Raw genomic sequence first — 128,895 nt, 5'->3', positions numbered from 1 at the left:
TTTATTTTGCCTTTTCCTCCATTCCTCTCTGTCCTAATGATCTTGTCCTTCAGGAAAGCACCACCCAGTGCTCTGAAGCTCAATCGGAATCAAATGCTGGCACAGTGCTGTCTTTCTTTCCCCACTCTGCCACAGAGAAATCCTCTGCCCTTCACATCTTCCCGCGAACGCATGCAGCACTCTCTCCCTTAAATGTGATTCATTACTTCGTCTCCTCAAGTTTCGTTAGAGAGGGCTTCTCCGTCACCTTACTTTTACAGACAATGCTGAACAAATGACTCTGGCAATGGGGTTTAATGAGATTCCAGCTGCACCAGTTTCCTTGTTATCGAGGTAATAAGGAGCATAATGCAGGTTTGGGCACTTAACTGTTTTATGTTGCATTTAGTTGATTGTGTTTGTCTCATATGTGATATTTGGGTTGGAAAGTGGTTCAGTAGTTCTAATCAGAGGTCACAATTACATGGCAACAACAGAAGTATTCCCAGCCTGTAGAAATACTTCACTGATGACGGGATCTTTTGAATTTTTACCATACTGTACCATACTGCGATTTTGGCGCTATGACATGGAAAGTTGGACATTTTCTACCTCTACACACACAGCAGAAGCTTTATCAGCTTTATTACGACTTGCTAACTTTTGTTGTGTTGCATTAGTCGTCGGAAATGTCACCTGGATCGACTCTTAAAGAAGGCTTTGGCAATTTATCATTATTACCGCTCTGGAAAAATTGAAGAGACCACTGCAGCATTATCAGTTTCTCTGGTTTTACTGTTGATAAATATGTGTTTGAGTAAAATGAGCGTTATTGTATTTAATTCTATAACTACTGACAACATTTTTCTGTGTTCAATTCAACAGACATGTAGAGATTGAAATTTAAGAAACATTGGGAGTGGTCTCTTACATTTTTCCGGCGCTGTATATATCGATTTTGTGATGTGACAATGGATATCTTAGAGTTGGAGTAATGCATTGTCATAATCTGTCATTCTAACCACTGCTATTTAAGTTCACTTTTGTTTTCAAGTCAACTCCGCTTTGCTTCCCAGCTTTCAAAATTCCAATCGTAATTGCAGCATCATCCTGTAACTAGTATCATCTAAAAGCCTTGAAGATATTGTAAAGTTAAACATACGCACCGTAATATCTTTTTAACTCTACAGCATGCCTTGTCGAGGCTGAAGTAGCATCTTCGGTGACCAAGATTAAATGCTTAAGTATTGATATCATGTAGCGGGAAAACGTGCCCGGCTTCTGTTTGCACTCTGCAGAATTCCACATGATTGATCTCTTTAAGTGTCCGTCCTGTGACTCAGTCCACAGTGAGTGGGCCATGACGTACAGCCACAAGCAGATGTCAGTGTGAGGGCCGTGTTGAAGAGGAAACAAATCTCATCTAAGCCTCTCCAGTCCTTATGTAACACCCTCAGCAGGGCGCTATGGCGCACAGATCGCCAGTATTTATGAGTGACAATGACATACACACATACACACACACACACACACACACACACACACACACACACACACACACACACACACACACACACACACAAGCTCAAGTCCATGCTCTCAGCAATATACTGGGGTTCTTTCATGAATAAGAGGATATATTTAGAAACCTAAAACAACAGGCTGTTTATGGAAGGAACATTTCATTCTCTTGGCCTTTGTGAATCAAGCATCCATCTTTGTGGCCGTGCCGTTTTTGTCGAACTGTGTGTTGAACGCATCGCCATTCCTCCATGCTAATTGATGGATAAAAAGAGTCTCCTCACTCCACCACCCTTCCCCCTCGCCATCTTTGTGAAGCAAAGCTTCTCAGATCAGAAGCTAATTTTAATATCAACGAAGAACAGGCCTGATCTGAGGTCCTCCTCCAGTCCCCGCCCCTCTCCCGTGGAGGTGTGTCGTGAGATGATGGCTTGTTGCTACATTTGACTCTCCGCTCTGCAGTCAGGAGGTCAACAGGTACTTGTGCTCATTCCCCTGCTGGGTTTCTCCCTCGATCGGAGCCAGCACCGGCAGCCTCTCCGGGCTGGAGGGGACCCCGCAGGCTCGGTAGAGGATCAGACAGAGAAGAAGGAGGAGGATGGCAACTAATGCGTTGCAGGCGATGGCCACCAACGCAGCTGTGGACAGTCCTGTCACGCTGTCTTCAGATTCCATTGTAAAGGCCTGGACTGCACGGTTGGTCAAGATGTTAGATTTCAAGTTGGTTCCATCATGTCCATAGTTTATTGTTATGAAATGAGACTGAGCATCACCAAAGAGTTATTTGAAGAAGCTTCGATCCATTTGATTATGATTACTCATGTCCAAAGATCAACTCACTGTATTCCCGTCAGGTATTTCAACGCCTTAATGTGAGGCGGAAAAATCAATATGTATTGTAACTGTAGGAAGGGATTGCTCCTTGGCAGGATGCACATTGCTGAATATTTAGACTCAACAACAGCAGGAGAGTCTGTCTGTACCTTTCACTTAAGATATTGATGTGCACTTCCTCAGGGCTCCATTTTGCTTTTGAGCTTCTTCAAGGTGACACACCACCATACAGATGAGCCCCGCGGCAGCTTCAGGAAATGCTGAATGCTGTCCTTTGCACTATAAAAAGATTCCAATTCCAAAAAAGACGCCTAGGACTGTAAAAGAAGAACAAACAGAAGATTTGGTGGTTATTGAACACACTCAGATATGGGACATAAGAACAAAATATTTAACAAATTCTTTTGAACCTCAAAGATTCCTCACATCCAGAGGGAGACAGCTGTGTCAATGATCTTTTATTCAACTAGATTCAACTGGTGAAGAGAAACTGTTCAGAGACAAACTAGTCACAGAAACCTTTTATTGCTTAATTGTTTGTCTTATTGTTAATGGGAGTAGTGAACAAAAGATATTAGGTCCCAGACAGGGTCTAGTAGATGGGAGAAATTCTGCTCAACAAAGGATGTTTTATATCAGAGTTCATTTAAAAATATTGATGACATCTCTATTTCACCTCTGTTTAGTTTAGTTTCTCAGAGAGTCTGGTGTTGGGGGTGTTTATCCTGTACCAGTAAATTATCATCAAATTAAATGTCAATGAATACAATGAATCATTTCAGACTTGTGATTCTACATTAATCAGACATACAGAAAAAATACATTGTTATTCAAGCAAAAATGGAATTTGCACAACTAAAGTACTGACATTATTAGCTCATTTTGTGTCCATTTAGCGTCAAAGTCCAGGTTTAGAAGCCTTGTAATTAAATAAATATCATACACCATATCATATTCCAAATAAAGTTGAAATGATCACAAACTATACACAGTTCCAGCAGAGAGCAAACAGGTTGGGGTCAGTATAGGCCAACATCCCATTTCCTTGAGCACCATTGGTTTCTGTGCAAGCCTCCAACAACTCCCTGTGCAGTGTGTACTTGTGTTTCACCAAAAATAAGCCCAAACCCAAAAGTGTTGAATCAGCTTTTGCATAGACCCACAGGTCTAATTACTTGATGTGCTCATCCTTCTTCGTAACCCTTCAAATTATCATCTGCACTTCAGGCGACCCGTATGCAAATATGGACGCACAATATCGCGAACCATTGAAATTTCCCTCCCATTATTTGCCCATTTGGTAAATTAGCATATCCATACATTTACATAATATCTTAGTATGAATAGTTTAAAATGAACTCATGCTACAGACGGCAAATAGTGGACAGTGCTTATTTTGCATTGAGAAAAGCATCTGAAAAATATGTGTTAGGTTACTTCATTTGTGGCAAATTGAATATAGAAGTTATAAATGATTAAAAATGAAAATATATCACTTATTTTGAGAACTTATCTCAATAAATTCTCATGTTGACATTTGAGGTATAGAGTGAAATCTTGGTCACATGCTGAGACGGATTGGTTTAAAATGAAAGAGCATCTCTGTGCGATTGTCTCTATTCAATAAAGACCAACTTTGAACATTTAATTGTGTTTACTATTTCTGTGAATGATGTAAAAAGGTTCTCTTATCGACTGGATGTAATTCTGTTACATATAAGTAAGTTAGTGCCATCTATCATACACACAACTCAAACCTGCCGCAGGACAGACCAGAAGCCTTTCATAGTTACAGATATTTTGTATATTGACTTACAATTGGCCTTAATTTGCAATTGGAAAAACAGTGCTAAGTGGCCTTGTTCTCAGTGCAGAGGTTTTGTTCTGAATTAATAAATAAGTGGTGAAGAGCGTGAGTGCAGGCACATCCTGTCAGGAAAAGCTTGTGATTTACAGAGATGAATCCAACTGAATAATCTCATCCTCCCCGTCAATCAATTCTTAATCTGTTTGTCTCTTTCTGTCTTGGTTCAACAAAAACACAGAACACGTCTCTGTTGAGCTGTTTGGAAACCTTGACAGCACTATCACACCCAGACCCCTCATCACGTCTTATCAATCAGTCGGGTCTGTTCATCAGATCCCACTGCCTGAGTTATAAACCCACATCCCTAATGGGAAACCCTGCTGTGTGACAGGTGGATTTGATAAAGTCTCAGAGCGTTTCATCCAGCGGAGAGGAGCGTCTATTCTTTAATTCAAAAGAGATTTAGGGGGATTGTTTTTCGACACTAACAATTGAAAACTTCCCCTGAGAGTCTGAGGATGCAGCAATCACAACTAGAGGTTTCCTTGTGTATCGTCGCTTAATTTATTGCCGTATTACGTCACAGGAAAAACATCTCTCCGACCGTCTGGATGTTTACTTTTTCGAATTTGTTGTGCTGTCACCTGCAAAGCCTCAGATTCATACTTGTTGCTGACTTACCTCACAGCCGACAGTTTCTCTCCTGAGTAAAAATCCTTCTTTAGAATTTCAGTCAGTCAGTCCATCCTCTGCTTTCCGTTGGCAAGGATAACAGCTCCTTCTTCAGCTGTCTACCATACTTTATCCCCTTTCTCTCATCCCAGCCTCTGTCTCACCCTGATCCTCTCCATCTGCTCGGCTGCACTACACACACATCTGAAGATAAGGCAGGACTGCACACTCGCTGGCGAGAGAGAGAGAGAGAGGAGGGGCTGTGCTAGTCGATGTCAGCAATGATATCAAGCGTAAGAGAGAGCCGATCTGGTTGGATGTAATTACATAGGACTCCTGCTGCAGACAGGAGTGGGGGGGGAGGTTGTTACGGATAACAAGCAAAGCTGGCTGTCAGAAGAAACAATGACTTCAGCCTCGCAGAGCACAGCACGTCCAAACAAATAGTTTCTACTGCTCTTCCACACAGGACCGGGAAGAGAGGGAGACGTGCTCGGCTATTATGAGAGGGAGCCAAATTTAGGACCCAATCAAGGACATTGTTTTTCCTACAAGTGGTTCTCTCAGCACAAAGCAAGGGTAAACAGTTTACTTAATAGGAACTTTTCCCTGTCTGTCTACGGAGGTTTCTGTTGGTTTTCTCCCGTCTTATAATATTTTTAGTCTGTTTTTTTTTCTAATTTACCGAAGTGGATACCAAACGAAGTTACAACAGACATCAGAGATAGGATCATAGTAGAATACAAAAAGAAAAGAGGAAGAGGGAGGGGGAAGACACAAAAAGAGGAGAGAGGAAAAGATATTGTGCAATTTAATCTTGCTCAGTTTGGAGTAGGGAGAGTCCAATATAAACACTCTGGATGTTCTGCAGGAAAGGAGACACGTTTTTTATTAAAAGGGATCCAATTGTCTCTTCGGGTTGATGTAATGTGTTTTCTTTATCTTTGAGGCTTCCATTCTTGACCAGGTCTGCTCCTCCCCTCCCTCCTCCACCCTGCTTGTACTTATCTGACTTTGATTGTGCCCGATGAATACATAATCATGAAACCCATTGGGGATGTCTTTCGGAGACTAATGCTTTAACACAAATTGAAAATATTTTTTAAAGTCCACACATTGCTGAAACTGGTCTTTTATAGCTCCCCTGATCAATATCAATACATAGCGATTCTAAATAAGCTGTTTGGGTTTCCTAAAAGTAACACTATCTAACTTCTTACAATACGATGTCAGCACAGCAATGGCTTCAAGGATGCAAAGCAGCTGACAAAGCAGAGGGAAACAATTAGTGTTGCAGCTAGAGGCGGCCCTGCACCAAGAGTGATAAGAAGTTGCTTGAGGGCCGGAAAGATTTGAGTTTTCATGGACATGAGACCATATTGAAATAAAAATTCAACTTCTTTAAAAAATTGTTACCATTTTTTTCCATCTTGACAAAAATGTGCAATTTCTGTAGTCAAAGAAGGTACATTACTGTACGCTATTAAACAATCTCTCCCAGGACTCTGTGGTAGAGATAAAAATAGAAAAATCAAGATTGGACGTCAACACAAACTGGGATAAGTATCACAAGCTATCTTTTGACAGTTTGCAGACAATGATATAGGTTATTAAATTACCTTTGGTCATTTTATGATGGTGGTATGATTATTTTTGATTGCAACAGCCATTTGTTTGGCCTGCATGGTGGAGGTTTCAACCAGTTTGGGAGTGAATGTATCTCCGCTAATGATTATATTTACAAGATCCTCTTAAGACATCATAAAGAAATGCACAAAACGAAACTGGAGTGAATCCTTGTCTTGGCCACATTTTTGTTCAAACAGGGCTCCTTTTGGGCCGGACTTTGCACAATATTATTTATTATCTGCAATACATGTAGTCCCTTACCACATGTTTTCTATATGCATCATGACTTTGTTGTGGTGGCATATCCTTTTTAAACTCTGACATCATAGAAAGAACCTACATTTACTTCTAACTAGAGACTTTAACAATGTCATACATTCCATTACCTGAAAGCTTAATATAAAGGGTTCTTTTATTTTTAGTCAAAGTGAAGTTATGTTTTAATGTATACACTCACTGTCATGGTGGACGTTTATGTACAATCGGCCTATTCATACCGGTGTTTGTCATCCGTTTATAACTCATTCAGAGGTGCAGTATGATCAGAAGGGAACACATGGAACATTTAGCTATAGGCCCCTCTAGAGGCCAAAAATATAATTACCAACAAGGGTAGACCAGACTTCGGAAAAGTACTGTACTGAGACTGACAGGCTTCATGCTGCTGCTTCCCTTCAAATGTAGAAGTACAGTTTCAATCACATTGCAACCTATTGATATACAGTTATTGGTAAATAATTATAAAATAATACATGGTATAATGTCAAACCCACAAAGAGTTATCCTGTTTTAGCAATACATTGAGCAGGATTTAGACCAAAAGTGACAGAAGAGGCTTTGAAATCAGCCCTGGCTCTCTCTATTTCTGTCTAACATACACACATATTTCAAAATGCCAGGATTTGGGATCAAAGTCAGTTATCACCTTGAGAGAAAAAAGCAGATTTAAAACAGATTGGCACCTTGACTGTGCGTAGGCAGGACAAACTGTAACTCTCTTTTAGCTGCCAAAACGTAACAGCAGACACACAAATTCCCAGAAGCAAAGGCGGAACAAAACCAGGAAAAGCAAGAAGAAAAAAACCGTACACACCTGTAACAGCAGAAAATAGGACTTCTAACACTTTCATCTCTCATCTGGTTGCCCTAAATCTGAAGGCCATGCACCTGTGGAAAAAAGAATACAATCATTGGAAAAAATAAGTGAAAATATGTGAGAGGGAAACTTCTCTTGGAAGTTATTCTGCTGCCGGATTTAGAAAGGAGCAGGAAGCAATATAGACAGAGGTCTGTTTGGAAATATCAACTCCTTTCTGTTCATCAAGACTTTGAAAAGGAGTTCAAACCTGCTGAGGAATGTTCTGCTCTCAGGCTTTCCTTTAAAACACATAACTCAAGACTTCAGTGAGGGTGTCGTACTAATAGTTCAACACGTAGAAAATAAAAGAATATTTTACATAAGGAACTCAGTGTTGACTTTCAGGTACATATTAAATTCCAGAGCCCTGATTTTTTGTTTTAAAAAAATGCAGCTCTTTCGATTAAGAGGTTTTAAATATAATGTTTTACTTCCCCAATATTAAGAGTAATAATTATACTTTAAATATATAGTTCCTATTTGACTATTTCCTTTGCAGTCCTAGATATGTTTTGTCAGTTTAATCATAAACCTTTTATTTTTAGTATTAACTAACATTAAAGGTTACATTTTTGACCCTCATTTTATGTTGACTGGGGAATTATGGAATTCAAGCATTACAAAATGTCTCTTGAAAATCCCAGATATTTGGCACAAATAACATGAGCTTGGCACCTTTCTGAAAAGTCTTCTTAATGATCCTCTGCCTTACTAAATGTAAACCCATATACCCCACCTTTAATGATCACATCTCATGACATGTCTGTTTGAAGAATCCTTTATTTCCCAGCTATAAGACTGGTTGTCTTTACACTGCAGTGTTGTAATCTTCCCTAGAACACCAAACACCACCTCTAGCTGGAACACTCCCACACACCCAGAGTTAATGAGCATTATGTTTCAGAATGAAAGTGAAGAACTGCAGGATGTGCATATCACAAGAAATCGGTTTTCCGAGTTTCAGTTTTGAATTTAGTAACGTTTTAGTGGTTTTAGTATGCGCAGTTCGCCTGTGTTAGCCGGACTGTGTATGTAATATTGTTCTCTATTCAGTGCATGTTGTGTTATGACATTACTCACTACAGGAGGAATTTTCAAAACAAATTCTACTGTGCATGGACCTCAGTCCTGACCCAGTTTCTGACCACATGTGTGTTTTCAAAGGTCATTGCTGTCATACAGAGAACTACAGCGGGTCAGAAAAGGACATTTCTTACAGCTCACCCTATGTGATACAATAATAGTTTAATATAGATCGTATGTGACAGAAGGGGCAAAAGTTATCCTGTATCAAGTTTTTTAAAAAGCTAAAGGAAAAGCTAAAGTTATCTAAAAATATACTATAATAATAACTAACCCTTTGGGAGTTCATTAAAGCTGTTCCATCATGAGTTATTTATTTAATAATAAGTCATCGAAAGGCTTGTTGATGTTCTTGCCATTTCCTCCAATAAATCTGCTATTTCAGTATAAAGCCCAGTTTGTATTGCACCATATCCAATATTTGTTTTACTCTAGTTTTATTTTTGAATGGCCCTGAATGCTGTCAAATGTGCCATTACACAGGAACGCCTCTGAAGAAGAACTCAAAAGCAAAACGGATTTCTATAGTGTAGAGTGCAAGATGAAATAAAGAGTCTCATCCTGAGGAAAGAAGCTGCTCTGTAGTGTGGTGGTAAGGCAAGGTGAACAGGCGGTGGCCGTGTTTGGTTTTGTCTTTTAATATCTTTCAGCCTCTTCTCCTGAAATTTGCTGATTCTCGGTAGATAGACCAATGATGTTCAGTGCGGTTTTAATCACTTGCTGCAGAACCCTGCTGTCCTGGGCTGTGCACACCCCATGCTAGTTTGGAATGTTCCCAGTCAGAATGATTTATATTACTCTGTAAAAAGGCAAACTTGGTATACTGGGGAATGTTGCATTCTTTATTTCCCCAAAACAGCCTTTTCAAAACAATAGTTCGCCATGGAAGATGGAGATGTGAGATGTCCTGGATTGTAATGCTGATTTTTAAGAAATCAAGTATTATGTATGGTGTTAGATACAATAAGCAGTTCTTTTTGATCACCACTGCAAGATTGTTTATTTCCTCCCTATGTTGAGTGGGATCATTCTTTGTAATCCAGTCGATAATGGCAAACTGGTTAGGGGCCTAGGTTGCCGTTTCTCTAGCCAATGTTGTCAACACAACACTTGGAAATCTTAATGGGTGTTTTTAAGCTGCTATTATACATATCTTTGTATTACCATGGATGGCATAACCAAGTGCAGGTGAAAATAATGGGTTAATCACGAGGTTATTGTTAAGCAATTCTCTTTTCCCCTCAGCTTTTCAGAGCATTTTATAGTCTTTAAGCTTTTCGTTTTCAGGCACACTACTATTTTGATTTGGTTTACTCTTGTTACTCTCATCAGTGTTGTACTTTAGGCTGTGGAAAAGCTCGGAAACACACTGTACACCGCCCAGCATCAAACAGCACACAGACTATGTTAGCAGCTAGCAGGTGGACATACTGTAGACATGGACTGTTTGGGCAATGTTTCCAACTTTTCCTTTGATGGGTGTGGTGTTTGATTGGTTGATTTATTGAGCATTAAGCAGCTAAGAAGTTAAAAGCTAACAATATTTCGTTCAGGAGACGGTGGAGACCAAAAACAGGGCTAAAAGAAGAGGGGAAAAACATTTGTCAGGTGGATACAAGCATGACTGCTGGATATGTAAATGGCTTGCTAACACATTTTCCATAGCATTTCTAGTAATATCAATACAGTTAATTTTATTGCATTTAAGTATCAGTTTTTTTATTGGACACAAAAAATCTTAATAAAATTGAGACAAACCTGTATGTATAGTTCTGTAGCTCTATACCTGAATGCATGTTTGTGTTCCCCAACCTGCTCAGCAATATTCCCAGAGTTATCCTCTTTCATGTATTCAAAGCAGATGAAACTGCTTCTCCCTGGGAGGAATGTGTCACGGGATATGTATGGAGGCTCTATCTTGTGCTAATGGTAGCAGCTGCTTTGAGAGGCCTATTTATGATCACTTCATGTGAGTCATTGAGTGCTCTTCAAATGTATCGGCTATAGCAACACAACAGTTGATGCTGTGAACGTGGGCTGGGTAAAATATTGTGTATTAATTTATTGTGTTGGATACAAAGGAGCTTTATTATATCTTAAGGTAATCAGCTTCCTGTCACAAAGTCTACCTTGATCCCTTGATAAATTCACTAAATGCTTTCAAGTCGCCTAATCCCTGCGCACTCATTTCATTTCCATCTCATTCTCCCGAGTTTTGCTTTGGTGTGACATCAAAGAGGTGGCACTACAAACACTCTGCATTCCTCTTTCAAGTAAGGGAAGATAATAGTACAAGATTACTGCCAGAACCCATTTGTCCAAGTGCATTAGACTAACTGTGGAAACTTGACAGCAGCCAGGCTTATTAGATCAGAGGCACTGCTTTGAATTACACCTGCGTACAGAAAGTTGCTTTGACAGAAAAGGTACATAAATATCAAAAAAGACAAAGCCAACCGTACATTTTACTTTGTTTTGTTGATGTAGGTGTTCATTTGCCTTTCCATGAAGGTCATAGTTACCCCATAGAGAGCTGAAAGTGTTGTTTTTCAATAACCGCAATGAAAAGAAAGGGAGATGAGATCGAAATCAACACCAAGGATCAGGGCTCTCCTGCTTGAACCATCTGAATCACCACTCTATTTACTCACTTTTTTTTATGACACTTTTCATATGTTTCAGTTACCTCGCAACAGGATCAGTTCTGCCTGACCATGTGATGTTCTGGGCAACCTGCAACACATCTTCTATATTTAGTCAGGATATACTATGACATATCAAACTACAAGTAGATTTCCCAGCAGGGACTGCTGGACTTCATGGTTTCAAAAGGAGGTGTCTAAGTTAACTGTTACTGTCTGTAATTATAAATAATTTGTAAAAAGAAAATGTAAAAATCCAAATTATGGCTCAACGTGAACAATAGTGACGGGTTGTTCATCCTGTTCTCCACAATGCAGTACCTTAGGAATATCTGGAGGGGATTTATTTCAAAAAATTTAAAAAGTAATAAGTTCACAGTAAATGTCCAATCGGATAAAAAGATACATTTATATAATTTATTCATTTTATCTCGAGGCACCTTTCAAGACACCTCATCACACCTCACAATGCATAAAAAAAACTCAACAAAATATAAAATAAAGAACAGGCAGACAAAAAAGAGACATCATTCAAAACTGGCAAAATAAAACTTGGATGAAACTCGACTCCTTGGTGGAGGCATGAAAACATGAGTCAGTTATCTACATTTAAACTTTAGATTTAAAAATGTAGATGTATTTAAATGTCATTTAGAGGTGTAAAATATGGGTGGTGGTGTGAGGTCTAATAAGCAACAGGTGTAGACGTTTTCAGAGATGAAATCTGATCGTTTGGTCTGTGTTTACTTTGATATAATAGATTTGATGCCCAATATGGCAGTCTGGAGCTTTGCCATGATATGTCAATTAACACAGGAAACAGGATGGCAGTATTCAAGTACCAGGAATATTGTAATCCTGTCATTACAGCCCGATCCGACCCACAGGGCGTCAAATACAGAAAATTGAAACCAACACGAGTTTCGCTTTGTCATCTACACGAGACGCACCGGGCTCTCAGCTAATTCCAATGATTGTGCCCATTAATATCTCGAGTTGTTTTTACTAACAGTATTATGTCACAGCATTCATCATTTAAAAATAGTTGTTAGTTCAAACCAAACCATGATCTTCTTTCATACCCTAATAGCTTAGTTCTGTTGCCTAGACCTTAATAATATAATCCAACTATCTGATTTAACATACTCAACAAAAAGCTAGGAGCCTTTATGCAAATTCTCTACTGTTACACATGAGAAACAAGTCATAATTTACATACCAAAGTTATTTTAATAATGTAACCAATGACAAACACATCATAATAATGATAAATACAGTCTATATTTTGCAGCACAAAATATCAATGACATCTATTAGCAGAAAAAGAAGTATTTCTTAGATATTCTAATCAAATTAAAGACAGTTAGTTTAATCATTTTAGTTGAGAACAGGCATAGTCTCACAGAAAGCTGCCCTTTTTAATCCAAAAGCATCATTGACATTAAACACTGTACATATTCACCAGATGTTAGTTCTGGATCGTCTAAAGGAAAAACAGGAAACACACGAGGGAGTGATGCACAGTGACGAGCCACTGTCCTTTCAGAGGCAGATGGTACAATGTGAACCACCTGAGCCCATCAGCGTCCACAGCTTTCTGTTTCACTGTCTTATTCCTCTTCTGCATCTCTCTCCTCTTCTGCAACACTAAAAATCCATCTGCAACACAAAGACAACAACGTTAAACAACAAATATGTTAAGCTCTTAAAATGCATGCAAATCTTCCAGTCATATTGTGAAATCTTCTCTTATTTACACACAATACATTTGCTATTTTGTCTTGCATTAGAGTTCACTTTATCATGTCTTTTTATACATGGAATATTAGTATTTTCAGTATTATCAAATAAAATGATTTGAAAATGTGTGTAGAATATATCAATCAACCAAGAATTATTATGAGACATGATTTATTTGGTGTATTTCTAAACCAGGTATACAATAGAACAAATGATATTTAAAGTTTCTGCATTGTAACAGGAATATGTAAAAACAAATATTCCAGTGGAAGTGCAAGGGTTCACAGTAATAGAACTAAAGAGTATGCACAAAGATAATAGTTAAAGATAGAATTAGGGGTTTGTTGGTGTGCCAGCTGCTGCAGATGGAAGATTTTGTGGCTTGAGGTTCCTGTCAAAACTAAATAGCGTTCTGCCAGAGGAGAGTGAGTGGGTGGGTCAACTAAAAGCAAACATGTCAGTAGGAAGTAAAAACAGAGAAAGGGCGTTTGGAAATAAAAAGGTCTCTAATAAAAAAATAAAATTACATTCAATAAATGATGTTGTGAAAAGGAACCATGAAGACATAGAATTAGTTCCGCTTTAATCATTTATTTATATGATTTTTATATCTATATAAATATGCACCACAAAGGTAGAGTACAGAAAACATTCTTGAAGTACTTTTAATCTCTGTATAATTAAGCACACAAGAAGACCTTCACTGAGTCAAAACAGGCGACGTAAACTTTTATTATGGTCGTTTTCTATTTGAAAGTAAATATAGGCCTACAGAAGTTTCAAAATGACTCTACAAAGACACTGCGAAATGGAATAACATCACGTTATCACATTGAAGAGGGGGGGATGTATGGAAATATGTAAATGTAGTTTTAAAGATACAATAACCACATGGTAATGGTCACAGAATATAGCGTCTGCTGCCCACCCTCAGGAGTGTCTTACAGCTGTTAAGTGAACGGTGCAGGAGATGGCGATGATGAGGAGGCCGATGATGATGGAGGCCACAGAGACATAGAGAGCGTTCCTGCCCAGCCGCCTCGACCCGTCGTAGTCTCCAAGGTAATAGTTGTTCCTAGACTGGGTATAAGAAATCAGTCACACATGAAACTTGTCAATACAGTGAAAGATTTGACTTCTAATACAGCAACGTCAACAAACCAGCTGAGTAGTTGATCAGTCCAAGCTAACAAAAAAGCCAATTAATGCCTTGACTCCAGGGTTTGCAAATATTTAGTTCAAATGATGCATACTTTGGAGACGTTCTCATGTCATCGAACTCGTTCTAAAATGGTGGAACCTTGGAATATGGTTCATTATTCTATATTGTGCAATGTAAAAAAAGTACCAGGCCTGCAGACACATCTGGAAATATAATTAAGTGTTAACATTCGTTTTAATTTGTCTAAATGTGGCGGTTTATAAGATTGATGGGCAGAAACAGGTGTTTGTAACTGCCACATATTATTGTGTCCAACACCTTCACATGCAGCACAACATTTCAGACCACTGACCCATAGAAACACATTGAAGATCCTTAAGAGAAACATATCTCTTTATGTATTTCTCTTCTCTCTGACACAATTGCTGCTTAGTTATACAGAGCAGTCGTCTGCATACTGTACTGGTGATGTATATTCAGGGAAAGGCCGTGCTTACCATAATAGAGAAGACCAGGGCCACGATGTTGACAGGGAACGCAGGACAAAAGCAGGTGAAAATACTCAAACAAAGGTAGCTTCGGAGTGGAGGTGGAGGTTCCTGTTCCTCTATAGAGCCTCTGTCCAAAAATACACTTCCACTAAGAGAGTTTTTTGCTTGTGAATTTAGCACTCCAAGAGCCATTGTAACTCACAGAAATGAAACACAGTCAGGGGGTGAAAACCACCCAAAAGTTACAGAAAAGACAGAATCCAATTCTTTATCAGAAAAATGTTGGAAACCAGAAGTTCAAAAGGCTGATTTATCAGTCTGAGACATTGCGTGGTGGTTGTAGTCCTCCTTTGAAGCTGGGAAGATTGTGTTTAGAGAGAGGGAGCGGGAGAGGTGGGAGCGGATCGCTCACCCTGCTGGCCTCCATCCAGGACACTTTGCTGAGAGAAGTGTGATGTATCGGACTCTGTTTACCGCTGCTGGCATCTCACAGAAACACACAACATGCTGATACATGGAAATTACCCATGTCAATAGTTCAGTGCCATCTATAAATCTTGTTTACACAGCACAGGATTTACAGTATTCAAAGCTCAGGAATGTAGCTGAAGCATGTTCCCCTCTGTTTGTTGCTCTGGAAGTTTCAGTTACATTTAATATGCATTTTGAATGTTTGGTTTGTGTAACTATTTACTAATTGTTAATTTGTCTCGCATTTATCTCCTTGAGCTTTCCACACAATACCTGAGTGACGTAGTTAGAAAAGGAACCTTTATGGTTTTAACTTCAAATGCTGTTGACTGAAATCTCGCTGATGACCAAACTAGTATTTCAGAATCGTTTCTGCTCTTCTCTTAGGAGACAGACAGAAACTACAAAAAGAAAGATGGACTTTGACACGAAAGAATGATGCCCAGTCTCTGCAGTTAGCATGTCTTGCTCTCGATGGCATGGCCAATAGTGTGTGAATGTGTGTGAGTATTAGTCACAGACCTCTTGTGAGTGAATGGAGCTAGGAAAAGTGCCATATAAATGCAGTCCATTTACATGTACTATACTTAGGCTTAGGGAACGCTCTGAACTATATCATGAACATTTACTCTGCCTCTAAAAAGCTGATAGCATGTCCCAGGCATAGTTGATTGGCTTTAGATCAGAATACCTGGTCAGATACCCAGTCTATTACAGAGATACATTCAAGGAAGGTCATGGGTGACGAGCTGTGTGGGGGGACAGTCATTATCTTACATTAGGATGAATTGATCACCAACAGGCCTGCAAATGGTCTGACAATAGGATCCAGGATTGTATGGCAGTCTCTCATGCCGTTACAGCTCTGTGGCTGATTATAGCTCTGTTTGAACACCCAAACTGATATATCTATCAGTATATGAAACACCTCTCACCTATGAAGAGTACCAGCCTCCAGTGGCAGTTTGGTTCATTATAATTCAGTGAATAATTGTCTTTCTCTAATACCGTAAGTTAACTATAGTTGCAAGGAGCCCTATTTCTGCGATTTCAGAAACACTAGGTGAAGAGAAAACTCATACTTGTTGAGGTCATACAAACAAAAACCTTGCCCTTTTCTCCTGCTGTAGTGCCCAATCTCCTGGTAGCTTCTTCATACTCCTCTATTTAGCTAATGAAAGTAGCAGAAGTGTTATCCCGTATTTGTTGGTTTGTTGACACAGCTGTTTGTGAAGAAATCATTTCCACCCTCCAGACTGTTCAAACATGAACTCTACTTTAGCATAACGGATTCCCTGATCACACCAACAGTGCACACAGTCAACTTTAAACAGCAGGTTGGTCCTAGTTCAATTTAGTTTAAATGTTGTTGCACAACCTTACAGAAAACCACCACAATGCGCCCCTTTTGGTCTGTATCCCTACGACAAATGTTCTTGGGGAGGGATGTCTGAAATTTGTCTTTAGGGTGACTTACAAAATCTGTCCAGGGAATACAGATAAAAAATAGCCTATTGGCTAACTCTGGCACATTTAGAGAAATGTTGATTAATGCGCACTGTCCCTGTTCATAAATGAATGAATAGATGTCTTTTTTCCTCTCAAATTTAGAAATGTTCAAACCCAGAGTGGGAGCTTTAAGTTCCATTTAGAGAAAGACGAATCAAGATTTCTCATCGTTGCAACTGGAAGGACATTAATGTACCTGCATGTATAGTCAACCATTTAATAACAAAACAAAAAAGGACCATCACAATCAAACGCTTTAGAATAATTTATTAGGATTTTAAAATTGAAATTATCAGAAAAATAAAACAAGGAAAAAAAAGCATTGTTGTAAAGCTTGGCGGGGGACAGCCCGAATCTTAGACTTCAACTGAGCTCACGCAGAGACCCAAGCTCCATTCCAAGCATTGGCCCTCTTCTTTACATCAACACAACAAAAGACATCATTAAAATCAATATACAAGGGGAACAAGATCTCAAAACAGAAAAATATAGCTTCTTTTTTTTTCTTTTCTGAAAATAAGTCTTAATGCCGCAGAATTATCCACACGTCTGCCATTACCAATAATAGTACTATTTTCATTTGTAAGGTAAAAAATAACTTATTGCTTTATTGTAAGTTAAAAAGTTACAGTGTTGGTGTCCAGCAGTAGTTTTATGTCGTGTCCAAGGCGGTCTGACAGAGGAACTTCTGGCTGGATCAGGAAGTTTTCTGCTGTGCTGAACATCAAACAGGCTGCAGCAAGAAGGCTGAACAAACAGCCCACTTGTTTTTGCAAAACGTTGAATTTGTTCCAGCTTTTTGAATCTTCCTGCCAGCCAGTGTTGTCTGTTCTGAGGTCAGAGCCGACTGGGAGCGAGACCCTGTTCCATTTCTGGTTCCCTGCCCAAACCCCCTCTGTTCACCACTACACAGAGCAGCAACTGTATATAAACAACAATATGTCGCTTCCAGAGGAGCACAAATTTAACAACCCTAAATATGAAATGGGAGAGAGTCGGGGGAGATGAGCCGCAATGGAGCAGGGTGATCTTTTTTTCTTCTTCTCAGTACCCAAAAAAAATGGCAATCAAATGCTCCTTCGTTGCCATAAGTAGTTCCATATTACACCTTAATGTATGCGCACAAACACTCACTCACACACTCAGACGCAATCACATGCACCTTCAACAGCGAAAGAGGACAGAACATGATTGTGATGTTTTCTACAATTGCTTCTCTGAGAATGTCCTTCATTTGTTTTCACGGTGGAGATCACCGCGTTAAAGAATAAAAAAACAATAAAAACAAAAACCATTAAGAAGTGAATCGCGCAAAAATATATATATAATATTTTCAGAGGAAGTCAAATCAACCCCCGACCCCGTGAACCCCCTGATTTCTCACGTTAACGGTTGTGATTCTTCCGCAGTCCGTCTTCTTAACCTGTTTTATGAATATGTGAGTAATCTGAGTTCATCCATGGTGTTAATATTATAAAGTCAAAGTTGCTTTTTTTTAGGAAGTAGAGCAAACAAAGTGATGAGTGTGTGACAAAACGGTTATTTAACTGAGCAAATGTGCCAGACAAACTCCTGGAAGTTATATTTCGCAGCAGCGATCGTCGTCAGCGGTGCACTGAAGCGTGGCTGGAGCTGACTGGCCGTACACATATGCATACTGATAAATGAAGTGAGATGACCACACAAAGTAGTAGATGACAGCCAATAAAATAGCTGTTAACCCTTTCAAAACCAACCAATGACATGCGGGCCGGTTCAGTAAACCCCCTCCACCCCCCACCCAAACCCAACGTCTATGTACAATATCTTACAGGAAGACATAAAAACATTGCTTTAAAACCAATTACAGAATAAAATACCTTACAGATCATCATTATTATGTCAATATTAATAACAATATTACAAAGGTTTTGTTTTTAAAGACTACCAAAATATACATTTTAGTTGTTTTTTCTTGTTTCCGTGAGTTAAAAAGAGGACGTTGTTGGATTTTGTTCTTCTTTTCTTAAAAATGGTTTTCAGACAAAGATCCATCTCGCACGGTTTCTTCTCTCTCTGCTCACATCGGTTCGGTGACAGCGGTGAAGGATTTCATGATGAAGCGACGTGTCACATTAAAATAAAACAATAATAAAAAATCAAAATAGTCCTCTGCCAGTCCATCAAATGACAAACGTCTCCTCAGAGATTTTTTTTCTTTTTTTTTTTTGCAGTTTTGTTGTCTCAGCTTCCAAAAAAGATAATGGATAACAGAGGAAGAGGGGGGGCTAGTTATTACACTACGTGAGGACAAAAGAGGAGAGACGGGGGACGTTATGTTGAAGTGAGATTAGTACAGCAAAACAGAGTTCAGGATTTTAAAAAGATATTCAGTCGGTGGGTGGAGCCACAGGAAGCCCGGAGAGCCAGGAAGAGCCTGCGGCCCCGGCCAATCAGATTGTGCCATCAGAGGGCAGCCAGCATTTTGATTGGCTCGTCAGCAGAACAGAGGCCCTCCCATCTTCAGTGTCCTGAGTCGTCTCAGTGATAGCCATTAGTAAACGCAGTAGCAATCAGGGGCCCCTGGGGATACATGAGGGGATATACTTTCTATTAGGCTTGAGAATAATACGTGCATCCATGCATGCAGTGAAGTGTGTGCGTACTCGTTGGTGGGGCGTGTGACTTACCCCTAGTCCATGACCAAACCCTGAGCTGGGGGCGGGGCTAGCTGCGCTGATGTAGCCGCCGACTCCTGAGTCCTGGTTGGCTGCAGCATACAAGTCAGCCATTGGTCCAGGGCTGCTGGTGCCCAGGAAACCAGCTGTGCGAGAAGGGGTGGAGCCTGAGAGACAGAGGACACAAGTCAGGATCCAACACTAGGGGGCTTCACACACACACACACACACACACACACACACACACACACACACACACACACACACACACACACACACACACACACACACTGAAGTCTAAAAATACTCTTTTATTTGTCCGAGCAAGACATTGTACACACACTCTGCCTCAGGCGAGTGTATGCACAAGTACAAACATATTTCTGCTCACACACACACGTACCTCTAACTACTGCTGCTGCTGCGGCTGCTGCCATTGGTCCATATGCAGTCAGGGGAATGGCTGAGGGTTACAAAGAGAACACATTGTTTTGCATTGTCATTCTGGATCGCTCTCATATTGGAGCATGAGTCACCATCTACAGCTCAGTGCCGGCTGATTCCACATCTGTGCAAACATCTGTCATTTCGATCCAGCTGGTGGAAGGGGGCAACTTCTAAAAAACTAACTGCACACAACATCCAATAAAATCTGGGTTTAGACTATTGAAAATATTAATGCTCATGAAAGAAACAAACAGGATTATAATTCAAGTACAACACAGAGCCACTGGGGGGCAGTGTTAAGACAGTCTAAGCTTCTTGTTTATGCAGTGGATGTATACACAAAACATCCTCAGGCTAACAGTAGGTTGTAATGAGGGGAATTAAAAGAAAAATAAGATAAGAGAAAAGATAGAGGCAGTAAATACCTTCCGACATTTGGTCAAATTCAATTCAAAAAGATATTAAAATAAGATTTATGATTAGATTTGTCATTTATTTCAATACCATAAATATATATAATACACATTTAAATACAAATGCAAGTCTAAATTAGATTTGTATTCATTTTATTTATGTATTTAATCTTTTTCCCTACAATTTCATTTTTAATTCAATGTAATTTTAAGTACATTTATTATTTTAAATGTTATTTTAGATACATTTTCATTTATGTTCACTTCCTTATCTTATCTTGCTCTCTGCAGCTTTTGTAAATATGGCTCTTTAATAAGGCCACAGGATTCACAGAACCAAAGGTTGTTGGGATATTTTGCCCATTTTATCACCTGAGTAATCTGGTTCGTTGTTCTTGTAAACAACCTTAGTATTCTCATAAAAAGCATCGCGAATGAACTCCTAAAGACATAGTTTGACATTTGAGGTGATACACTTCTTTGCTTTGTTGCCAGCACTTTCATTTGACTGTATTTGGCTAAAAAGCTTTGTCTCCCTCTCTCCCATGGAGGAATGAGGAGCAACTGACCTGCCAGCTCAGGGGGGTGGGATGATGTCAGGAGGGGGGTCCTCTCTAAATGGAATTCTAGAAACAGAGAAGGTCAAGAGAGAGCGCTTTGTAAATGCAGTCACCATCCACTGGCCAGACTACAAAGCCACACACGAGCACAGCAAGTTAAACATCTACTGTGAGGACAGGCAGGAAGGTGGGAGCAGAGGGGGGAGGGGGGCACAGCCAAAAGAAAGAGTAGATAAAAACACACAGAACAATATAAGGAGAAAACAGCTGAATAAAGTCCATTTGATGTATACATTACAGAAGGTTTGGAAAGACACGTGAGAATTTTGAAAGAAGACTACACCCATCACACTCTCCCCTCCCTGTCAGAGGAAGTAAAGACAGTAAATTATATGTTTGATGTATAAGGACCTACCTGGGAATTGATAAGTGTAACCCGGAGGAATTCCAGAGTAACTGCGGCTGGTGTAGGTAGTAGTCTGGAAACCTGGGTAGCCTGTTAAAGAATATTAAATGATGGGTTTATTTAAGTGAAGACTGTGCTGTTAGCTAACCATCACCGGTATATTTCAGACACATTTCTTTGGAGAAACTACCAAACTCAGTCATATTTAAGGGTGCACTACTTGACATTTAGGAGTATGGGTTCTTTTATTCTCTTTCTCGTTATTTTAATCAGCCATTGACTGCTATTAGTTTCACATTGAACCTCTGGAGGAACTCATCAACTAGGGGACATGTGATTATTAACGCTCATACATTATAATAACAGACTTTTTTCATCAATTTCTTAAAGGTCATGGTCACCAAAGGGGAATTACAAAGGAGCCAGACTAGTTAATGTCTATGGGCTTGAGACTTAGGGTATTACAGTAGGGTGTAGTAATGTGAAATGTGCAGTAGAGGGCGCCACACCCCCACCAACAGCACTGAGCCTCTCAGGCTGTTTTTCTCAATGAGGATGTTTTCATACCATATTTCACTCCAGTGTGTAGAGCTCTGACGCCCTTCAGACTGTGACCTCTAAATTTCTACATCATAAATCACAGCTTTGTTCATTGAAAACGAGCATGTAAGAATCAGCTCTGAGATTAATATGAACCTAACTTAAGAAAGCAATTTTAGTTGAAGTGATCTGGATTCTTTTCCTTATATTTATTTGTGAAATCATACCAATATTCCATATAAGGAGCCACAGAGGACGTCCTCCACGTGGCATGGTTTTACTTTAGTGTTGCAGCATACAGACAAAGAGGACTGAACTGGTTTACACTAAGATGTGCATTACATTTAAAGGTAAAACTGGGGAAAGGTGTTGAGGTTTTGAGACTGCTGCTGTCCATAAAAATTGGGAAATTATTTAGACAAATTGCCATCAAACCATCATGTTAAAAAGCGCTGTTACGTGTTTGGTAAGCATGCCTACATTTAGAAACATTGATTTTTATTTTCTGGCAAATACTCAGACACATTACTTTAGGTTAACATTAGACATTAGGGTAATATGTTTGATAAAACCACCCATAATGTCTCTATGTTGTGTTATATGTATGCAGCCTGTTCTGTTTCAAAATATTTTCCCAGATTACATTTGTTTGGACGTATCGCTGATATGCAAATAATGAAAGTCCAAGAACAGAGGTGAAGGGGTGGTGGGGTTCAATGAGTTCGTCAAACAAATACAACACTGTCACCTAGGAAATCAGTGCTTGTGTCCTTTAAAACCAAAAGTAAACAAGGATTTATTCTCTTTTTCATTTGTAAATAACGTAATTACTCAAATTGTAATAATTAAACGCCAATTCATTCAGTTTTACCGGACCTAACCGTTTTTTAAATTTCATTACATTTTAACTAAGTGTTTAAATCCAGGTCCAATAGTCTGAAAGAACAAAGCTTTGCTTGATGTGTTGTTGACAGTGCAGTTTAGCTGCATATGAACATTATTTCTCAGGAGACTGGGTTGGTTTCTGCTCTGAACTACAACACCTATTGCTTATGAGGAAAACGTTCAGGGAGAATAGGGTATTTACTTTGGGTTTATATTTTTGGATCTTACCCAGCATGCCGATTCCCAGCATGAAGGCGTCCATCCCATAGGGCATCACTCTGGAGCGGCCTCTGGCTGAGCCTGTCGGCGTCATCACTTCCTTGGGCTGGGCTTTCTTACACTCCACCTAAAGCACAGGAAACCAACATGTATTAATAATTGTAATCCAAAATGTGGCGATAAAGACACAACCCAATCCTTAAACGTACGACACACCCTGGCAGAAAAACTAAAAGCAGCTCAACCAAATGAAATATATTATTGATGACGTGCGTACCATTTTGTTGTTGATCTCATGGAAGTGGATCTCACACACTTTCTCCACCACGTCTTCATTCTCAAAGGTGACAAAGCCAAAGCCTGGAAGAGACACAAACAGAAACGTGACCTCTCTGATTGTTTATGTCAACGATACCCTGTAGTCTGTGACAAAAACAACCCCAAAATGATTTGTAAAAGCACAGAATTTAACCTTTAAAAAAAATTCCCTACCAAGACCTTATTTAAACTCAAACATTTGTTATTCCAAAAAATGGTTTCAAACCTACAGTAGATATAGTAAGACCGCCACAAGCTGTTTTTTACCCCCATAGAGCATCGCGCTGTCAGCTCAGGCGTGGCGTGGCTTCCCTGTCAATCAAGCTGTTGGCATCAGCCAGGACAAGGCGTGGTTCACCAAAAAAAACCAAGCCTAGATTTACTGTCCTCTCCATTATCACAGCCAATTTCTCTTACTCCACCCCACGCGTTCCCTTTTCCCTCTTCCCTTATGTCTCATTAAGTCACATCCTCGCCTGTAACGCTCCTGACCCCGCACCGCGACCCCCAGCGGGTCCCGCACTTCTAACTCGCTGAGAGAGGACAGAGATAAATCGTGCTCTATCCATTTCATTTGAGAAAGAAATCAGCATTTGCTTCACCAAATGACTCCTATCACGCTGTTGCTCCTCTCCTTTCTAAGGGACATGTTTGTAGGTGTCCTTACTAAGTCTAACGATACATTAACATTGTGTGTGTGTGTGTGTGTGTGTGTGTGTGTGTGTGTGTCATGACTTTGCAGACGTACCTCTGTGCCTGTTGGTTGTTTTGTCAAACATAAGCATGGCATCATCAACCTGCGAGAACAAAGCAAAGAATAGATGAGCTTCGACACACACACACACACACACACACACACACACACACACACACACACACACACACACACACACACACACACACACACACACACACACACACACACACACACACACACACACACACACACACACACCATTACACAGCATGGGGTGCCATTGTCCCTCTTTAGCATTTGACTAAGGGGAAAACAGATGGAGATGGTGGAAGGCAGAGAGGGAGGGGTGACAGGTGACAAAGGAGGAAAGAAAAGATAGAATGAGCAATGAGGGAGGGGGGAGACACTGTATAAAAATAAAATGAAGTACAATCTATCAAGGTGGAAAATAAGTGACTATTCCCCACTCACTGAAGGAAATTCTCTCTCATTCTTTGCTCTGTCTTTCTCACAAACTCTTGTCCTGCACCCCCCCTCCCCACTTTCATACTCGCTGTCTTTCTTTCCCCCTCTCCACAAAGTTTACTATTCCCATGGAGACCCTGTAAAGAATTTCAATTAGAAGAAAATCCCCCCCCCTGCCTCTCTTCCCAACTAATTTCAATGAAAAGAATGGAGGGAAAAGAGGAGAAGTGAGGGAGAGAGAGCACGTGACAGAGAAGTGAAGCTGATAAATTATGGGGTGATAATAAAAGAGATAGAAGGTGAAGTTTTGATGGAGGATAAATGAACATTTTGGATCAGAGACGGTAGAACAAAGTGAACCGGGGTCTTTGTCAACACGCTCGCCTTTCATTCTTCTTGTCCCTCCACTTTCCTTTTCGCATTCACTCCACTGCCCTATTCATATTCCTCCTCCTCCCCCATTTCACTCTCCCTCCCTCACTTGTCCTTCACTGGCAGGAAAGTTAGCAGCTTCTGCTAAAGCTCCGACGGTGTGAGGTGAGAGAGAAGCCTGGGATCTCTCTGTGGAAATGACCTTTGTGTTTTTTATGTCGTTTAAAGGTACAACATTCATGCAAATCTGCAGCACAGATCTCCCTTCTTTACATGGACACACGTGGAGTATGACTACATGGCTATTTCCATTAAGCAGCAAGCACTGAAACTCAAACCGGGGAAACCTGAGTGGCAGAGGCCGTCCGATGTCTGACCTTTACTTCAGATGATAAACACATCCTAGCTGCGAGTGAAACATTTTTAGATATTCCTCGCCAAATGATGAACACGGAGCAGATCAAGGACGCCTCGGCACCCTCCTTGAACCTTTTAACTCTCCTCTATGTCAACATATAGCTCGGCCACACACACCAAAAGCCCCCCCTCCTCTCTCTGTCCTTCATTCAGATTTTATCCCCCCCCCCCTCCCTCCCCTCCTCCTCTCATCTCATGCTTTCCACCCTTCCGGTCGTCCAAACTCAATGACACAGCAGAGGGCCGGGGAAACAGGACAGTAAGTAGACAGCTGCGGGCCAACATGTTATCATAAGAGTAGAGTTACACGCACAGCTAGCCCTCCTGTTAGCATTAGCAGCGCCTATTCTGGAAGGGATGACCGAGGTTTAGCGCAGCCAGTTCAAGGAGCTTTTGAGCGGCAGAGCCAGAGAGAAAAGAGACAATATGCCGTGCTAACGTGGTTCACCTCATTGTCTTTCATTAGAACACAATGGTGTGCAGGCTTGAGAAATATCCCGTCACGTGTGCTAGCTTATGCTTTGGTCACACACCAGCCTCTGGCCCTTGCCAAAACCAATAAGAAGACGATCTCCGATGTCCACTGCCCAGGGTGCTGTAAGACAATCTGATTGGATAGCTGTGGGGGTCTGAGATTGGCTTAGCAGCAGATCAGTCGCTAACTAGTCTGCATGCATGCAGAGGGAAGAAAAGTTAAGGTCATATTCTCATGAAGTTCTGATGTACCTTTAACAACAAGGCTCAGCTGTGATCATGCGCAGATTTTTTTTCCTAGAGCCCCATTAAAAATATCCAGTTTTTAGTGAAGCGTGCAGCTATTGTCCGAAGCGTTTGCTGACAAGTCCATTACACTTTCTGCGAGATTATGAAAGGTGGCATTCACATTTTTTCCCCTTCTGTCTCCTCACATCTCCCTCTTTCATTCTTTCCTCTCTCTCCAGCCATCTCTCTCTAAACAGGCCAGCAGACAAAGTGTTCAGTCAAGCCTAATAATCGCCAGCTCACATGGGTGAGTGGAGTCCCAACTTTTCCCGTCTGCCCTGTCCATGCCACATTTTTCATCTTATCCTCTCCTTCCTTTGCTCTCTGCTCTGGTCTATTCTCTCAGTTGAGTTTAGAGTGGAGGGATTTTAATGGTAGTTTTCCATGCAAGGTACTTCCAGGAATGCAGTGCGGTAGAAGGATAAAAAGCGTGAAAACAGGGATACCCTTTGGGTTTAACATAATTTACTGCAGGAACCGAAGGCCTGACATGATAATTATCAAATAATCTAACTGTGAGTTTTTAGTCGATTAAACACAGGCTCTAAATTAAAAAAGGAGGAAGGTGTTATTAATTCTCATCAGGTTGATGGGGATAACCTTCACCTCAGGATTCAGACTCTATCCTACAAACATGGCTGTTGTAGTCCTATTGGCTTTAGGACATTCTGAAACAGGAGCTCAGATGTATCCCGTTAGGAAACCGCACATTAATGCATGCCTTTAGGTTTCAGTCCAAAACACCTGATGTGTCAACCTAGCAGCCATTTCAGTACGGTCCAATGAAGCTTGTGTAGGTGCGTCTTCACAAGTATACTCCAAAATAAATAAACAACAGTACATATCAAAGAGTTTCAGAAAATGCATAGTGCATTCTGTGTTTTCCTTTACAAGGCGGTGCCACAGTATGAAAATAAACAGGACGCCGAATCCTACTCCATCCTAACCCGCACCTTGTAACCAGGCTCAGATAATAAACAACAAATACCTCCCGCTCAGCAGGAATGCACTGTGGGATTGGCGCTATCCATGATACAGCTTTGGTCTCACGTGTCCAAACAGTCCAAATATTCCCTCATCCTGCGGAGGGAGTGTTTTCTTAGATATGAGCGTCTGTGATCACCAGGGAGAGCTGGTTCGCCACAGAGCTGCCATTTTATAAAAACACAAACATGTCACAACATGCACCTTACAAGGAGTTCCTAAAGTGTGAAGGTCACACGTTTGATCGAAGACAACCAGCACCAACATCACAGATTTAAGTGAATTTGAACACCTAAAATATGGTAAACAAGAGTCAGAGGCCAACTGAGAGAAAACACAGCTACACACACGGCAGAAGGAGGTTGGTGCTATTAATTTCTTCCAATCCATTAGGCCTACATTCTGAAGCGATGTTTAATTTTGGACTATTTTCGTGCTTACACCAACAACAGCACAGGCACACGTTTAAGTGTTTGTGACAACTGGATCGCTGGCTGTGAGTCTTGCAGTCTGCACAAATGTATGCAAGCTTGCCTCCCATCGCACCCATGCCACTGTCACACTTTCATGCACGCACACACCCTTTTTTCCATTCATGCAAATGCACACTCCTTAGAATTTTCTTTTCTTTTTTTTAAGGAAACTCAACAAAAAAAACACTGGATTACAGTGGGACAATGGGCGAAAGCAGGTCACCACGGCAACAAGCTGAGAGCAGGGTGTGTGTATGTGGGATGGGAGGGTGTCTGAGGTAGTGATTTTGGGTAAGGTGGGGGCGGTTAGGGGGGTTTGTTACAGGAGCAGCTGTTGCATGTGATTAGTTAATACTGAAGAGCCTGAACTCAAACACACTCCCCAGCCTCCCAAAGCGGAGCTAGCTGAAAAGTAACCCAACATGTCATGCATGGTGGACACTTTGATACGTTTACGGCCCATCAGATGGGTGTTTTCCCCTTTCATAGCCACTCTTTCCTCCTCACTATCTCAACATTCCTACTTTTCTCTGCCCTTCAACCCTTTCTCTGCTCCCCTCCCTCTCACTCTACAGGGGGTTGCTTCTTCCCTTTCAGACCCCCGCCATCTCCCTCTTCTCCTCCCCTCCTCTTGCTGCTTTTTTTTTTCTTCCTGCCTCTCCCCGGCCACTCATCTGTCCCCACAGCATGTGTTTGCCTTTCACCAAATTTCATTCAAAGGAGCTGAACAGGACAAATGGAAAAGCCAAAAACACAGAAATGTGATTATAAAAGAGCAAAACAGCTCACAAAAGAGATAAACTAACAGACTAACTAATGCTGTAGCTGCACACAATCAACAGGATTTTCCTTTCTTTTAGTTCTTTCTCTCTTTCAGTGCTCTCTTCCTTTTAAATGATTGCTGTTTTTTAAACGAGGCCCCGTTTGAGTATTTGTATTTTCTCAACTAAAATGAAAAGCGGGAAAGAGAGGAAAGTAAAGCTTTGGGAAAGCTGAGAGATGTGAAAGGTATTAGGATCACAGATTAATATAATATATCAAAGTTGGACAGAACATTATAGCTGTGATTCCCAACAAGTGTACCCCAGGGGCTACTTCTGCTGTTGCCAGGGGTTTTGTGGAAAAAGTGTGGAGTAGATTGTGAAGTGATTTGATCAAATTGAAATGTTGATGTCCTATAAAAATCATGGCCACATATTGAGTCAGCTTGAGGTCACCTAAACATAACCAGTTGCGATTAAATGTGTTTGAAAACGTGTTAGCTCGCGAACAGAAAAGCTTAGAAAAACAGTTAACGCTTGCTAAACAAGATGGATTGAAATGGCTTAAACGAAAATGTGAAATTGTGAACATTAGCTAATAGCAATGGATGAACGGTTTAAATAGTTAGTTAGTGGATTGGATCAGCTAATGATAGAAATTCTAAACATTAAATAAGAGTGATCTTGTGATCAAATGATTGAAATAGCTTAAAGGAAAATGGTTTAAATTGTGAAAAGTAGCAAATAGTATCGACTAAACGGCTGAAATGGTTAGCTACTGGGTAAATTATTGAGATTTCTAAAAGGAAAATGGTTGAAAAAGTGAACATTTGCTAATAGTAATGAATAACTGTGGAAAGATTGGCTAGTATTCAATGATATTTGAATAAATCATGGTTTAAAGGATAATGTTTGAAATTGTGAGCTAAATGAAATTAGCTAAACAGCTGAAACATTTAGCTAGGGAGAAATTGTTAAATGGAATCAACTGTATGAAGAAAATATTGTCACATTCAATATCGTATAATTAGTTGAATATCCAGTTAAAACTCAATGTGAGCAGATTTGTAGCATGTTGTTGATGGGGGGGGGGGTGTTTATGAAGGGATGGTTTGGTTCAGTGTGACACAAAAGTTTGGAAACCACAGCACTAGAGATGTAAAAGACAGGCGGTCATCACTGAGTGGAATGGCTACAAATAGATGGCAGCTTTGTGTATAGTATACCTTTCCAAACTGGTCGAAGTAATGCTTCACATCTTCGATGGTGGTATTGACTGACAGTCCTCCGACAAAGATCTTCTTTGTCCTGGTCACCAGCTAGCAACACAGAAGAAGAAGAGGGCATCGTTTACCACTAATCACATTAGGCAGGGGGTGGATGTTGGTGATAAAGAGACTTTGTGTTTGTTGGCGTTTATTTCATCTCAGAGGTTTCTGAAAGCTCTTCTGAGCATTCAACCTAATTCACTCCAGTTTAAGATCTGTTACATTCACGGTTTGGAGGGGTGAGCGTGCATACAGGTAACCACTGTATGGAGGCATCCGTATGTGTGTGTGTGTGTGCCAGGACAAACATTAGTGTGTGTGTGTGTGTGTGTGTGTGTGTGTGTGTGTGTGTGTGTGTGTGTGTGTGTGTGTGTGTGTGTGTGTGTTTAAGATGTTGGCTGCTGACGGTCGGGGGTTGGGAAGGGTCAGGGTATTGGGTCACGGTGTCAGGCTGGACAAGAGGATTGCAGCTCCTCTTTGGTCATTTGCCTGACTCTAATCCCAGCCAATCAGGGCTGAGTGATGAGCAGTGACATATGACATCATCACTACGACTCCTCATCATTAACCCCTTCAGGGTGCACTCACCTTAGGCTGAGCCCGGCGAGGAAACGCCACCTTGGGGTCGATCTGTAGAGGAGAGAGAAGTTAGTTTTAAAGAGGGAAAAGTAAAACATGTCCGTCCTTGTCTGTAACGAGCTACACAATCCCAGGCTTCCTGCTGTGGATTTAAATGAAGTTTTGATGAACTGTGACGATTGTGATAGGCCGGCGTATTACAGATATTAAGAGGATTCTATTAGAAGTGAGATTTATTTGACATTTGCTTAACAATCCTAATGTTTGGAGACGCACACTGCTGGTATAATATTCATAATAACTGCAAGATAAACCCATTTTCATAAACAAACAAAAACAAATGTCTCTAAATTCTCACTGTCTGGTCTTAATGAAACCAAATGTAAGTATAAGAGTGGTAAGCCTTCCCTTCACCCAAGACAGGGATTTCACAACGGTACAATTGCAATGTTGAAATACCAAAGGAAGGAAATATCGAATATTTCAAATGATGGTAACATGTAGTACATATATTTTCTAGATTTTTGGAAATGACAGAAAGAAGGGGAAAATGCCCCTCAGAGTTCCTCAATGTCAAAGAGGATGTCTTTGAATGTCTATGTTAAGTTGAATGATATAAAACCGAGAAAGAAGCTACTTATACGACAGAGATATTACATTTTTGCTTGTTAAATTACCCTAATGATTAATCAATTACCAACATTTTTTTTTTCTGTCAACCAACAAACTGATTGGTAGGCCAATCGATGCAGGTCAGTTGCATCGCTAGGCAAAAATACATGTATATTATTTATTTCTTTAGTTGTGTAACTGAGACCATAAAGAGTTTCTTTTCTTGAAAACATGTTTTTGAGCTGCTAATGGCTCAGCGTTTCCAGAACCTCAAGCAAATATTGCTGTTAAAAAAAGGTTCAAATGCAGAATAAATATTGTCCCCGTCTTTTCTGAGACTGCAAGGTATATTTCTTCCTACCCAGACAACCGCCATTAAATGAATCCCCAAGCTTGAGTACATTTAAGCAAAGACACCAAAACTCTACCTTTTCCGGATGTGTTGTTCAGTAGCTGATGGTGTTCATGTGTAGACAGAATTCTGCTCCGGGCATCAATGAATTATCATACTGTTAACTAACTAGAATTACAACAGAAAGTCTCTAAGTCTGTGGCTATTCGAAGGCCTGCATGTCCAGAAATAGAACGTATGCTAATCTACCAGTATGTATAGTAGCCCCTTGTTTATGCAAGCCCCAAAAAATCCAAACAAACAGGCGTACGGAACAAAATAGACAGCGAGGCGTGAATACGTACATTCTCTAAATTGTGCGTAGCAACACAACTAAAAGACAGAGCAGGGCAGTCTAGCATCTAAAATGAGCATACAATATTCTGAATACATTAGGCGGATATATGTTTTTTTAAATCTCACAAATCCAGACAGCCTCCATTTTGGATTAGTAAGATTTGACTGTATCCATATTTCTCCCAAGTGGAATGTCTCAGCTGTGGTCAAGGTTAGAGATAAAATTAGAAGCAAATGAGTTTTGAATGTGCTGGCCTTTAATAATGCTAAATATGCAAAGCCTTGCCTGGCATTTTACATTTGTGAGGAATCTCGTGTTATTCTCACTCAAGCTGACAAGAGAGATGATTTTAGGTCACAAGACCTTGTAGTGTATTATGGTCTTAGAGTTCCATCTTTGTTCTAATAATTGGATGTGAAGCAAAAGCCCTTGTGTCTCACACAGCCGCTATCAGAGGTATTGAATTGATATTGGCAACTAAAAGGGAGCCTATCAAATGGCCAGAAATATGCACTTATAATGTGAACAATACACACAATACAAGCGAGCGTGTTCATTCAATATTCCACCAATCCTTTCATCTCTCGGCTGTGATGAATCCCTGCTTTTGATGACAAGTCTACAGACTAAAATATCCTTCGAGGACCTTTAAGTACCACATATTTAACACTACTTGGAGAGCACGGCCGCTGTGTAACTAAGATGCAGCTGCAGCGTCCTTGGAAGGGATTGCAGAAGTTCTTTGCACCTTGAAGTGGGGCACAAAGACGAGAGGAGTCATGTCACCTCCAGCTGGTCTGAGCACAAAGACAAAGGTGACAAGGACACGCAGAGCCACTAGCGGCTATTGGCAACAGCAGTGCAACAACAGAGCGCACTCACAAACAATGAGCAGACTACAGCGTTTCTTACAGGATCTGCTCTGAGTGGCCTGATATAATATAATAGATGTGTAGTGGCTCCATAGTCTATGTTTACCAGCACAGTGACCTTTGAAACACGTGCATTTCATCAGAAAAATGCCACAAATACTGTAGACGGCTAGTATAGATCTAGCCATTCCTATAAACAACAACACATTACAAGCAAGAAACAAAAACGAAATCTGCAGTGACCTCTAAAAAATAACAGCAGAAACACACAAGGCAGCAATGTACCTATTCAGGATTACATTTTGTGCTGCAATATTTTCTATCAGTGTTTTCTTTAAAAAACGCCTAATAACTTAGAAAACAGCCCAGGTGTGTTTGGGAAAGACAGGCACTGAAAGGTAAAAAAGAAAAATGTTGAACAAAACTAGAGGACAGGTGTTAGCCTGAGGCCATTGTGCTGCGCAGACACAGACCGTGAGCTGACAATGACAGCAGTCAGAAACCAACTCTCACATTAGACAAGACTGCAGTCACGTACCATTAACACAGTCAAATATCCACCTAAAATCTGTTTCCACAAGCAGATACATACAAAAACAACAAGAATCCTAATCACTTAGTATCAGTAAATACTCATTTGCTGTCATTTTAACACCAGTCCCCTTCCAATGCGTCTTTGTAAGAGTCAGTTGTCTTTACTTTTGCTTGAAAACAGTCGATTTTACTCTAAGGCAGAGCTATAAGTGAACAAGACTGGACAATACATCACTTTTTATAGCCAGTATTAGTAGGAAAATCACAGAATGTAACTCTTTTATTGGTGCACTCGTGCTAGTTCAATAAACAAATGAATGTTGGAAACAATTTCCTTTCATTTTTGTATTCAAAAAATCTTTTATTTATAGCAGTTGTGATAATGTACCACTTTACTGAATATTTTTATTTTATTGTTCAGGCCAAATATAGATTATATCCCAATATTAAAATATATTGTGAGTCACTTTATTACCACATTTTAAAATGTCAAAAACGTTTATTGCTAAAATCACTGAATATGTCATCACATTATTAAAGAGGAAATATTAAAGGGAAAGATCCTGCGGTATAATCTGTGTCGAAAAATAGGTTAAAAAAAGTATGTCTCATGGTATATTTTATGAAATATATGCACCCAAATATCACATGTTATCAAAACACCAATATATCATAGCTTATAAATCATCAAGAGCTCCTAGTCTAAAAATAAAGAAGGTTACCAGCTATACTAGGTTAGGCCTAATGGAGTATCTGTAATAGTGCTACTACCGCTACAGTCATGCCATGCTGTTAAAAATCATTCCACTTCAGCGACATAACAGAATATATCTAACATGTGATTTCTACGTCCGGCTGTACTCGGAGGAAGGCTATAATAAATGAAAACTAAAGCATCTATCAGACGGGCGGATTAGCCTCGAGGAAGACAGATAGGCCACAAAGCAAAACGGTAAAAGGACTTAGCCAGGTCACTGTTTGCAACACTCAGAAATAGCTCTTCGGAGGCTTGACATTTGAGAAGTCTTAATCAACACAGTGGGGAAAATGTATCTACTGGTGAATTAAAGTTGCTCTTCCCCGGACTGACGAAGAAGTTATGACTGAGTGTTCGTGAAATGGTCTGACTAACATCCTGCTTCATGACATCCAACCTCCGCTCAATCTAAGCAGCCCAGTGACGGCAGAGCCTACGATATGATTTTAGTGGTTTAGCTTTTGAGACTAATCTACGACCAATAGTCACCTCACATGGCCCAGCGCGTCCAACAGTGTAACAAACTGAAAAAACACAAATATAAAAATAGGAAGTCAAATCGATAGAAAGGGAAAGAGAGAGAGAGAGGGGGAGAAAGAGTGTGAAGATGACAAAGCACAGGGAGAAAGGAAAGGCATTCATTTGGAGTCGACCCATGAGAAAGTGGGCCTGTCCAGTGTAGCGGTGCAGCAGGGCTGTCCCAGCAGGCAGCCCCTCTGATTTCATTAATTAACAGGACAAAGAGTACAAAACAGATGGGCCCGTTGAGGAACTGGGGCTCCCGAGCTACCCTTTACAGGCACACATATACATACACACTCACTCACAGTCCCTCGCATAATGTAGCACAAACATAAACACCAACACATGTATATAAAGTGACACATACATGTAATTAAAAGGGCAAGAAATACACAACAATCCAACTGACAACAAGTGTATTGCCATCACAAAGTCACATATAGACATTTAAGACCAACTCATTCTTGCAACAAAATGGCAAACACTGATGAAAAGGCACCGCAGGCTGTCCCATTATGAAGATATAATCAATATAAGCTAAACAAAAAGCTATAAACACAAGAGGAGACAAAAGGAGTTTGGCATGTCAATGCATGCACGCAGAGAGAGCGAGAGACTCGGTTTGGGCTCAGGCCAGCGGGGTCAATCTGCACAGCTGAACAATGGCACAGTAATTAGTTAACGAAGCTCACTAATGAGGACCCCCCCCCTTAAACCCAAACCCAACCGTGTAACCTTACTAGGGCGCCTGGCCAGGACGGGTCTATATCGTGACAATAGGGGGGTGGGGTTGTGGAGAGAACCCTGGACCCACCTTCAGAGCAGGTCCAGGATTTATCCCCTGATCTGACGCCATGCATGGACCTTCGGAAGTTCAATCCAGTTTGTTTCCCTCAATCGGATTAGTTGCTTTACAGATCTATACTAATTACAGCACGGGAAGCTGGGCCTGCCTCGCTCTGCTCTCCTCCACCTTCTCCATCCCCCATCTCCAGTTCTGTCCACGTCAGCACAAACAGCTAATCTCCAGTCAGGAGCGAGGCGCTGGTGCAAGCATCTACACTCTCCTCTAACCAGGTGTTTTAGACGGTGGTGACAATGGTCGACCGAGGCTGGTGCTTACATTATGTTGTTACAGTGCAGAGCTAAAGCAGCTAAATTAGCGCCATGCTGATGACCACCACTGTACCTTCACAGACAAGTGTGCGAAAAGCAGCAATTACCACCTACTGTAACACATTTGGAAAAGGGCAGTCCTGTTTACTTGGTGTTAAAAAGGAAAGAGAACAAATCTCCTGCATGTTACCTATTTTTGCCATTTCTTCGTATACATGGTGTTTTGATTTTACACTGTTGTAAGGAGATATTTTCAGGTACATACTAAAAACCATTAGTATCTCATTCCACATCACTAGCAAAGCCTTCTCAGATAGTACTTCACTGTACACATGGCTAAAGAAATACAATTATGTATCCAAAGAATTAACCTACGTAATAATACAATCATGTATTTGCCTGACAAATTCACACAAACGACCCCTCTTTCTCATCTGCAAACTCTAACTACAAATTATAACACGCTCAAATCTGATATCACCATTTGCTGAGAGAATGAGGAGACGTGGCATTTCGGGGGCTATCTGCTCTCCTCTTTTCTTCCCGGTCAATTATTCCCTCGGAGAAAACAAATACCAGTTGTGCCCTTCTTCTCTGTCCAAAGAAAAACGACAGCACACTACTGCCCTTAGGCTACACTCTACCCCGACAGGAAATCTAACCTCCTACCAAAACAAAAACCTCCCTCTAAAAACAATAGACAACCTCTTGCATTTGTTGCTTTTGAATTCTTCTTAGGCCCACAGGTATTGACTTATATTCCATCAGTGTTCAGTGTGTTGCTAATGTGGATAGAACAATTCTTCAAGTAAAAGGCCTGTAAATGTTTAATACCACTTGTAAGCTGTGGTCTGAACCCTGTACCAGTTAATCTAGTTTACTTCTCACCCGGTGTGTCCTTACACGGCACCCGGTTGCTCTGTTACATCCCTTTAATTCACCTTCCTCTTCTTCCTGCTTCAGGCCTTGTAGCTTGCAAACCAAAGGCTCAGCATAAGAAAAAGAAATGGGGGAAAAAATCAGAGCATCGCTTATTCTTCCTCATTCCAGGGAGGAATGTCTTTCTCAAATCTCCTGCTGATCAAACAATAGTTAGCCTCCTCTGACTGTGAAGAGGGGGGGGGGGGGGGCAAGAGTCCAGGTGTGAGGGAGACACAAAGAAATAAATAAATATATGAAATAATTAAGTTGGGACAGGTGTTGGAGATGTTACAGAGAGTTTGACGCTGATCCCTTAAAGCTGTGTGTTATTAAAATTATTCAGTCCTGCAAGACAGAAAATGACTCACAGTTTACTCTAATAAAATGTACTCTTGAAAGGCTTTTTAAAATAATTATTCATAGACAAAGAAAAAGTAATAACTCTTGAGCTGTTGCGGAATGATCTGCACAACGTCTTATCATTTTGCAACAGTTTTTATGTTATGCATTGTCATAGAAGTCAAATATAAGCAATGGAGTAGTCCAAGCCATTATTGGGAAAGCACTTTCAAATAAGATCTAGGCTCTTATTCTGAAAATGGAACAACAAAATGGCAACCCTGTTTATAAACGCCTGGTTGGATAGTGGTAACACGGTGTCATCGTTTCCCCCCCCCCACCCCCAAGACTGCTGCCACAACAACCTGAGCAACCAAAGCTGCATTTGAGTGGTTAACATTATTACTGTTTAGACTTACGTTGTGTTTTGGTTTATAATAGGGCAACGCCTAACCCCACTAGGGGCCTGCCAACCAGTGTTCCCATCACACACACACACACACACACACACACTCACACTCTCTGGCTCTTAAAGACTGTACCTTGGTTTAATAGGTAATATGACTCACTAAGTAACACTTTGCAGTAGCTCAAAACTTGCTTCCAAGCTGACTGAAAAAATTGACAGATTACCAGCAGCTACGCTCATAAACCTCACAGCAACTGTGCAGAAAGATCCAACGGCACAAATAAAATGAAACATTAAAAAGTATAACAAAGATATTATCCCATTCTTTCAAACAGCGAAGTAAGTATAAAGGTACATGGTGACATAACATTAGAGCTTTGCTAACCAACCGTTAATGCAAAATAGCTGGGAAGTTGTTATGGAGACATAATTCCCATCAGGCCATGCAGTTAAAGCACTGTCTCCTGTGACTGGCGTCACCCCCGGCAACAGGCTTGCTCCAACAACTTACCAACTCTACCTTTTCCTCCACCCCTGGGCTCTGACTGCATCTCTGAGCCACCGATTTTCACTCTCAAATGATCCTATTGTGTGTGTGTGGTTACGAGAGGCCACAACCTGACTGAAGACACACCCAGACCCATTCCTACAACTCATCTACATGACCAAGACAGCCACATTCACACCTTCCACGGATATTTAAATCTGAGTCAGCAGCTTTGAGTCAAACGCAGGGATACACACACATCTAACCTGTCACTGGTTACATTATGTAGCTAAAAACAAGCACAGTGTGTGCTCTGACCTCTGAGTGGGAGCTGATTTGTCCCGTTTACCCAAATTTAAATCATTAGTGTAGGAGGGGAAATCACAGAGATCAGAGTAGTTGTTCAAACAAACAGAGCGTCCATTTCAATATTGAATTTATTTGGACCTCACAGACAACTCCTGCACACACACAACTGTTTTCTTTCCACAAACTTTTTCCCCCGAGAGTTGCCACTAAAAAAACTAGTGCTTGATACTTCTATGAGGAAAAAAAAAGTAGAAAAAACTCTCTGCATAAACCCTGTGAGGGTTTAGCAGGGGCTCCTACCCCATTCAGGTCCCCAGGTAACCATGGCAATGAAGACCAAGAAAGAACGCTTTCATGTTGGCGCCCTGAACCAGGATTTGGAGGGGGAAATGAGCAGAGAGACGAGGAGGAGGGGGGAGGCTGCTCCAAAACGCACTCCTCACTCAACTTTACAAGCCATACGGTGGGAGGTAAAATGCACCGGGGGAAGAAAAAAACATGCTACATAGAAATTGGAAAAAAAGTAACCCAACATCCAGCTCTTCAAAGGTAGAAACTCACCGTTTTGGAATCCAACTCGTGTCTGTTTTGCGCCAAAACCTTCTCCACACCGGCTTGATCTGCGTATGTTACAAACCCAAAGCCCCTGCGAAAAGAAAAATAAGAGAAATTCAGATTCAGAAATGCAACGTTTTGGCATAAACAGCCCAGTGGAAGAGCATGAGGCATCCAGTGATAGGACGGCGGAGCGCACACGCCTCCTTCTTACCTCGACCGCTTGGTAACGGGATCCCGCATCACCATACACTCCTTCACCTCTCCGAATTTACAGAAGTACTCCTTCAAGCCCTCTGCGAACACAACAATAGGGAGAACACGGTTAAATAAATCCGTAAATTGGACTTCTCCCTACAGGCCCTGGTGAGGTGATGTGGCTGGAGAGAGACAATGGGGGTCGGGCCGGACCACGTTGTGTTTGTGTCCCTCTCCAGAGACTGTACACTGGCCATTCAGCATAATAGCCCATTAAGGCCCTGCGGACCACAAACAAAGCTACACTTGGTTTACGATCCATGTTTTGACAAGGCGTCCAGCGAGAACACGGAACAAGCATAAAGTGTATCCGTGCATCTGTCTCACACTCCTAAAATAAATGAATGGATTCAGCGGAGTGCAAAAACAACACGCAGACACGGCCATCCATATGAGCCGAACTTGAGCTTTAACGCTGAATAATCGATCTCTCTTTGCTATAAATGCCCTTCTGTTATTAACAGTGTATTGCGCTCACATGGAAAGGCAGACAGAGTGTGTGCATGCAGTGTTAATCTCCCTGCGTCTCGGCAAGTCTAAACCCTGAGAGCTGATCCTTATTGAAAAGGAGGCTTTGATTTAACTATTTACGGTGTTTCTTATTTAACTTCGGGAACGTAATATGCAGGCTGTATGTGTAGAGGAGGAGTAAACAGTAGTCTTTCATTCAGACTTATTAAAGTAGCGTGCGGGACAGCTCACCTTGTGTCGTCTGCCAACTCAGACCCCCGATGAACATTTTGCTGAATGAGAGAAACACAAGCTGTAAGTCACACAGAATAGCGCGCCGTCTTTCCAGCATAGCACATGCACAACCACATTCAATAGGGAGGGGGTAAAAGCTGGGGGGAATTATGTGTAATATAGCATCAATAAAGTAAGAAGAAAGCATCGGCCATGTTGCGAAGTCCCCAATCGGCCAGTCGGGCCGTTATAATCCCCTAGAGGAGGAAAAAAGGAGAGGATTTTCCAGAGGATGGAGGAGAAGTTGCAATGGGGCCTGGTGGAGGAAAAGCGAGATAAATAAACAAACAAGCGGTTGGGGGGAAACAGACGGAAAGCCGTGGTGCGTCTGTGTCTCCTTAGCTGAGTGGATCCATCCCACACACACACACATACACACACACACACACACACAGCGTGCTTGTCTTTTGTCTCGGCGCGGCTACGCTCCCGCACTGAACTCAACTAAAGTCCAAGGTGAACTCGAATCGGGCCGACAGGCGAGCGAATTGCATGCGGGCGGTGTGAGGCTTTTACCAGGGGTCGTGGGGGGAGTTGTCCGCGCCGGAGGACAGGCTGCTCTGGCTCCCTTCCGTATCCATTCCGCTCTCCGCTGGTATATTCCCGCACTGTGAGGCGAGGAGAGGCAGTGAAGCTCCACTGCTGCTGCTGCTGCTGCTCCAGACTCAGGGGCGGGCAGCCGAGAGGGGAGGTGGGGGTGGGGTGGCTCAAAAAGAGGAGGGGTGAGCGAGGAAAGCGCTCACACACACACACACACACACACACACACACACACAGATACGCATGCATACACGCTCAGAGATAAGCCCCGCCTCTACCTCGTTTTCCCGTAGCCTACCCCTGCCTCGGACCTCCCTCCCCTCCCTCCTGCTGCACGTTGCCTGCCTTTATTCATGCTGCCAGTGGCGCTTCTCTGTAGTGTTTCCCCGCCGTTCTTGTCATTGGTCGATCACAACAGCATGGCCCGTTAAAGCATTTTGAATGTTTAGAGAATCTGCAGCAGCTTACCTCTATTCTAAATCGCAACACTAAACAGAATGCCCTAAAAATATCGTTAAAAAAACATTGAGAACGACCAAATAGAAACATGCATGGGTGCATTATGCATCCATGCCAGATAGCTTTATAATTATTGACATTTTGTTATTCATTCATTGCTCCACATTCTAGTTTCAGTATTGCTGATGGAAAATGATGTCTTCCTGTGTGGTGAGGTTTGGTCTCAGGTGAAATGAAGCATCTGTAACCAGGATACTCTCCCAAACCATTTAGCCAGACACTGGGTTATATAAAACAGGATGTGGATATGAAATCATTCTTGTAGCTTATAGGTCAACAGGATCATGTTTTTTGAAAGCGTTTTTAAAAATATTATGTTATGTTCTCCTATTCTATGTGACGATAAATGAGATGTGAGTGATGCAATGTGATCCTTTCTGATCTGACGTTATATAATGTATTCTGAAGCAATGGCATGTGATTTGACCGTCATGCTATGTTATGATGATGTGATCATAAATGATGACATGAATTGGAATCATACATGAAGTCATTTGATGCTATGTGATCATACATGATGTGATGCTATCATATATGATGTCATTGTATGTAAGGTGATTATATATGACGTCATTTTATGTGACGGGACCTATATGGTGTGATGTGATAATATATGTCACGTGGTCTTATATGATTTGGTCATGTAATTTAATGTGATGAGTGGTGTGAGTACATATGATGTCATCTGATATGATAACCAGGTCATTTGATGTGATATCATGGTATGTGATGCATTCAAATGTGACGTAAACATAATGTGCTGTGGATATATGTGATTATATATGATATTATCCACTTTATATAACATGATTTTATTAATGCAATGTAATGTATACTGATGTGGATCTTCTGGATGTCATGTAAGAAGTTATGTCATAGTATGTGACTATTGTCCAACTCTCACCTCAACCATGGCCCTGGTCCAACTGTAACCCACCACATGTTTTTTACCTTTACTTGTATTGTTGTCAGCTCCTGGGTTAATTTTCATCATCATCAACATTAACCCTATATCCACAAAGTTTTTCAATACCCAACGCAACCTCTCTTTGTGACTTCCTCTCCATCCATCAATCATCCTTGTCTTGTCCGACCCTTACAAACCTCTCAGCCCACCTGTTCCTGCTGCCCAGCTCTCATCCTGATCCATCACATCCAAAACAGCTGTGACCACCACTCTACATCCTTCACACAGTTCTTATCCAATCACATATTAACCTGATCTTCCCTCTCTCTTTCACACCATGTGACAGGCTGTCCTAACCAGCCAAGTGCTAGATTAGCAGCATTACCTCTAAGTCAGACTCTCTCTCTCTCTACCAGGGCAAGCCTGGTCAGCTGAGCATTTTCATCACATGCCCCAGCTGCTCGAACAAAAGTGAAACAAGTGCACACATAGTTATGCGAAATGCACTTGTTAACTCGTCCAATTATGACCTTCAGTTAGTTCGTTTTTACAGAAGTGTATCAAGCTTAGACATCTAATTTTGAAACAGTTACATGATTATAGTAGCACATAGTGTCCTAAAAGGCTAAAAGTTATAATTCCTTGTGTACGTGAGCAAGAGACAGAACTGAAACACATCAAAAAATACCCTGCACCTGATAAAACATGTTTCATAATGAGGATTTAACTTTCCCAGCACCACCGTGATGATCTGTGTATGTGTGTGTGTGTGTGTGTGTGTGTGTGTGTGTGTGTGTGTGTGTGTGTGTGTGTGTGTGTGTGTGTGTGTGTGTGTGTGTGTGTGTGTGTGTGTGTGTGTGTGTGTGTGTGAGAGAGAGAGAGAGAGAGAAAGGCAGTGGGGGAAGTCAGTGAGGGGAGGCAGATCAGGGGGAGGGTGTGACTGTGGCCTGCTGGACCATAGCAAGAGAACAGTATGTAGGACAAGGCCCTGCACTAGCTAACCTATCCTGGCGAGAGCAATGGTTGGGCGTGCTTAATTTCTGCATGCATGATCAATGGCACTGAATAAAAAAAGAGAGGAGATAGACAGCAGCACGGGGGAGGGGATGCACAAGTTAGAGCACTTTGATAAGGTAGAACGAGGCAAATACTCCAAAAAGTATATTTAGCATGTGTATTCTTAATTCAAACCAATACAACAGATCGAAGTGTGTAGTTCAGAGACAACAACGTCGAGCTTTTGAACAAGTTTGGCTAACTTGTTACAGGAGTTTAAAGTTAATCTGATTTTTAATCTGAGAAATCATGCCTAAAAGCAACATTTTCACATTGTGGGTGGGTGATGTGTGAGAGAGGTTTTCAGTACGCTCACATTGCACTTTTTACTCCAGCCTTTTCTCTATCCCATCTCCCCTCTGTCTTGTTGTCACTCTGTCACCTTAAAACATTGTGATAGTTTGTCCAACCCAAGTCTTCACCGCTTTTGTTTCCTTGACCACAGCTGACCCAGAGTGGGAATCCATTGTCTGTGAGCAACCTCTGACCTGCCAGGTCCTGGGACCTGCTCTCCACCACCCTCGAGGCGGACTGAAAGAGAGTTGAGAGGGGGATCAGGAGAGAAAAGAGTTCAAACGGCGACTTCTGACCATCTGAAAAGCTAGAAGCTGAGCTGTATGTTTAGGCAGCAGCAGTCTATAGAGCCAGGAGCCCTCATTTGCATGTGATGCAAAATGTAAACAGGCAACAACTAGTTCCAGGAAGACCTCAGAACTAAACGCTGGCAATGGATAATCAAAAGGGATAGGAATGGAATGTTTGTCGATGGATAAAGACATACAGAACAAGCTAAAAAAAAGTGTTTAAAAACGGAAGCCAGGAGGCCATTTTAAAGCACCCCGTTTGCTGTGGGTGTTTTTTCCACCTGGCAGGTGGCAAGCCAAAGAAATCATTACATGAGAGAGGAGAAGGGAGGAAACAAGCACACCTGTGGTTGCGGCAGGAGCTCCACCTCCGCTCTCCGATCACAATCCCTCCATCCCCCAGGGGAAGGTGTGGCAAAGGGAGAGAGACAAAGGGAGGAGAGAAAGGGAGAGGAAGGAAGAGATTGTGGGGGAGATTTACAGGCCTCATCAGCAGTTGACTGAAGGTTGAGTTAACCTTTTATTAATCGTGCGCACACAACACAAGCTGGACTGACGGTGCTGGAAGGATCCAAGAGGCTTTGGGCTTCCTGCGAGCACACGCAGACCACAACCTATTTACCCTGATGACACGACTATTTCTATCTGTCGGCTGCATGAGTGCAAGCAGCAGCAGCAGCAGCAGCAGCGGAGGTCTACACTGTAATACCACACAGACTGTTGGGCGGATAAACACAGGGAAATGCACACACACACACACAAAGGTTTCTGGTTACAAATCCGGAGAGACCTAACACTTAAAGACAGATTGCCAATACTGCACTTGCCGCCATGGAGATTGGTAGGGGAGTCGCAGTTTGTTAAAGCACTGTCTATTCATCACTGCTGTACTGAGTGCATTATTAACCCCCCGATAACTAATTATCTGTTATCTTCAGTCACAGATACAGAGCTTTGCTTGGCATGACATTAAATTACAGCATCCATTTAATCCATAATGAGATGTGCATTCAAAGTTGTCACATACTGGGTCTTGTACTCTCTTGATTGACGGGATGAGTGTGTGTGTGTAAAGATTGTAGTGATGAGGAATTTTCTTTTTTGTACTCCAAAAAAATGCACCATGCTCCATGTGTACAACTTCACGTCTGCCCTGACCTCTTTCACTTAGGTGATGTCACTATAAGCAGTTGCTGGAAATGACATCATGACACAAACAGATGGTGTCACGACCATCTTTGAGACCGTCGTCGTGCCGACCTGAACGAGAGGCCTGTGCCGTGACTCATCATCTCTTTATCGGAAGATGTGCTGCGGGTAATGTAGTGTTAACACATGATGGATTTCACGCCAGGGCCTCGGAGCAGGACGGAAGAAAGGGAGAGTGAGAAAGAGGAAAGAGAGAGGATAAAGAAGTGAGTAAGAGAGAGAGGATATTCATGTTTTTTTAAGGGTGGGGGGGGGTTAAGAGAAGGTTTCAGTTGTAGCAAGAAATCCATACCACCTCTCTCTAAAGTAACACACACACAACCAAGTGGAGTTGCAGTGCCTCCCTGTATCTCTTTTAATCCTTTTTCCACTCCCCCCTCCATTTCTTTTTTTACAGGACCTATCAACGCCATTCCTTGCTACTATTTATAGGAGACCACTGTCCCCCCTGTCCCCTTGCCTGAGTGTAGATCTGTGCATGTGTGTCTGTGTGTGTGTGTGTGTGTGTGTGTGTGTTGCAAGGTACCCACAATAAACCAGTGCTTCTCACTCCTAATCTCAGTTTGGTGGGATTCACTGAACAGGATATATTGTAAAGCCAGTTACAAAGATAGGTGTGTGTTTTTGGGGAGGGGGGGGGGGGGGGGTGGGGGTTGAATGAGGCTGATTTATCCCACCTGTCTAGTTGTTTCCGGTACGTACGTGTCGTTCCATGACTGACTACTGAAATGTATTCTACGAAGGCCTGGGAACACACAAATCATCCCTGGAAAGTTGGAAAGTGCGTGTATTTATTGCCAGGTATTCATCAGTCCACGTGCCGGTGCTAATTGCAAACACTTTCTGTGGGATACCGACACGTGGCTCGGTCCAGTCCAGCTGCTTCACTTGCATGCGGCAGTGTGCAGGCCCTGCAGCCTGATGGAAGGCTGTGGTTATTGATTTATGAGTTCACAGTTAAAATGTGCCCTGCTTTGTGGTGTAATCAGCAACTGACACATTAGATCTTCACACCATCATTTTTTATGACTTTTAAAGCGGTAGGTCACTTTATGGGGAAACGTGTGTGTTGAGTAAAGTTATGAATGGCTTTCTTTGAACTTTTACAGACTGAATGAAGATTTTGCTGAAATATTCAGAGTATTAAGCTTATGTGTTGCTAAATGCCAGCTATAGTATCAAGTTGGAAAGTAGGAAATGTCTTCTTTAACTTTCTGTTCATAAAGGTGCCAATGTCAACAATGAAACTGAACCAAGCTATATGTTTACATAAACAATGGATCAATAAAAATTGCGTGGGAGGGGTCTTTCATAATAACAAACACACCGGTAATGTTCAGCCAACTCTGCAGTTCCCTTTATCTATACTGAACATTTTAATGCCTTTTAACCCGCTGCGCAAAATATTAAGTTAGCCACAAGTCAGTGAACACAGAGGAGCATTTAGAGGCTAAAGGGTCAGATATACTTTCTCAAGAGTAGGTGGAGACCAAAACAGAGTTTAAATATTGGCACTAAACTTGTTTGGTGATCACAAACATGACTCCAAATGAATGCTATTGTTGCCACGTATTTGTTACCTGAATGGCAAGTGTTTGCTTAACACATTGGCTGAGAGCAAAAATACGTAAATGCAGTGTTCAAAGTTAAATTCTATTGCCCCAGAGTATCCAGACAAATGTTAATGTAGAGAAACAAATGTTATTTAATCAACGCTTCCTGTTTGCTTGGCCTCACCACAGCTGCAAAAGCAAAGATTTTATAAATGGAAGAAGACTTTACTATACAATAAGCAATATATTAGTTGTCCATGTCATCGTCTCACAGCCTCAACCGGATGTTTTGAGATGACAATCATCAATTATGAAGTCAATACACAATATGTGAATGACATGTTTTTTTAAATGTGAAATTGTGAAGAGGAAGGTGACAACTAACATTCCTTTCACTTTAAGCATCTGCATGTGCCCGTGACAAAAGGGGAGTTAAATCAAAACGACGTAGGTAGAGAAAGATGAAGGAAAGTGTCCTACAAAGAAAAACAGAATGAAGAGGGTTAACAGGAATAACAAGCAGAAGGTGAATGTGTTCTTATGTATTTCCATGTGTGTGTGTGTGTGTGTGTGTGTGTGTGTGTGTGTGTGTGTGTGTGTGTGTGTGTGTGTGTGTGTGTGTGTGTGTGTGTGTGTGTGTGTGTGTGTGTGTGTGTGTGTGTGTGTGTGTGTGAGTGCAGCTGTGCAGTGACAGAGTGAAGGGAGGAGAGAGCAGAGGGGGTCCATTGTGGCTCTTTGTGTGGCTCAGATTGTCCTCTTCTCTGGGAAAGTGGAAACTCAACACTCCTCTCCAGAGGTCTGGTTACCAGGTGAGAGAGGAGGAAAGAAAAGGGAAAAACAGAGCGCCAGAGCGAGGGAGGGAGGGCTGCAAAGGTGTGGAGAGAGAAACCGAAAAGGAGAGGCGAGGTAGAAAAGAGCATGAGACTTTTGGGCATGAGAGCTGGAAACTGAGAGTGGCTGAAAGAGATCAAGAGATGAACACAAAGATAGGAAGAAACAGCCTGCGAAAGACTAAACAGAGAGAGGCTCAGATTTTGGTGTAAATCCCACAAACAAAGTATAACAATCCTGAGCAAATTTCCAAATGTATTGCAGGCTTTGCTATATCAAATGTGGCCTGTAGATAAAGTAAGACGTTGAATTAAAATGATATTGTCAATGTTATGTCTTCTTTAATGGTGAAACTTCAAGAATATAAAGGATCAGATCATGTCCACGTTTTATTGCAATACCAGGTTCAAATGTCAACTTGGTAAATTACAGTGCTGCGATCTTTTCTACAATCAAATATTAAACTAAACAGAAACCACTGGCACTCCTTTATAGTTACAACTCCTCCTTGTGGCCACTTGTGGAACTTCTAAAAATATCCAAAATCAGCTCAGTTTTCTTCCACTTTCTCCAGGAATAAAACAAAAGTCACACATCTTGTATCAGAAAATGTACATTTATTTTCTTTGATCACTTTTTACAAACTATATATATATATATTATTTATTTTTACAAACACCACCTTTAACCCTGAACACCAAAAAGTTTACAAAGAGGAAGTACACTATCTAGCTAAAAAGACCATTCCATTTCCGGACATCATCCATGTTAATTTCATGTTCTAAGACGTGCGCAATGAGGGAATAATTAAAAAAATACAGCTAATGATCTCAGATGGATGGAAAAATAATATCTGATGTTACTTTGAGGACACCAAACCTTTTTTATATTACTTTACATTTGATTTTTTTCTCCACAGTATATCTGGTATTCCATTCTTTACAATCGTTTTCCCTTTATGTTTATATCATGGCATGCATTATGATATGAGAACTTTCTACCTAAAATGTCTTTTTTGACTGCTGTTCATCATGTGAGGTCATCATCTTTTGTTTGGTTGCAGTCAAAATTACAGTTGCATTGCAGTTAACTGTTACCTGATTTATTTTCATGTTGGTCAACCAGAGAAAACTGTAAAGCATACGACAAAAATAGCAATGATCTCAGAGACCTTTGATCAAAATCTTATACAGTACTATTGTTTATGCTTCTGTTGTGTGTGTGTGTGTGTGTATGTGTGTGTGTGTGTGTGTGTGTGTGTGTGTGTGTGTGTGTGTTTGTGAAAGCAAGAGAGGAGAGGGAGATGGGGAGGGCATGGCAGGAGTGACCATGTGTGTTTGACAGGAGTGTTTTTGTGGATGGTTTCGCTCTTTCTCCCCCGATATTGTCTGGAGTGGATTGTGGAAGCGGCAGCTCTGAGAACAGCTGCTTCTGACAGACACTATGTGTGTCACTTGGGGATTGAGTGTATGAGTGTGTATGTGTGTGTCGAGGGGGTGGTAGGACACTTTCAAAACGAGGAGACTAAACCCTTTATCTAATAAACATTCGGTCTGTTTCAGATGTCACATGGCTACTAGAAAGATGAGTCCTCTTTTGGTTGAAAGGTAATCCAAAACAGATAAATTAACCCGTGCTGAACTTTCTTTTGAACAGAAGCTTCCTGTTTATATGTCGGAGCAGAGACTGATACTGACCTTCTGCAATATCAAATACACCCCCTGACAATGATCGCAGTGAATGGTAATTTATGCTTACAATTAAACCGTGTCTGTGTCTGCTTGTGCATGTATGAGCCGATGAACTGTGTGTTCAGCTATGTGCATGCATGTGTGTATACAATATGTTCATGTGTGACTGTCAACGTGAGTGTGTGCATGCAGATGTGTGTGTGTTTTTGCATGAAAGCAGACAGGTATCACTGTCCTCCGTTATAAGCATAGTCTGCCTTGTTGTGCATGACCAGTCTGTTGTCCACGAAATAGAAGCTGTCCGACCGGGTCTCATAGGGACACTCCACCATCTGACGGACTGAGAAAAAGTTGGTGTTAACTTTTTATTTTAAAGCATTAAGGACATCAGACGTAAAAAAGATCTTCTTCAAGGTAAAATGATCATTGTGTGGGTCCAGGGTTACCTTCATATTATACTTGCATGCATCATGTACAAGTCTTTAGTCACTGTTTCATTCCTCCTCTGAACTGGCCATGAAACAGGCCTCTACCAAAGCAACTACAGACAAAAATAACATGGAGGATAAAATCCACAGTCTTCAAGTATGAGGCTTTGGCAGTCTAATTTAGCCAAACAAAGTTGGTATCTTGCAGGTTTAAAAAATAATAAGACGACCTTCCCTCCTTGTGCTTCCCTGGACAGCGTTACCTTGCTGAACTGCAGCAGAGGGACACTTTTATAGGGTTGTCGGTTTGATGCTAGGACTCAACAATGGAAATAATACCTGGAGTACAACGAAGACCATACCCAGGTAAAGAGGGCATATCTTGCTGAAGCCTCATCTTGAATTCAGCCAAAGTTTAGAATGCATGTTTACAGTACTGTGGAGGTTACTATGCTATACCATGTTGCAGTAAGGATATTCTCAAAAACTATTGCAGCCGCCCACTACTCTTTTGACATACATATGTATGTTCATAGATATTGAGCACTTTCTCTTATTAATATGCACATTTATGAAGCAACATATTCAAACATGTATTTTCGAATCACCTACACTTGAGGGTAACTTATTGTTCAACTATGTATTGTGTTCAGAACAGCGTGTCTTTGTGACAGACGCACTGGCACCAATGTGACTCCATCGTTAATGTCCCATATACCACAATAGGGGGTCATAAAAAGTATTCTATACAATAAAATGATGCATCATACAGCATAAAAGTAAAAAAACTGTATGCTAAGTTGAACAAAATTGTCAAATAACTGGTCCTAAAATATTGAAATTGATGTTGTTGACTTTGATCACCTACTCCCTTATTTCAGTTTTGTTAAATTCGAAATTGTGACAAATGAAAAAGAAGAGTCACATATTTAATTTACATTGTTATCATTACTCACAACGTCTTAACTGCTAGGTGGTATTTGCATGGTACACAGATCACATAAAAACAAAAATCAGTTGTCTTGAATATTCACTGTTAGGTTTTCATCCTGTGTGAGGAAAAGGGACTCACCCAGGCTCTCAGACAGCTGAGGGAACTCGTAGATGTGCTCACAGGTGTTACGGCTGTTCGGGATACAGAAGCCAAAGTCAAAGTCAAAGCTCTTCAGCAGGTGATCGCGGAAGTAGTGCCTCTCGATCATGCGGAAGTTATTTAGAGGCCGGTTTCCAACTGTGAATTCCACCCTGATAGAGGGATAAACAGAGAGGAGAGACTGAGATTTTTCAAAGTAGCTCTGTTCTTGTGTAATTATAATGGTATTGCACTGGTTCAAATTACTTTCTAGCGCCCAGTGATGACGCTGTAATGTTTCCTTTGTTTGTGTATGGAACAGGTGAGTGTGTTCTCCTTGTGTGTGTTGGTGAGTCACTCACGTAGCTCCCACGGTCCTCAATCTCAGGAAGGCTGGAGTGAACTGGTACCGTACGAATCGGCCTGCGCTAGCGTCTGCCTCTCTGTGCTCCTCATCGTCCTCTGAGACATTTAAAATAATTACACTGAGGAATTATTTTTGATCACATCAACCACTGATATTTGGGAACCTGGCAACCTACTTGGAGGCATTTATTTTGAGATAATCACAAGAACAAGTTGTCAAAAGAGTCAACAAGTTCATTTTAAAGTAGTCAGAAGCCAGATTGAACAGCTTCATTAAAGAGCAAACACTAAAATAAAACATTGTTGGAGGAGGCGGATGCACATTACCTGTGTGTGGGGGTTTGGCAATCTCAAACAGAACTGTGCCTGTCTCCAGGTCTCTGATCTTAAAGCGTACAAAGTCGATATTATAAATATTATCCTCGGGTTTACAGAGGTACCCTGCAACACACAGATGTCAGGAGTTTAAAACACTGAAATGATTTGAAGTCATTGTAGTTAATGTGTACTGCTTTGACATATGCAAAGATTATATTCAAAACACTAAGCTTGACTTTGTTGACACTCAGATAATATCATTTTGCTTTTACACATGCAACTTTGCATTCAGATACATATCCTACCAAACCATAAAATAAGATAAGATAACGTTTTATGATCACTGTGGAGCTAGCATTACAGAGATATACATGGGAAAAAACAATTGTGAAATATCAAGAATATATCACGTTGTGCCAGCAGAGAGATTAAAAACACTGACTGTGTCTTCAAATGTCATCAGCACTCTCCTTTAGCTACAGTGCGATTTTCTTGCAAATTGTATACAGTATGTTGCCCCATCAACTGTAAATGTAGGTCATATGGCAGCATATTCTAGCATTTTCTCTTGTTTCATCGTGTTTCAGGAAACACAGAGTGAATTACTGTCAATCCTGGATGTGATGTCACATTTATTCTGAGAGGTTTGATTTCTTAGTGCAATTAAAGTGCCACCATACAAATGCCTCCTATAATTAAATCCCCAGTGTGCATTGAGATGCTTAAAATAGGAACACCAGGTTTTTCCATGACTGAAAGATTGTCTAATGCATTCTAACAATTCTTAATGATGTCAGACATGTTATGTCTCAGATACATATAAGATATTACATTTAATACAATATATTTTAGTCGTGTCTTCCTTATACCTGACAGTAATACAAGCATGTTCACCTACACGTCATTGGCTCTATTTGTACGTAATGTGTGCATTTAATATATCATGTGGGTTGTAGTAGAGAATGTTAGATTATATTCAGCACAGGAAGCAAATTAAGCGTTATATATCCACGTAAACCAACAACAACAGACATTAAAGAGGAAAACTCAAACCTCTTGTAGCCCCCCGCAGTCCCAACACATCCTCCGGGGTGATGTGTCCACTTTGTGTCCGCAGGTCCTCCTCCGTCACGGGCCTGCTGTCCACCTGACTGCGCCGGGACTTCAGCCTCTTCAGAACCCCTCCGCCAGGCTTGCGGTCCCGCGGAGGAGCCGCAGTGCCGTGCCCTCCACCGGGGACGTTTTCAGCAACAGGCGCGTCGCTGCTGCGGGCTTTTGCTCCGCTCATCGTGGCCTCCTTTTCGTCGGCTTCCCCTTCTGTTTCAATGAGTGTGTCTTCGCTATTCTCTCCTCTGGTAAATGCGAGAAGAAGAAGAAGATGGCGTCCCAGCGCTAGATGTCGAGTGTCGAGCGAAGTGTCGGTGAACGGTCAAGCTCTTGTTTTTGTAAGCACATGCTGTACAGTTGCCATGACAACTCGTCCAGTGAGCCATAGGGGGATGTGGAGTTTAGTGAAACGTCCACCAGGGGTCGCGCTTTAGGAACACACAGGAATATACTGTGTTTTCATTCATTATCACTACTGCTACTAATCGCACTTAATAATCATAATCACCGAAGTAATAATGATACTAATGGACAAATATTGTAGTCTGCATATTCATTTTTCAGATCACATCAATTCATATTTTCATCATTCCCATGTGATCCAAGTCATATAAACTACATTTCCAAACGCACAGTTAAGACGATTATGAAAATGTCTTCAGGTGTAGGCTTACACAAAATATTAAAGTTGTATTCCTCAAATGTCATGCATGGCAGAGATTATTTCACTTGCTTTGGACTTTTCCATTGGGCCTACGAAACGCAAATTATATGCAATAAAGGCCCAGGTGTTATGCAAATGAAAGTGTAGTTTGTGAGTGCTGATGGGAACTTCCTGCTGTTAAAATGCTCAAAGTAGCCTCCCCCAACACTTTCCATAGAGCAGGGAGAGCTGCTTTAATCCAACTCCTTTTTACATTTTTAAAAGTAGCTCCTTGTCTCAGTTATAACCTGTTAATCCTGTCTATTCAACAGTTTACTAACATCAAGCCACTGAATTTGCAGAGCACTTCCTGTCCGATCTTAAAAAGTAAAAGAGCCACAAAGCTCCAAATGTACAATTCAACTTTCATTTCAATTCATGTTGAGTCACTCAAACTAAGCATTACAGATATGCCTTGTTTTTCAAAGTGATTATTGGTTGCCATAAAAAAACAATTTTATTCATAGTCCTTTAATTAGGTATACCACTGAAAACACCAAGCAGGCCTTATATAATAAACACTTTCTTGAAATGTGCATAAACACCAGTATCACCAATATCTTAGATCACTAAATCATAATTGATACAGAAAACAATATTTTTCTTTAATCATTTTCTTTGTTTATATTAACTGACCAGTCAAATACACTGTAGGTTGAATAGTTTAAAAGACACTAGGTCTACCTAGTATAGGAATGAACAGACTGCACTGCAAAGTGTTCATCTCAATGATTTTTATTTAACATTATGACTGTTAGGTGAATTTCTAGCACATTGTCTTCGTAATTTTAAAGTGGCTCTATTATGCTTTTTGGGGTTTTCCCTTTCATGTAGTGTGTTATATACATTTTTGTGCATGTAAATGGTCTGCAAAGGCCTAAATCACAAAGGTCCCTCCAGAGGGACTTTTTCTCCCCCCCCCCCTGCCAGAAAGGCCTCTATTGGACACTTTTGTTTCATAGCGCCATCACTATGTGACACTTGCACTTCTATTGGCTAACGCTCCAACACATTCTACGTGATAGGCTAAGGGGCGCGACATCTCTAAGCCGTTGACCAATCACAACAGAGCCAGCTAACCAATCAGAGCAGACTGGGCTCTGGTTTCAGACAGAGGGTGAAAAGAGGTGCTGCAGCACAGGCGGTATGATAAAAATAAATACCTTCTTGAACATTAAAGCATTTAAACATGTCACACTAGAGACACAACGTTAAGTACAAATATGAATCTGAAAATGACCCCCTTTAATGAAATAAGAAAGTAAGATTGGGCTTTTATTGTGAAGTAAAAACATGCCACTTCCGGTGTAGAGGTGTCTCGCTGTGGAACTTGCCTCCCCGAGTAGCGTGTGAGTGAGGCGGGCACTGGGAGTGTCTGCTGGGTGTAGCAGCAGCAGCAGCCGGACGTCTCGTTAGTGTCAATGACTTGAAAAAACACTAACAACAGCTCAGCAGGCGAAACGCTCACGGAAAACTGAGGGACATTTTTCTTTTGTAACTTCTTCCCGCTTCCTTTCTTTCTTCCTTCCACCCCCTGTATGACTGCGTGAAGACAAAAGGTAAACAACAACATTATACTGCTGACAAAATGTATTTTAAATATCTTAAAAGTTCATAAAGCTGGTGTTAAGAGCAGGTGCACAAGCTGTATTACTATATTTTCCTCTCTTTTTAAAGAACATTTCTGGGGTAACGTCTTAAGTATCCGCAAACATGTTTTCTCACAAAAGAGTCATTCACAACACTGACAGCCGAGCGAAAAAAAGCGTAGTTATATTTACTTATCTCCTTTTCTTTGTCCAGTTTGAGACGGCTGGTTCAACGACTGGGAGTTCACTGTTGACGCGTTTATCAGTAACTTATTAACAACCCGAAATGAAGCATATGCACCGATATAACGTACATTTCGCAGTAATGTGCGCCACAAGTCATTGCATTGTAATGTGTGCTTCACTGAGGAGCAGACGTTTCCCAAACTACGTGTTTAAGCTTCTCACAGCATCACTCAAATAAGTAAATAACACAGTGGTCATGAAAACGAAAGGGACCGAGTGCTGACTGTTAGCCTTGGCAGGGCTGCAGGCACTGAAGGCAAATATCTGCCAGACACTGTTTATTTCTAAGGAATTCTACTTGAAGGAAATGGGAGGAAATCAGAAAAAACAGGACACAGCTTTAAGAGTCCAATCCAAACCCATTGCACAATATCATGCACGCCCAGAACTGCTGTGTGTTTGAGCAATGAAGCAGCAAGTTTATTACTAACATATAACATGCAAAATACCTCAGTGCAAAGGCGGACTGCTGATCAAACCCAGCTGTAGACTAATAGTGTGAGAGTGACACAGAAAGCTTTTTACTGAGAGTTGCACAGTATTAAACTGGGGTGTGGAGTTACCTGTTTGTGTCTAAGTATTACAGGTCAAACCAGATAACACAATACCTGTGGTATTTAGTGTTATACATTGGATCATTACTGTTATGTTTTCTTACACAGGTGTTAGGTTTGACCTTTATTTCCTCCATGTGGCAGGCAGTAGTTTACTTACGATTGTTTATCTGACAGTGGTTTCAGTTCACTTGGAGATCTATTATGATTTTAGTCATTTCTTTTCAGACTGTTTTGTTGATGTGGGCTATGACTCATCAGGCCTGCCTCCATTGCTCACATGTCTCCCACCTGCCTGTTCAGATTCTCAGTTTAGGAGTTTTATTTCATATGAAGTGTGGTTTAAAAACAATGGCTTGGCAGCACACTCACTGTCAGATCACACAATGTATTTACTGTATGTGTGTGTGTGTGTGTGTGTGTGTGTGTGTGTGTGTGTGTGTGTGTGTGTGTGTGTGTGTGTGTGTGTTTATATATTTCTATTTGTCATTCTATTAATTAAATTGACTTTTAGGCCCCTCTAAGTAATGTTGAACAGATTTGAGTAGTGACGCCTAATCACATGACGACAGCTAGTTAATCAGATGAATTAGTTTTTTGTTGAACAAAATTGCTATAAAATGTGTTCATCTCATTTTATTTGGAAATGTCCTGCTTTGCCTTGTTTAAGATAATATTACACTGAATATTTTTGACTGACAAAACAAGACATTTAAAGCCATCACATTGGACTTCGGGACACTGGGACAAAACAAACAAGGAAGTTCCAGCTGAAAATCATTGTGTTTTTTTGCAGCCTTACTTAGTGAGCGTGTGTTAGGAAAAAAGTGTGTTATCATCAAAGATCCAACAATACTTAGTAAGATACTTAAAAAACAGGTTAACCTTTAACGAGATAAGTATCAATGATTTATTTTTGAAATAATGAAATGAAAGTTTGTCCTACACAATGGGAATGACTTGCATTTTAATTTCTCACCCTCAGTATGACTTCCCTTTCGACATTAAGTCGCGTTTTGCTCCAACCTCGATCAAGATTAGCTCTCAGAGGTCACACTCAAAATAAAATAAATTCCCCCATGCAAGTAAAGTGACAGTGACTGACTGGCGGGTCTGAACTCCTACATTAGGGTGAGACTAGCCATTTAAATGGATTAAATATATTAAAAAGATACCAATTTTTGTCAATGAGTTGTGTCATTATTGAAAAACTAAACTGGGTAAAAAAAAACAAAGTAAATCTGATCCCTGCAAGAAGTCTTTTCATTGTTTCTGGTGTGTTCAGTGTGATTGATACTTGTCTCTGTGACCCCGCAGAGGTCAGCGCCAGATAGTGTTTATTCAATGTAAATATGTTTGCCGTATGTAAACACCTCTTCTTCCTTCTTTCAAAGACGCAGCTATGGAGAGCTCTGTTGAGGTTTCCCAGAGTGGTGGCACCTCTAACCCCAAACCATCTCTGGGCCCCAAACCTCGGCTCACTCCCAAGCCCTTCTCCCTGCAGAAGAACACCACCATTCGCTCCATCCACGCCCCAAAGACGGTCACTTCAAACTCTAAGAAAGCAAAACAGCAGACGGTAAAATCGGATGCTGCAGGTCTCCCCAAACCTGCAGTGACAGCGCCTGCACCGAAACCCCCTCAACAAACCACCACCAAACCCAAAACAGATGTAACGGTCTCACCGAAAGAAAAGCCAACCAAAGAAGGCAAAGAGAGCGGAGAGGACACTCCTGATTCCTGCGTGGGAAAATCTGATCCAGCCCCACAAACTGCTCCACCCAAAGTGACACCCAAGTCTGTGCCAATCCTGAAAGACGACGTCATCCAAGCAAACCACAAAGCATCCACGGAAATTGTAAATAAACCAGAACAGAAAGAGGAAAAGAAGAAAGAAGATGAAGCCCAGACTTCTGTGGTACAAAATCTCGAAGAATCAGGCGGTGACGTTTCCTCTACAGACAATCCAGCGTATGAATGGGGCGGCAGCAGGAAGCGTCTGTCAATGAAGCTCACCTCCAAGTTTGAGTCAGGTGGCCCATGTCTGCCCCCCCAGCCAGCTTTAACCATCACTAAAAATGACACCAAAGATGATGCAAACAAGCCAGAGCCTTCAGACCCAGAGCCTTCAGACCCAGAACCTTCAGACCCAGAGCCGAGCCAGCCGACATCAGAGCCGTCTAACAAGGAGGGCGAAGATGGTGCGCTGCTGGGGGAATACAGCGGAGGAGGCAGCATCAAACGCAGAATCAGTCTCCTGTTCGACTCCTCATCGAAGCCAGAGACCATGACGAAGAGAGAGGAGCCAGAAATTATAAATGGTATAGGAAGTGTGAAGGGTGTAAAGGAGAGAATGAAAATCTGGGCGAAGGAAACTGCCCCCGAGGAGCCTAAGACTGAGAAGAAGCCTCAGGTTGCACCCAGATCTCGCTCCAAGAGGTGATCATGCCTTCTTTCATTCTTGCTGTTTGTATTTGGTAACGTGTTAAGACACGAGTAGAAGGAAAACTCTCTCCTCCAAGTGCAAACAAGCACAGTGTTGTTCTAAGGTCAACATCACAGATTCATTTTTAGTCCTGCATTTCATTCCAGAGAGATCAGATGAATATAGTAGATCAGGAATTTTAATTTAAGCCTGATGTTGAGCTTTATTTATGCCCCCAAGAACTCACACAGCAGACTGTGCCGTTTTTTGGTTCAGTTACCTTGGAGAGGGAACTATTTTTAAGTGTTGAACTTTTAGTTTTAGTTTCACTAGCATTGTCTTAGTTTCCTCCATATCTAATAACTTACCGTACTGTTCTCTTGAAACCAGTGCAATGCAAAGGTAAATGAACAACATGGATTGCCAGATTTATGTCCTCAAATGACTCTAGATAAGAGTGCAAACCAGGTCACTTTGAAGTATGAATTTTGAGATTAGATCTCTAACCACCTGCTATGAGTGTTTATTTCTCTTTTTTTTGTAATGTATTTTTTATTGACATTTGGCAGCAAACAATTACACAGGGTTTTTTCAAGACAGTAATTGTACATCTTAAGTTTGTCTGTCCGAAATGCCTTTTTCTTTTCTTTTTTACACAAAGATAAAAATAAAAACAGTAAGAAGTACGAACAATACGAACATTAGGGAGTGCTCAAGACTTTACAGTAAAATCATACTGTACGTTTGTAAAAATAAAATCCGGCCTATGAGGTTTTTTGAAATCAGTCCACTTTCTCCATCGTGACACAAATAGTTCCAGTTTGTGATTGACGGATTTTGTTATCCTCTCCATTTTGTAAATGTCCACTGTAATATCCAGTCATGTGTTTAAAGTTGGGCTATCTGGTGATAACCACTTCTTTGTAAGAGCCAGTATGTTTATTTCAAAGAAACAAAACAATCTAAGTGGCAAAGTGGAATACTATTTTTTCCTGTAATGTAGTCGAACCAAACCTACCCTTAAACGGAAAAGTTTGAAATGTTTTGGGAATATCAAGGAGCTATTTACCTCTCATCTGTTTATAGCACATCTGATGTTAAAGACAGCGGGTGCTTAGCTTAGCGTAAATCCTGGAAACAGTGGGTAACATGTAGCTTGGCTCTGTCAATAAAGCTTGTTGTTGGTTACCTTGTCAGCGGTGGAAAGACTCCTGGCAGTGACATCACCAAGGCAAAGTTACTCCCTTTAAAATCACAAGTTGACCTTTTTGCATAGCATTCTTTGCATTGATCAAACAAACAAGAGAGATATTTTAATTTCTGAGCTGTAGGGGATCTAGTGGGCAGATTTGTTTTACTTTGGACGGAGCCAGCTAGCTGTTTCCACTCATAATGCTAAGCTAAGCTAACAGGCTGCTGGATGTAAATGTGTATTTAGCATACGGTCATGAGAGGATACGAATTAGAATACCTTTTTATTAGAGGGGAAATGTACATAGTTACAGCAAAAGTAAAGATGCAAAAAATTAAGAGATAGAAACTACACAAATTACAATTACCCATCCAGGTGGACAACAATAAGTACAGTAAAAGAATGAAAAATAAATAAGTGTATCACGTTGAAGTGGTGTGATAGGTCAGGGTAGTGAAAATAAAATGATATATTGCAGTTATTACAGATTGTGTTGCAGTAGTTGAATAGTCTAATGAAGAGATAGCACCCAGTAAAGATACATTATAAAGCGGTTTATTGCACATAAGGGATATTGCAAAACAAATCAGATATCGTTTTTGTTGTTAAATGTGTGGTGGCCTTCCAGGAGCCAAGATGTTTTTAAAGTAAGAGAGAGGCATTGAAGAATATTTAACTCTTCTGTAATTAAACTTAAAATGTTGTCTCTTTCAAAGCTTTGAGCCAGCAACTGCTCCAACACTGGAAACACCCAAGATGCCGCCTGCTGAACCCCCTGCCCCCGAAACCTTGTCCAGTCAGGCGGCGGACCTTCCAGAAAAGGTGTGGCCCACTGAACCCCCCACAGAGACCCCAATGGAAACATCCAAAGACGCTCTTACTGACGTCCGGTCAACAGAGAGCTCCAAAGAGACACCAGAAGAGCCTATGGAGAACACGTCAATTGAAGGGGGCGTCAAACTACGCAAACAAGGCTCATATACACTCAACACGGATGAGGGAGACTCCAGTGAGAGTGCTGGAAACGCTCTGAAGAGGGACAATGTCAAACGGCGCTCTGTTCGCTTCGGTGTGGTGGAGAGAGACGACGGTGGGCCTCCATTGATCCTGGGCTCACCGTCTTCCAGCGAGGATGAAGAAGAAGAAGATGAAGAAGATGCTTCTGAGGATGAAGCTAAAGAGGACGTCCCTATGCCTGTCTACAGAAGAGTAGGAGGTCTTCAGAAGAAGGAAGACCATGAGGCGCAAAAGCAAGAAGAGGAACGCCTGAAACATTTGGAATTTGAAAAAAGACGGAGAGCAGAGGAACACGAACAGGCGAAACTCAAGATGGAAGAAGAGAAAGAGAAGGCGAGGCAGAGGGAAGAAGAGGAGAGGGAGAGACTGAGGAAGGAGGAGAGGGAGAAAGAAAGGTTGAAAGAAGAGGAGATGGAGAGGGAAAGACAGAAGGAGCTGATGTGGCAGAGACGGAGAGAAGAGGAAAGAGAGAGGGCGAAACAGAAAGAGGAGAGACTCAAACAAGACCAGGAGGAGGAAAAAAAGAGAGAAGTTAGTAATAAAAAGAAACAAAGTGAGGAGGAGTGGGAGAAAGAATGGGTGAAGCAGACGGAGGGGCTAAGAAAAGAAGAAAAGCAGGAAGGAGAGAAAGAGTTGGAGTTGCAGAAACAGAGAGAAGAGGAAAGAGAGAGGGCGATACAGAAAGAGAGACTTAGACAAGATCAGGAGGAGAGGAAAGAGGAAAAGGACGAGAGACTGGTTAACGGCAAAGAGGAATACAGCTTCCAGGGAAAACTGAGGGAGATGGAGCTCAACAAAAAGAAGCAAAGAGAGGAGGAGTGGGAAAAGGCCTGGGTGAGCCAGGCTGAGAAGCCCAGAGGAGGGGAAGAACAAGAGATGGAAAGAGAGAAAGAGATGGAGATGAAGAGGCAGAGGCAGAAAGAGGAGAGACTCAGACATGAGGAGAGGGAGAAAGAAAGACTCAGAGAGGAGGCAAAGGAAAGAGACAGGGAGAGGCAAAGGGAGCTGAAAGAGCAGCAGGAGAAAGAGGAAGAGATGGAGAGAATGAGGCAAATTCAGCTAGAGAGACAAAGAGAGGAGGAAAGAAGGGAAGAGGAAAGGAAGAGACGGATAGAGGAGGAGAGAAGGGAAGAGGAAAGGAAGAGACAGATGGAGGAAGACAGAAGGGAAGAGGAAAGGAAGAGACAGATGGAAAAAGACAGAAGGGAAGAGGAGAGGAAGAGACAGATAGAGGAGGAGAGAAGGGAAGAGGAAAGGAAGAGACAGATAGAGGAGGAGAGAAGGGAAGAGGAAAGGAAGAGACAGATAGAGGAGGAGAGAAGGGAAGAGGAAAGGAAGAGACAGATGGAAGGAGAAAGAAGGGAAGAGGAAAGGAAGAGGCGGATTGAGGAAGAGAGAAGGGAAGAGGAAAGGAAGAGACAGATAGAGGAGGAGAGAAGGGAAGAGGAAAGGAAGAGACAGATGGAAGGAGAAAGAAGGGAAGAGGAAAGGAAGAGGCGGATTGAGGAAGAGAGAAGGGAAGAGCAAAGAAAGAGACAGGGTGAGAAAGACAGTTTTGAGGAGCTGGAGAGACAGGTGCGAGAGGAATTTGAGAGAAAGCATGAACAAGAACTGGAAGAAAACCGAAGAAAGGAGGAAGAGAGAGAAAGGGAGAGGCAAATTAGGCTGAAAGAGCTTCAAGAAAAGGAAGAAGAGATGGAGAGAATGAGGCAAATAAAGTTGGAGAGGCAGAGAGAGGAGGAGAGAAGGGAAGAGGAAAGAAAGATGCTGATCGAGAAAGAACGAGTGGAGGAGCTGGAGAGAAAACTGCGAGGGGAATTCGAGAGAAAGCGAGCGCAAGAGCGGGAAGAAAAGCTAAAACTGGAGGAAGAGAGGAAAAAGCAAGAAAGGGAGAGAGCGTTAGAGAGGGCAGAGTCAAATTTAATCAGCTTTGACTCTGAAGATGTGCCTCAGAAGTCGCCCCTTTCCCCCACAAAGAGTGAGGTGGAGCTTGTGTACGACGACTTCTCCGTCCGGGTGCCGGAGCTGCCGGTGGTTTATGACGACTTCTCAGTCAAACCCAAGAGATGGGGCTCGCAGCCCAAAGCAGACCCCACTCCGCTCCTGCAGAGCCGGGCAGAACTCTCCGAGAACAGACAGGAAGTCGTTGACGTGTTCGCGCCCCTGGAAAACAGAGCGCGTGAGCAGGTGGAAAAAACAAGCATCTCCGAGCCGACAATAACCCCGGAAAGTCCAGGGAGAGAGGACAAAGAGGAAGAGGTGGAGGAGCGGAGTCCAGAGGAGGAACAGCTCATCTTCATGGAGGTGGAGGAGGAGGAGGAGGAGGAGGAGGAGACACCGAGGGAAGAAGAGGAGGAGGTGGAGGAAGACGAGCTAAAGGTAAATACAAACACTCAATCTTAATTTAAAGGTCTCTATTATGCTATATTTAAACCATAGGCAATATCTATACAAAACATGTCTGTGAAGTGTTTTGCTCAAAATACCAAACAGATCTCCCATTGCAGCATGCCTCATACCCCTCTATTTCAGCCCGTCCCGGAAGTGCTGATTCTGTGACTGTCGCTTTAAATTTGAGCGGACCTTAAGCTGGCCACGCCCCTTTGGAGCGTCATGCATCTCTCTCCTCTGTGAAAGTTTTCTACTGGGAGGAGATACTCAGCTAAATGCTGCCATGATTAAAGGCCATATTATGTTCCAAACCACATCAAGCATTATTTCTGAAACACTCCTCAGTGTTTACCACTAGAACAGTGACATTATATGTATTATATACAACAACTCTAAGTCCCTCCTGCAGAAATCCTGCTGAATACACACACAGAAGTGCTGCCCGAGGGGATTCAGCTCGCGACTGTATATTGTGGACGATAGGTTGGGACGTGTTACGTGGGTGGGACGTTGCCAGGTGTTTAATGTAAAGTCAGCCCACATTTCATTTATGATGTCATATCGGCAGCAAATCAGAATCAGCTCGTTTGTACCCCCGTTTTTAGAGATGTGGGTAAGGAGGAAAAGAGAGAGGGTTGTATGTTCTGACACTTTGTGAGTCTCCTTACACACCGGGGAAACATGTTTATGTAAAAAAGACAGCAGAAACTGCATTTTGCTAAATAGGGGACCTTTAAAGCCGCTCTTGATTCATGGAGTTGTTGTGAACAGCATCACTGGAAGGGTAAACTGTTCTATGATTCACTCAGGGTGAGGTTTAAGAACGGAGACAGGAGGGAACACGTTAATGTAGTTATTTCACCACTGCATCAAACCACCCTGGCAGCCACACACACCTTACCCGCACCGACACATAGGCATTCCTGTAGCACAGGTACAAGCATCCTGTTATACTAGCTTCACCCAGAGTCACTCACAGCTCAAGAACGTGGAGTGAGTGCGTGTGTGTGTGTGTGTATTGAGTGATGAGTGATGAAACCAACATGGCCTGAAATCTGAATCTACTGCCATGTGTCAGCAGTAGTATCGGTCTTCGCTGAGAATGATACCATATTTCTTACAATAACAAAAATACTAGAAGTGTTTGAGGAAGATAAGTCTTGACGTGGGAGGTGGATGATAAATAGACATAGCTGTATGATTCTAAATTGATGCAACCAAATGACTTCCCTCTCAAATAACTTTCTGTCAGTACATCAAAGTGGTGTCGATGTGTGGTCGCGACAGTAAGACATCAGACAGGAAGTGAGGTTCCGTCCTCCTCTGCGTGTTTCGCAACCGTCTGTCTGCTGCTTTCGCTTTGTTGCTATTTGTGTGCAAAGAAAAACATCGATTTTCAAAGATAAAGGCAGCTTGAAAGTTAATAAAAAGTGCCTGATCATAAGAAGGAGGGATGGATTATTTCTCCTGGACATCTTGGATGACTTTTTTCCAGCAGCAATGGGTGAGTCGTTGCTGATTGAAATGTTACCTCGTTATTGTTTGTAGTTTCACAATGGATCGCAGAGCCAGCTCAGCAAAATGCTTTTGGTGTTGTCAAGGAGTAAGACAGCCCCGCCCATCAGGATATGTTTCAACTTGAATATAAACTTATCAGCTGGAATCAACACAATTGACTGAGTTATCAAATCAGCATAGAATTTAATAAGACACTTTGTGAAAGAGCAGTCCACTTTGGAGCCAAAGCACACACACATCTGGCAAATGATTAGGAGTTTAAGCCGCTTTGGTAAAAAGCTAAATTCAAAAGCTGAATTGAATGTAAGAAGAACTGTTTTATGACAATGTGTACCACAGGGCAATATACAGTTTGTAATCTATCAGAGAGTTTGTCATAACATCTATCCCTTCCCTTGATTTGTTGGGTGTTTAAACTTAGCAGCTAGTATCTTTTAACCGTAAGTCAACATCTCAATACTGAAAACCAGTTACTTTATATTTTTTGAAGTAAATGAAAAACTAATACATATCTGTAACAGAATAACAAACGCAGGACCCAGAATATTGATGTCTAACTAACCTTCTGTATTCAGCCGGGAAAGTGAAAAGGTAAATAGTGTGAACCCACGCCCATGTACTAATGACCAGTAACCAAAAGGAACAGATCGGAGCTTTTAAATTAAATATTTAACCTTGATAACACTCCTAAGGTATGGTCATGAAGGCTCCAGTCTACTCGATTTAGGAATCCGATTTCCTCATGCTTCCATTATTATAGTTCAGACATTCATTTGTAGCTTGTGTCCAATTTTAGGTTATTTATTTTAAGTTGGACTATAGTTTAACCTGACCTTTGGCTGTTGGTGGCTGAAGACAAGTTTCAAGGGGGGGGGGTTCAAGGGTTCATGTTTTTTTATTAGCAAATGCACAGCAGCTACAGCGTAGTGATGGCAATGAAAAGCTTAGGTCCCAAGCTCCTCCAACAATGCAGCATATTATAAAAGGACAAAAGACAGATAATAAAATTAAAAGATAACAAAATAAAACAGTAGTTTAAATTAGAGTAAAATAGTGCAGGTGTTTTGTTAGACCAGTCAGAAAAATAAATAAACACAAAAGCTAAAATATGCATGGAATATTGAAAGTGATCAAGTAAGGCAGGATTCTACGTACATGTAAACAGAGTTAAATATACAATCACAGAATTTAAGATTAAGATTAAATATTGTACGGTGAAGGACAATGAAATACTGTTTGTTCTGCTCATAACTATTAAGATAACAAATGATATGAATAGTGAGATGCAACCAGATAAATGTTTTGGGTTATATGGAGGCACTTTACAGAGCTCAGGTGTTTAGCAGTCTTATGGCCTGTGGGATGAAACTGTCCCTGAGTCTGCTGGTTTTAGTTCTAACGCTGCGGTACCACCTGCCAGACAGCAGCAAACACATTTGATTAATGCTGCCGCGCTTATGATATGATATATACATGCGATGCTGAGGCTGCTGGTAGCATCTCTTTCTTTATGTTCAGCTTCAGTTGAATCCCATTGAAGCCGCCATACAGCTGAGTCAACAGACTGTGTCTGAGCTCACTTCTGGGTGGACCCTCGTCAAACATCATCGCTGAACTGCATAAAAGAAGTAGTCCTAAATCTGTTGGAAGCGTAATAGTCTGCTGATGTTGCAACTGGAACATTTTAGTAACCTTAGCAGCGTTAGCCTGCTTGTAATGGAGTAAAAATGACAGCTTAACAACAAACATTAAAGCAATTAAAAGTCCAAGGTCAAGCTCATTATGTAACGGAATGAGAAACATCTTGCAACACAAATGAGCTTTAGGAATCGGAAAAGGGAAGGAAAGGTTTATCGCACTTTACTTTAAAAATATACAAGGAAGTAAACATTCAAGGTGAGCCTTATCGAGGAACATTGGAGAGAATAAACAGCCGACAGGGCCGTGCCAGTTTAGGCAGAACTGTACACCACCTGTTTGGACATGCAACATTTCATTACCCAGAGGTAATGAAATGAAAAACACTGAACTCTGGAGCTCTAAATGTGTATGTGTGTGTCTGTGAAATTGCATTTCTGTTTGCTACGTCAATGCTTCTGCCAACAATCCAACTCTTTAAACAGGTTAGCTCCTGTAAAGAGGCATTGTACACAACCACTCCAGGGAGGCCTTTGGTTTGGAAGCTTTGTTTGTCAGGAGTACAGACAGGTTCCCACCACCGAGTGGCGCTGCTGCTCTTTAAAATTGCACTTCCTTAGTCTGCACCACAACAAGTTTATCTCATGTAGAAGAGCACCTCTCACTGCTGTAATATGGCCAACATTAAAGTGTATGTGATATAAAATTCATTTGATAAGTTGTGTGGCAGAGAAAAGCTTTTATTTTGAAAGGACAGAATTAGGAAAATGTTTACTTGGCAAACAAAAGCTGTGCAACCCACCAACCTGCCTCATCAGGCTCAAAGACAGACAGACAGACAGACAGACAGACAGACAGACAGACAGACAGACAGACAGAAGGATAGATGGATGTTATAGTGGTATGGTGCGAGGTGCTGTGTGTCCTCATTTGGATCTGGTCAACAGGGCAGCGTGTCAGAATGACCATACATGGTGCCCCACTTTCTCAGTCTCACTACTCAATCTCTCCACCCTGGTTTTAGAGAGCCCTACACACACTTTCTGGCACACACACACACACACACACACACACACACACACACACACACACACACACACACACACACACACACACACACACACACACACAAAGGAGGATGGGCTAAACCCCGGACAAGAAGTTCACATGTCCACAGTCATCTAGTGCTCAAACTTTCTCTCCACTTCTGAAAAAAGTCTTCCTGTTTCCTGCTGTTCCCTCTGCCTGCTCCTCTCACAAAGACCTGGTTTATTCAGCTACCTGCATCATTTACCTACGGGGGAGAAAGAGAGGAGGGAGGCGCAGAAAGCACCTTCACCCAGCCTGCCGCACCTTCCTTCCTTCCTCTCGGGATTTTCCACATCCGAGCACAGACCTCCACTTTGTTTCGATATGTGGAATTGCTCAGGTATGAAGGGGATGAAGGGGTGATCTGACATTCTCTCTGGCAGATATTTCCCACGCTGCTTTAGTTTTTTTTCCTCGATGGAAATTAGAGTTGTGATGAGAACTGGGACGTAGGTAGACAAGCCTGACTGTGGCAGAGAAACTTGAAAGAAAAAAAGAAAGAAGGTGAACATGAAATGAGGTAATCTTTAAAAGTGTCATTGTTTGGTTTTTTTGGAACATCCAAAGGGACATTTTTTCTGTCAGCATCTTTTTAAGGAACATAATGTCATGATTGGAAAGTCTTTCTCCGGGACGCTTGTGTTTAGGATGTCACATCCATCCCAGTGAGTGCTTTAGTGGAAGAGTTGTGTCACAGTGCAACATGGCCTCTCAGACTATTGACTTCTTCACTGACAGCAAATAATAGACTGTTCCAGGGAGTTTGTCTGACCTGAACCAGAGCGTTATGGAGCGTGAGGACGCCTCGAATGAAAGATGGACTCGCTTTGAATGACGTCGGTAACCTTTTTGTACAATTTGTGCCCTCTTTATGTCAGACGCAACTTTCTGACTCCGCACAATCCCTTCATCGCTAACAAAGCTTGGTTTCTCTGATGACCCAGTTCCCATGGTGACCCTAGTGCCTGTGTGAGCTTTTCCGGACCATGCAGTACTTTGGAGGGAAGTTGTCGGCCGCTCAGCTGCAGGTGACGGGATGGGTGGGCAGCGTACGGCGCTCCTTGCAAGGCGCTCTGGAGCTGGTGTGGGGCACCGCAGAGGAGAAGCAGAAGAATGAAGAGGAGGATAAAGAGGACGAGGAGGAAGAAGAGCATGGGAGCAACGGAAGGTTTCAAAGAACTATGACACCGCTTCGCAGCTTCGCCAGACGCAGCAGGAGATCCCTGCGCCGCTTTTCTGACAGAAGTCGGCAGACCCTTCAGAGGAGAGGCCCTGAAACCTGCTCTGTAAGATCTGATGTAGCAGGAAGTGGAGGCTTAGAAATATCTAGGTCTAATGAATAGGAGTGAATAATGACAATCCAGTTTCACAACAATAACCTTTAGAGGTTTAGCTTACTTCAACTGACATTAGGTACAATAGGAAATAATTAAAGCAGCTTTTAGAGCCTGGGTTAATCAAATTAGGAGCCATGGGTTTAGGTGCTTTTTACAATATGTACCAAAGCTCCATGTATCCTATAGGCTCATATCTCCACGCCCATGTGTCAACAGATAGCCATGCAAATGAAGAGAGGGAGAGCAGTTGCCTGTTTCAGGAAGTACACAGCTATCAGATAAAGTTGTCCAAATGTAGTGTCTTATCAGCATACAGTACATGCATGCCCTTACCCTCTGCGTCTGCGCTGTGTGTCGGAGATAAAGCAGAGCACTACAACAAAGTGTGACACACAGACAGGGAGTGTGGCTGTTTACATCTGTGCCTTCACTCATGGCTGGTGCCATAGTTGTGTGTGTGTGTGTGTGGGTGTGGGTGGGTGTGGGTGTAAGTACACCACAGACCAACAGGTGAAAATAAGCTGCAGGCCACTTTTAATTTTGATGATCCATCACTTTCCATCGTAGGAGGAGATGTTTTTGTTGTCGGTGTTAATCTGTTATTCTGTTTTAGAGTTACAGTTAGTTGTGTATGCGACACCTTTAGATGTTATCCTTACCTCGGCCCCCGAAAACAAGCTGTCTCACAAATTCCTTCAGTCATGTCAAAAATATTTAAGAGGTAAACTATAATAAAGCCCACTCTGTCTTGACTTGCACATCCTCCGCCCACCCGAGCACACTGGACTGGCACACACACTCAGACACAGGCTTGTTGCAGAGATGTTTCTATGGCTTTACTTAAAAGCTGTTGTTCTGTTGTTACAAAATGGATTTTCCATTGTGTTTATGTTCCTCTGAAGCGGCTCTGCGCGTGTACATCATACATCTAGTAGTAGTAGTAGTAGTAGTACAGCTGCTGCTAAAGTGTTAAATGATTTCCTCAGGAGTTTATGGAAGCTTAAGCCAGAGATTAAAGGAGTCTAAATAATGGACTTATATTTGTTGGGTGGATTGAAACATTTTGTCAAATGAAGATTAAAGTTGCTTTATTACTGCTATGTACGAATATGCACCTGTCTGCATCCTCAGAGGTTGAGTTTAAAGCTTTGTCTCCAAGGTTTCAAACTGCTTTAAGGCCTCGTGTTTTCCTTACAGGCTACTACAGGGCACATTTTCCTTTCAGTCATCTTTTTTGCAGGGACATAAAATATGAAATCCACAAATCCCACTGAGATACACCTGCCAGTTGTCTTATTGTTGCATACTGTAACACGCCAAGGAGGAAATATTTAGAATTTTAAAGAGGCCCGATTATGCTTTTGGGGGTTCTCCCTTTAGTGTGTTATATAGGTTTTTGTGCATGTAAATGGTCTGCGAACGCTGAAGTCCTAAAGTTGGAGTTTTCTCTCCCCTGCCTGAAACTCTTTATTTGGACTCCTTTGTTTACTTCTGTAACATAGTGACATCACTACATAGCACAGGTTATATTGGCTAGAGCTCCAACACATTGTGATCGGCCATGGGGAGCGACATCTTTAAGCGGTTGACCAATCACAACAGAGCCAGCTAACCAATCAGAGCAGACTGGGCTCTGGTTTCAGACAGAGGGTGAAAAGATACAGGCAATATGAGAAAAATACAGAGCATTTTGAACATTAAAGCATGAAATTATGTCACATTAGAGGCACACATTCATATATTACCCTGAAAATGAGCATAATAAGTCCTCTCTCACTAACTTTTGTTTTAAAATCATAAGAACCTTTTTGGATCAGTATCCAGGATACATTACCCCCCATCCACAGACTGTTTGTCTCTGTGACGTTGTTTTCCTCTGCACCGAAACACACTCTGTGGTTATAGGAAAATCACTGGAAGCCTATTCATCCAGGCTGTGATGTTGCCAGATAACAGGCATCGTGCAAATGAAGCTGCTGCTGCTGTGTGAGTAATAAACAGACTTATGGAGGAGAAGAAATGGGGGGGGGATGTTTACCCGGGTGTTGTTTTGTATCCAGGTGACAATATCAGACGACGCAACACTGGGATGTGCCCCTTGACAAAATGTGAAGTGAGCTTAGAGGAATGTTTGCGAGCAAGTGCACTGCAGTAGCTTCTGTGTGTGTGTGTGTGTGTGTGTGTGTGTGTGTGTGTGTGTGTGTGTGTGTGTGTGTGTGTGTGTGTGTGTGTGTGTGTGTGTGTGTGTGTGTGTGTGTGTGTGTGTGTGTGTGTGTGTGTGTGTGTGTGTGCACGCACCCATGCATTCCATCATGTGGGCGTGACAGCAGCGGCATGAGTGTGTTTGGTGTGTCTGTGTGCAGGCATATAGGTGTGTATGCCAGTGCTCATGATGTGTATTGAGGACAGCCCAGCCTCTGTGACCGGCTCATTAAAAGATGCATGCTCGGCTGGTCCTCGGTCCTCCCTCCCTCTGTAGTTACTGATCTTGGCTCAGCACAAAGTCCAGTTCACCCCCCCAGCCTCATCTACACAATGTGACGTTCTTATAACCCTAATATGCAGAATTACAGAATAAAAGCACATTCATTTTGATTTTGTGTGATACGCAACAGAGAGAGCAGAAGGGTAGTTCTGGTAATATCTTTAGCCAAATATTTTTCCTCCCAATACTTCCTTTGTGTTTTCTCTGGTCGTATGATGTGAATTTTTGTTCATTTGGTCTGTCTTTCTCTTTCAGGCACCTGTTAACAGTTATAGTCCAGCGGGGGAAGACACTGATGCTTTGATAGACAATGAGCCCGAGCAGCAGAATGAGGCCGGCGAGCAGACACCTGACACTGACAGGTAGGAGAGAGGAAACACATACTTAGTGTGAACTGCGGACTGTATGTATGTATTTCATGCCTTTCATCTACCCTGATAGAGGCAGACAGGACTGAACAGGTTTCCGTGTCATGTCTTGTGCTGAAGGTGTGGCTTCACACTGAGGTGATTTGATTCAAACACATCTGAATCACCCCTATAGCCATCTGACATGAGACTTTTACAGGATGTAGCCTGGAGCTGCAGCTCAATACCTCTTTGTGAAACCGGAATACTTTTCTGTTTTCAGTCAGTTTTATGTTTGACTTTCCGTACTTAAATATTCATGATAATTGGACATGCATTTGGAAACTTCAAACATGAATTATGAGAAAGCACAACCAAGAGCAGCTGCACACTCAAATGTCTTATCAAGTACTGTCAAGTATTTCCAAGGCTTGAGCTCCCTGTGCCCCCTTGTGGCTACTAAAGCACAACTCAGAACATTTGGAGTAATAAACAATTTCATTTGCACTTCTTATTTGAAACACATTTTCAATCTTTTTCTCTCTCTTCAGCCCCGAGCCGATCTCTGACCAGGTTCCTGAAGACTCCTCTGATACCACTGACTTCCACAGAGAGCCGGAGCAGGCTCCATTCCCTGAGGTTGGTGACTCTTTGTTTCTCATCCTTCCCCTCCTTCGTCTGCGTCATCCTCCACAAACATTAACATGTAGTTTGGGTGTAACTTTGCATACTCGACTGGAAACAAAGACTCACTCTTGCATGTGCTTTGCTGTAGCAGTTTGATGGTCCCTCTACATCCCAGTTTGTTGCATCGTGTGTGTTTTTGTGCACAGAGCTCCACTCCTCTCCTCGACACCAGCGCTCAGAGATCCAAGGCAGATCTGGGTAAGCAGCGAAGTCGGGCGCGTCCGACACGCTCGATGCGTGGAGGTTTCTCTCCAAAGGAAAATCAGGACTGGAGGTCCCGGGACTCCACAGGTCATTACAGCACCATCATGTTTACTTATCTTCAGTACACTTCAGCACCGCTGGAGCTCTACGTTCATGTTTTATAACTAATCAAGCTTTTACTCAATAAAGCATTCTGGAAATGTTGATGTACTGCATGACTGATCGTTATATTTATGATTTTAGATGAAAGGAAGGCATCTTCTAAGAAAAGGGATTCAGACTCTGAGGAGGAGCAGCCTAAACCGAAGATAGCTCGTTCTCCTGCCTCCTCTCAGAGAGTCCCCATGTTCCCTGGTTTGAGCCCTGCATCCCTGATTGTAAGCACTATCAGAGTTTGAGGGGAACTGACTATGTTGCATTACAGTTTTTATAATATATACACATGAAACAAGTGGTTGGCATTTGAATTGCATAAATGATGTTATATTCCCCCCCCCCAAGGCTCAGCTGAAAAGGAGAACCGTTGGGGGAGGAACCGGAGGAGGAGAGGAAAAAGAAGACAAGAGAAGAGAAGAGAAGGAAAGGCCAAATGAGGAAGCAGCTCCATCTCCCTCACAACCCTCCCACTCTCCTCGCTCGGCCGCTCATCTCGCCGGGGCGGCACGCGTCCTGCCCCCCATAGGTGGCAGGGACGGAAGGTGAGAATAGATCATGATAGCAAAAAAAAAATCCTTTGTATGATGAGAAATTTGTGTTTTAATCCTGACACTGACCTGTGGTTCTGTCATTCAGGGCTGTCTCCTCTCCCGCCTGGCTGAAAGAACTGAAGTCTAAGAAGCGCCTGAGTCAGCACGACGGCGAGGCTTAGCCATACGCAGGTGAGCAATATGGGCAAGGTGAGAATTGAAATACCAAAGACAGATATTTTTGGCCACATAATAAAATATTAATTAAAAAAGAAAGTTTGTTCAAAAGAAGAGATTTCCGCTTTTCCCCTTATTTAGCATCTGTGTAACAACTTTCTTATTTATCAACATAACGCTTCTTTACATTTTACTAGCATAGTGAGTTAAAGTAAACACATTTTAGCTTCTTATCATAAAAATATGAACCAGTGGTCACTTTATGAAAAAAAACAAAACTGATTTGGGAGGATTTTCCTATTTAGCAACGTAATCTAACTACTGGTAATATTACAGAGCTTTCACAGCTTATAAATTGCTAGTGATACGTAATGCATTCTTAAATACTTAAAAGGATCAGCCAAAGAGGCGCGTTGAGCATGAACGTTTGATATTTTAGACATATGGCTCATAACCTGAATTAGTGCTGTTGTGAAGGCATTATTTAAGAGTTAATATGCCAGTGAGTCAGGATGTGAGTCAGCTGAATAGGTTTGGGATAATAGCAAGCAAGTGCTTTGGACTTTCCGGCAACGCTGTCAAGAACACTTATTTAATGCAACTGTACAAGAATCTGACAGCAAAGACAAAAACAGGAAGTGGGGCATATCTCTGCAGAGCTTCTCCTACTGTGATGTTAAAGTGTGCAGAGGGTGAAGAGGTTTTCATTGTGCCTGAATGCAGTTTACTCTGCTTGATGCTGTTATAATTGCTCATTACATCCATTTTCTTTACATACAGCTGCAGTATTTGAAAAGAACATGTTGATGTTACAGGGTTATGTATTTGAATGCCTGTGTGGCCATCCATGCTCAAAATGAATGCACTCTTTAGTCCTTATAATCGGATCCAACAAATTACATGCGATAACATATCTGCACATGTTCATGCCTTTTAGTCTGTGATATTGGAAAAAATGATAGATAGTTGAAACGTAACTGAAATTGCACCCAAATTGTATTTCTTAATTTTTAGTAAAGCTGTGTGAATTGCCTCGTGTTGAAATATTCTTTATAAAAAAACGTGCCATGCCTTCTTGAACTTCTCTTCCTCTGGTTTGTTTTAGGAGACACTGGGACATGGCTGTTCAGCAAGAATCAATCCATCTCAGCTGCTGCTGCTGCTGGCAGAAACCTTGCCATGATTGCTCCATTTTCCACTTTAAGTGCCTTATTTTGGACACTTACTCAGAAATACAACAGGGGTCTTCAGGCTTTTCGTGAACGTAGTGGCCATCAAGAACTTGTCTGGCCTGTATATGAAATATGGTGCCAAGTCTGTGATTTGTTAATACCAAGAACATGATTTATTTTCTGCTGTATAGAGGCTCAATGGAGGCGAATTACCCTGATGTAATTCCGAGCAAAGCCCTAGACTGTCTTATTGTTTGAATGTATTCGTCCAATATATACTGAAAGGGACCGGTGACACTAGGCTTCAGCAGGGTACTGCCCGTCACACACACACCTATGTACAGAACATACTGAATATAAATATAGATTGCACCTTGTGTGTTTTTAGTTAAAATTGTACAAAATGCCTTTTACATTATCTTTCCAATCACAAGTAAACCTTTAAGCACTTTAAGAAACATTTTTATAAATGACAGTACATCTAAGCAATACAATTATCAAGTACCTTACTGTAGTATCATGTTCGTTCGATTTAAAAAAAAAAGTTTCACCATGTATGTCTGTTCTCTTTCCAGTCCCAAAATGTAAAATGAACAATGACTAGGATTTTGCCAAGAAAAAGGTTTTGACTCATACGACAAATAATCCCTCCATCATTTATGATCAACCGGATTGTGTGGCATCTTGGAACTGTTGTGTTTCCAAAATGAAATCAACACATTTTTCTTATTGTGCCTTAAAAGATGCGTTTCCTGGATTTTGTCCAATCGTCCAATAGCTTGTCCGAACATCACCAGTGAGCTGGTGAAGTAAATGTCCAGCATGCTGTAACAGAATCAGGAATTGTTTTTGTAAAATATTAAACCCAGAAAAATGGAATCATCTGCTCTAGATGCTTTTATGTGCCTTTTTTAATGTTAAAGAGTGGCTGTCATCAATGCAGTAATCATTTATGATCAATGTAATGTATAATAAGAGGAAATTGAGGGAATTTTATTAAAACTTTTTCTATAAAATGCAATGAGTGTCTGTTTTTTTATGGAAAAAGGATAGATGGAAGTGGAGCATTAAAACATACACACCATCCTTTTTTAAGATACAACTTGGACATACTCTCATTAAAATAATGCATTGTTATCTAGAAATACGTATTTGTTGTTGGTCTTTTCTTGTTGTGCCAATTATCAAATTAGATTGTTTTGCTGCAAGTTTCAGAGTGTTGGTGATATCAGCCCTAAAGACGTCTCCCTTCTGTTGAATATAATGGAACTAAATGGCGCAAACTTTGAAACAGTCAACAGTAATGTCTCTTTCCTGGAATCATTACCCAGACTTTGTTATCAGATTTTCGGATAGGAACTTTTTCTTAACATATTGCTGTTAAGAAGAAAGAGTGCATCTACAAAAAGACGAGAGGAACTCCTGTGGCTAATGTTACATCTGAGGAGCTGAGGTGGGCGCCATTAGTCGTAACAACTTACATGTTTTAATCTCAAGCTGTCTTACATGTGACACGTACGTGCTTTATGCAGCTGGTATCTCTACTGCAACCCCCAAAGATCTGGATACCTGGATAAATAGCACTCCAGCTAAGAGGAAAAATATGTGTTATTGATAATGGGGTGATCCTAGATAAAGATTCAGATGAAGAAACAGGCTGAAGACATAAACTAAATTGCAAGTTAGTTGGGTGGGGCCAGTACTGCTGAGTGAGACTGATCTCTGTTCATTCTCTTGGCCCGCAGTCAGAGCGTGTGCCCACTATAGGATCATGGGCAGGATGGCAGCATGGGCAGTGTTGGGCAGTGTTTGCCAGTGTGCCAGGGGCAGAGGGGCAAAGCCTATTGAGAAGCAGTGTGATGGACACAATGGGTGCGACAGACTTGCTGCATCAACAGGCTTTTTGCTGCTGTGGCCAGAAATAAACCATAAATACCCCCACAGGCCTCCATCGACCGCTCGCCAGGCCTCCACACCCACAAACACCCTCACACTGAGACAGACAGGAAAGAAAGAAAAGAAAGAGTAAAGACGGAGAACGGGGCTTGTACGTGGTGCACTGAAGCACAAGCCATCCAGGTAAAGCAAATGAAGACAATCCCTCTTTCTTGAAGGCCTTTCTTGTTTTCCTGTTTCCCTGTCCCTTCTTCTATCTGCTTGCTTCTTAAGAAGTAGTTTGTGCGTGCACTGTTGATGTGATTTCTTACATATAGAATGGACACAACTATGGATTATGTTAAATAAGCTCTGCAAAGATACATTTGTGAACTATATCAATGCAAGCAGCAAAAAAATCAAACAGCTTGAAGCCTTTCATGTGATGTTTTAAAGTTTGATTATTTTTGTGGTGCATTTAACTGTATATTCCCCCAAAAATTCAACAACCTAAGAGCACAAATCGATCTGATGTCTGCGCTAATAGGACTAAACAATGTTATTGCTGTGCTTTAGAGGCAAAATGACCGATAAGCACGGAACCCCAGACCAGCTGCCTGCAGAAAAGGGCCAAGGAGGGGCAGGAGCCACATATAAGGTAACTCAATAATCACATTATGTCCACAAATTGTTATACATGTGTCAATTTGAGATCAGTCAGAAATACTGTGATTTGTACTTTGTTATTGTTGGAGATCACATTCACGCAACCCTCCACCTGTTTTGCAGTTGGCGGTTTTTGAGTTTGAGAACTTTCGTGGAAAGAAGGTGGAGTTGTCCGGTGAATGTAAAGATGTGATGGAGAAGATGCAGAGGATCGGCTCAGTCATTGTTGAGTCCGGACCGTGAGTAACCTAGTTTCACTTCATTGACTCACATACAGTTTTTATTGCATCTGCATCCAGTTTTCAAGCCGTTTTTCTTGCTAAGCATTAATGTTTGCATTTTGATGTAACACATTTTCTCTTTACCTTCAGATGGGTGGGATATGAGCGTCCAGGTTTTGCAGGAGAGCAGTTTGTGCTGGAGAAAGGAGAGTATCCCCGTTGGAGCACCTGGACCAACTGTCTGAGCAGCTACAGCCTGAACTCATTCAAGCCTCTGAAAGTGGTAAGTATAATAAGTATAATATTCATAGATCCTGTCAAACAAAATCAACTTAATGTGTTTTTTGCTCTGCAGGACAGTGCAGATCATAAGCTGCACCTGTTTGAGAATGCAGTGTTTGAAGGTAGAAAGATGGAGATTGTTGATGATGACGTCCCCAGTCTTTGGGCATATGGTTTTCAGGACCGTGTGGCCAGTGCAAAAGCAATCAATGGAACGTAAGCTGTTACCTTTCCAGTAGTTAATATTTTAAATATTTGTTCTATTCTAAGGAAAAGTTACACACTGCTCTTTTTCTTCCCCAATAAGGTGGGTGGGATATATGTACCCAGGCTACAGAGGGCACCAGTATGTGCTTGAACATGGAGATTTCAAGCACTGGAACGATTGGGGAGCCACTGCACCTCAGATCCAGTCCGTCCGACGTGTGCGGGACATGCAGTGGCACAAGAGAGGGTGCTTTATTGCCCCCACCCCGACACCTCCCAATCCCGCCCCCAATCCAAACCCTACCCCTAAACCAAACCCCAATCCAAACCCTACTCCCAAACCGAACCCCACTCCCAATCCTAACCCTGCTCCCAACCCCAAATCCCAAACTCAACCCCAACCTTAACAACATCACCTCCTGCACCACTGGGCCGGGCTAAAGGCAGCTGGCCAATCACCAGTCTCTCCACTACGCCCCCTGTTCTAGAGAACATATCTCACCATGCAATTTTGGAAAACTGTAACTGAGAATAATGAAACATGTTAATCTGTTGGAAATAAAGGTTTTGGCCCTGATTTTGGTTTTCTGTTTAAGTTTGCATGTTATTTATTTTGCAAAATTATTTCTAGGATAGTTTTTTCAAAATTGCATCTCTATGAAGTTAATGAAGAACAGCACAGTAGAACAGTATTCAAAAGAGTGTGGAAATTATGGAATGAATTTCATTGAGTACTAAAAAAGGTGGAAAAGCTCAATATTTATGTGACTGATTTGTTGCTCTTTAAAACAAGTGACATTTATCTCGGCAAATGTGCCCATTAATCATAAAAGTAGGTTATATTTGACCGTTTATTTACTTTATATTCATGAGTTTCTTTTGTTTTGCTGAAAATCAGTGACAGAGCTGAAAGATCAGTCATTGGTCAAAGAACAGCTTGTCCCGCCCACTGAAGACCAGTAATCCAATCAAACGTCACCTTCATTCAGCAGGCTCGCGAGGTGGGCGGTAAACGCGCAAAATTTGAAAGTCCACCGGAAACAACGTTAGTAGACAGGGAAACAGTGTGCTCCTTAGCATGTCAACGCTTCAGTTTATATTTAAGACTACATTATAATTATCTGCATGGCAGTCTGGTGAGTAAAGTCCTCCCGTACAGTTGGGTACATTTAGAAATAACTGAACGACACGTTTACGTGTGCGTCAACGTTCTTGTTTTATAGCAAAGTTAGCTAAAGCTAGCTAGAGGTAACTTAGCATGCTAAAGGGTTGCTTTGTTGACATTTGTTGACAGATATTTCCTTAGTCTTTCTATAGCCCCTCTGTCCTCCGTTATAGATACCTTTTATTGGTCAACGCCTTTCATTTAAGTACTTACTTCCTTTTACTTACTGTTTGTCATTCGCACAGGTTGTCTTTTTGTTAAGAAACAATGTTGAAGTTCAAATACACGAGTCAAGGAAGCCTGAAAACGGCGATGTCCTCTGCGGACCCCATCACCATCCGCAGCTCCAGGCTCAACCAAGTGTTTCAGGTAAAGCTGATGTCCTGATGCCATAGCTGTAGACGAGCAGCCACCGTCTCCTGCAGCTGGAAAGACAACGGAGCTCCTTCTCAAACAGTCAGCTCCGGACAGATACAGGAAGTCATTCCTGCCAACAGCAATAACTCTATAACAAATCACCTCTGGTTAGCAGAGAACTCATGCATAATGTCTATTTGACAGATAGTCTTATTATAATAGTTTTATTTACATTTTTAGACATTTTAAAATGATGTATTTGCTCCCCAAATTGGGATCAATAAAGTAGCCTACATCTTACCTAATCTAATTTGTACTTCTTAAAACCAGCTGCAGTAACTGACTTCCTGATCCTGTTTATGTACCGTCCGCAGGGCCGAGTCAGTCTGTGTGGGCAGCAGGGAGGATGCACTGTAGGTCGGGAAGAGTTTCTGGAGGCTCTGCTGCTACTCTACCAAGAGTGCATGTCCCCGGAGCTCATGAAGATACATCATGTTGCAAACTTTGTCAAAAAGTGTAAGCATACCCTTTACACATGAGCTTGGTATTATTTTGTTGTTTTAATATCTATTCAGTGTGATCCATCTCATTGGTTGATACAGTCTGCTTTGTTTCAGTTGATTTGATTGGATAAGCTATTAAAACATGCCTATTATTGTTTTTTGAGCTTTTGTTTTTGAAGACTATGTTATTGTTTTTGGCTTAACAGCCTGGAAGAAAAATATATATTTTTAGTTATTTTGAGAGATAGTGATAATATTGATTTCATGATTAGGAGGCAATGATGATTTTTGCATCATTTTCATCACAAATATTGCAACTTCTCAGATAATATTACAACAAATCTGATTATGGCTTATTCTTTTATTTTGGTTCTGTTTTCTTGTTCTAATGTTCATAATTGGAAAATATAGACCATAGTTATATAATATATATTATTGGTTTGTTATTTTCAATACCAGAATGACATACTTTATGTAATACCCACAGAAGTTCTATGTGTATGTTACTGTGTATCACAATAGTATACATTTTTTTGTAAATATGGTAAGTTAACATTTCATAATCTTACAAATTGGGTCACTGAATTTCCCAGAAACAAAGAATTAAAAGCCTGTGTGTGTTTGTGAAACAGTTTCTGAAGTGGTCCCCGAGCTGCAGGCCATGCAGCCTGGTCCTGATGACTTTGAAGTGCGTGCAGTGGTGGGCCGTGGTCAATTCGCTGAAGTCCAAGTGGTCCGAGAGAAGGCAACTGGGGATGTTTGTGCACTGAAAGTCATGGAGAAAGCCGTTTTACGCACTCAAGAAAATGTAAGTGACTGCAATAATAGATTACCAGAGTCAACCAGTACTTAGTAATACAGAATATAAACTTTAGAATTTTTTATGAAATGAATGATTTGGTGTTTCAAGATTAGACGCCTTTTTATACCGATTCAAGTTTTATATGTCACAGTAGGAATTGAGCACATTTATCTCAGTATTAAACATGTTTTCTGTCACACTGTCATGGATAACTGGGACACAGCCATTGTAAATGTTGTTACTAACAGCTGTGCTCTCCTGCTGTTACTAGTCAAAATTCAAATGCCTTGAATTGAACTAAAGATTTTAAGGAATAACATCCCCACTTACAAATTCTGACCACACATATGTTGTTTATCACTAAATAAACATGACGAATAATACAAAATGAAAAGAAAAGGGCATACAAAGCTGTATCTGTAAGACTCAAATCATTTTACAGAAGTTTTGCGTTTTTAATTTTTTGCACCATCCCTGCAATCATTGTGTTGTTCCACAATTGCAGTCTGGAAAAGGACCACTGGAGGGGGTTGTAGTGTTGAATACAACTTGTGGTTACATTATCTCACAGCTGTGCTCTCTGGCATGTGACTAATAGAATATATTTGAGTCAGAGAGCTCTGACAGGAAGGGTCTACAATGAACAACTTGTATCAACATGAACTGCTTTGTTCATGCCACCTGTGCGTACTTTGCATAATCTTTGACAAAATCACATCCTACTTTTGCAGTGAGCTACATGAACTGGAGATGGATGACAAGGAGTGCCTGAAATCCAAGTGTTGAAATGTACTTTAATGTTCCCTGTGGTTTAATTAAAAACAACAACATTCAAACCCCATTGGAGCTTTAATGACAGCAGCTTTCAGTGTTTCAGACTGATGAGTTAATGTGGGGGATAAAATACTGTTGCATTTCTGTTATGTTTGTATGCTGATGTCATGCCTTTTTAAATTCTTCTCAGGTGGTTTTTCATGAGGAAGAGCGGAGGGTCTTGGCTCTGAACGGCAGTCCCTGGATCCCGCAGCTTCTTTACGCCTTCCAGGATAAAGAACGCGTCTACCTGGTGAGACTGCTGATTGTTTTCTTTACTGATAATTAGGATGAACTGAACTCATTCTTTAACATACACTTCTACTTACAAGGCTTTGGGGGTCTTTTGCAAACTGCGATAGACCAAAGGGGAGTAATTGTGTAATAAACATGCTACACGAATGGCTCACATTATGCAGTGCTTTGTGGGTGGGTTCTACATTTTAATGCCCAGGGTCCTACTCACTACAGGATCTGTGTTGTAATGATGGTTCTTCAGTTAGTAACTGCAGTATACTAGCTGAAGAAATGTGATGCCACTGCCAGCATGACCATTGTTTACAAGACAGGATGATTTTACTCCAGAGCTTTAGTGTGTTTTGTGAATGAACTCCTTTTGAACTGAGCAGTGGGAATACAGGGGTAAAAGAGTTACTCAAAATACACACATTATTAGGGCTCCAACCACATTAAATAAGTCTTTATTGTTGACCATTCAACTCATATTCATGGTCTTGTTTTCTATTTTTGTGGTCTCTATGCATTTTTGAAGAGTTTACGTGTCTGAAAACCGATGGTTGTTAAACTGGTGGCTGAATAGGACTACAGAAGTTGTCGAGGACGTTGTACGTCATTACGCCGAACACGTAAACATTCCCGCTAAGTTTGTTTTCCACTGCTCTGTTTGAAATACTTCTAGTTAATTCAGTGTGGCTAAAAGGAAAAGCTTTGTTAAAATATGCAAGTGCACGAAAGTCAGTTGAAACGATCTTAAGTTGAAGTTGTGCGACCCTGCTGTACTCCTCTGTAGTTCATTTATAGCATAACGTTAGCATTTTGCTTCTGGCGATTAGATTTATGATTGAAAATGATAAAAGTAGGGTAAACATGTGGAGATTATCCGGCTGAACAAAACCTGCATTTATCAAACAGGTTCATTTTCCACAGATCTTATTTTTTACAATATTCCAAAATCCTATGGACAATTGCATTGCTTTTTTGTCGAGGGAACCCATGCGCAGCTTACTTCCGGCTCGGCCTACAAAAATACGTCATCCTTGTGGCGCTCTATAATGCTGATTTCATAAACTATATTTGTAAGCTTTGTTCTCCCAGCATTTTCAGAAGTATTCCTCTTTCGCATTAAGACCACAGTTAGGAGAGAAGAGAAGATTGTCAGGAAGGGTTACTCTAAAGAAATATCTGACAGCTTTAAAAGGGAAGGATCAGCCCAGCATTTCTGAAAAATGAGCTCTCATGTAGATAGATAGAAGATAGAATCGGAGGATGAAACCCTCTTTATTTGTCACATACATGCACACAGCAGAGCACACACAGTGAAATTGGTCCTCTGCATTTAACCCATCCTAGTACTAGGAGCAGTGGGCAGCTATTGTGCAGCGCCCGGGGAGCAATGGGGAGGGGGGATTGGAGGTGTCCGGTGCCTTGCTCAATGGCACCACAGCAGGGCCTAGGAGGTGAACTGGGACCTCTCCAAGTAGCAGTCCACTTTCCATATTTCAAGTCTGTTTGGGGACTTGAACTGGCGACCCTACGAGGTACAAGCATTACCAGCTACTGCAACTGTAATGACTCATCTTTTCTTCTTCTATGTGTTTCATGTTCAGAGCAGAACATATCTGTATTTTATTTAAGGCAATGAACATGAAAACTTTATTAGAACGTGTCATTTTCTCCTTTTTCCTTCACAGCTGTGGTTTCTAGAACGTGACTAATGAAACAGTTGAGATCAGTCAGAATAGTGCATGAGCTGCTACAGGAAGGGGACTTGAAGTGAGCGCTGAAAGGAACATCTTGTATCTAAAATAAATGCTTTGAAGCAGGCACGGGGAAAAGTCATGTTCCAGCAACTTTAAAGTTCTGCTGTGTTATTTTGTTTGCCTGCAGGCGAGCCATCGGTAAAGCTAAAAGTCACCCGGGGTTTCTTCAGATTAACAACATTATTCAATGCCGGCAATTCCACTGGACAGGACCTATAAGGAGCCGCAGTCTTTGGTGTTGTTGTTCGAAAACGTAATTTAATAAGAACAATCATATTGTCCCAATCCAGACACTATAACTGCGGATAAAAGTGAGAAAAATCAGACAATCAAGTGGAGCTAACCGTTGTCCCCAAGCCTTTGTGTTTCACTTGAACACCCGTGGAGCTTTTTGCTAACATATATAGATATATATAAATGATCTTCTCCCTTGACTTTGGTTAAGGAAACGGGGCATTCGTCATGATATCCGTTTAATCTTGAGCGGGGAAGCTCAGAACCGTCCAGTGTAAGCATGGTGACGGCTGTTAACCTCACAGAGGATCTATATTTTCTCTAATGACCTGTAACACTGGCCTATGGTGCAGGAAAACAGCCCTTTCCTGGCTCGCCTAGCCTCCCACTGCCCTTTCGTTTTCATCTTGCTCGCCCTCTCCTTATACCTTTTCTGTCATGCCCCCTGCGTGTCTCCTTTCTCTCTCCTTTCCTCCCCCCTCTGTCTTACCCTGCTCCCTAACTGAGCATGGAGGAATATACAAAGCATCCATCTTTATCCGTGTGTCAGAGAGGCACCCAGTCTCCCTGTTGCTAGGTAACACTGGAGAATGCTCCCCTTCATTCAGACTTGCCGACCATTCATGCACCAGGAGCTCTCGCCTGTTGTGGCTGTATGGCTGCCACCGTGTAGCTGGAGGCAGCCTGATCAGCGGCTCTTAGAACAGAGTGCCGGAGTCAGACAGGACCGCGGTGTCTGTGTTTACAAACTTCAATTAAATTAGATGCTTAATGAGTTAGTTTTTTAGCTTGTGGCATGTTGCTTTGAGTGTTCCTGTTTTACCTGTGATTACAGAGGCACAAGGGTGTTGTGAATATCTCATATGGAAGACCGATCATTTGACTGCAGCATCTGATGAATCTGCAATCTTTGGTGCTCGGTGTTACGTAACTGAATCTATAATGCAGAGAAGCGGGGTATAAGCTTCAGCTGATAGGGCTTTGATGTGAGCTCAAACGCATGTAGACCTAAACTTGTTGCTTTGTTTATCTTTCTAAATATAGACCTATTTACAGGCATTCATAAATGTTTCAACAGCATGTAATAGCTGTTAATTCTTTACCTCATCTAACCAACACATTCACTCAAACTGCCAGCCATTGTGTTATACTGCCAGCCATTGTGTTATACTGCCAGCTTCTGACTGCACACACACATGTCTTCAGGCGATGGAGTACTTGCCAGGCGGTGACCTGATGTCCCTGCTAAACCGATATGAGGATCAGTTTGATGAGTCCATGGCTCAGTTCTATCTGGCTGAGCTGGTAGAGGCCATTCACGCCGTCCACCAGCTGGGCTACGTCCACAGGTAAAACCCCAGCAACCTGTCACTGGTGACGTTTTAGGGCTTTGTTGAACACCGTAATTAAAGAAATGGGTTTAGATGTTCTTGTACTCCTTGCTAAATGTAATCCTTTGTTTGCCTTCTGTTTTTACTGTAAGGCCAGTATCACATTATTCAGGAAAACATTAACAGGATATGAAAAATGTAGCGATGTAATTCAACCTGAAGCACTCAGTATGACGTTATGTAATACAAAAACATTGCTGAAGTTTACAAATGTATTCCATTATCATCGGAGCGGCAGACATATTACAGTACTCAGGCACCAAACGGCTCTGTAAAAGCAGTATCAAATCCCTTCCTAACTATCCACTTGGCAGAGACGTCAAACCGGAGAACGTTCTCATCGATCGGACCGGTCACATTAAGCTGGCAGACTTTGGATCAGCTGCCAGGCTCACTGCTAACAAAACCGTAAGTAGATCAAAGAGTTTGCTCGATGTATTGACTTCAGCGTGCTTTTTTAGGGGGACAGATTTCGTTTCTTACATAATCACAACAAGTAAATCCAAAGAGAAAAAAGCACTAGACAGAACAATAAGCTCAGATTCATACACCTAACACCAGAGGGTACAACAATAATGTGCAATAACAATCAAGAAATCCCTGCAGCATGATTGCAGTCACAAGACTCTACAAATGTCAAGTACAAGTTCCCACATTTGAAAGAAGGGGTCTGTTTGTAAAGTAATATACATGGCCGGTCTTCTAGTGGCACTAAATCAAACAGCAATCTCTGCCAGCCTTTAGCAGTTGGTACTCCGTCATCATAAATCCAATGCTATAAAATGTAAGAGCACAGTTCCATCTCTTATCATTTATGACTTCTGTGAGCTTAGCAGGGACATCACTGTGTGTTACTAATGTGTTTCCAGGTTGAAACTCCCACAGTGCTTGTTGGGACCCAGGACTTCCTGTCCCCGGAGGTCCTGGCATCCATGAATGGGGGCTCTAACGGCACCTATGGGGCTGAGTGTGACTGGTGGTCCCTCGGGGTCATAGCGTATGAGATGATCTACGCCAAGTCGCCTTTTTCTGGGGGCTCTTCCACCAAGACTGTCCAAAACATCCTCAATTCTCAGGTACATCTGCTCTATCGGTGCTGACATTAACCATGTTCTCCACTCTGGTTGGACTGAAGTAATATCTGCATCATGTTCTGAATCTTTGTCCTTATGGTTTGCCCCCAGCGCTCCCTGAAGTTTCCAGAGGAGCCTCGGGCCAGTAAGCAGTTTGTAGACCTGCTGCAGAGCTTGCTGTGTGGAGCCAAGCAGAGACTGGGTTTCCAGGGACTCCGCTGTCACTCTTTCTTCTCCAGTGTCGACTGGAACCACTTACGACAAGGTGAGGAGACTCCTCTCCCTGGAGTCTGATCTTCTTTCTTCCCTGTGAACAGGCTTGGTGTTGCTGGAGAGGTGATTTACGACTGGGTGTCAGATATTAATGTTGTTTATAATATACATAAGTGTGCTGTGTGCGTGGCGTTGCACATAGTCAACAAACAGCGATTGCGTGGCCAGTGGTGTTGTCACTAGTAAAATAATGAGATTCTGTGTGCCGTTGGCAGTAGGCCAGCTCTTTCCTGAGGAGATTAGGGAGGGAGGCAGAGACAAGAAGCAAGGCAGACAGAGTAAAGATCTGCAACTCATCTGCTTCTCAACAGACGCAGCACAAGTCTTTAGCGCTCGTGACAATGCAGACTGTGGCGTAAATATATGTGCGTTTGTTGGGCGTCATTGTCGCCATCACACAAGCATCAAATGACAAAGAGTTTGCCATTACCACCTGACCAGCTGTGGGAAAACACACCCATAACATTCCCATTAGTGGACTCTCTGAGTGAGGCATGGTCCCATTAAAGAACCTCAGCCCCGCACGTGTAGCTGCATGGGAGAGGATGTTTGTTTTGATGTGCAGAACACCTCGTGTCTTTGTGTGAGCCTTTATCAAACATTGCTATCGGTCCTTCCTATATTCATATCAACGCTGAACATCAAAGAATTTCGTTGTTTGTTAAAAGTCCTCATGCTTTTCAGCAGACCATGATACAGGGTTTTTGAATTCCTGTGTGCTGAACAGAACATTTGTTCATTTAGAATAAATGGTCTTAATTTATTGTTTTTATGTAACAAATGTAAAAAGCCAAAGAGAATTGCATCTACAAATCTTTTGTACATAAAAAATACTTAGTTTTTCTATAATTGGTAAAGATAGAGCTTTATGCTCCAGCTCGGGTCCAGCTGATTAGCTTGCTCTGCTGCAGTGAGGGAGAGTGAGGGAGCATGTGTGTATGAGAGAGAGAGAGGAGAAGGACGGAGCGAGGGAGGGAGGGAGGGAGGGAGGGAGAGAGGGAGGGAGACAGACTCAGAGAGGCAGCATGTGCAGCAACGCGCGACTTACCGCACTGTAGGCTCCCTCAGCTCAGCTACGTTCCTCCTCCCTTCCTTTCTCTTCCCTTTCTCCTCGTTGTGTTTTATTTATTTTGTCATTTTTTTCTGTTTGTCGCTGCTTCCTTTTTCTCCTTGCCCTCTCTCACTCCGTCCGTTTCTCCTGCAGTTCTCCCGCCTTTCGTTCCTGCGTTGCATGCTGAAGATGACACCTCTAATTTTGAGGAGCCGGAGCAGGCAGCCCCCCGGCCAGCCTCAGCTGCCCAGCAAGGAGCTCAGCCAGTGGGCTTCCAGGGCCAGGATCTGCCCTTTCTAGGCTGGTTCTTCAGCAGAGCGTTGACCACATTGGCCAAAACTGAGTAAGTGCTTCATGTTTACTGGGCATTGTTTGGCTTATTTTCCAAAGACAACCCCTCTGTTTTTCCTGTAGTCACGCAGAGACCCCCTGCATACACCTATCTAACACACCTTTGTTGGTTAAGGACCCCATGCTACATTTGGCTGCTGCTCTGCCATTAGACCCCTCATTACCACGGCTCTAAATTCCAGGTAGCCTTGTGTCAGGTCATCTGGTGTGGTGCCCTGTGCAGTCGGTGTTGTGTCCCCATCATTAGTATTGTGCCTGTTGGGGGCCAAAATGGGTTTGGCCATATGCTGTGTCAGACCAGGAACGAGGGAGGGGGGGGATCCCCCCTTTTCTCCGCTGCTCTCCGTATCTGATACCTCTTTTTGTGCTTTGGGATCGCACGTAGTTGTTCCGATGCATACATACATCAAGTGAGAGGACCTGAGGAGCTGGCTTTATCTCGCCATCGGCCCTGATTGGTATGCGGCTGAGTGTGTCAGGGAGATTTGCTGAGAGGTGGAACCCCAGACAGCGGCACACTCCCACCCTCGCTGCTGTTATTGAGCTTTCTCTGTTACTGTGCAGCATAATGGGCTTCTGACTTTTATAGCATGGGTTTGGGACTGCAATTATCCCTAATGGTGTTTGGCTTTTTAACCTCTGATAATAATGCAAGAGGGTGGGTTTCATTGCTGTACCCCCGTGGCGGTGCTCCAGCAGGTTAATAGTCCTGGAGACTGCGGATCAGGACAGCAGCAGCAACAGAAAGGAATGGAAAAGCATGAGCAGATGAGACAAGGAACAGGATGAGAGCTCAGATTGGGGGAGAGTATCTATTTCTATGGTTACTACCGTGATGTTTTTTTTTTTTCCCCAGTCCCCACCCCCATCTTTACCCGTCTCATCTCCTCCTCTTATTTTCTCCCTCTTCTAATGTCTCTGTCCCTCGCTGTTACACCATCAGTCATCTGTTCATGGGTTTTAACTGGAGCCAGTCGTTTGCTTTGCTGCATTTAATTAGGAGGAACTCAGGGCTCAGAGAATGTGTCAAATGTGTGTGTGGGTGCATATGCGTGTACACTTTCTTCATTACAATGCCAAAAAGGAAAGAGAAATAAACCCAGAGCCAGGCATAATGAAATGCTAATTGGAGTTCCCGCTATTCATTTTTTCCTTCTCATTCTGTGTGAACTTGTCTGTCTGACTCCTCATTAGTAAAACTCGACAACAGAATCCCTCGCCTCAAATGTATAAGATGCTATATTGGGTTTAGTGTCAGAAAATCCTTTTTGAAAGGTGGCTTTTAGGATCCTCAGGTCCAGAGTAGGACAACTGCTGACCAGATTGCCATTCATGGTTACTGCCAGATGGTCATGATGTGGGTTATCATTGTCCCCAGAGGATGTTTCCTTATAGTTTAAGAGGAAAACTTACTTTTGTTTTGGTATCCCTCTAATGCCATATTTTCAAAAACCTGCTTGAGGACATTCATGGTCTGTGGAAGAGGATTCCTCCTGTTCTTAATGGACCTCTCACTTATTCTCTGGCTCCACTCTCGAGCCGAAACGTCCCTTTCTGACACAAGGAAAAACATATATACATTTACAAGTGTTAGGAGAACCAAACCTATACATCTTTAGCCTCACTGGTGAGATTTAGAACATTCTTTCAAATTATTTTTTGTTCTTTAAGTTTTTATTCATTTATTTCCATACATATTGAAATAGTTTTCGCCAATAATCCATTTTTACAATAAAACATCAACATTTAACAAAAAAAAGATTCTTTGAAATTCTTATCATTTTTTCATGTGATTGAATAGCAAAAGGCATAATTACATAGGAAATATAGCTGCATGAACATGTTTCATTCACCTGTTAAATCTAAGATGGTAAATCAAAGTTTGAAAACTCCAGCTCGAACAAAGAGTGTTATTTTTATATAAATGTGCCACCACTTATGTGGATGTTCAATCGGTGTAAATGGATTCAATTGGAGCAAAACATTTCCCACTGCGTGATGTATTGAAGGAGGAGATCTCCCCTGTGGAGCCATGCTGACGCTGCCTACACATACCAGGAGGTTTGTGAACGGGTTCCTGGTGCCTGTAGGCTTCCTGCCAGCCATATCCGTTTGCACAACCGCAGCCCAGGGACGCTCTCCGCTAGATTTCCTCGCCCGTATTTTCTGGCTTTGAATAACTTGTATCATGTATCATCCTCTGCATTCATATTTGGGGTGACCCTTTTCGATGTTCTAGCTAGTTTGCCGCTCGGAGAACAAGGAATTTAGTTTTTGAGCGGCATCTAGAGCGTCCGCGTCCCCTGGCCACCAAGAGGCGAAGAAATCCACGTCATTGCATTCAAGATATAGAAACTGCCATCCTACGTTGTCCTTTACAGCCACGATGAGGAAACGATTGCTTTAAAGAAATATACTCATCACTGATTGGACGTCTTCAAAAAAGGAGGCAAATAGTCCCTTGCAGTGTACTTATCTACAGCATGTTTGGTCTATTCTTTATTGATTTCATTATTTTTGTTTGTTTGGTTATTAGATTTAAAGTACAAATTACAGTTAGAGCTTGTTTTCCATTTTCTACCAAAATGACTCCATGTGCCACCCTGCCTGTTTGAAATGTGTTTGCTGGTATTTCCTACAACGTGTGCATGCCTGTGTGTTATGTTTGTGTTCTTTTTGTTTACCCAATAAGTGCTTCAACGCCTTTAACTTGCACACTTTCCCTAATCCCTGTCTCTCTTTGATTCTCTTCAATAATGCAGTCTGCACTCCTCTTTATTTTCTTCCTCTTCAGTACATGAACATGACATCGAACATATTCCTCGGCCAGAAGAAGAGCGCCCTGGCATTTTCGCTCTTGTGAAAACAATTATTTCCTATTTTGTCTTCAAAATCTTAAGAACAGTAGCAATATTACCCGTGCTTCTTTCAAACATTATTTGTTCCAATTTGAAATTCAAAACATGCGTAACAAAACGCAGGAGAACACAGTTAGAGGTAAGGAAGAAATCCCTCCATCTTCTTCCATTACAGCTTAAATTCATCATGGCTAAACAAATAAATAAACATGCAAACCCCCCCCGCTGCGGACGTTTAAATTGTCACATTATCCATACAGTAGCCCCCCCCAAAAGCGTTGCTACTAAGCACTGAAGAACTTTATGAATCTTGATGTCTTACATCAATTTTTAATTTGCAGCAGATTCAGTGTGCTGGAACGCCTCCTCATTTAATCTATATTCCTGTGAAACAGACTGGTTGGGGTATTGCTGTGTGTGTGTGTGTGTGTGTGTGTGTGTGTGTGTGTGTGTGTGTGTGTGTGTGTGTGTGTGTGTGTGTGTGTGTGTGTGTGTGTGTGTGTGTGTGTGTGTGTGTGTGTGTGTGTGTGTGTGTGTGTGTGTGTGTGTGTGTGTGTGTGTGTGTGTGTGTGTGTGTGTGTGTGTGTGTGTGTGTGTGTGTGTGTGTGTGTGTGTGTGTGTGTGTGTGTGTGTGTGTGTGTGTTGTATCTATATGTGCGTGTGCGTTTCAGGGGGATGATGGTCGATGCAGAGAGGCGCAGGGAGCTGTGCTTGCTTCGTGATTATTTTTAACGCTGTGACTCAGACTGAGTCAACTTTATTAAAGATCCCCCTTGCTGTATTTCTGAACTCATTCATACAGACCCATTCATTTATTTAGAGGACATCTATTCAGAGTTTCTCTTTTCTCCGGCCAAGAGAAGGGTAAAAATTGAATGTGAGCTCTAAATTATTCCAAAAGAATGGACAAAAAAATAGGACATCTTACATCAACAAGGAAAGGAAGTGCAATGGACACACTACAGCTCCCTGCAGACAAACCCCAAGCAAAAGCAAAGCCCAAACTCTCCTGTCACATTATTCTGGCAGGCAAACAACAATAATCCCAGGTCTCCTGTACGGTTGTTTTGTTTATGCAGTTAAAGGACAACAACGAAGGGATTATACTCGGCCCTTCCTCACTTTGAAAACGCTGTTGAACGTTGTCCTCCTAATTGTTCCCAGTATTCCTTTTGTTATGATTAGGTGTTATTAATTTCCTCTCAACACAGTTAAAGTCCATGCGTATTTTCATGCTTTGGTGTTGCTCATTTGTGATGAGTGGGTGTTGTGTCTGAGTTTCAGCGAGCTAATTTCAGCTTCAATACAGGCTTCCTGGAACATGATGAGACTCTCAGCTATCCTCATTCTGGTTAGCTGATATCATTTGAGACTCTCTACTAGGGATGTAAAATCACAAGTTTCAACTCGATAGGGTATATCAATTATTTGAAAATCAATTTGTTAAGGGAAGAAATACAGACGATATCTTAGGTCAGTTAATCACAACCGGTTATATTTAAATCAATTCACAAAAAGCGACCAAATAGGATTTGGCAATTTTATAAATGGGCTCTTCCAGACATTTAATGGAAGATAATTACAAAAGACTTCCTGTTATCTCATCTTAAGGTGCCATATTAATCAAATCTTTCACTTTGCATCAATGATATTGGATTATTGAATATTTAATTAATGCAATGATGTTTATCTCTCTATGTTAGACACAGTAGAAACAACATTCTGGATTTGTGTAAGCTTACATATTTGTAAGTCCTAAAGGATCTGTTAATGAATGTTCTGCATTGAAATCAGTGTCCAGCTGTTAACACACACTCCATGGTCGTGTTTTAAGTGCTCTAAAGATGTAGCAGATTGTGTTTGTTTAGATTAGTCCTGAACATGTTTACATGTTGTCCTCAGGTCAGTGTCTGCGGGCCTCAACTCTCCTGCCAAGACCAACTCTATGGAAAAGAAGCTGCACCTTAAAAGCAAAGAATTACAAGAAACTCAAGACAAATGTCACAAGGTGAGGTCTCTTTGATGCATGTTTGAGTGTTTCATCACAAGCCTCAATGAGGAAGGAGTCATTCTTATTTTCAAATGTATAATCAGCATCATCGAGCAAGACAGAAATGACTGGAGTAAGACCGCTGTTGGCCGACTGGAAACAGAGACATTTATTATTTCTATGTTTCCATATTGTAGGACTTTGTTTTTGAGCAAAATAATAATTAGATTGGGTTTTATAACCAGACGTCATGTGTTTATTCTGGCTGGCTGAACACAGATCAACAGGCTTCTGGTGCTGCTGGAACATGCCAAGTGACTCATGTTGTGTACAGCATCACAAATATATTTGAAGTATTATTGGTTGGGGGATCTATCTAGCTGAAGCTTTACATTTCTGCTGCATTCAAGGCATCACATGTTTAAAAATAACCTTTTAAAAACTGCTTTAAGTTGTGGACCTCTAGAGTTTCAATGAAGGCGTGACTGTGCTGCTCTCCGATACAGATGGATCAAGAGATCTCCAGGTTTCAGCGTAAAATGACTGACCTGGAGTCAGTGCTCCACCAGAAGGATGTGGAGCTCAAGGCCTCCGAGACTCAAAGGAGCATCCTGGAGCAAGACCTCGCCACCTACATCACCGAGTGCAGCGTGAGTCATCAGAACAACGGCGTCCGTTTGCAGAATTTGAATGAATGTTTAACACAGATCGGGTGTCCATGTCTTCAGCTCGGTATTGATTTGAACAAACAGCATACTTGAGTTTGTGTGTGCCCACATATGTGTTTGCAGAGCCTGAAGCGGAGCTTGGAGGAGGCACGTGTGGAGGTCTCCAGAGAGGATGACAAGGCCTTGCAGCTGTTGCACGACATCCGCGAACAGAGCAACAAGCTGCAGGAAATCAAAGAGCAAGTATGTCATTTTCATTCAAACCATTCGCAAGTCTCATCACGATAATGATGTGGTGCATTTTAAGATTATTTTAGAAACACTTCAAGGTATTTAAGCTGAAGAAAAAGGAACTGAAACGGAAAAAATGATTTCCTACTTCATTCTAAAAGCCTGTTGTCCTATTTGAGGAGACTCTTCTGCTTCCCACAGTGTCGTCTTCACGCTGTTTTAGCTGATAAAGGAGTAACGGTGAGATTAGACTCAGTGTGTCCCTGTCGCAGGCAGGGGTTCCCCTCTGAGGACTCCCTCGTCCTCAACACCTCCATAAAGGTCATTCCTGCAGAACTGCAGATGGCATGCCTGCAAGGTACAAAGTTGCAGGAGACTTTGATCACTACTCAGGAGATTCGCCCAGCCTCCTCCGAGGAGAATGACACACAGTATTTATGATGTTTTAATCAACATTTAGGAATCAGATTATAGTTGAATTTTGCATTTTTTTTCAGACAAAAGCCCTCTGTAGGACCCAGTGGAGAAGCCTGATGTATCTGACTGCAGTGCACACTAAGTCACAAATCACAGAGTGAATGGTTTACCCACATGTTTCTCTGCAGAGATTTCGAAGACTAAAGCAGTTGTTTTTAGTGCAGAGTTTTAAAGTTGTAATCATTGAGTTGTTACCTGTGATTTTGACACTTTTGGTGATGAATGGACATTGCTTTAGTGCACTGCGGTTTCTATAGGTCACTGCACAATGAAGCCGTGTCAGCAGATCTGTAAAGTGTATCTTGGTCTGGGAAGCATTGGCAGGATTTGTTGCTCTTACTAAGCTCAGCTCCTCTGTTCTAGTCATTCTAAACAAACTCCCTCTACTGTTGTATTTTGTCAAAATGTACTCATAAGAAGGCAGTGGAGAAGCCTAAATAGAACGGTACATTTAAGTAAGGAAAACCCACTGCATACACTAGCTTTTCATTGGGATGTGCTCAAACAGTGCTCGAATGAATATTTGGAAATGTCATGGCTTAATATTTGATGATTTTTGCAGTAAATTAAGTCTTTGTTGAGAAAGAAAATGTGTCGCCCCCCCCCCAAAAAAAACAAAAACCCAATCCTCTCACTCTAGGCCAACTGACTTGAGTGTGATCGCAGCCTGAAGCATTTGGACAGGTTTCAAAACATTTATTATAGGGGTGTCACATTTCAATCAGCAGTCCAGTTCAGTACACAGCATTGCGTGATCTAAGAGACAGTAAGACCATGATAGGGTGACTTGCTGAAACTTGACCGCACAACTTCAGGTTTTCACTCAGTTTCTGGAGGGCTTTGTTTTCCACATTATTGATGTGTGTGTGTGTGTGTGTGTGTGTGTGTGTGTGTGTGTGTGTGTGTGTGTGTGTGTGTGTGTGTGTGTGTGTGTGTGTGTGTGTGTGTGTGTGTGTGTGTGTGTGTGTGTGTGTGTGTGTGTGTGTGTGTGTGTGTGTGTGTGTGTGTGTGTGTGTGTGTGTGTGTGTGTGTGTGTGTGTGTGTGTGTGTAGGAGTACCATGCTCAGCTGGAGGAGATGCAGGTCACCATCCGGCAGCTGGAGGAGGACCTGTCCGCCGCCCGACGCCGCAGCGACCTCTACGAATCGGAACTCAGAGACTCCAGGCAAACAAGCGAAGACCTCAAGAGGAAAGCTGTGGAATACCAGCAGAGGATCCAGAAGGTAGGTTTCACCCAGAGAGGTTTATATCTCATGTACAGCAAATGTGAGTTTCTATTGTCTGAAACATAGTTGAATATCATTATTGGTTATCATGAAGTCCTGCTAGGTGCCAAGGATGGTCACAGATCACAAACCGTACTTACATCATTTAAAATCTAAAGTACACATATTTCTGTGTGTATGGTTGGAACATCTGTTACATTTTACTATCTATAAATATTTTAGTCCAGCCTGATTATTTTTAAAACATAAATAGAGGCCACATTTGTGCATTCATTTGGCACTACAATTAAGAAAAATACAATTTGAAAGTTTAAAAATGAAAACAACCTAGAATTTGAAAGGTGCCGGCTCACAAAGAAGAAGTGTGTTTTTTGATTTTCTGTCCCATCTTCTTTGAGTCTCCCCCCAGTCTGAAAAGCATATGTATGTATGATGCTGTCCGTTTTTTCTGTAGTGTCAGATAAAACTGGATGCCATCTATCCAGCATTATCAAATAAAAGAAATTGCTGTCCACTTAGTCTGACAGCCTAATGGACTTTATAACCAAATATTTGGGAGGAAAGGACATTACAGTGTGCTTTTTGAAGCCTCGAAGAAACACTTTAATAGATGATATTCAGATATCAGCTCAAAAATGAAAACATCTCTGACCCTGGCCCACTGCTGGAGTAATTACATCTCCCTTCTGGCCTCTTGGGGACTATACTGTAGGAAGGCTGCTGCGCTCAAACAGCGCATGGATTATTGTACGTTATTGATCAGTCTGCACTATATGCCAATTGTCTTTCAGGCTAAAGAGCAGGGCAAAGCTGACGTGGAGGAGCTTCTCTCCAAACTAGAGAAGGTAACAAATCAGGCTTGTCAGATTGATCTGTGTGCTCCGAGCTGTGCTTACAGCTGATGTTTGAAATCACTGTGCTTTGTTTTCAGACCAACTCTGAGCAGCAGGTGAAAATCCAGGAGCTCCAGGACAAACTGTCCAAGGTACATTCAATGTTGGCTTGGTTACTGTGTGATGTAATATTTAAGATGTTCAGATTTCCAGTAAGATGTGAATAAACCCTTTAAATTGTCTCTTTGTAAAGCAGCTCAGAACAGCGTATAAATATTCCATTCTGCAGCCTGCTCTAGCTCTCTGTTTATTCCCTCAAGAAGCATTTTTTCAACGTCTCAGAGGGTAGGAGCTGCTGAAGCATATCAGGAGGTTTGTCTTGGGATGCACTAACAGCGTCTGACCTCCTGACCCCCCCCCAGGCGGTGAAAGCGAGTACAGAAGCCACGGAGCTGCTGCAGAATGTCCGGCAGGCCAAAGAGCGGCTGGAACGAGACCTTGAGCGCCTGCGAGGCAAAACCGACTCCAGTGACACGTTAAAACGCCGCCTCAGAGAGACAGAGGTACCAGACTGAACCCACCGTCATCCTCCTACATGCTAATGTGTTAATAATACTGCTCTGTTGGTAAACCCTCTCATCGCGTTCAGGCTAAATCTGACAGATGTACTACTTTCATCAATCTGAAATATTCAGCTTTACATTTGACTTCCTCAAGCCGTTCTGATCTCGTCCGCAGTGGGCATTTAAACACCACTTTCTTAGAATTCTGAGTGGTTTAGTAAACTTGGTAGCACGTATGGTGTTTCTGGTCAAAAATGATCGCCATAGGGAATGAATGGGTAACCCTAGATTATGTTCATCTATCAGATAGTACACACTCATTTTGGATTACATTTACATACATGTATTCACTGCAGTTATTCATGTTAACCAGTAGTCTGAGACATTTTTCACAGCTTAAAAGGGGGTATTAGTAATAAAATGTGGTGATGACTCATGGTTTTTGTGTTAATATGAGAGCAGTTAAACAGAACAGTCAAATTTGACCAGGAGCACCAAAGTAAGGGGGGGAAAAACGAGCACGGGGGTTGAATACTGTTTTCTGTCATTTAAAAGTCACTTCTGAGAAATGTGTGTGGTCCGCCTTATGTTATTCTACTTGGTGTGTAAGCAGGAGGGCAGAAAGACCCTGGAGAACCAGGTCAAGAGGCTAGAGATGGTGGAGCGGCGGGAGAATAAGCTGAAAGATGACATTCAGACCAAATCCCAGCAGATCCAGCAGATGGCTGAAAAGATCCTGGTGAGAGAACCACAGATAAGGCTGGCTAATACTCTGACCCATTCAACTCCTAATTCCCCCCACTCCCATTCATCTTGCTCTCTCACAGTCCACTCCTCATCAGTTATCTTAGCACACACACCACACACATCTCAGTCTGAAGAGCTCTTTGCTAAATAAGTGGTTACTTTTTTACATACACATCATTTTTACCAGCGCCATCATGAGCCGACACCGCACCAGCCGGTTTTTGGAGTTCCAGCTTTTTGATGCAAGTTTCTTCATATCTCTTGATTGTTATGTATTTGAAGAGAGTAGAATTATTAGCTAAATTATCTCTGTTTAAAGTAGATGTTGACGTTTTGCTCCATTAGCAGCACTGTGTAAGGTGGTTTGTACTGCATTTCTAACATTAAGAGGATTTTTTTGGGGTGAATTTGGGAGTTCTGGTCATCATAATAGAAATGTCTAGACATATTTGAAATCAGTGTCAGAAATTGGGGGCACAGGGCAAAAATGTAACAAAATTTGCCCACAAAGCAAGAAGAACATTGGTGTTTTTGTTTATCTAATAGCCTTCAAATTGTAATCATGCAAAGAAAAAAGGTCTAAAATTGCTTTTGATTGCATTTTGACCCTGTTTTTAATGTGACTCCCTGCAGGAACTGGAGGATAACCTGAGGGATGCTCAGTCCACCGCCCAGAGGATGGAAACCCAACTGGTTCAGAAGGAGAGGGTTTACGAGGACAAGATCAAGGTGAGCCAGACTTATATTCTCCAGGCTCCAGAAACATTATTCTATAAGTGTTGTGTCAGTCCTGCCACTTTAAATCACTGTTGTGGAGTCAGATAAATCGCAGCTGTCACATGCTTCACAGGGTGGTTTCGACACCACACTAATCACCACTCCCATTCACAACTGTGACAGTTTGTGATTTTTGTTTTAATCATTGCCTCGTCGCAAAGCAAAGAAAGATGTTTGCTGAATTCCTTCGCTGGTTCTGTCTGATGAAGGTTCTGGAGGCTCAGATGAAGGAGGACCTGGCCGACAAGGAGACCCTGGAGGCGAAACGGGCCCAGCAGCAGGAGGAGTCGAGGGAGAACTGCAAAATGATCAGTGAACAGAAAGCAGTAAGGAAACAGAATAGGGTTTTAAAAAGATCCTCTTTGGCATTTACTGTTCGTTCTGCTGAGGTGGGATTTAAAAAAGAATGCCTGAAAAAAGGCATTTTTATTCCCTGTCTAATGCCATTGTCTATTTTAGTGTTTTCTTTACCAAAAGTAGGAACAGCATCAATATATTAATAATAATAATAAGATTTTTCATGGTGCTCAAAGACATTTTACATGTTAAAATTCATAAACACAACATTTAAAACTACACACAAAAAGTATATAAAACATTAATAATTGATAATAATTAAAAGCAGTTCTGAAAAGGTGACGGTAATTGACCATGATTAATATTTTATTCAAGTCCAATTCAATTTCTGTCTGAGAGTCAAAAGCTGGACTCCATCAATGTGTGTTGTGTTTCTTTACTCAATAATTTGTAATAGTGGCGGAGATGTATTAGAGTGTACCGTCAGATTAGACTTTATGTTGCACTATAAAGCTCGAGCTCAACTCTTAATCTGGGTAATGTTGTAGAATTGAGGCAGTTAAGGAGCTTTTAGAGACAGTCATCTGACGTTGAATGTAGAAGATTCAGGCAACACCTTAATGGACTCGTAATAGGATTTTGCTGCAGTGCAAAATTCAGTTTCTCATACAAAGGGGGGTGCTGCTGAAGTTTATGTGTACCTTGATTTTATGTAGGATTTGGATGTCCTTCAATGGGAATGTATTGTGTGTGTCTCTGCCTACAGACCATTAATGCTATGGACTCTAAGATGAAGAACCTGGAGCAGCGCATCTCTGAGCTGTCAGAGGCTAACAAGCTGGCCGCTAACAGCAGCATCTACACCCAGAAGAATATGTGAGTTAACTAGACCTTCTGCCCACACTGTGCTTTTATAAGTGCCCCCCACCCCCTGCACACCCACCCACCGATTCTGTGTCCTCCGGCCTCCAATTGCTTCATTAGGGCACTCACTCACATCACTCTGCCTCAGGCCTGGTGTGTCTCCCATGTGTGTAAACGATGTGTCATCTCTGAGGTTAAAGAGGCTGTAATCAACATTCAATGATAACAAACTCCAGTGATAGCATTAAAACGCTCTGAGAATGGAAGTGGGGTCTCTCGTAGTGATGAACCCAGACAGAATTAGATGAATCTGCAGCTTTTGGCTTTGTTAAGAGTTTCAGCTCAATGTTTAGCTCTCCAGCCAACAAGTTTACCAGTTCGGTTCACTAGCGCCAATCTAATAGTGATGTTTCCAGGTGCAAAAGTTGGCTGTTTTCAGGATAAAATGCTTTAAAAAACTAACTTTACACCCAGGCTCGGCACCTAACAGCAGATATATAAAGTCAGCAACAAGCTTAAGATTGAGCAGCTGAAGAGTTGGATATTTCCCCCAGGAGTTTAAATAAACAAAGAGTCAATCTTAGACTTCCATTCATAGGGTCACCAGAAACACTTCTACATGTTGAATGATAATGGTACTCCTTATCTCCTTGGTGTTAAAATAAGCCGCTGTTTGCTAATAACATTTTCCATATCAACTAAAGGTGGTGAAATGTAAAAATTGTTGCCCAAACTTGTGTCTGTTTCCTCAAAGGGGCCAAAAAAGAAACGTATTGCAGATTTAAATACAGAAAATGCAGCTTTAACCAGTAAAACAGAAATGTTGTTTAAGATAAGAATTACTTTATTAATCCCAAACTGGGAAATGTTAGATTTACAGCAGCATAATACAATACAATACAAGGCATAGCAAATAATTAGAAATAAACAATTCTAAAGTATAGACATCTCAAAGAAGAAATAAAAATAAACTGGCATTCGAGAAAAAGATATACACTGCCCACCCAAAAAAAAATCACAAGCCTGTGGGGGCAGTGCTTTGATCTGGGGTTGCTGCAGTTGGTCTGGTCTAGGTTCAGCAACGTGATGTGCCCAAAGAATGAGGTCAGCTGGCTACCTGAATATACTGAATGTCCAGGTTATTCCATCAATGGATCTTTTCTTCCCTGCTGGCACGGGCATGTTCCAAGATGACAATGCCAGGATCCATCGGGCTCAAATTGTGAAAGAGTGGTTCAGGAAGCATGAGACATCATTTTCACACATGGATTGGCCGCCACAGAGTCCAGACCTGAACCTGTTTGAGAATCTTTGGGATGTGCTGGAGAAGACTTTGCGTAGTGGTCCGAATCTCCCGTCATCAATACAAGATAAAAAAAATAATGCAAGACAGAAATAAATGTTGTGACGTTGCAGAAGCTTGTGGAAACGATGCCACAGCGAGTGCGTGCCGTAATCAAAGCTAAAGGCGGTCCAACGAATATTAGTGTGACCTTTTTTTTGGGCCTGGCAGTGTATATACAGTTAACTATGAAGATATATAATCTATACACCTGTCAGACCAGTAAACACTATTGAAATTAACAAAATATAAAGTAGGATATTATACACACAAATTTAGAAACGATAATATACTGTTTAGTAAGTTAACAAAATGTCATCACATCATTTTTACCTGAATTGGCTACTGTACATCTAGTTACCTGTTTATGTTAAATAAATGCTATAAAACAATTTTTTGAAAGCTATCCGACAATGACATCTTCTGTGTATATTCTTGTCAGGAAAGCCCAGGAGGAGATGATCTCAGAGCTTCGGCAGCAAAAGTTCTATTTGGAGTCTCAGGCAGGCAAGCTGGAGGCCCAAAACGCCAAGCTGGAGGAACACCTGGAGAAGATGAGTCAGCAGGAGCAGACCAAGAGGACGCGGCTGCTGGAGCTGGAGAGCCGGCTGCGAGAGGTGAGGCAGCAGAGATACGACTGGCTCAGGATTAAGTAATTCACTTTAACAAGCACACCGTGTAGACTTACATCATTACAATCCACAAAAGGAATTAAGGCAGCTGATCAGCTAGCGAGCTCAGATCCTCTCAGATAAACGGCTAATTAAATACTGCAGGTCTGTAATGGCACCGTGCTGAACAGCCATTGGGCCGGCACACTGTACGCTTTATCTGCTAGTCCAGAACAGCCAACCGCCTTCAGTTGTTGTCTCTGGAACAGTGTAAGGCAGTCTGTTTGACCAGATTCAAACACAGTAGGAAGAATACAAGTTTATAGGACACTGTCAGGGATAAAACGAGAAAGATGGGATGTATTTCAAGGTCCAAATATAGAGACAGTCCAACACAACAGTCCACTTACAGATGAATATTTAAGTCCTCAATTCTATTAAAATACATGAAGTAATTGAGAACAACAGCCGCCCCCTTCCTCCCATGAAAGCTCCCCACCCCCCACCCCCCGCTGTGCTGTCTGCCGATGTTGGCGGCGGACAACGTGCTGACTGAATGTCATAACTCTACCTCCACACACTCTTCCCCACTGGGAAAGGAAACATAGATTGTCACTAATTGCTGGTCTTTCTGCACTCCTACACACACACACACACACACACACACACACACACACACACACACACACACACACACACACACACACACACACACACACACACACACACAAACACACACACACACTGACTGTTCTCCAACACAAATATGTACTCTCAGATCAGACTCACCATTCTATCTCTGTCAGAGGCACAAAGTGAAGCTAAATTCACCCTTGAGTATCTACGTTTTATTTTGTTTAAGCACTCTTCACAAGCACCGAGTGCATGTGTTCTTTTAAAAAGTTTGAAAAGTTCCCAAATTATTCTATTTTTAGGTTTAACCAACAATGACAGTTTGAATCCAATTACCAGAGGCTTCTTTGGGTTTCTCTGTGCTGTCCAATTTTACTTTTGTTTGGTTCCTCTAGCTGCTTTTATCTCTCTGCTAGTTGAACCTTTGTTCTCCTGATACCCTCTAATGATTCTCATTCTGTCCCTTTTCTTTAACTGCTTAGTTTCACTACTTTGTTCCTCTTAATTGGTTTCAATTTATGATCACATCAAAAAAGTTCTGTAAAAGTCCAGAAATACAGGCATATATACATATACACCTATCAGCATAACACTATGACCACTGACGTGGTGAAGTGAAGAACATTGGTTATCTTTTTACAACGGCACCTATCAGTGGGGGGGATATGTTACGTGCAAGTGAACACCTTGTCTTTTAAGTTGATGTGTTAGAAGCTTAAAAACAGACTAGCGTAAAGATGTGAACAACTTTGACAAGGGTCAAATTGTGATGACTAGACGACTGGGTCAGAGCATCTCCAAAACTGCAGCTATAGTGTGGTGTTTCCGGACTGCAGGGCTTAGTACCTACCAAAGGTGGTCCATGGACGGGAAAACCGGCGACAGGGTCATGGGTGACCAAGGCTCATTGATGCATGTGGGGAGGGAAGGCTCCGATCCAACAGTGGAGGGACTGTAGCTCAAAGTGCTGAAACAGTTATGGCTGGTTCTGTTAGAGAGCTGTCAGAACACACAGAGCATCACAGTCCCATGCTGACCCCGGTCCACCTCCGAAAGCAGCACTTAAACAGACAGATGAAATGATTTGATCCAGTCCTCTATGTTGATTATAAACATGTTGTTTATTAGCATCTAATACACAGATCAGGTTAAAAAATGCTGAAAATGTCATGCAAATACAATCTGTCATAAACACAGCGTTCACTCTCGTCCTGATGTTTTGTAGATGGGCCTGGAACACGAAGAAGAGAAGATGGAGATCAAGAGACAGGTGTCCGACCTGACCCTCTCCTTGCAGGAGCGCGAGTCCCAGATCAGCAGCCTGCAGGCGGCGCGTCACGCCCTGGAGAGCCAGCTGCAGCAAGCCAAGACGGAGCTGGAAGAGACCACCGCTGAGGCCGAGGAGGAGATAACCGCCCTCAGGGTAAGACACACACAATCTGGAAAGCTACGTTTTTCAGACCATTTAAAATAATGCTGTAAGGGAAATATCATTTTTTTGCTCTTCATTTGTTTCTCCCAGAATCACAGAGATGAAATTCAGCGCAAGTTTGATGCCTTGAGAGATAGCTGCTCGGTAAGTGCTGATGTAACCTTTTGTCTCCCCTTTCAGCAGCAGAACAGTTTTAGAGAGGTTACGCAAGGCTTTTTTGAATCCACCGTGATTAATGCTCATTAAACATTCAGCAACAAAGTCCACTGAATCTCTGGAAGCACACGTTCTCCCAACATCTTTTACTCCGAAATATTTCCTGTAACTATAGAGATGACACGATCAGCAAGTAGATGGACAACGTTAATGTAGGAGTTTATCAAATAACATCCTTCAACCTTTAAATGACATATCTTTGAGTTATTTTTGGATTATCAACTCACTCAAAGCATGCTTGAACACAATTCTTTTACTGTCAGGATTTTCAGTATCAGTACTTTTCTTCACTATCATTTTTCAGAAGCCATTAATGTCCATAAATAATGCTTACATCTCTTCCCGTTTGTGTCGCCGCAGGTGATCACTGACCTTGAGGAGCAGCTCACGCAGCTGAGTCAGGAGAACGCCGAGCTGAACCGCCAGAACTTCTATCTGTCCAAACAGCTGGACGAGGCGTCAGATGAGAGGGAGGACCAGATGCAGCTCAGCCAGGAGGTGGACCGGCTCAGGAGGGAGGTGGCTGACCGCGAGATGCACCTCAACAACCAGAAACAGGTAACACACACACACACACACACACACACACACACACACACACACACACACACACACACACACACTCACTCAATATATTTTAACAAATACGCCTCAATATACTGAGACTAAAAGCTACAGGAGAGAAAACAGTCGCTTGATTTTGCCCAAAAGCTGTGAAACATGTTCTTATTTCTTATCTTATTATTTCCCAGAACATTGAAACACTGAAGACCACGTGCAGCATGCTGGAGGAGCAGGTGGTGGAGCTGGAGTCCCTCAATGACGAGTTGCTGGAGAAGGAGAGGCAGTGGGAGGCTTGGAGAGGAGCCCTGGAGGACGAGAAGAGCCAGGCCGAGAGACGCACCAGAGACCTGCAGAGACTGTTTGACAACGAGAAGCAGAATAGGTGACATAGGAGCACCGACACATTAGATAACACGATGTAATCATACGTCAGAAAGACTATCATTTAATGTGTGAATGCTTTTGTAAGGACTGTTATTGTGCGGTTCACAGGCTGCGGGCAGACCAGCGCAGCACTGAATCTCGCCAGGCAGTGGAGCTGGCAGTCAAAGAGCACAAGGCCGAGATACTGGCCCTCCAGCAGGCGTTGAAGGAGCAGAGACTGAAGGCTGAAAGTCTGTCTGACACTGTGAGTCACAAGCGTTCGTGTCACACTAATGATAGTACTTTCACCCCATCTTGAGTCCTCTTGTTGTTTTGTTATTAAAAAGAGAATAGCCTCTTTGAGCACTGGGAAAAGTGCTGTATAAATATAATGTGTTGTTATTATTTTAATTAAAATCCACATTGTGTTTTTAACAATTCAACATACATTTTCAGCTCAACGATCTGGAGAAGAAGCATGCCATGCTGGAGATGAACGCCCGCAGCTTACAGCAGAAACTGGAGACAGAGAGAGAACTGAAACAGAGGCTGATGGAAGAGGTAGAGAGTGAAATGCAACCAGAACATAGTCGTCTATCCATTGAATCACATTTATGTTTCATTCCCATGTAATGCACCCATTCAAAGACATAACACCAAGAAGACCATTACAACTTATTGTAAAGAAATACACTTTGAGATTACTCCTGTGATATGTGGCTGATTTTAAATTTGATTTCTTACTTTGAATATCTGTCTGCTTGTGTCCCCTCAGCAAGGGAAGCTGCAGCAGCAGATGGACCTGCAGAAGAGCCACATATTCCGTCTGACCCAAGGCCTGCAGGACGCCCTGGACCAGACCGACATGCTCAAGACTGAGAGGACCGATCTGGAGTACCAGCTGGAGAATATACAGGTGTTTAATGCATACCTTTTGCAGTCTGAGGAAATCTAGCGTCCTCTAGGGGGGATCAGAGTCCCGGTTAGATGTTAGCATAGTGCGAGTGATGTTGTAACACAGTATCTCAGAGGGACCCGCAGGATGAAGGGAATCCTAATTCATGTTTTCTCAAAGGGAATTCTTTAAAGTTCTCTTCAAAGCTGTTTCATTCTCTGATCTGTTTTCCTTCCTGCAGGCTGTATACTCACACGAGAAAGTGAAGATGGAGGGGACCATCTCCCAGCAGACCAAACTCATAGACTTTCTCCAGGCCAAAATGGACCAGCCCACTAAGAAAAAGAAGGTTTGGGAACACATGTTCTAATAATAGTGCTTTACTGTTTATAGATTTAGATTACAGTGGTCGCTGCTTAAGATTGTTGCCGCCTCGTGTCATTGCAACATTTCCAATAACAGCAGACAGTGAAGCATTTTATTTGCCAGATGTTTAAACTGAAGATTTTGTTCCAAGGATTTTTTCGTTTTTGACATCATAAAATGGACATTCAAGGCTTCAAATGAAAACCTGAAGATTTGAATGTAAAAAACACATGGACATTATGCCGTATTATATAAACACTATTATATCTAAACATTTCAAAGATGTATGTGTTGTATTTTTTTGCATAGCCTTCCTAACCCCCCCTCTCTGTACAGGGCATATTCGGGCGGCGCCGGGAGGATGTCGGCACCACGACCAACGGGGCGCTGACTCCGCAGGCCCAGCCGACTGTCCCCATGCAGTACGGGGACATGAAGCTGGCTCTCGATAAGGAGCGGTCACGATGCGCCGATCTGGAAGAGGCTCTGCAGAAGATGAGGATCGAGCTGCGATCCCTCAGAGAGGAGGGTAGGTCCCCGAGTTAAGCTGTCTTCACAAGATAAGAAGCTCCCTGCTCCAGAGGAAAGCCACAGCAGAGCAGAGGGGTTTACAGCTGATCATAGAGAGGAGACTTTAGCCACCGCAGTAACTACAGAAGACATGGAGCAGGAATTATGTCTCATTGCATCCCCAGGCAGCGAGGAGACTCTGTGGCTCACCCTGTTTTATCCAAATCTGTCAGAGAAGGGCGGACTCAGCTCTGGAAGTCTTTTTTCTTATTAAAACTCATTGGAGATGAGAATAACATCAGCTCAAGAAATGCTATACTGCACCTCCTCCCTTATCTCATGCCAGCCATCTTTTTAACATTGTTGCCATGGCATCATGTCGCTCCATTATCTACAGCTGCCAGGTCCTTTGAAATTTATTTCAGAATCTATTTTTGTTTTTGATAATGGTGACAGAAATGTTCATCTGAATAGCTATTACTAGTCTAATATTAGGTTGTTGTTGTTATTGTTGTTGTTTGTCTGTAACACAGCAGCTCATTTCAAAGCCCAGGAACACGGGGCTCCCTCCACACCGGCGCAGGCTCGACATCAAATCCTCATGTCAGCCATCGTCAAATCCCCAGAGCATCAACCCAACCCCAGCAGCCTGCTCAACCCCTCCACCCGCAGCAAGGAGACTGCCACACCCGAAGGTTCGTCTCTCTCACACACACACACACACACACACACACACACACACACACACACACACACACACACACACACACACACACACACACACACACACACACACACACACACACACACACACACACACACACACACACAAACACACAGGTAAAGTTGCCCCCAGCTAATCAGCCTGAATTTGAACCTAGGTTTAACCCAAGTTGTACAGTGTCCCCCATAAGAGTGTCCACCCTAATGTCTTCAGTGTCGGCACAAAAACAACCTCTCTGTTCCCGTATTTTGTTCATGTGTTGTGATCATGTGTGTTTTTTTCTATGGTCTGTATCACAAAGCAGGATTACAAGGTGAAATAAAGTTGGATAACTGTGTTCAGTACATGTTCATGTACAAGCAACATGGACTGAAGTACAAACACTCTTCCAGTCATGTGCATTTATCCAGCTGACATTGTAACCCTGCTTTGGCCTGTCTCACAAAGTAAGAAGAGTTGTGGATTAGTCAGGTAACATCAGATGTAATACAGGCTTTCCGCAATCACTAGGTAAATTAGCCTTTTTATGGGGATTATCACCATGGAAACGTATCATAGCTGCGTGGCAGGTTGGATAGATGTTTTCGTATAATCCTCTGAACCTATCTCCTAAAAAAATGGATAATCCAATGACAAAAACACCGCATTTACCAGAGAGTGAGAATCTTCATAGGCCAAATGAATTTCTTCAGCGTCTTCAGGTACCATAGACAGACCAGGATGTGTTTTATCAGAGACACATGTTTGGATAGGAGCAGCCTGGCTCAGATAACCCTTCTTTGTGATTCACTGTCCGTGTGCCTTTGCTTTCACATAGCTATTGTTAGACTGCTCTCTCCTTTCTGTCTCTTTCCACTTGCTCCTCACAGAAAAGAGGAGGGTCACCTTTGAAAGTAAGTTAGCAGTCACCACAGTGTGTCCTCTCACGTGCATGAGCTCATCTCCATGCACGTTACACCGCTCATATCACACTGTACGCTGTCACATTGTCCCGGTTGTGGAGCTTCCTGTAACTTGACCACAGACTTTTTCCTCAAAAGTCAAGTTTGATGTACTTTCATTTCTACCGTCATTCCCCGAGTCTTGATTTGGATAGCATTGGTTATAAAGGTAGTTTACCACCTAGAAACATTTAAATGCATCCCATGGTCACTGGCATGCACAATCTGATCCTGACTGATTTAATTATTACACCTGAACATTGATTTGCATAACACCTGAAATTACAAATGAGTTACTCATGATTCAAATTGCCCCCTGCTGCTTTAAAAAAATAATCTCCTGGCTTCTGAAGGGATTTAAACCCTTGGAAAATATCCCAGCAACTTATTTCTCTTTCCCTGACTCATGGCCCTGCTCATTTCTCCTTCTTCTTTATACATTTGCAGAGTTTGGCCGACGTGTGAAAGAGAGAATGCACCACAACATCCCACACCGATTCACCGTGGGCCTCAACATGAGGGCTGCCAAGTGCGCCGTCTGCCTGGACACTGTTCACTTCGGACGACAGGCTGCCACTTGTCTAGGTTTGTATTCTTGCACTGTAGCAGTACTGAATACCAAGATATTTCAGAGGACAAATGATCTTTTAGAGGGAGAATTCCGATTTTGTATAAGGTACTTGTCCCCAATCAGAGAATAACGCACAGAGGAATATTTTTGCCACTCTATCTTGTGGTCTGGAGGCCTTTTCTGAAGGGGAATTGAAGCTGTTATCTATGCCCTATTCAAAGCAGCCAGACTCCCTTTGACACAAACCATAATTCAGAAGTTTCTGTTCTATTGCTGCCTCTTTTGGTCTCTTTATGCTATTATGTGTCTTTGTTGAATCCAAACTGAGCCTCAGTTAAAAAAAGACTCACTCACCAACCCATCGCAGCAGCGCTACACTAAAAACCTTCCGTACAAAAAAAATCTCAAACCTCCTTTCACCATTTTAATCTGACCTCCCTCAATGTCAAACTCTGGGTACAAGGGTTTTTTAAGAAACACTAATAACCATTTTTATCTCTTTGTTTTTCTCTAGAGTGCAATACCCTGTGTCACCCTAAATGCTCTCCGTGTCTCCCGGCCACCTGCGGTCTGCCGGCAGAGTATGCCACTCACTTCTCAGAGGCGCTGTGCCGGGAAAAGGCCAACTCTCCCGCTCTGCAGGTCAAAGAGGCCAGTGGCCATGTTCGCCTGGAGGGATGGATGAAGCAGCCTAGGTACCTCAGCCTGCAGTCCTTTACTACTCTACCGGCCATGAATCATGTGTTTCTTTACAGTAGGTGCTTGTGTTTGCTCACACAGGAATGGAAAGCGTGGTCAGCAGGGCTGGGAGAGGAAATACGTGGTGCTTGATGGAACTAAAATATCTATTTATGAGACTGAGCCCAGAGAAGGTCAGTTCTTCAATTCTTAATGGCTATAATTACTAGATTGTAATTATCTAAGTCTTTATATCACCAGATCGAAACAGCAGTATCCAATAGAATCATCGCGTGTTGTTTTTCTTTAGACTACATCACAGTGGAGGAGGAGTTTGAGCTCTGTCTGCCTGACGGAGAGGTGACGGTTCACGGAGCCGTCGGAGCCTCTGAGCTCATCAACACTGCCAAGTCAGGTACTCCATCAATAAGCCCCCATCCTGCTGCACTCAGCCTTTTGGATGGTTGTACGTGTATCATCCTCTCCCAAAATCTTATCCACATGTCCAATCTATACTTTGAATCTCAAAATACAACAACATGCGGAAGGTTCTGTTAGCCAACCGGTCTCTGTTGTTCTGCAGACATACCGTATGTGTTGAAGCTGGAGTCACATCCACACACCACCTGCTGGCCGGGCCAGTCCATCTACTTCATGGCTCCCAGCTTCCCTGACAAGCAGCGCTGGGTGGCTGTGCTGGAGTCCGTAGTGGCCGGCAGCCGTGGGTCGAAAGACAAAGTGGATTCTGATGCTGTAAGTAGTGTGTGTGTGTGTGTGGCTTGTGTCAGGCCTGATGTGGTTTATCAGATGTGTAAGAAAGACAGGCCAGTGTCTCCTTTATACGAGAAAACTAACTTCTTCTACACATTTTGAATATTAACTTGATCCCAGGGTGGGTGTACTGTGTAACTATATTGGGTAGAAATATATTGAATGCCTCCATTAAACATCAGCCAGTGCCTTCACTCCGTTTTCTCCCCCTCCCTCTTCTTTCTCTCTCTCTGCATGTTCTCCACGTCTTGTATTTATGTTGTCATCGTCTCTGTCGATGTGACTATACTGTGCGTGTGTATCTCCATTCAACCTGGTTGTGTGGATCATATTATAGGCAGGTGCTTCTAAAAGACAGAAGAACCTTTCCCCTCTGGTTCAGGTACAGTAAGTAGTTGCACGATCGCTTGGGCTTCAGTCCACCGACCGGGCTGAGCATGCAGTCGCTGCACACATCTACGCACACAACACACACATGCAACACACATGCTGTGCAGTGCAGGGCCACATGTGATGTACAAGTATCTGCCCTGTGAAATACTCCGGAACATCACAGAACCTTCCAACCATTGCATGGGTGGGAAGAGGCTGTGCAGCTCTGGCTCGGTGCGTCATATTCAATGTCAAGCATGCTCCTGCACAAAGCCATGCACTGCTTTAGCCCTCCTTACTGAAACATGACACGCACACACTCCTTCAGTCTGCAGGCTTCTGCTGTTGGTGGTTTTATGTGTTGCTGTTTTTTTTGGAGCACCTTCCCGTCCCTTTTACATAACACACGTGTATAAAAGGCCCTTTTGGTTACTTTTCTGTAAACCGTACGTAAGCATTTTCAACCAGAAAGCGGCATTGTGCATTTTGAGTGGTATTGACTTTTCCAATATGCATTTAAAAGATCGATTGTTTCTTTGCATTACAGCACAAAATACTTAGTGGTACTGTGACACTGTACTGAAAATGACACCCACATGTAAACGCTAAACTTCTATTTAAAGGGGCCCTGTTATGCTTTTACCCTTTCCCCTAGTGTGGTTTTGTGCATGTAAGTGGACTGAAAAGGCTAAAATCCCAAAGTTCCCTCCAGAAGGAGTTTATATCCCCCACACTCCTCCCCCCCCCCCCCCCCCCCCCCCTGCCTGAAATGCCACCACTGGAGTTCTTTGTTTACTTCTGTAACATAGTGACATCACTATGTAACACTAGCGCTTCTATTGGCTAGCTTGTACGTAATAGGCTAAGGGGCGGGACATCTCTACGTGGTTGAATAATCACAATACAGCAGGTCAGCTAACCAATCAGAGCAGACTGGGCTCTGGTTTCAGACGGAGGGTGAAAAGGGAGCTGCAGAACAGGCAGTATGAGTATTGAACATTAAAGCATGGAGACGTGTCCCAGTAGAGGAACGACATACAAATAGGAACTTGAGCATGATACGGCCTATTAAATATCTCTAAAGAATGTTTTTATTGAAGTTGTTTGATGAGGCTGTGCAAAAGGGCATTGTCATGTGACAGGACTCAAGTCAGACATGCATTGAAAGGCCACACGTTCATTTCAATACAATGCGACGTGAGCCCGGCTGCTCTCGGATCAACAGTACACAGACTCTGAAGTGTTATTGTATATTAAAAAAGAGGACATGAGCGCAGTGGGTTAGATGCTTACTGTCCCTGTACTCCACTTGCTAAATAGTCCCTCTGTCTTACCCAATGGTGAAATTAAAAATGAATGATGGCCTAGATCAGTGTTCAAATTTCAGCACTTTTTCAACCCAATAATGAGTTTATTTCACAATGCATTCGCTTATCATAATTAGCTGTCCAGCTTAATTAAAAAGGCTTGTTACGTTAAGTGTTTTACAATATGATTTAAAAGGATATAACTAACTTTCATGACTGTTAATGTTGCTATGAAGTAGTCGTTTGTACGGCCGACCAAAAATCAGTTATATATTCGGTATATGTTGTCCTGAGCAGTGATGAAACCGTCAAACTTTATCATCAAATGTTTGGTCCATTTAAAGTGTTTTTTGCGCTCTCAATGTTTGGATATTATATCTCCAATCAGGACTTTTTATATTTGGTCTTTAGCCTTTTCCTTTGGACAAAGTATGTCAGTAAAATAGTAAAAGTGAAGGAAAGGTTAATTGATTAAGAAAACAGAAATATGTGTGTTTGAGATGGTAATGGCTGTCCTCTTTGCTGGGTGTCCTTTTCTTGCTGTTGTTTTGTAGAAGCTCTGCCTAACCTGCACCCTCCCTCTGCTCCATGTCTCTCTCTCTCTCTGCTCTTTGTCTTATAGAAACTCCTGGGCAACTCTCTACTGAAGCTGGAGGGCGACGACCGTTTGGACATCAACTGCACCCTGCCGCTCACTGACCAGGTACAAGGACCGAAACCTGAGCCATCATCGGGAACATCAATGACTTACTTTTCAAACCTGTCCTTCCACCTCCCCGCTGCATGTCTTTATGATGTGCTTTATCTTTTCCCTCAGATCGTGCTGGTTGGCTCTGAGGAAGGTCTGTACGCTCTGAACGTCATAAAGAACTCCCTGACCCACATCCCCGGGCTGACCTCCGTGTTCCAGATCCAGATCCTGAAGGAGCTCGATAAGCTGCTGATGATCACTGGTCAGTACATGACAGTCCAATGAAGGCCATCATACTCCATTATAAGTCCCTTTTTGAAAGGCAAAAACCTAAAAAAATACAGATTTTAGCATTAAATAAAACATGATGTGAGTTTTGGAAACTATTACGGTTTTTCAATATAATATTACTTTTGGACTTTAGACAACACTAGTTTTTCGAAAATGTTTAGATCAAATAAGTCCCAATTATTCTTTTTTGAAACGTATTAATTAAGTCTAATCTTTATCTGCCACTGTGCAGAAATACTGGGAATAAATAACCTGAATAAATATACTTGCAAATTGATAAAATAATTACATTTAAAAACACATTTTCAGTACAGCCTTATCTTGTATTTAATTTTTGCATTTTAAAGACTTTCAGCTGGTTATAATAAACAGTATCTATGCACTAACAGAGGGGTGCACTCTGTCTGACTGTTTGTGATGTTTGCTGTGCTCCAGGAGAGGAGAGGGCTCTGTGTCTGGTGGAGATCAAGAAGGTGAAGCAGTCTCTGTCTCAATCCCATCTCCCGGCTCAACCCGACCTCAACCCCTTCATCTTTGAGACAGTGAAGGGATGCCACCTCTTCTCCTCCGGAAAGGTGCGTAACTCCAGAGAAATCCTCCTAAGTTAGACTCTTGTTTAGTCAGAGTTAATGAGCTGAACCTCAGTAGCAGAGCTGTCTGATTGAAGACGTTTAACTGCGGTGTTGCTCTTTCTTTACAGATTGATAATGGGACCTGTATCTGCGCTGCGATGCCCAATAAGATTACAATCCTGCGACTTAATGAAAGCCTGAATAAGTTCTGCATCAGAAAGGTGAGTAGGCCTTGGAGATGAAGGAAAGGCAGTGTTGTGGAGCAAAGTATAAAGCTTCCTTCAGGGAGTAATCAGATTGAAACGGTGGTGAACTTCTGTTTGTATTTGCAGGAGATTGAGACATCAGAGCCCTGCAGCTGTATCCACTTCACCGGCTACAGCATCATTATCGGCACCAACAAGTTCTACGAGATTGAGATGAAGCAGTATGTGCTGGAAGGTAGGTCCCCCACCCGTGGGATTTGTTAGTCAAACACACATCCTCAGCCTGATGTTAAACTAAACGTTTGATTTCTTTCCACAGAGTTCCTGGATAAGAATGACGTGACATTGGCTTCAGCCGTCTTCGCCGCGTCCTCGCACAGCTTCCCCATCTCCATCATCCAAGTCACCACAGCTCCACAGAAGGACGAGTACCTGCTCTGCTTCCACGGTAAGACGGTTTATTTCTCTGTCTGTCGGCACACCTGTTCGGAACTTTTTAAAGGCAGTCAAAGTCGGGCAATGTATGGATTTCATAGAGATGAAATATCGTCTTGGTTTTGGGATATTGTAGTATGGCCATGCCTAATCTAACTGGAAATATTTGGTGAAAGCACCAATAGTCAACCCTACCATTTTACACTGCACTGTAATTTGAATCATTGAACTTAATACCTTTTTTCTGTTTGAACTTGTTTTATTTTATTATCTTCCTGCTGCACCCATTCTTAATACTCTTAAGGTTTTTCATTCTTGGTAAAGCACTTTGAATTGCTTTGTGTTGAAATGTGCTATATAAAAATAAACTTGCCTTGCCTTTCACAACTATCACAATAACAGAGTGAGAATGCAAGACAGGACAGTACGGTTTCAAACAGGATAATCAAATACATTTCAAATACAATGATAATTATGTACAGGTAAGTAACTGTTAAAAAAAAAAGGAATTAAATGAACATATATTTTTGTGTCTTGGTTGTTAAATATATTTATGTATACAGATGCTGATGCAGGTAAAAGCCTTTGTGCAAACAGTGCAGCTTTTATGTGCAGTACGGGTTATTGTTGAGTGATAACCCGTGATTTTTTCCTTAATACTGTCCTGCCTCATATGCAGTTAAACACAGGGACAATGTGCGCAAGTAAATCTGCATGTATTCAACAAGGAGACTATTTCACCTTAAATTGTTGCTATCATACCTTTTAACTGTTGTTGTCATCTACAGTTTTGTGTGAAAGCCGTTTTTTTTTCTTGCAGAGTTTGGAGTGTTTGTGGATGCTTACGGTCGCAGGAGTAGAAGTGAAGACATCAAATGGAGCCGTCTGCCTCTCTCATTTGGTCAGTGTAAATCAGAGTTTCTTAAATGTCACTTAAAGAATGTTCTTTTCGCGGTAACAGTCAATTTATGAGTTGCAATTTGATTTGAAGTGTTTTGTTTTTGTGTTTCAGCCTACAGGGAACCCTACCTGTTTGTGACATACTTCAACTCTCTGGATGTAATTGAGATTCAAGGTCATGCTGCTCTGGGGTAAGATACTCCTATGTCAGTGTCAGGGTATCAGCTAGGGAACGCACTCAGTATTATTTAACAGTCAATTTCCAAACACTGCTATAGCTCAGCAAATCCGGGACAGGACCCATCAGTTGTGTGTCTAATCTTTTTATCCCAGACCTCACTCGTACGCACACCTGGATATCCCGAACCCACGCTACCTTGGCCCGGCAATCTCCTGCGGGGCCATTTACCTGGCCTCCTCCTACCAGAACAAGCTGCGGGTCATCTGCTGCAAAGGCAACCTGATCCAGAGCCAGGAGGGTGTGGGGGACCTGCAGCGCAGCGGCTCCGGGCGCAGGTGAGGGAATAACCTTTAAGCTGTTACCATCTGATCGCTCCCACTCTGTGACTACAACTCATTTACAAAAGACTACTCTCTGGTGCTGGGTCATTTTCTTCAAAATCCACAACACTTTCAACGTCCTACTTCATTTAAAGTCACCAAGCGTTTTGAGATGTAACGTATTCCTAATAGGTTGGATATTGACACTCGTTAATTATCTCTGCGCTGACCTTTAACTATTATATTTACACTAGTATTTCAATATTTTCCACTCCTGTTCCTAGTTGTTTTAATGTTAGGCCGATGAAGGACCAATCTATTAAAACGGCCAATAAAGTAATATTAAATGCTCAGAAACATCCAAATAAATGAATACACTTACAGAACGCACAGACCACTCTGTATTCACTCTGTTTTGAATTCTATCGCCAATTTAGGACATCCCATAAAGGGATTGATTGACCCATGCATTATTTACTTATTGATTAATAAATGATGATGTTCCTTCATTTGCATATTTGCTCTGTGGAAAAAAACATCTGAGGGAGTAATAAATCCTTTAGATGGAAAAATAAATGTGAGTTAAAGTAAAAGATGAGAGAAAGATTTCTGCATTTATTTGTTTACTTTTTAATTTCTGTTTACCTGAGCATCTTATTTACAATATTTATTTCTTGGTTGGGTTTAGTCCTCCTTATTTAAGCACTCTTACTACATGGGTGTTTAAGGGTCATGGGAGTCTCTGGCACTGCTGGGGGGGGGGCACAGGTTGGCATCCACACGTGGTGATGGGGAAGTCCTGGACTTTATGTTAAGTCTTGGAATAAAAAAAGGAAAGTAATGCCTTCCTTTTGCTCTTTACAGGAGGAAAAGTTCCTTTTTTATCTGTAACAAATCCTGAGATACGTCTTTTTCAATCATAGCTGCGTTTTAAAATGCCTCCTTTCAAATGTCAATAAAATAATTATTGAGTTAAGACTTGTGACTGAGACTTGTCTGCGGCACTGTGAATCCATGAGCCACTGAGCCTTTGTTCCTCGCCGCTCTGCTTCTGAAACTCAGTTGTTGGTGTTGAATATTCTCAGTAAGCAAACTAAATCACGGAGATCGTCGATTCGAACGTGAGCCGCAGCGCATCAAATAAGCTTTACCATGAGTCCATCATCCTCACCTCTGCTGTGTCCGACCCCACCGTGCCGAGCAGAGCCCATGACCCAAAACAGACACAAATACCTTCCCCTTTGACCAATGTCCCCCGCCCGTCTCTGTGCCCCGGTTCCTCCCAAACAGCCCTAACAAGCGTGGCCCCCCCTCCTATAATGAGCACATCTCTAAGAGGCTGGCAGGCAATCCTCACGGAGACCCCGGGACCCCTCACCGCTACAGAGAGGCCCGCACAGAGTTCAGACGGGACAAGTCCCCGAGCCGCCCAATGGAGAGAGAGAAGTCTCCAGGCCGGATGCTGGAGAGCCGGATGGTGGCGTCTCCGGGCAGAGGGGCCATGGCGGACCCTCGGTTAGAGCGCTCCCCGGGCCGGGCCATGGCCGACCCTCGCATGGACCGCTCTCCTGGCCGGATGATGGACGTCCGCAGGGAGAGATCCCCCGGACGCTTCGAAGAGCGCCAAAGGCTTCATACCGGCTCCGGTCGCACGCCCATTAACCAGGTTAACAAGGTTTGTTTTTAACATTTAATCTTCTACTTCACCACCACACAGGAGCTACAGGAGGCTGAGGCAGAACTCGTGTTTTGCAGTTATAGCAACTGAAATTTGACAATACCTCTGATGACCTTCATGCTCACCTTGAGACATGCTGAAAAGAGGCAAATATTCATTAAATAAATACCTGCTCAAAAGCTCTTATGAAGAAATGGTTGTGAAAGTAGAACATTAAATGGATTGATGGACATTGAAAAATGTAGAAAAGATAACAGCATGTACCAGAAAGAGTGGGAGACTAAGTTGTAAAGCTCTTATTTTTACAAATCTAACATGGCATAGTAACGATAAGAGAACTCCCTTATTGTTTGTGTTTATTTAAACTGGAAGTATACAATATTTATTCAATGATTGTATCTATTTGTATAATATACAATATATTTGATCTTGTGTTTTTTTTTATAAATTGTGATTTTTTTACACATTTAAAACTCAAATAAATTGCTTAAGGAAAAATTCTTTAAAAAATATTCATATACTTTTGGTTTAGATCTGAACAATACTCCTTGGTAGTCCATTACTGCGTGTTTATTGAATAACCTTTGTCTTGTCTGTCCCTCAGGTATGGGACCAGTCGTCTGTTTGAGGACAGCGGGGCTCCACCAAACACGGACAGAGAAATGCATCTTCTGTAAAAAGGGAACGGAGAGAGCAGAGAACCAGTGCGAGTGTCACCGATCCAAGATGAAAAACACTGCCACACATGAGTTTTACTGACATCCAAGCCGACAACCCGCAGAGGAAAACAACTGTAGCCATCAGAACCACAGAAATAAACAGATGTCATTAGAATCAGGTTATATTTCTCACAGAAAAACCCGAGTCAATAAAGGTCAACAAAATGCTGCATCGAGCAACTTTTTCAGAGGTATTTGAGCATGCACTCAGAAAGGATTAGTCATTTGATTTCTTTTTCCAACACAAAATCTGGGTTCTCCACTTCAGACCTGACTCTGGGTTTTGCTAGTTCCAGTTTACTCCACACAGTAGTGACAACAATGAATAAGCACAGCGGTAGCAACACAAATCGATGCCTGAAATATTTCAAAAATCAGTCACTAGTGAAAAAGGCAGAATAGTAGTAACACAACCTCCTCCTCCTCTCCGCTCAGCTCGGTAGCAACAGATCAGGGCAGGATCGGGTTTCTGGCTCCAGTCCTGCGCTGACATGTCAACAAACAATCACTATCAGCTGATACAATCAATCTCTGTTAATCCGGCCTCGGTTGGTTTAGGTGACAGGACTCGGCTGGAGCACAAAGAAATATCAATAAAAATCAAAGTACCAGAACCCCTCCCTGCCCTGTAGAACCACAAAAACACACCATTGTCTGCCCGCGCATAGGTCGACACTAAAAAAAAAAGCTGCACTACCCACTATCCCCAGCAGGACTTTCTAATCCTTCAGAACGCTATCTGACTGTAAATAGACGAGACATAATTTTATATATATTGAGAAGGAATTTCAAGGCTGGATAAGCCATGTCTATTTTTGTTAAAGAAAAACAAGTGATTATGTGTCCTCTTGAATGTCCGATGAGTATTCTTTTAATATGTCCGAACATCCTTTACCAAGTGAGTGATTGTATCTGGATCGTGTATGCACTTCCATCCGTCACAGGCAAAACCTCAGTGCTGAACTATATGACAGGAGGGGGAAAAGATCACGTCCGAAGCTTTCAACATCGTGCTTGAGCATCTCTTTTTGTACCATGTCCCTTATTCTGTATATAACCCAAAGTTGTTCAAGGTGGATGAAAAAAATAGTATTTGTTTTTCTCCTGGTTCGTAAATGGCATGGATATGTATATCTGAAATGAAACGGAGTGTTGTCTTCTGCTTCTGCCTCATTTTGGGTTATATTTTTTATTCTGAGATTTAACAATGAAGCACGTGATTAACATATCCTTATGATTGCACAGTAAATTCATGGGTATAAACACTTCAATTTCCTTTATTAAGGCTCTCTTGGCACGTTAAACAGCAGCTCCAACCGAACAAAAGCACTTAAAACCATCCAGTTGAATTGTTAAACTGCTTAAACTTGACTTTTATTTCTATAGATCATCATTTGATCTATAGAAATACTAAAATGTTGTGGTTTCCAATCATATAAACTGATGAAATGCCACGCTTTAACTTGTCTAGTGTGTCTGATAACAGCAGGGCCCTCAATAAGACGTTTCTGGATCAGCTTTGATTCTTTTAATATGTAAAACTCTTCGTGAATGTATTAAAGCCGAGAAGATATGCCACAAATCCTCAATAAAAAGCACCCAACGCTACAGATTGCACAAGATTTACACTGGGTTCTACGGGACTCTACACGAAAGGGTTTCCCGTCTTGTTTTAGTATATTTTTGAATCATTTCTTAATTTGTATCTAATCACATGGTCCTGAATCATCATGCCGTAACGCTGGATATGATATTGATGTCTGCTATCAAATGTTTTATTAGCGTTCCCTGTAGAGATTTTGTCACAGAATATTAAATATTATAACCATTGTCTTTAACTGTGCCTCCTGTTGTGTTGTTGTTTAGTTATTATTTACTGCAGACTCACAGCTCCATCCACAATGTGAGAGAAAACAGATTTGTGTTAACACTTGAGGCTGACTTTTTTAAACTTTAATTAAATATAATATGTCAACAGATTCCAGATAACTGCATTTGGTTTGTTGAAAGCAATACTATAAAGTTTAAATATTAGATCCAACTTAAAATGATTGCTTTGAACTAACCTGATGTCAGAGTTGTTGACATAGTACACTGAATTAAAGTCAACGTTTCAGTTTTTCAGTGTATGAATTTAAATGACCATTTGTCCACCTCCATTGTGTTGGACGTGGTTCCTCTATTTTTAGGCGTCTGATCCTGGCCATTCCTGTCCCGGTAGTTGCAGCTCAAAACTGAGAAGAGCTGAAGGGGTTAAAACATTTTCAACAATAGCATCTGCAACAATAACTCTTCTGGTTCTCCGTGTACACAGCATGCTGCGGGATGGATGCCAGGGACATCTGCTGTTTGTTCATCAGCAGCTTTTATGTGACAGTGAGTGCAAGGAGGCTTTCAGCGCCTGTCTTTTAAATATAGATCGCCTCCGCCGCCCTGTCCGTTCGACTCATTTTCACACACTGTCACTTTCCTTGACCTGGGAGCCACAAGTGACACAGGACGACGTGTTAATGGTGTAATGGCACATTGTTAAGAACGTGTTCAATGTCATCAGCGTCTCACTTGAGTATGTCTCACCTTCTGCTGTTGACAATGTCGAGCTTAGTTTTACTAGAGTGCAAACTACATAGAAGACATCCTCTAGGACTGCAAGTAATGATTATCTTCATTATCCTCAAATCTGATGCTTACTTTCTAGAATAATCACTTAATTGTCCATCCTAGTTTTTTAAAGTCCATGGAAATGTATTTAAATGACTTCAGTCCAGATATACAAAAAGAAAAAACATATTTGAGACGAACAGCTTTCCTGACATCCCCCCCCCCCAAAAAAATGCTTCTAATATGAAGTTCAGTACTGTATCAGCTCTTTTTTATATAATGTTACATTTTCTAATATCAGAAACAATATCTGTGATTATCTGTTTCATGGACGGACATTTACATTCAGCGACCAAATGAGGACATATAAACAGTGTGTGCTGCACGCTGTGCCTGCTGTAATATATGGAGCATGTCAGAGATGTGACTAAGGATGGCAGTAAAACAGTCCTGACAGGTCAATAAATTACATTCAAGGAGCTTGTGATTTCCATCCATTCGTGTGTCGAAGGAAATATTTTACACAGGCATCAGAATTTGTAATCAAAAGTGATAAATACTTCAAATTATAGTTTAGTTAAAGTAGGGACATTTAAGCCCAAATTCCAGTCTTGTGTATACAGTATATTTATACAGGCATTAGAACAGGAATAATTGGTTTGTGGGAAATATACTTCTTTAAGTTAACATTTGATCTATATTCAGAGTACATCTATGCAAGTCTGTAAAAAACAAACTGAAAGTGTTTCCATTGTTTTCCTATTTTTGTTGACTTTATAAAAACCTTCTGTATTTTAACAGTTTTTATTCCATGTTTAAATATCTATTGTTCGACCTAAATGAACACCAGTTACTTTTTTTAACTTAAACTGAACTTTTAGCTTATGTTTTTCATGCATTAGGCTGAACTGGATCACATCATTTTAAGCCCGCTTTGAATATACAAGTTTATCTGTAATGAACTTTTTAGATTGCGTCCAACAATTTCCTTAGATATCTAAAGCTTTTGCTGCTCTGGAGTGTTGTTCAGAGGGCAACACAACTGATCAGATGCAAGACACTGCCTGATTTCTGCTTATTATTTAATTGATCTCTTTCTCCCATTCTAACTGGCTCAACCTGTGTGCATTTTCACACATTTTTCGGTCTATTTTTCTTATTAAAACATACAAAAAATCGGTTGTTACCATGCCTGTCTATAGTTTGGACTGCTCTGGGGACAGAGGACAGTTTAACCTCATTAAGTGCTTTAACCTTCAGTCTGCTCTTGATATTCTAAACCAGTTATTCCAATCTCTTTGTCTAATGTGTGTGTCTGTGGTTGTGTGTGTGCGCTTTCAAGCAGCAATACTGTATGTGCTGTATGAAGCATCATTTACCTGTCACTTCCTAAAGAGGACATAGTTTATAAATATCATCCAGTGGAGCTGAGGGTTGGGACTACAAAAGAGCGTCCACCGTCTCCCCGTTGTTCACTGGCATCACTGTTAGCCTCAGCTGCTCAGCCATGGTAAGTCCCTGTGTGCATGTGGGATGCTATCTGATGGCAGATGTGGGACTTGATTTGGTTTAAAGATGTAAACTTTATTTTTGGACAGATCTGTGCAATAATTCAACACTTTAACATTTATAAATTCAATATTTGAAACTTGTGATCTTTCTTAATCTGAATTGAAACAAAGGATTACTTCTTTAAAACGTTTTACTGCAGATTGAATGTATTGCAACAGCCTTTATTCAAAGCATCCCAAATAACAAACACCATCATTTTCAGGGACAAATAATCACAATGTTTGTTGCATGCACTAAAATGTGCTAAAGTTCAATGTTTATGCACTTTATTATGGTATTTTCCCTTCTGTTAACAAGCCATGCAACGCATTTTATTGATGTTGTCTAGCTTGAACTTAACTGCCATGAGATTTTTATAGCGTTTATTCTCCTTTCTTTGTGCAAAAAGGCCCCCAAGAAAGCTAAGAAGAGGACAGCAGAGGGAGCCAACTCCAATGTGTTCTCCATGTTTGAGCAGACTCAGATCCAGGAGTTTAAAGAGGTGAAAGCTGCTCAACCAATATTTCTCCCCCACTAATTAAGATTTTGCTCACACATTGTAGAAATGTCTTATGAATAAGCATGTCAGCTCACCATGTTGAGTATTATGATCTCAGTCTATGACTCATAATTACACGGCAACACATACATAGTTTTCTATTTCTTCTCCTCTCTACGTCCTCCATTGTCTTTCCATTGCCATTGTTCATCGTCGCAGTATGCCCACCTGTCTATTTCCCAGTCCCTGGCCTGGCAGCAGTGAGGCTGGTGGTATGCTGGTATGACGGTCAGCACTGCTCAGACATCCAGATTGTTTCAGCAGTGATTAGGCCTGCAGATAAACTGCTGGGCCTGCCCTGGATGCCGGGCTAAACCTCTATGGGTGGCGCTCAGGTTATTAATACTTAAAAGTGCTCATCTTTAAAGATGACACACAAAATATTCAAGGGAAGACGAAGAATGTGACATGATTTTCCTTTTTTCTTGGAATTGGGCTGAAAGCATGTGGCTGATTCAACTCTCACTTATCAAGACCTTTTATTTGCCCTCAGGCCTTCACTATCATGGATCAGAACAGGGACGGCTTCATCGACAAGAACGACCTGAGGGACACTTTTGCTGCTCTAGGTAGGGTGACATCCCCCGTGTTCAGTCTTACAGGGCGTGGTAAATTTAGTTAATTATTATTGATAACTGACCATAGTCTTAGAGGTTTATGTAGGGGCTAAACAGCAACAAGATCCATATTTGGATCCAAGGGTTTTGCTTGGTCTAGGATAAAGTGGTCACGATTCAATTTATTAGAGGAATAGTTTCATGGTGTAAAAAGCAGACGATCATTTATATAAAAACTGAATTACACAATGTTGTTTTATATCATCAGAACACTTCCTGTTACATTCAAATACGTTTTGTGTTATCTAAAATATTGAGTTAAAAATGTAATTTATTTATCCATTAATAAAAGTAAACCAGTATTTTCTTTACTGCCATAGCAGAATCTCATGAGCTCATATGTTGAATGTGTGGCTCCACAGGACGTCTCAATGTGAAACAGGAAGAGATTGATGAGATGCTCAAAGAGGCTCCCGGCCCAATCAACTTCACCGTCTTCCTCACCATGTTCGGTGAGAAGCTGAAAGGTAAGAAAACACGGGCTAAAGACGAACATTTATTTTAAAAACATGATCCAACTGAGAAAAGTACTGACTGTTTTAATGTGTCTAGGTGCTGATCCAGAGGAGACCATCCTCAACGCGTTTAAAGTCTTTGACCCTGAGGCGAAAGGCTCGCTGAGGAAGGACTAGTAAGTGCTTTTCATTTGTAGGAGTGTTATGTTAGGGTTTTACTCAGAATTTAAATGGTGTCTGAATTTGACTGCAATGATTCATCCCGGTATGACTCGCTCTGGACCTGCACATTTCCTCCAGGTTTGAGCACAGGCCTCGTCACCTCATGTTTTTTTGTCTCTTTTTTTCCTGTGCAGTGTGACACAGATGCTAACAACGCAAGCAGACCGATTTTCCCCTGAAGAGGTATATTGTAGACCCCAATTATCATTATTATGTCTAATTGCTTTGTGCGTGGGTCCAAAAAACACAGGAAGATACACGTCATCATGATGATCGTCTACATGAACGCCAAATCCATTTTTGTACAAAAAGACAATGAATCATCATCACACATTTCATGCATGCTAATCAGTTGTTGTTGTGAAGGGCTAAATCTCTGATAAAAGGGATGCTAACATCAGATTTCTTATTGGTTAGATGGAGCAGATGTTCGCTGCCTTCCCCCCAGATGTGGCAGGTAACCTGGATTACAACAACCTGGTTCACATCATCACCCACGGAGAGGAGAAGGACCAGGAGTAAACCTTTATCAACACCAAATAGAAAGTGTATCTTCTGCCCGTACATGACTTTAACCCGGCCCACTGAAAGAGATTCTGGCTGTGGGTTATTCTTACATATTTTTCTTTGCTGCGTTGTTTCTGCTCAGTTCTTACTCAGGAGCACAAGACAAAATGTGCGTTCACAGGCCCCGAAAATGGACAATAAACTACATTACCAAAGTGAGCTTCCTTTCTGCTTATCTGTATGTTCCTACATTCAACTGAAACAATTCAATTGCTTTTACCATTATGTACACTTACCACACCATCTATGTATTTCATCCTGCTGTAAGGTCTGTGAATGTTCGTCTAATAAAAAGTTCAAAGAAAGAAGCCAGCCCGCTTTCTCATTCTGATATTCAAACATTTGATCAAGAAAATGGGATAAAAACAAACCTAGAGGCTACATTCCTGTTAGTCATATGTTTACTGGACCCTCAGATTGATGCTTGAACACATGGCTATGCCAGTGTGATTCCATGTTTGGTAGTGAATGTTTGTACTCAACAATAGTGGTTGGTGGTCCACTACAATCCCCAAGAGATTAAACCAAAACAAGTGTGTGGCATTGTGTGTATTTGTGTGCATGTGCAAAGTTATTTGTGTATTGTGCACGGCCGAGCATTGAAATGTTTGGCTACTGAAGCAGAGGGCTTTAGTGAGACAAAGCCCTGCTGTTATTTTAGTGTCCTGATGATGTGAGGAGAGTAATGCTACACTGCTGCTGGTTCAGGCAGCGGGGACACAATAGGATGCCACCAAGTGATCCCAACTGACATCAACTACACCACTTGCCAGACTTAGTGTAGGTGGGGTGAAGATCCCTGGTTGTTGGCAGCTGGAGGCTCCGGTGCGGGGGTGTCATGCACAGACTGAGGTATTGCCTTCTGAAGCGGTGAGGGATAAATGCTTGGATCACCCAGGACATCTGAGCTCACATGATCTGAGCGTGATGTTTCTATGAACAGACTGTTGCTATTGAGGGAGTTGAGGGGAAAATAAGTAACAGATTGTCCCTTTAACCTTAGCTCTGCCTGCTAGCACAGTTGAATGACCAGGGTCTTAAAATGCACCAATCACATTTAAATTTGTATTGACAATAGATGAAATGACAATGTGTAATGTCAAAGGCCTTTGCGCTTCTTCTCAGTTCTGTGAAAGCATTTTAGTTTGAGGTAATCAAGCATAGACATAAACCAGTCAGTGTTTATAGCACCTATCCATGAATTACTGTCACACTTTTATTTAAAGCTATTCAATATGAACAGTTTTATTCTTATTTAAAGTTATTTATAAGAGCTTTACTCGTATTGAATAGCTTTATAATGAATAGCTTTATAATGGAGTTAGGATTGGCTGTACTCTTCATATACTGTATGTTTTTACTAAAATAATATATATCTCCAGGATGTTGTATATGTAACAGTTACATTTATTTGTATTTGAATTATGTTGTACATTTAACAAGTTACTCCTCAACACTTGGGACTGGCTGTAGAGGAGGATTTAGCATCTGAAGAGACAGATATTTCCCTCAGGAGGCTTACAATCATCACCAGGCCATAAACCTAGCTCCAAAAAACCCGCTTATTTTGCTCGATAACTGCTAGATGTGTTTGCTAACACATTAGCCACAATAACTTTATGCACTAACATGCTAAAACATTTTATTTTAAACTAACCTCAGAATCAAAATCTGAAGTCCTTTAAAAGTCCCACAGCGGTGGAATGTACAGTGTTACAGCAAAAACTGGCATAGCAGGTATAAAAACGCATGCAATAATAAAGAATAAGTTAACTTATCTATAACTAAGCTAACTTAAAAGGTTCCTCCACCCTCATGTAGTAAAATAAACCCCTGAATGACGCTTTAGTCATGATGCTCTCACGTGAATAATATACATTCTCTGGACGTATGCAATTAAAATGAGTATTTCATTGTTAATATAAAAATGTACTTCTGACAGAAGAATTGACCTTTCTGAATGCTACAAACAGGAAAACAGGCTTTGACGCTGTTTATTTATGCCATCAGGAGTGTGTAGGAGGCAGCAGATGTGATGGCACAGAGTCTGTCTGATCAGGCAGACTTGAGGGAGCGTGCAGGAGATTTGCGGCGCTCTGTATCAACCACCACTTCAATTTCTGTAGCAAACACACATACAGTTTATAGTTGAGCAGTACCATAGAGAAACTGTTAATACAGCATTGTCAGTCAAGGTTAAATGTATTGAATACCTGGTAGCAGCTCAGAGTTTGCCAACAGCATGCTCTGAGGATCCATCTCCATCTGCTCTTCTTCCACGTTGTTGGCCTGGATCAGCAGGTCACTAACGTTCTCCTCAAGGATACCTTACGGACAGAGAAGGCTCAGTGAAATGTGTATTTATGGCCAGGTTTAAGAGGGTAAGAGTTCACTTACTGGTGAAATGTGCGACATTGTCAAGATTGACGGTGACAGCTCCTGGCATTATGTGGTCTAACAGGCCTCTGATGTCAGCCATCAGCTCGCCTACAGTCATCTGAACATCAGCGCACTGCTGCTCCAGAGAGTCTGACAGACAGCGCTTCTTCTTCAACTCAGACTACAACACACAAAGATACAGGGGAAGAAAGGGTGTATGAGAAACATACTAATGTGATCTTTATATGGAAGACATATTTTAAAGCTTTAATGTAAAACATTTTCATCGCTCATTTCCTTACTGATCCATGCTGATCAAGGATTACATGTAACTGGATTACATAATCAAGATACAGAAAAAAGTAATTGTAGTCCCTCACAGTAACATCAAGAAAGAGGTTATCACAATCAAAATCAGAATCAAGTTTATTTATTGGCAGGTGTACGTTTACACATAGCCTACTAGGAATTTGATTTGATGTCTGGTGGTGCGAACATAATCAGATTACTGTTACGTTTACTATAAATTGGGGATTACTAGAAGGATATCAATGTTACTAAAAAACTCCAAAAGAGAATATAGTGTTTATTGTAAAATGAGCATATTGTATTTCTTCTTCGTAAGCTGCACCGTTTTTGAGGCTGATACCAATACACATATTGCCTGAATGGTTTTCACTTGCTTTGGTTCATTTGTTCTTTTTTTTATTCAGTAGGTGAATCTAATAGTGTGTGTGATCTTAACTGTGTGTATTAAACTAAAACAGAGCATCTTCTTACAGCTCAGATTTTATTCTAGTGAGGTGACTGAGATACTTACATATGTGGAAGAATATATACCGTTTAGTTGCATGATCTCAGAAATGTAGTGTCTGACTACACTTCGCTATGTGGTCAATTCAAATGTTAACTCGGAAAGCTATAGGAAAGGAGACGTCATATTTTTGGATGTGTGACTCAGATGCAGCAGCATTTGAAGACAGAGAGATTGCATATCATTACTGTTCAGTAAAAAGAAATGTCCACATCTGGTGGTTTTCAGGTTAAAGATAAATCCATAGCTCCTAAATCCTTTTAAAGTAGACTGGGTAATGTCAGAAAAAGATGTATAATGCCAACAACGCTGTTTTTTATTTCCTAAATCATTGAGATCGTGGATATACCAGGTTTGTACCTGAAAGAGGTGTTGCTAGGAAACAGCTTTGAGCCAAATGTTCCTCTTGTGAGCTACCATCATACAGTAATTACATGTTATTAAAATCCTGGTCAGCTGCACTAAACTAGCTTAAGGGGCCGTACACATGAGCGTCAACAGTATTCATACCAGGGCCTACTTAATCCATATAATATAATTCCATATAATAATATGGAAATGCTGCACTGTATATTATGTGATAATACCCACCTCTAGATCCTTAAGCGTGCTTTTAATCTGCTCATCATGTCCTTTGTTCTCTTCCTCCAGAAACAGGATGTCACTCTGAAGGAGAAACACACATGTGCATGAGTAACATGTACACTATGGGTGAAACCGTGTGAGTATGTTTACAGGATATATGCACATGCCTTCATTTTGTCTGAGCAGTGCTTCAACATGTTCCTTTTGTTGTCTAGCTCGTTGATGTAGCTGATACGAGCAAAATTCTTCTGGTCGTTTTGAGTAAACATGTAGGCGATTTGATGCAGGTCGCTCTCCCCAGTGACCTCCACTAAACTGCTGTGGCCCTGTCGGTACAACTCCAGCTTCTCAACTCCAGACTGATCCTGTTGCTGTTTCTCTGCAACAATTAAGGATGCAGACTTAAAACAAATCTGATTTCAGCTGAAAGACATGAATTTGATCTAAATCAAACATGGGGACAAAGTCGGTGGAAGCCCTGAGAAGCAAATAAGGAATATCAAATTAATGGATCCCGTTTCAATCCAAATCACTTAACTCGTCGGTTGTTGTGACTCAAGTACAGATGAAATCAGGTTTTGTCAGGATAATTGTTCTTAGTTAAAAAATAAAAGTGTATTTAAATCAAATGAACATATATTGTGTTTAGAAAACCTTTTGCTACTTAGAAAATACATCCCAAAAAAGGTTTTTTTTCCTACGCATTTCAGGAATGAAAGCAATTATTGAAACAATTCAAGAATAATTCAATTCTAAAACATTTCCCCTTCTTTAAGTCATGAAAAGAAGGGAATAAAACGATCACAGACTAGACATTTTTTTCTTCATGGCCTCTCAGGGACTCAGTACATGCATGTTAATATCATACTTCTATTCTTGGAGTCTTCATTTTCTTCCAAACAAATAACTTCCTGGAACTTGGTCTCCATGAAAGTCTGCAGTTTGACGTCATGGTCGATGATTCTATTCAGCTGCATCTTTCTGTTGGTGAACTGAGCTGTCTCCACCTCGATCCACTCACTCACCTCCAGCATTCGGCTCTCGGCCTCCGACCTGTAGCACAAAACAACACAAGCTCACATCAACCACCACCACCACCACTTTCACATGCACTCAAACATATGACTTACCTCTGTTGGAAAGCCACGGTGAAACTCTCCTCCATTTTCTCTGTGAACTTTTGCTGTGTAGCAAACTGCTTGTTGAATTTCTTTGCAATATTGCACCATAAGCCTTTCTGTTGTAGCAGGTGAGCAATGTCTTTGCGTTGATCCATGTTTCTGCTCAACAACACGTCAAACTTTATCGTGTCCTACAGAAGACAAAGGAGAAATTAGACTGTGGTGAGGTGTTGTCAGTGATCAAATCCACCTACTAGCACCGCCAAAGATTGGTAACACATTATATGTGGTGTTGCATTGACTTGCCAGATTATTTCTTGTCTGGCTGCAGTGACTTCTTGAAAAAGTATTGGCTCCCCATACTTCAGTATCTATGTTGGGCTATGCTTTTTGTCTGTTAGTTGTTTGTATTAGCAATATAGAATGAGTCGCCGGCCTTCTTATTTGACTTTCAGCAAGAAAGCAAATATGTGTATTTCCTAAAATGAAGATATTGTTATATTGTACTGATTTATCTGGAGGGGACATTCTTTGGGGACTTTCTTTCTTAGCATTACTACCTGATTGAGTTTGTTTTCTAAGCTGCGGATGTGTTTCCAGTGCCGATGGTGCTTCCCTTTTTGTTTGATGAGACCTCCAGGGACTGTTAGCTTCTCCCGGATCCTGTTTTCTGACACAGTTATCTGGAACAACACAGGAAGGAACACACAATTCATACAACACATTTTGTAGCTATACAGACAGTGACATGTTTTTAAAATTTGAAATGAAACATGCATAGGGTAACTTTCAGCTTTAAGCGTGCTTGAACAGTGTAGAAACTACAGCCCTGTCAATAAAGCCATAGTTTGATTAACACTAAAATGGAGCAATTACTCTACAGTTCAGCCACCATTTACTTATTATGTGTAAATACAGTAGCTTTAAGGTTATCTCCCTCATTGCCATTGTATCATTTAAAATTGACCATTCAAATAACAAGAGCACAATATGCTGTAGTAGTCTGCTAGTATTACTAGTAACTGTGACATCTAATATTTATTAAGCACAACATATAATATCTAAACAAAAACTGAGGCGAAAAAAACTTTAAGTGCTACATAAACTGAGTGAAGACAATTGGGTGAACGTGAAAACCACGCTAACACAGTACAGTATATGTCCATCTGTAGTTTACCTCCCTATCCAGAGAGACCAAATGATCCTTTTGCTGGCTGGTGAGCTTCTTGTGTTGGTCATTTTCCTCCTGCAGATGTTTGTATTGCTCCTTTAAAATATCTGTCGACATTTTGATTTAAAGACCTGACCAAATTCAGAGTAACGTTAGTGATTAGCTGTTTATTTTCCATTGTAAATGTGAACATGTGAAGTTCTGACTATTTCCAAAGATAATGACCTACCTGCCTGATGTGGGGTTAAATCTGAATCAAATCTAGTTGAGAGGAAATCTAAGAGGAGAAATATAAGGCTTCAGCATTTCTCAGTTTCAAACATAAACATTCTAAGAGAGTCTGGTTTGTTTACTGTTGAAGTACCACAAAAGTAATACTTCTATATCTTGAAATGAATCATCATTAGTATCAACTTTATCTACTGATCTATTCATTATTTATTAAAAGGCAGAGAAGTTAAACGGATAAAAGTACGTATTTATTGTAAAGAAAAGCTTCTGCTGTG

The 128,895-nt window shown here is 41.7% G+C and overlaps 7 protein-coding genes and 1 pseudogene across 14 annotated transcripts; 4 read left to right on the top strand and 4 right to left on the bottom strand.

The window, feature by feature from the left end:
• Positions 1-11,724: 11,724 nt before the first annotated feature.
• LOC134882255 (transmembrane protein 233) lies at positions 11,725-15,066 on the bottom strand. The gene is made up of 3 exons (XM_063909865.1): positions 14,705-15,066; positions 13,991-14,125; positions 11,725-12,964 (listed from the first exon to the last, which is right to left on the bottom strand). The coding sequence occupies exons 1-3, from the start codon at positions 14,888-14,890 to the stop codon at positions 12,953-12,955; spliced, it is 333 nt and encodes a 110-aa protein (XP_063765935.1). The 5' UTR covers positions 14,891-15,066; the 3' UTR covers positions 11,725-12,952.
• Positions 15,067-16,930: 1,864 nt separating this feature from the next.
• On the bottom strand, positions 16,931-39,717 carry LOC134883426 (RNA-binding protein Musashi homolog 1-like). Of its 4 annotated transcripts, none has more exons than XM_063911786.1 (14): positions 39,542-39,717; positions 38,984-39,024; positions 38,238-38,319; positions 38,030-38,114; positions 29,911-29,952; positions 29,281-29,373; positions 23,872-23,920; positions 23,083-23,165; positions 22,815-22,932; positions 21,171-21,251; positions 20,765-20,821; positions 19,739-19,798; positions 19,348-19,502; positions 16,931-19,267 (listed from the first exon to the last, which is right to left on the bottom strand). In XM_063911786.1, exons 1-14 carry the CDS (start codon positions 39,604-39,606, stop codon positions 19,199-19,201), a joined length of 1,080 nt encoding a protein of 359 aa, XP_063767856.1. In that variant the 5' UTR covers positions 39,607-39,717; the 3' UTR covers positions 16,931-19,198. The 4 variants fall into 4 exon arrangements, with proteins under 4 accessions (XP_063767856.1, XP_063767857.1, XP_063767858.1 ...); XM_063911787.1 differs by having other exon boundaries at positions 16,931-19,240; XM_063911788.1 differs by lacking the exon at positions 20,765-20,821.
• Positions 39,718-46,859: 7,142 nt separating this feature from the next.
• LOC134882391 (protein unc-119 homolog B-like) lies at positions 46,860-51,627 on the bottom strand. Its single transcript, XM_063910037.1, has 5 exons — positions 51,153-51,627; positions 50,109-50,222; positions 49,778-49,877; positions 49,416-49,588; positions 46,860-48,255 (listed from the first exon to the last, which is right to left on the bottom strand). Exons 1-5 carry the CDS (start codon positions 51,385-51,387, stop codon positions 48,143-48,145), a joined length of 735 nt encoding a protein of 244 aa, XP_063766107.1. The 5' UTR covers positions 51,388-51,627; the 3' UTR covers positions 46,860-48,142.
• Positions 51,628-53,267: 1,640 nt separating this feature from the next.
• On the top strand, positions 53,268-73,684 carry tnks1bp1 (tankyrase 1 binding protein 1). 2 transcript variants are annotated; one of them, XM_063910330.1, is made up of 10 exons: positions 53,268-53,468; positions 55,693-56,737; positions 58,632-61,311; positions 69,646-69,752; positions 70,289-70,376; positions 70,571-70,715; positions 70,872-71,005; positions 71,130-71,326; positions 71,421-71,506; positions 72,597-73,684. In XM_063910330.1, exons 2-9 carry the CDS (start codon positions 55,701-55,703, stop codon positions 71,494-71,496), a joined length of 4,464 nt encoding a protein of 1,487 aa, XP_063766400.1. In that variant the 5' UTR covers positions 53,268-53,468; positions 55,693-55,700; the 3' UTR covers positions 71,497-71,506; positions 72,597-73,684. The 2 variants fall into 2 exon arrangements, with proteins under 2 accessions (XP_063766400.1, XP_063766401.1); XM_063910331.1 differs by having other exon boundaries at positions 71,421-71,524.
• Positions 73,685-74,419: 735 nt separating this feature from the next.
• Positions 74,420-76,491, top strand: LOC134882552 (beta-crystallin B3-like; annotated as a pseudogene).
• A 479-nt stretch (positions 76,492-76,970) lies between these two features.
• Positions 76,971-117,585, top strand: cita (citron rho-interacting serine/threonine kinase a). Of its 4 annotated transcripts, XM_063911893.1 has the most exons (50): positions 76,971-77,050; positions 77,325-77,448; positions 77,811-77,952; positions 78,572-78,747; positions 79,706-79,807; positions 82,995-83,137; positions 83,494-83,587; positions 84,049-84,255; positions 84,364-84,517; positions 85,730-85,919; positions 90,688-90,793; positions 91,282-91,425; positions 91,567-91,686; positions 93,204-93,374; positions 94,169-94,222; positions 94,309-94,362; positions 94,633-94,773; positions 95,387-95,512; positions 96,154-96,249; positions 96,507-96,623; positions 97,361-97,470; positions 99,243-99,417; positions 101,270-101,467; positions 101,567-101,620; positions 102,053-102,250; positions 102,445-102,638; positions 102,749-102,884; positions 103,076-103,180; positions 103,395-103,535; positions 103,756-103,863; positions 104,217-104,409; positions 104,924-105,085; positions 105,984-106,007; positions 106,503-106,640; positions 107,141-107,321; positions 107,407-107,498; positions 107,615-107,719; positions 107,888-108,057; positions 108,413-108,457; positions 110,377-110,457; positions 110,572-110,707; positions 111,172-111,311; positions 111,437-111,529; positions 111,641-111,749; positions 111,834-111,962; positions 112,770-112,850; positions 112,962-113,040; positions 113,183-113,365; positions 114,641-115,025; positions 115,633-117,585. In XM_063911893.1, the coding sequence occupies exons 2-50, from the start codon at positions 77,347-77,349 to the stop codon at positions 115,654-115,656; spliced, it is 6,408 nt and encodes a 2,135-aa protein (XP_063767963.1). In that variant the 5' UTR covers positions 76,971-77,050; positions 77,325-77,346; the 3' UTR covers positions 115,657-117,585. The 4 variants fall into 4 exon arrangements, with proteins under 4 accessions (XP_063767963.1, XP_063767964.1, XP_063767966.1 ...); XM_063911894.1 differs by lacking the exon at positions 105,984-106,007 and having other exon boundaries at positions 95,384-95,512; XM_063911896.1 differs by lacking the exons at positions 105,984-106,007; positions 108,413-108,457.
• A 2,170-nt stretch (positions 117,586-119,755) lies between these two features.
• myl2a (myosin, light chain 2a, regulatory, cardiac, slow) lies at positions 119,756-122,478 on the top strand. Its single transcript, XM_063909784.1, has 7 exons — positions 119,756-119,858; positions 120,309-120,401; positions 120,952-121,027; positions 121,438-121,542; positions 121,628-121,706; positions 121,887-121,935; positions 122,170-122,478. The coding sequence occupies exons 1-7, from the start codon at positions 119,856-119,858 to the stop codon at positions 122,272-122,274; spliced, it is 510 nt and encodes a 169-aa protein (XP_063765854.1). The 5' UTR covers positions 119,756-119,855; the 3' UTR covers positions 122,275-122,478.
• A 1,707-nt stretch (positions 122,479-124,185) lies between these two features.
• On the bottom strand, positions 124,186-128,506 carry LOC134882228 (coiled-coil domain-containing protein 63-like). The gene is made up of 9 exons (XM_063909838.1): positions 128,396-128,506; positions 127,779-127,901; positions 127,228-127,409; positions 126,966-127,150; positions 126,265-126,476; positions 126,104-126,178; positions 124,717-124,879; positions 124,533-124,646; positions 124,186-124,439 (listed from the first exon to the last, which is right to left on the bottom strand). Exons 1-9 carry the CDS (start codon positions 128,504-128,506, stop codon positions 124,375-124,377), a joined length of 1,230 nt encoding a protein of 409 aa, XP_063765908.1. The 3' UTR covers positions 124,186-124,374.
• Between the last annotated feature and the right edge of the window lie 389 nt (positions 128,507-128,895).

Source organism: Eleginops maclovinus, chromosome 20, assembly GCF_036324505.1.
Source record: "Eleginops maclovinus isolate JMC-PN-2008 ecotype Puerto Natales chromosome 20, JC_Emac_rtc_rv5, whole genome shotgun sequence".
In the NCBI taxonomy this organism is placed as follows: domain Eukaryota; kingdom Metazoa; phylum Chordata; class Actinopteri; order Perciformes; family Eleginopidae; genus Eleginops; species Eleginops maclovinus.
Note: the sequence above shows the minus strand (reverse complement) of the source record. Positions and strands in the feature narration are given on the sequence as shown.

Excerpts from the sequence above, each read along its gene's own strand:
- LOC134882255 (XM_063909865.1), bottom strand. The coding sequence starts at position 14,890 with ATGGCTCTTGGAGTGCTAAATTCACAAGCAAAAAACTCTCTTAGTGGA. Across the intron at positions 14,126-14,704 it reads CCCTGGTCTTCTCTATTATG|TCTAGGAACAACTATTACCT; the intron begins GTAAGCACGGCC and ends TCTTATACCCAG.
- LOC134883426 (XM_063911786.1), bottom strand. The coding sequence starts at position 39,606 with ATGGATACGGAAGGGAGCCAGAGCAGCCTGTCCTCCGGCGCGGACAAC. Across the intron at positions 39,025-39,541 it reads AACTCCCCCCACGACCCCTG|CAAAATGTTCATCGGGGGTC; the intron begins GTAAAAGCCTCA and ends TCTCTCATTCAG. Across the intron at positions 38,115-38,237 it reads CCCGTTACCAAGCGGTCGAG|GGGCTTTGGGTTTGTAACAT; the intron begins GTAAGAAGGAGG and ends TTCTTTTCGCAG.
- LOC134882391 (XM_063910037.1), bottom strand. The coding sequence starts at position 51,387 with ATGAGCGGAGCAAAAGCCCGCAGCAGCGACGCGCCTGTTGCTGAAAAC. Across the intron at positions 50,223-51,152 it reads ACTGCGGGGGGCTACAAGAG|GGTACCTCTGTAAACCCGAG; the intron begins GTTTGAGTTTTC and ends TGTGTGTTGCAG. Across the intron at positions 49,878-50,108 it reads TGCCAAACCCCCACACACAG|AGGACGATGAGGAGCACAGA; the intron begins GTAATGTGCATC and ends TAAATGTCTCAG.
- tnks1bp1 (XM_063910330.1), top strand. The coding sequence starts at position 55,701 with ATGGAGAGCTCTGTTGAGGTTTCCCAGAGTGGTGGCACCTCTAACCCC. Across the intron at positions 61,312-69,645 it reads TGGAGGAAGACGAGCTAAAG|GCACCTGTTAACAGTTATAG; the intron begins GTAAATACAAAC and ends TTTCTCTTTCAG. Across the intron at positions 69,753-70,288 it reads CAGACACCTGACACTGACAG|CCCCGAGCCGATCTCTGACC; the intron begins GTAGGAGAGAGG and ends CTCTCTCTTCAG.
- cita (XM_063911893.1), top strand. The coding sequence starts at position 77,347 with ATGTTGAAGTTCAAATACACGAGTCAAGGAAGCCTGAAAACGGCGATG. Across the intron at positions 91,426-91,566 it reads CCTACATCACCGAGTGCAGC|AGCCTGAAGCGGAGCTTGGA; the intron begins GTGAGTCATCAG and ends ATGTGTTTGCAG. Across the intron at positions 96,250-96,506 it reads TTTACGAGGACAAGATCAAG|GTTCTGGAGGCTCAGATGAA; the intron begins GTGAGCCAGACT and ends TGTCTGATGAAG.
- myl2a (XM_063909784.1), top strand. Across the intron at positions 121,707-121,886 it reads GGCTCGCTGAGGAAGGACTA|TGTGACACAGATGCTAACAA; the intron begins GTAAGTGCTTTT and ends TTTCCTGTGCAG. Across the intron at positions 121,936-122,169 it reads ACCGATTTTCCCCTGAAGAG|ATGGAGCAGATGTTCGCTGC; the intron begins GTATATTGTAGA and ends CTTATTGGTTAG.
- LOC134882228 (XM_063909838.1), bottom strand. The coding sequence starts at position 128,506 with ATGTCGACAGATATTTTAAAGGAGCAATACAAACATCTGCAGGAGGAA. Across the intron at positions 127,410-127,778 it reads TAGAAAACAAACTCAATCAG|GACACGATAAAGTTTGACGT; the intron begins GTAGTAATGCTA and ends TGTCTTCTGTAG. Across the intron at positions 124,440-124,532 it reads AAACTCTGAGCTGCTACCAG|AAATTGAAGTGGTGGTTGAT; the intron begins GTATTCAATACA and ends TGTTTGCTACAG.